This window comes from Lagopus muta, chromosome 14 (genome assembly GCF_023343835.1).
Source record: "Lagopus muta isolate bLagMut1 chromosome 14, bLagMut1 primary, whole genome shotgun sequence".
NCBI classification, from domain to species: Eukaryota; Metazoa; Chordata; class Aves; order Galliformes; family Phasianidae; genus Lagopus; species Lagopus muta.
Window position 1 is genome coordinate 15,530,090 of NC_064446.1, and position 141,394 is coordinate 15,671,483.

General features: G+C 47.3%; 4 protein-coding genes and 3 long non-coding RNA genes across 20 annotated transcripts in view; 3 read left to right on the top strand and 4 right to left on the bottom strand.

Annotated features, from left to right (window-relative positions):
• Positions 1 to 246: 246 nt before the first annotated feature.
• UBE2B (ubiquitin conjugating enzyme E2 B) lies at positions 247 to 8,143 on the bottom strand. 2 transcript variants are annotated; one of them, XM_048960297.1, is made up of 6 exons: positions 8,009 to 8,143; positions 4,893 to 4,973; positions 4,137 to 4,162; positions 2,998 to 3,087; positions 1,535 to 1,623; positions 247 to 817 (listed from the first exon to the last, which is right to left on the bottom strand). In XM_048960297.1, exons 1-6 carry the CDS (start codon positions 8,050 to 8,052, stop codon positions 689 to 691), a joined length of 459 nt encoding a protein of 152 aa, XP_048816254.1. In that variant the 5' UTR covers positions 8,053 to 8,143; the 3' UTR covers positions 247 to 688. The 2 variants fall into 2 exon arrangements, with proteins under 2 accessions (XP_048816254.1, XP_048816255.1); XM_048960298.1 differs by lacking the exon at positions 8,009 to 8,143 and adding an exon at positions 7,744 to 7,955.
• A 1,516-nt stretch (positions 8,144 to 9,659) lies between these two features.
• Positions 9,660 to 28,775, bottom strand: LOC125700070 (uncharacterized). The gene is made up of 5 exons (XR_007379774.1): positions 28,581 to 28,775; positions 26,771 to 26,856; positions 24,159 to 24,305; positions 10,352 to 10,668; positions 9,660 to 10,065 (listed from the first exon to the last, which is right to left on the bottom strand). It is a non-coding gene; the product is annotated as an uncharacterized LOC125700070 (long non-coding RNA).
• A 226-nt stretch (positions 28,776 to 29,001) lies between these two features.
• On the top strand, positions 29,002 to 44,274 carry PPP2CA (protein phosphatase 2 catalytic subunit alpha). The gene is made up of 7 exons (XM_048960288.1): positions 29,002 to 29,221; positions 40,611 to 40,820; positions 41,318 to 41,491; positions 41,657 to 41,746; positions 42,198 to 42,359; positions 42,814 to 42,932; positions 43,535 to 44,274. The coding sequence occupies exons 1-7, from the start codon at positions 29,120 to 29,122 to the stop codon at positions 43,605 to 43,607; spliced, it is 930 nt and encodes a 309-aa protein (XP_048816245.1). The 5' UTR covers positions 29,002 to 29,119; the 3' UTR covers positions 43,608 to 44,274.
• Positions 44,094 to 52,451, bottom strand: LOC125700071 (uncharacterized). The gene is made up of 2 exons (XR_007379775.1): positions 50,090 to 52,451; positions 44,094 to 49,975 (listed from the first exon to the last, which is right to left on the bottom strand). It is a non-coding gene; the product is annotated as an uncharacterized LOC125700071 (long non-coding RNA).
• Positions 52,452 to 52,580: 129 nt separating this feature from the next.
• On the top strand, positions 52,581 to 59,630 carry SKP1 (S-phase kinase associated protein 1). 3 transcript variants are annotated; one of them, XM_048960296.1, is made up of 6 exons: positions 52,581 to 52,604; positions 55,211 to 55,307; positions 57,219 to 57,292; positions 58,023 to 58,166; positions 58,798 to 58,938; positions 59,119 to 59,630. In XM_048960296.1, the coding sequence occupies exons 2-6, from the start codon at positions 55,211 to 55,213 to the stop codon at positions 59,152 to 59,154; spliced, it is 492 nt and encodes a 163-aa protein (XP_048816253.1). In that variant the 5' UTR covers positions 52,581 to 52,604; the 3' UTR covers positions 59,155 to 59,630. The 3 variants fall into 3 exon arrangements, with proteins under 3 accessions (XP_048816253.1, XP_048816251.1, XP_048816252.1); XM_048960294.1 differs by lacking the exon at positions 52,581 to 52,604 and adding an exon at positions 52,718 to 52,845; XM_048960295.1 differs by lacking the exon at positions 52,581 to 52,604 and adding an exon at positions 54,582 to 54,670.
• A 6,482-nt stretch (positions 59,631 to 66,112) lies between these two features.
• TCF7 (transcription factor 7) lies at positions 66,113 to 120,163 on the bottom strand. 10 transcript variants are annotated; one of them, XM_048960284.1, is made up of 11 exons: positions 119,456 to 120,163; positions 119,292 to 119,358; positions 118,958 to 119,067; positions 78,623 to 78,755; positions 77,139 to 77,229; positions 74,968 to 75,054; positions 73,234 to 73,344; positions 72,948 to 73,110; positions 72,477 to 72,584; positions 70,060 to 70,108; positions 66,113 to 66,309 (listed from the first exon to the last, which is right to left on the bottom strand). In XM_048960284.1, exons 1-11 carry the CDS (start codon positions 119,648 to 119,650, stop codon positions 66,230 to 66,232), a joined length of 1,194 nt encoding a protein of 397 aa, XP_048816241.1. In that variant the 5' UTR covers positions 119,651 to 120,163; the 3' UTR covers positions 66,113 to 66,229. The 10 variants fall into 10 exon arrangements, with proteins under 10 accessions (XP_048816241.1, XP_048816244.1, XP_048816243.1 ...); XM_048960285.1 differs by having other exon boundaries at positions 66,271 to 66,332; XM_048960280.1 differs by lacking the exon at positions 66,113 to 66,309 and adding an exon at positions 66,343 to 68,826 and having other exon boundaries at positions 118,958 to 119,064.
• Positions 120,164 to 128,539: 8,376 nt separating this feature from the next.
• The window catches only part of LOC125700072 (uncharacterized), a 15,722-nt gene continuing 2,867 nt past the window's right edge, over positions 128,540 to 141,394 (top strand). For both annotated transcript variants that reach the window (XR_007379776.1, XR_007379777.1), the window contains exons 1-4: positions 128,540 to 128,684; positions 129,285 to 129,386; positions 133,763 to 133,857; positions 134,161 to 134,285. This is a non-coding gene — a long non-coding RNA (uncharacterized LOC125700072). The remainder of the gene's footprint in view (positions 128,685 to 129,284; positions 129,387 to 133,762; positions 133,858 to 134,160; positions 134,286 to 141,394) is intronic.

The window sequence follows — 141,394 nt, forward strand, 5'->3', positions numbered from 1 at the left end:
GAACTTTTAGCCAAATAGTTATGCTTTCCCATTTACAAAGTGGCAGCTACCAACACTTCTCATAACAAGTGAGGAACACAGAATCGAATTAAAGCCTGCTGCAGCTGCACAGATACCCACAGAGAAGGCAGTTACAAAATGGATCGACTTTTCTGTTTTTAAAGTGCGTGCTACAATCAGCACGTAGCAAAGGGGAAAATGGACTCAAAACGAGCCTTTTGAATGAGATACAGAATGAGAGAAGAGTGTCTTGCACTGAGGTTATGTATTTAACAGTTTTACATGAAATATTTATATATAAAAACTTTGTTAAGTGCTTTTCTCCAATTTAAAAATCTAAAGAATTCAAAAATAAGGCATTCAGTATTTGAAAAAGTACAGATTTACAAAATGTGTATATTCTGTCATGAAAACTCCACACCAACATTATACACTTGGAAAAAAAATACAAACAGGATATATTACAAATTTATGTAGCAATAACTTAGTTCATACCATGCAATAAGAAGTATGTTAATCAAGATACACAAGCTTTTAAGTTTCCTAAACTGGAGGGCTTAATTCTGTTTGCAAATGAGTTTTTATGCAAATTCTTAGAGCTGTGGCACTTGAAATTCTTGGTAGCCTTTCTATTGAGAGTTAAATTGTACATAAATGATTACGAGGATGGAGAGCAACAAAGCAGCTGTTACGAATCATTCCAACTTTGTTCGACAATAGCTGAAACTCTTTTCTCATATTCACGTTTGTTCTCCTGATAAAGCTGTGCTGCCTGACTGTTTGCTGGACTGTTTGGATTAGGTTCATCAAGCAGAGACTGTGAAAAAGGGAAAAACAGAGAGTGAGACAAACCAGCAATTTATCCAACAGTAAAAACACCTTTCCTATCAAATGCTTCAGAAAGCAAACATGACAAAGTAGAGCCCACTTAAAAAACAAAACACAACAAAAAAGGTTAAAGCTAATATGAGGCACCCCTAACAGAGCTGCTGAACTTCCAGTTATACATTTTATGAGCATTAGCACTGCATACATTTTAGGCTCCTCATGTCCCTACAAACAGATGCAGTAGAGCCATTTGTGCCAGTTTGCAGTATGACACCAACTGATCATCTGGCTACGACACCACTGATGTCACGCAGGACTAAAGAGAAAAAACTATTTTCAGTCTGCCATATCATTTCTATTTACTCCGATTAAACAAATTTCAGCAGCACTTGAAGTGACAGGCCGAGGCTTTGTGAAATGGTTTCAAATATTACATTATACAGATTTTATACCTGACTGCCCATCTTGACTAAAAACAGATAACAAAGGAAGCCAAATCACTGTTTTCTTGTGAAAATTATCCAACGGCAATTTTGTAGCTCAAAATCAGCAACTGCACAGGTCAGCACTTTGTGTTTATTGGATCTGAGAAGCAATTGCTTAGGCTACAAGTATTTGAAGTTCTCCAGTTTTGTCACTGAGCTCTGTACTCTCCAAAACAGGCTTGTAACAACGTACTTAACTGCTAAAATAGATCTAAAGTTACCTGAATTGAAGTTAAAATAGATGAAACGTCGTACGTCGGGCTCCACCGATTCTGCAGAATATCTAAACATATGCTGCCATCTGCATAAACTGTGAACACAGCACACACATCAGCCATCCCTTCTCAGACTTACCTTACGTTCTGTTCATTAAATACAGTTCAAGCAAGAACTACTGTATCAATTTGGCCCGCGTTCAAAAAATGCTTTGGGATTACAGCAGCTATGGCTGACTATCTTATCTAATTTGATAGCTGGTCTTTTGAAGGAGATACATTACTGCAAGTAACAAAACACCCAAGAGGAAATGAAAGAAGGTTCAAAAAATATGGCAATAGCACAGGCACTGGTAGGCCTGGACTCGGCTTCTTGCTCCTCCTGTGTGCTTGGCCCAGATTCAAGTTGACGTAATGCCTCTCAGCAAGCAGAGACATTTGCTGCAGGCATGGGATGCACTGCGCCAGCCGAGGATCTCAGTCATCATGCACTGCATGGGGAAACTGCACAGTGCTCACAGGCTAGGAAGGACACTAAGGCAGACAATAGGAAACAATGCCTGCCTGAAATACTACTTCTGTCTGAATAGGAGAGCCTGTAGGAAAGTGAGATTTGTCATGCAAGCTTCTACATGCTGCTTTTCTAGCTTGTTCACCCCAGTAACAAAATATAATAAAACAAAGCGGTCAGAAGCATACTGGCTTTTTTGTTATGTGACAGATAAATGGTTAGAGAGTGTTGCCTAATACTGCCACAGAACTGTAGTTAAAACCAGCCTCTGCTCAAGGAGGGCTCAAGCTACAGGAACTGCTGGAACAGGTTTGCGCTTCAACTCTCAAACTGAATCTACAACCCTTTGTAACAGAGGGGATTGGGAGACAGAGAGGCATGGCTTCTGTTTTCTGCATCCAACAACCAGATAAAAGCTATGGAGAGATGGAGTGCGAAGCACAGCTCTCCATGGCTGCCCTCCCACCGAGCTGGGGGCAGCTCCCTTCCCTCTGCTCTCCCCTAGGAGTGCACTTTCTTGCCTGCCTCCCGCTGCCAGCGCTGCTTAGCACAGGGAACCCCATGCAGGTTGGCTTGGCTGAGCTCTCACCTGACAGAAATAAGTAACATTTGGCACCATCGGTTCCCTGCTTGGATTCATGATGTGTCTACACAGACAGAAGAGCTGTTAAATGGAAGGGGGCAGGAATCTGAAGCAAGATTGCCCCTTTAGGCCAACTTAAGTGCAGCTGTAGCTGAAAACACAGATTTTGCTGCCATATTGATTGGAAAGAGACAGATAGCTGCTACTTCACAGCACTGCAACTCTCAGTTCTTTCATCAAGTAGTTACTGCCTGAGACAACTGCTCAGCAGGCAGCAGTGCAGAGAGCAAACCGATAAGCACTCTGGAGCTCTGCAGAATAAACGACCACACCATAACAGTAAGTATTATGGCTAAATAGAAATGATTTACTCACCGTTTGGATGGAACATTTTTGATAAAAACCTAACAGTTGGAGGTTTGTTTGGATATTCTTCTGAAAATTCTATTACTAGTTTAAAAGTACCTGTCCAAACAAACATAAATACAATCAGATGACCACCAACAAAAGGCAAAAACAAGGTAAGTTAATTCATGTGCTCCATAATTGATATTTCTGCCCACTGTTATGCAAACAAACCACATTAAGCCTGCTTTCTTTTCACATATTTCAAGGGATAATGGAACTGTGGAACTAATAATTACTAATTGCAATAAAAACAGCAGCAGCAGCAGCTAGGTCCAAGCATTGAGACTCGCTGTATACACGGGGAAAGCAGCTACATCCAACATCCATCATCCCACTGCCCTCCTCCCTTCTTCTGTGACCAAATTTGCCTGTTCTATGGACTTCAGTGACTTGAAGGTGTTTCATTAAGAAGGCCCTGTGGTGCCAGCAAGCAAAAACTGGAATCTCATCATCAGCAATCGCAGCCTTTGGAGCTCATGACTGGTTCACTGAAAACCTTTATTACGGATCAGTGAATAATTTACTGTACTCCTCCAACCCAACACAGAGGAAAACCCATCTGCTGCTGATTACTGCAATAACGCTATAATTATTAAACTCATTATTCCTCATATGCCTGGGGGAGATTCATTACACATCAACTTTCATGTTTATGTACAGATTTGGTATTCCCCCCTCTCACTCAGTTCTATTTTCAGAACAATTCAAGATTTTTCACCTGCTCTTAGTTACAAGAGCAGAGATGAATCAAGCATGCTACAAAGACAAAACCAGAACAGCATTCTGGTCAGCTGTCTCGCTGAGCTTAGCTGCAGAGATGCGAGAACATCTGGCAGCATTAGACTAACTTCCTCCTCCAAAAGCTCAAACTGTGTCTAAACAAGTCTTGGTACAAGCACTGCTTCATAGCTTTGCAACTAACCATCAACCACTACAGTAAGACACTGCTTGCACAGAAATACAGTATTTTCATAGCTAACTCGACCTTGATCCAGCATTCTTGGCTTGTTCACACTGTTCCAACCTACATAGTATCAGAGCAGAAATAATGTCAATACTGACAATATTCACAAGAATGACAGAGAATACAGAAGTTAGCTGCTTACCATCTTCAAAAGGTGTCCCTTCTGGCCTGAAAGGTGTAAAAAATAAATTCCAGTTAAAAATGACCATCACTTCCAAGCACTCACAATAAACACGTATGTTATTCCTTATTCTCCTCAAGACAGACATAGAGACAGCCATACAAATATTTAGGGAAGCCTCCAGAGGCAACTTCTGGGAGCTCTGTCACATTCAGCAGGCTTTCCAATAGTCAATCTGTCAGTGAAGATACCCTCTTCGTTGTCATCCCAAGCAGTGCATGTGCCACGTTTCAGAGCTCAATTAACGAGGCCATCGTTAGTAAGCTGACTCCAGCCTTATGAAAGGACACTACCAGAGTTCCTCTTCTGGAGGACACGTAATGCAACTTCCTGAATAGAACCTCATTCCACCGGGAATCAATCCAAACACTGCCAGTGCATCTGGATTTGATGGCCAACAACATGTGGTGCTCTTATGTACCTTTAAAGAGCCAGCCTGCTTTTTCATAACCCAGCTCCTATAAAACCCGTTCCATTTATTAAGCCACATGCAAACATCATTAAAAAAAAGACAATGAATATATAACTTTTTCCCCCAGGCATTCTTTATTACCCCTGAAAGCAGATTTTCACTGTGATTGCACAGTTGGTCATTTCTGTAAATTTCCTGACTTTACATTCACAAAGAAAAGAAAAAACAAAAAGGATGTTATAAAAAAAATTCCCCCCCCTCCCTCTCCCAAAAAAAAGGGGCTCACAGTGAGCAAAAACTCTTACCCAAATATAACTGCATTCCACTGCATTATATTATTCTCAGATGGTGCACCACTGACACCCACAGGAGGGTCTTCTTGCAATCTAGAAATCACAAATATAGAACAGCAAGCCTTACGTAAGTGAAATGCTTCCACCTGCGAGTCTGACTCAAGAGCAACATCCACTGCCTTTATAAACCTCTTCTCATTCTCAATCACTGAACAAAGCGTTACATGCAGATTAGCAGTATTCCAAAAGACAAACCAAGATCTGCTCCTGGATGACACCAACACGCTGTGACAGCCCAGCAGGTTGAGGCAGGTGTGCAAAGCACCGTAAGTAACAGCGCTTTAAAGCAGCACACGAAGCTGGGATGGATTTACCACCCAGATGGTTATGGAGGAGCAGAGCAGTAACTGCTGCTGGCTGCCACAGTGAAACAGAGAATAAGTCACGGCCAGAAACAGGAGCTCAGCACAGTGATACAGGACATACTTACTGCAACTGAGGGCAAAGGACTGTCAGCTGAGCTTTTTCTGCATCCCTAAGTCTGTGCACGACGCAGCTGAATTTGGTATAAGGCTGTTTTGGCTGGCGAGCTGACTGCTTCAAAAGGCAAGAGGGAGCAAGGGGAAACCTTTGCACTGTTCCCTGATAGCAGCTCCACAAATGTAAATATTTGTCTCTAAAGCAGTAGTGGAAGCATTTGAAATTCTTTTTAGTTCCTTAATCCTTGGACTAGGGAAAAGCACATTGCTTACTGAAAGCTGCGTAAACTCACACCAGACAAATACACGCTCTAACTAAATGACAGGACCAAGATTCCCTCCTGTCCATTCTGTGTGTTTCTGCTAAAGGATCACGTTAGAGCCTGGAACAACAAAAAGCAGTAACCTCCCACACGACTGGGGACTGCCCAGGCAGATCCTTTTGTGACAGCTCCCATCCACGGCACAGAGTTGAGTCATGCAAGAATAAAGAAAATGAAGTAACTGCCCTCGCTTTGAAGCAGTTGTTCAGTGTTAACGTGAGATTTGACCGCACAGCAGAATAAGGTTAAGAGCAAACCCTCACTACAGACCGAGGGACAAACTCTAACTCAGTTTCAGCCCATTTGTGCAGACTGCCTTAGGGTTGAGTCAGGCACAACGCCAGCAGCGATGCCTGGAAGTCCCCCCGTGCCTGGATGTCCATCCCTGGCACAGTGAGTACAGCTGCTCGTGTACACAGACACCAGCAATGACGCTGCCCGCACAGCCAGGCTGGCAGCTGGGCTCTGCCTGCTTGCAATCCAGCTCCCCTGCGGACCGTGTTTACATCCTTGCTCTGTGAGCACATGCAGTCCAGACAGCTTAATTTGAACAGCATAAACCACCTACTATTTTGGTCAGGGAGAGCAGGAATGTGTTTTCTTCCATGCCAGACTGCACGCTGGTAATAATGCCTGAGCGCTTTGCCTGATAAATGTATCAGGAGCACGGCTTTGGGTTTTAGAGCAATTTTAAAAGCTCATGTACACCCTGCTGTCAAAAGGTCTAACTAAATACAGACAGGTCGTGGCAAGGGCTGCAAGCCAGGCTGGTCTCAGCAGGGCCTGGAAGTCAGTAAGAACCAGGGAAAAGGTAGCATTTGTAAGCCCTTTTCTAACAGTACTTACACACAGACAATCACAGAAATACAAGGTTGGAAAAGACCCACAGGATCATCAGGTCCAACCATCCACCCATCACCAACAGCTCTCACTAAACCATGTCCCTCAATACTGAACTCCTCCAGGGTCGGTGACTCCACCGCCTCCCTGGGCAGCCCATTCCAGTGCCTGACCACTCTTTCAGAGAAGCATTATTTCCTAACATCAAGCCTACATCTCCCCGGCACAGCTTGAAGCCATCCCCTCTACTTCTGTCACCGGTTACACGTATAATATTTATACATAACGATACCTATACATAGTAAAAATAACACTTCTCTGTTGGTTCAATTAGGTGACACAAGACACTGCTCCCCCTCCACTACTCCTGGCAATTCTAAGATGCAAAAGTTTATATTTAACCAAGTGAATCAGAGCTCACAGCACAGCCTGCTGTTTCAGTATGAGGTAAGAGTAGCGCAAGGCTAAACAAAAATATAACCAGGGGGGAAGGAGGAAGGGGAAAAAATAGACATGAGATAGCTACATGCATTCTGGGGTATAAAAGTGGTCAAGTATCTGATAAAGAAATGGGAGCAGTGCTCGCTCTTCAAAGTATTCTCCACCTTCCATTCCAAGATCATGAAGCCAGTCCTTCTGAGATCTCAAAATGACACAGAAAGGTCTGATCGCTATCCAGAAGTGCTGCTCAGCGCTGAGCAGATCACTCAGTTCCTGAGATAACGGATGCCCGCTGCTCGGATGGCGCAGGCTCCCGGCGCTCGGCTCGCTGCCCGCTCAGCTCCCATCGCAGCACCGCTCCGTGTTCGGTGCACACAGCTGCTCCCCGCTGTGTTTTCGGTGCGGGCACCGCAGCCGTGCTAGGAAAAGAGCCCCTACCCGAGCTGACTCATCTCAGGCTGAGGAGGAAACACACCGAACTGTGACGTTTACAAAACACAACAACAAACCCCAACACCGCTTTTCCTCCGCTCCCAGCTATGACCCCATCGGTCGGTAACGCTCAGAAACACGCGGCGATCGGCAGCTCCCGGCGCTCGGTGCGCGTTATACAAGGCTGCTCGGGATGGAAAAGCTCGGACAGAACCGCATGCGCACACAAACATTAAAGGGCACTTGGGTTTTGCTTACATACGGAGAACGAAGCGGCCGCTAATTGCGGCGCTCCATATTTAGAAGCCCCCCGCGAGAGTTCGTTCCGGACGCGGCACCAGCTCTAACCTCAGGCGGCCCCGGGGGGGGTGGGAGGAACCGGCCCCGGGCAGAGCCGGCCCCGGGGAGCTCCGCCGGCCCGCGTTCAAGGCGGAAGGGCTCTGCTCTGCTCTGCCCCGCTTCCAGAAGAGCCTCGGAGCCGCCGGGACCGCGGGAGGCTCGTCCTGAGGCGCCGGGGGAGGGGCGCGCGGAGGCCCCGGCGGATCAGAAGAACGACGAGGCCGCCCCAGGCCGCCCCGGCCCGCCCTCAGCTCGGCCCCGCGCCGCCGCTCACCTCTTGAAGTCGCGCATCAGCCTGCGCCGCGCCGGGGTGGACATGATCGCGGCGGAGCGCCCGGCCGCAGCACCGCCTCCCGCACAAACAACCCGCAATGGCGTCTCCCTCCGCGCCGGGCGGGGCCGGCCGACGTCGCGGGGGCGGGTGGGGAGGGAGCGCTCGGCTCGGCACGCCCCTCTGTTGTGCGGGGCGGCCCGCTGCGCCGCCTGGGACGGAACGGCTGCGGGGCGGAACGCGGAACCGGCGGCTCTGAGTGCGGCACGGGAACCGCCTCGCCCGGCAGCGAGGACTTCGCACTGCGCCGCGAGCTGCTGTTGAGCTGGGCGGTTTGTTTATTCCAGGTGACGGCGCTCACGCTGAGCAGATTTCAGCGGGGGACAAAGAGCAAACGGCGCGGGTCGGGCCGTCCCGCAGGATGGGAGCGGCACGGACTGACGCCGCTCCTCCTCGAGCCCTGAGCCGCTTCTCACGCAGAGCCCTGGCAGCCGGCCGCAGAACGTCGGGGCAGCGGCTCCGTGTGCCTCCGCGCCTTTCTGTTTGTAAGAAGGTCGTAACCAGCACGAGGCTCATCCTGAAGTGAGCGAAATGAACACTGCGATCGCACGTCTGCCTGTTTTGCCTCCAGTTATCCGAGCATTTGAGAGGCATTGATCCCGAGTTACTTTTGGACTGGGCCTGTGAGTGCTGAGCCAAATGAGGACCTCACACGGCTGTTTCAACTCTTTGGCTGGCAAGGATTGGGACGCAGCTGATGGGAGGGGACAAGCCTTCTAAAGAGGCCGAGGAATAAGCACTGCTCCTTCTGCAGTCCTTGCAGTACTGCTCCCACACTCGTGGGAAACGGCTCTTGCCGTCCTCTCTGCACTTCCATCCTCCCACCACGTGCTGTAACTTTACATCCCACTGCCAGACCTCCAGCTTTAATGCTGGAGGAGTTTATGTTTAGCTCTAGCTGCCTCGCAGGGGAGAAAGAGCATTAAGAAAGAAAAAACAAGGGCAAGCCAGGCCCTGTTTTAATAATTAACGTCAGTTTAACAGCATTGGTGATTTTACTATTAACATGCACCTTGCTGCAGGTGCCCAGGCCCAGCAGTGAGAGCACCCTGCTGGAGGGCAGCTCGAGTCATCCCCACACCCTCCTGCAGGTCACCACTGCCTGGAAATCCTCTATCAGTCCATTCTGAAATCCCACGTAGCTTCCACATGGCTCACAAACCATTTCAGCAAAATCCCAGCAAGAACATTTCCCCTCTGATAACACTGGAGAGAGCAAAAGAAACAAAAAGGTCACAGCTTCCTTAAAGCTTTTCTCTTTCACTGCTTTGCTGGACACTAGCCAAGTCCCTACACCAAACCCTCCCTCCTTTTCTTTTCCTGTTTCTTTGGAAGAAGCCTGCTGGGATGCTCGGCCACTGCTGTGCACAGGCATCCAGTGCTCACAGCAGAGGATGCTGATCCTCAGCCCCCTCCCAGGCAGCACAGCAGGCTTAGACACAGTCATACCCAACAGGACAGCCTCGCATGCTTTGGCATTAGCTGACTCAAAGTTTTCTTTTCAGTTTCACCTGGTAGAGAAACAAGTGTGGTTGGTTACTTCATCAGGAAATTGAAAGCTGTAACTCCCCCCCCCCCCCTCCCCCTTGAAGAACCAGCTGATTTCTGTTCTGCTCATTGTGTGGCACATGGTTTCAAGATCCAGTTAACTATAACCCAGTCTAGTTTCAAAAACCTGGCTCAGCTGTAACAAGGAGGCCCTGCCCTTGGTGGATTAATGCATCTTGAAACAAAACCTGTAGTAAATAATCACTTTAGATGTATATCTGAAGTTAATGATTTCTGTATTTCCCCACTTAATGAATTTAAGTGCATTACTGCCGTTATTGTTAAACTGAAAACGTTTAAAATGCCCATAGTGAAATCAATACTATACTTGTAACTCAACAAATGTCAGAGCCAGATGGAAACAACTTCAGAAGTGACTTTCTCATGCAGTGCCTGGAGGGATTTTTCTATGCAGCCATTGGAATTGTCCATTAAAACAGCCCTTCAGAAAACTGGGGGAAAAAAAAATAAAAAATCCTTGCAGCATTCAGTCTAGAACATGAGTAACACTTCCACTCTGCAAACCACTTAAGTAGTACAGAAATAGATGAAAAAAACACTCATCAGAAGCTTCTTTCTAGTTGTTACCAATTCGTCTTTTAACGGGAAAATAATATTTGATAAAGGATTACATTAAATAAGAAGGCAGCACTCGGCAGCACAGTCATTGTATTTTAATCTTTGGTAAACATTACATTTGTGCAGAATTTCTGTAGAACTGAACCATTCCTCAAGTACCTTGTCCTTTCATCAACCGAGAGCTTGAGAAGTAGGAACGAAGGAAGCTGCCTGCTTTGCTGATGATGAGAGCACTCCACGCTCTCAGTAACTTCATTGCATTTCCAGGTCACTCTCCTTCATGCTGTCCCATCTCCCCAGCAGGACCTGCCCAGGTTCCCGTAGGCCAAACCCAAGGTTCCAAGAGAAGGACAGGTAAGGCAGGTCACCCATCACACACTGCTCATGTTCCCTGTGCAGCAGCAGCTGCCGGCAGCCCACAGCCACCTCCTTTCCTTTCACGAGCACAGGGCTGCTCTGAGCACGCTGCTCTGTCCCTGCAAAGAAACAGAGCATGACACTCCTCAACCCGGTCGGCTATTCCGACGGCAAACTGCTGACTTCAGTTACCAACTGAACTCAATTATCCTTTAAATGTATTCCAGCAAACTGCGTGCTTATTTCCTTGAGGGCACACCACCCACAGAGAAGGGAACACAAAACCAACGGCTCCGCACCAGCCTCTCTGCACAGAGCGTAGCACCACTGCTTCATACTTGCTCTTACTGACTCCCCTTCTCCCCGAGCTCAACGCGCCCGCTCCCTTCAGGATTTTCCAAAAATAAGGAGCCCCCCCCCGCCATTTCAACCGCTCGCTGGGACAGCCCGACCGCCAGGGGGCGCCGCTCCGAGGGAACGCGGACGCGCCCGACGCGCCCATGACGTCACAGGAGCGCGCCGCCCGTTGCCATGGCAGCGACGCCGCCGGGGCTGTGCGCAGCTTTCCTCCTTTCGGCACGGCTCGTGTTTAAAGGTGGGGTTTGGAGACGCGCTGCGCTGACTGCTGGTTGTCGTCGGCTGTGCTCAGAGCCGAGCTGACAGCCCCCGGCTGCAGAAACCTTCCGGCAGTGCAGCGAGTGCAGCCCTCAGGCGTTATTCCTCTTGAATCAATACATCTGTCTATGCATAATTACTAATTACATGTTCAAAGAATCGTTTGTGCCTCAAGTTAATTAAAAGTTTTGTCTTCCTACAAAGAAGTAGAAATAGGAGCGGGAAGTGGAACCGGGCGTGGAAGTGGAGTGCAAACACAAGGACAGACAGTGGATATGGGAAATGAGAAAAGACTGTTATCAGCCACAGTTAGAGAAATGACATTTCTACAGCTTTGGTTTTTGTGTGTGTCTTTGATTTTTGTTTTTTCCCTTTTTGTTAAACAAAAGGGGAATGGCTTGGAAATCAGAGCTGCATCACGAGCACAGTATCTGGTGACTCATGGGCTGCTTTGTGCACAAAACAGCCTGAACAGTTTGTTTCTAAAATATTTTGCTGTCAAATGAAAATGGGGATCTAAAGCAAATTTCCAATCTGGGGAGAAAGCTTGGATGTTGACCAAAATAGCCTGTGCTTAAAGCAAATAGCGGAAGGACACGTGGATTTTTGCTGGTTACCAATGGCCCCGACTGCAGGGAGCTGTCGCTGTGCGCAGTGCCGTCCAGCAGCACTTCCCTGCGTCACCCTTCCCTGTGTGCATTCCCTGGCTTTGCCAGGCAGCAGCAGGAAAGCAGGGCTGGCTGAAAGGCCACCTCTTGTTCTCCTTTATTCCAAAGGTCAGCCCTGCTGCCTGGGCTGCCTGCTGCCCTCCCTGCCCCAGGTGGCTTCTTGTCAGCTGCGGGTGACGTCACTTCGCTTTGGCTCTCATCCCAGGATTCTCAGTGCACATTGGCCACAAAAGGGGTGGTGTATTTATTATACCAGTGCTGTGCCATCCCTAAACAGATGAGGGATTATCTACAGATACTTCTTTGCATGGAGATATTTCGGCATTACAAATCACTGAATCACAGCGAATCACAGAACTGTGGGGACTGGAAGGGACCTCTGGAGGTCCACCAGTCCAATCCCTTAGAGCTGCCCAGAGAGGCTGTGATGCCCTGTCCGTCCCTGGAGGTGTTCAAGGCCAGGTTGGATGGGGCCCTGGGCAGCCTGGGCTGCTGTGAAATGTGGAGGTTGGTGGCCCTGCCTGTGGCAGGGGGTTGGAGATCCATGATCTTTGAGGTCCCTTCCAACCCAGACCATTCTGTGATTCTGTGAACATTTGCACTTGACATGTTTCCATGATTTTTCTTCAAGAATTTTGGTCTGGACATGTATCACACTGGAATATCTCCTAGGCAGAGAAACCAGCTCTGATTTAATTGAACTTCTGCAAAGTCTGAGACCTAGAACCATAACCTGCCATCGGGTTGCAGGCTTATCCATTCAGAGTCATAGCTAAAGCATAAATGCTGTCTATTCAGCCTGTGTCCCCACTTTGCAATAACTTGGCACAGCATCTCCCCCTCCAGGAGGAATTACCTGAAGACAGGAGGTGTATCTGCTCTAAAGGATGAATTTCATTCTGTTACACTTAAATGGGCAGGGAGATTTGAGATACAAGAGGTGCATGCATTCAGGAGCACCTGATTGAGATTTCATTGCTTGTATTTTCTGAAACAGCCAAATGTGACCAGAAGAAAATACTTCAATTTTTCAAAACAAGATATTTTCTCTTATTAGTACAGCTGAATATGTGGATGCTGTTTTGTAAAGTATTCTAATTAATCCACTAAATGTCATTTCCTACAAGAAACCCCCTTCTGTTACAGCCCATAGCCTCAGCTCATGTGAGTAATTCAGCCAGCTTGATTGGGAATGTCCACACATATGGCACATCAGAGATTGCTAATTAGAGAAGTTGGGATTTTCAGAAGAGCCAAAGAGGAGCAGAAGTGCCAGTCCACTGTGCCATAAGCATTTCAGTCAGCTGATTGAAACTCACTGATGTTATAATTACCATGTTCACTGAAATGCAGTTAGAGATGCTAATGGTTCTAAAAAAATCGTTCTGCTCAGAGCTGAATCTTGTTTCCCCTGATGTCAGTGGGAACGGAAATGGGTTTTGGTTCTGCCATATCCATTAAGAACAATAAAAAATCCAATAGTCAATCCCCTGTCATAAAAACATTTGAAAGAGAGCAGATGGAGGAAGATTAATGCAATTGTGATGCACTTTCTTTTTTTACTAGCTTGTTCTGTTTCATTTGTAAGAGCATACCTAAAATGTACTCTTCCACATAGAAAGCTTATTCATTAGATCTTAAAATAAATGATAAAGATCTCATCTACAAATCCACAGTGCTAGTGGTGATACCAGGCATCCCTATTAACGCCACTGAAACTTGAACAAGACACAAAGTACTTGTTTAGCACAGACCAGTGAAGCCTCCACTAGCAGGCTTTTCTGATGCACTGTCACTGGCCATAGCAAGGGCTGTTGCTTCAGAGAAATGAAGGACCTCATTCATTCATGGGGAACAGGGGAAATTAAAGACTGGCAGCCAAGATCTCCTTCAGTGACCGAATCACAGCATTTGCAGAAAGGCTGCTGTGCTGCTCAGAGGGGAGGGCACTACAGTCTGATTGTGTCTGGTTCTCTTTTGCCCTTTAAAATCTCTGGTATCCTAGTGAGAAATCTGTCTAAGCCTGTGAGTTCACTTCTCTTGTTGATGATGTGTTGACTGAATCACGGATACATTTTCAGAAAGTGTCAAGTTGGAACAATTACTTTTTTACTTGAAATGTAGCTTTGAATTGAACTATATGAGAGAGAGGAAAACAGCCAATCCATTATGCTATTTGGATTCCTCAGAAGTCTTTTTAACCCTTCAAAATCCTGTCACAAACATTTAGAGAACTTCCTGCAAGATTGATTTTGTCTCAATTGTGTTTATTTGGGTTTCTTTTAGGAGAAATCACACTCAGACAGCATGAAGGGACATTACCAAGTGACTCAGTTCAGAACTGGCTGCCATTATAAAGCTGTGGCAGCTGAAAACAAAAATGGAAATTGATGGATGGAGGAGAGTCTTTCAGAATTATGATGATTTTTTTGGTATACCAGGGCTGTTAACCCATCTATTTCAGCCATCTAATTTATTTGGTTAGGTTAGAAGAGTGTTCTTCATCTGAATGGTGAAGGGAGAGGAGCAGAGACTCTTAGAAAAAGCTTCAGGTAATTCTACTTAAGCAAGAACTGAACACTTAAATCAGATGTTCTCAATCACTAAAGGACAAATGCCTCTGTTGCTACAGGCTTCCTATCCTTCTCACCTGCACATTTTCATTTAATAAGCACAACTATAGGAACCACATACAGTCTTATGCATGTAAAGCTTAAAAAGCAGCACAGAATTCACAAATGCAATCTGGAAGTAAAGATATTGGCTCCAGAAAGAAAGGGGCAGCCAAAAAAATCTTGAGTCAGTGTATCGTTGCCACAGCTACTCTGAGAGTCCATTCATTACCCCGTCTAACAAAGCAGAGAAGTATTTTGGGACAGTCTGCAGCCAGCAGACTGCTCCTAAAGGGAATATTTTCTCCAGCATAATTAGTTAAAGCTCTAGGGCCCTTACCTACCCTAGAACTGGAAGCTAAAATAATAACTCACCTTCCATCAAGACCCTGCACCAATTCAGTAAGACGAGCCAAAAAAGCATGAACTAGGTTACATAGCAATAGAATAAGATCCAGACATCCCAGATGATATTGAAGTAGGTGGAATGGCAGAAAAGAAAGGAAGAGAAAGGAAGAGAAGAGAAGAGAAGAGAAGAGAAGAGAAGAGAAGAGAAGAGAAGAGAAGAGAAGAGAAGAGAAGAGAAGAGAAGAGAAGAGAAGAGAAGAGAAGAGAAGAGAAGAGGAGAATTTAAGCAGAGAACAGAAACTGGACAGCACTAGATGGAAATTATACCGTAGCAATGTGCACTTTTGAAATATGATGAACATAATAACAGATATAAGTTCATAACTATGCACACATTCGTAAACGAGTGACTCCCATAGACTGCAAACCAACGTGGGCTTGTTTCTGCATGCGGTAACACACAGCACTGCTCCCATTCCGGATGCTGTCTGTACACCTTCCTGACATTTCACTGGCTTACTAGGAACTCCCTGCCCTGTGCTCGGCTAGCCAGCCAGCAGGTGTGGCTATAGAGCCTGCTCCTGCCTCTGAAACAACCGGATGTCTTTTGGCTGCCGGTGAACAGATGAGGCTGAAATCACTGCGACCATTTCTAAGGATGTAATAATACTACAGGCTTACTTTCAGCATCAGAAACCCCAGGGCGTGTTCTGAAGCCATAGTGGTGAACACGACTGCTACATATGTGGGAGTCCTTCATGCCTGTAAAAACACTCAGTTAAAAAAACTAGTCTCATAGAAATTTCCTGAACTGGAAGAGCCAAAGTGATTTTTTTTAGTTCAGGCTTTAATGCCTTATCATTTTAAGGGAAACCAGTTGCCAGTGAAAAATATACAGCTTGAACAAACGTAGTTTTCTTCTGTGCAAGACTTCAAACCTATTTTTACAGATAACAGCTCCACAGCTATTTCTGCTTTTTAGGTTTTCCAGCCACAGCATCATTTACACAAGTAAAGCTAATGAACAAAAAAAGTTAGGAGGAATATCTTAGCTAAAAGCTATTTTCAGCATACTTCTACAGTGCTGTGAGAGAATACTAGCTAGTAATCCACCACTGCCCATGAAACCCTTTTTCTCCTGTAAAATGATTGTAGGCTGTACCCTGGTGAGCAGGATGACAAACATGAAAGATTTAAAAATATTTATTTAGTATTATTTAGTATAAAACATCTAGTATTTAAATATTCACTGGGTATTACCTATTTAGAACTCACATCGACTACTTCTGTATATGTTGATTCTGTATGATTAGAAGCCACTTTTAGCTTTGTCTGTAGCCTTTTATCCTAACTAAACACGTTTCATCCACGAGTGATCTGCAACCTTATTTCAAAACTGCTTCAAAACAAACGTAAAACAAATGTTCCTTACAGCTTGATTAATGTCTTGGGTTTGGGGGCTTTGTTTTTGTTTTCTTTGCAGTTCTGATGCATGCAGCTCAAAGTCACATTGTTTGTCTCCAGTCCAGTCCTTCCCTAAGCTGTGCTGGTGAAATAGCGCGTGGGGTTGCGCAGTGAACCCAGTCAAGGACTTGATCTTGACTAAAAGAACCTGACCAAAGATGGGTGTTTTGAACTTGGATCCTTTTCCTGAACAACAGCCTGACAAAGTCGTGGTATGGGTCCAGCAGTAGCCTGCAATGGGAAAAGGGGCACAGGGAAAAGATGGCTGCTGAAGGCAGTACAGGGTGCTCGTAAAACTGCAGCTGTGGCTTTACACACTGAAACACCAAACAATGACTTTGGCTTGTTCAAAATCTAGGGGGAAAAAAACAAGTAATTTCATAGCAATAATACTGCACTCGTGTTCTAATTAAGTTTCTCCAATATTTATGTCTAAATTAATTGAATGCACTGTGAACTAATGACATACCAGAGGAATCAGTATTCGTACATAACAAATGAGAATCCACATAGTAGTGAACGATCAGAAAAAACATACAAGTGGGCACCTGTGGGAGGAAACACCTCCTTACAGAAAACTTACAAAACAAGATACTAACCGAAAATGAATGGGTATCTTATAGTTACCTTGTGTTTTTCTATCACCAGCCTTGAGTGACTACAGGTGTGCAGAGGGACAAACAGGTACTTGTTAACAGGCAGCGTAGCCACAGTGTAGGCCAAGAGGCCAGCCAGTGTCTGCGACTGCTGGTTGTCAGTGGGTGTGAACAGGAGGATGTTCCCTACAGAGGTGGCACAAGGAGTTGAAACTTCTGCAGAAGCACCTGGAAGGCAAGCTGAGCTGCTGTTCCACATGCTTCACTGAAACGGAGTCCGAATTATATGGAAAATGTTACTGGGGCTGTCTGGTTTATACTGTATTTTTTGGGAGGCTCTGCTGAGTCATTACATTATATACACTATCAAATTAAAATTCAATTACAATTATTTCCTCTTTATTGTACATATTTTAGAATTTTTACCAGTTTTCTTCTGTTGCATTTTGCAGGTGGTCTCTGACAGTGCTAGCAAGAAGTACAAACACTCTGAGCTAGACAGCTGCAAGAGATAGAAGGCTAGGAATCACTTGAATGTTAGAAAAATAACTAATAGTAAAAACATCTGCTTTTGTATTTGAGTTTTAAATAAATGTTTCTTTTATTTTATGGCCTTACAGCATAACAGCTACTTAAATTCAGTAATTGCAACACAAAATCTTTAAATATGAGCAAAATTTTATGTAACATTGAAATGGAACAAAAAAATCATGCCATTAAAATTAGGGCACATCTTAATTTCTTCTTATTTAATCTTGCATTCTGTGTTACACTTAAATATAAGAACTGTGTGGCCCTTTTGGTTTTGCTCTCTGGCCTGTGACTTGCTGCCAGCCCGTCTGTGCAGGAGTGATGCCAACTCTGTGGCAGGATTAACGAAGTGTTGACTGACAGAAACAAACAGTAGCAACTCTTTCTGTGGGTTAGACAACTCAACTAAGATTCACTGCATGCAGCTCACACACACGGGTGAGAAAAACCACACAGACCCTGCTTTAATGAGAACTTCCACGTGTAACAAACAGTTTAGAACGCTTCACAAACTTGTATTTATGAAGCACATGCTACACATGGCTGTTCTTCATCAGCACTAAGCTGATACATCGCCATGCTTTAAGCTCAAATACTGGGACAATTATGAGGTTAAATTGAGATTTAGAAGCTGGGCTATTTTTAAAATCTCTTACTCTACTAATGCGTATTCCCATATAATCCTATCTAAAAATTTATTTTGAAGGCTCAGAGTAAGTAGGGAAATGGGGGCTTAATGGAACCAAATCTAGAAAAAGCCTAGATGAGCCACAGGTTTGAGTTGGAGCTGAAAAAAGCAGATTTCATTCACTGCATCTCAGTCAGAAGATGGGAGAGAACTCTTGGAAGATCTCAGAAAGAAAAGCAGTACCTCTGAGGCTCCAAGATAAGATGTGAATGGTAGGCAGAGCTGGCAAATTCTCCAAGAACAAAAAATAAAATAGATTTTGTATGAGGTGGCAAACTGGATCTGACAGTAGCCTAGAAGACTTCTGGCTCATGCTCCATCCTTGCTGTTCTGCTGGCTGAAGTGATTCGGGGTGAATGAAGTAATCTTACTGCTGAACTGTCAGATTCCTCACCAGTATTGACTTCTGAAAGGCCTTCAGAAAGAGCTACTGATGGGAAATGCTAGCTAGGATTGGTATTAAAATGTGATGTTCTCCCCCACAAAAGAATGACATTTGAATTCTTTTAGGACCGCACTGAAAAAGCTTTAAAAGGGTAAACAGAGAAGAGATGATAATCAAATGAGTTCTGCTGTTAAGTGCTGTGATACTGGGAAACTATTTGTCTGCATGCTGTACGCCTCTGCTGCTCTGCCCAGTCAGCAAATGTAGTATCACTGAAATGGGGAATCATCATGCAAGCAGGAACCTCCTTACAAGAAGGAAACTGGAAAGGGAGGGAGGTGCCTTACATCAAACATTATTCTGAAGTGCTACAGGTTTCCTTCCATACTGTTTGGGGAGTAGTGCAATTCTGACAGTGAAAGCTGTACTTTGTAAAGCTCTGCTCAACAGCAGTCTGAATTTAATGGAGAAGATGTAACAGATGTTGAAACAAAACAGTTATGTTCCTAGCATAAGTATTTTGAACTCATTGGTTAATTTTTTTCTGTTCTTGTCACAGAAAGCTCATATAGACTGTGACAAGACAGAATTACGTGTGATATACAAACATCCTCTCAAAATTCAGAGCTCAAATCTTCCCTTGAGATACTTGAACACAGCTGCTAATTATCTCATAGACCACATTTCACTGTGGTTTGAAGAACACTTGATGACAAAGGAGAAAGCATTCAGTAACACCATCTAGTCTTTAACTGTGCGAGTGCCTCTCCAAAACAGAAGCCCTGCCTTTGTAAGGAGGGAAACCTTAAGCTAATAATTTCAGTGCAGAAGTGAGAAACAACCATTGTAAGGGACATTCCTCCATTAAGAGTCTATAGATGAAATATACATGAAGTTCACCTTTCCTGACAAAATGAAACTGGTCGGAAGGAAAGGGAGCAATTCTCCTTGTCTCATGCAGCAGGAGGTGCACCAAGTATCAGGCTCCCTGGCAAAACCCACTGATCTTAAAGCATTGTTCTGCTTTTGTTCTGAGATAGAATTCCTTAAATGCTCAAATGTGACCCACCCTATTCCTCATTTCCATACATTGTACCAAAAGCTTCATCATGCTCCAGATAACATTTCAGTATTTCAATGTCGAAAATGTGAAGAACTGTGATCTCAGTAAAAGATCAAAGTGTGCATTTAACAACTGTATTATTGTTGCAATAAGACTTAGAAGCAAATGCAGCATTACTGAAGATGGAAACAATGTTGTTGATATCACTGAACACAGGGAAACCAGAATGAAACATAAATGTCCGCCTTATCCTCTGTGACCTCTCAATTATTCACACGCAGCACAACAGCAATTTCACAGCTTATAGTGAAGAGAAGTGCAGCTCAAACTTCCTGTGGCACGTGTGCTCGTCCCTTTAACTTTCTTATTCTGTAATCACTGAGATAGATTAATTTGCAGTGCATTTTAGTGGCAGTAGGAGTTGAAGCAGAAATACCTTTGCCCACTGTGAGTCTGTGTGTTCTTTGTTCTGCTATTTTCCATCTTGATTGTTTTATCTCTGCCACAATGCCTAATTACCAGAGGAACAGTCATTGCATGCAGAAGACAATGTATTGGTTGCTAAGCCTGGCGGAGTGGCGAACGATATACTTTGTATCTAAAGCTGGAGCTTGCTAGAACAAAGAACGGCTGGTGCAAAACACTTGCTGTAACTTCCCATGGATTTAAAAACGTCTCAATAATAATAATAGATAAGATCCCAAAAATGGAGCTTAGATAAGTTTCACTCAAATGTTTATAACTGAGTGTAAATACTTTTTCAGATGTAGGAAAGCCTAGCACTGCCCACTGCTGCTCAGAATTCACCTATCTTAACCACAGTAATTAAAAAAAAAGAAATGAAAACCTTTCTTGACTGAACTTTTGAAACTGGTTGCCATCCAGAGAGTAGCATCTTGATTCCTGAAACTGGCAAAACATTCGCTGATTTCTAAGAACATCAATGTTTGATTTGGATTATCTGCCATAATTCTACTTTTCAAATCACACCAAACCCAACTCCATTTGTTGCACAGTTCTTAACACCAGGCCAGCTAGCTTTTGCTTGTTTCTGCTCTTTTTTAAACACATGCAGTCGGGCCACAGTGCCCCTGTGGTGTTACATAAAACCCACAGGTGTGCTGTCAAAAAAAGGTTCGCTGTGGGGTGGCAATGGAAACATGTTGGCATAAAGAAACAGCCTCTTTAGCTGAGTTAGTCATATGATTGGTATTTGGCAGAGACTCACAGCATGACTCAGTGACATCTTTTAACAGTGAAGCTTCTCATATAGTAAACATTCCCAAGCACTGGACTCTATAGTTTTATTTCACTGAAGCAAAATCCTATTATATTAAATTATAATGTGGAAACATTCTCTGTTTTAATTTAATGAATAGAGCTCTAAGTCTTTGCCATCTGTTCCGCCCTTTAATTACAAAAACAAAAAAGAACATTCACAATCTCATCACAGAAAGAAGTGATTTGGATACACAGGTAAGTATCAGACTGAATGCTCACACCTGTTACATGCATACGTGCCTGTTTCACTGGTAGTAAAGCCATGCTTTGCTGGTATCGTCTTGGTTTTAAATGCATGCACTGGTAGTCTCAAATGGACAAGTGGTTATTCATTCCTTTACCTGAAAATCTTATGCCCAGCATTGTGGCTTCCATTTTAGAAATAACTGCTTTTCAGGATATGTGAATTTATTTTTGTGCTTGCAAGCCATTGAACACCTACAGTCTTCTGGGGGCAAAAGGTGGTACAGAAAAACAGTGAACAAAAAGCCATGTTACAGCTATTCTCCTCCAGCAGATGTATGGTTTGCTGTTTTTTTTTTGTAACATCATAGGCTCTCCTCTGTAAAAGGAATATCTACAGGAACTTCCTCCAACAAGCACCTAGAAAGCATTTACATTTAAAACACATGAACAAAAGGCAAGTATTTGCATTCAGTGGTGCTGCCCAAAAGCTTGTCCATTTGTATCATAAGAAAATAATAAGTTGGTTCACCTAGAAGTCACAAATTTCCTCTTAAGGATAACTTACACTTTGAAGAAAGTGCATTTCAGTTTAAGGAAAACAAAAATCAACCAATAAACAAAACTATTCAACCAGCAAAATCTATAATAGTTCCTGTAACACCTCACAGCAGGGGAAGTGAGAACTGATCAAGAGACATCTTCCTTCTCCTGATCCCCAGCTCTCAGAACCTCCTGCTGTACTGGTTCCATAGCACAGAGTAAGAGCAAGAGTTACTTTCTGGAAAACAGAAGCATATTAAATTGTCCCATGAAAGCAGAAGAACTTGTTGTGAAAGAAGTCAGCCCTATCTCAAGGCTACTGCAATGTACACAACTTAATTGTGGAAATTCTTTCACTTGGTTATTACCTACACATGAATAATTCCTGCTCCATTTTGGTAAGTTTGCCTGCTGCCTCCAATTGGACATTGTAAAAAATCAGAACAGTAGTAGCTGAACCAATTAAGCAGCTTAAGCAATTAAGTTGCTTGGAATACTAGAAGTACAAATATGAATGATCTTCCTTTGTAACAGAAACTATTTTTTAAGGGAAGTGTAACCATACTCAGGAAAGAGAGAGCCCTTCTTGAAAAGGTACATTTAGGGGCCATATCTACAAACAGCTGCAACACAGCAGGTAGATTCCACACAGTTATGCAGCTGAGAATAATTTATCTTATCATTTTGATGACCTGGATCTCTGTGTATCTCACAGCAGCAAGTAAGGCTATTACTAGCTTCTGCTTTTGAACTTGAAACTGACAGCTTTTGGATGCACTTACTGCCTACAAAGAAAATTCAGCTAGTTCTTCATCTAACACAGCTCAAGAGCAGCATGAAGTTGGGCAGCCTGGGCCTGTAAGCTTTCAGGATTCGTTGGTCTGGACTTGACTAGGTGTGTGTCTGCAGCACCTGCACAACGGACACACTACAAAACGTTCTGGACACGTGTACTCCAGGGTTAACAAAAGGAAGGTGCTGTTTGTTACGGAATGTACTCAACAGTTACCACCAACAGTAAGTGTATCTATAAAAAGGAAAATCATATTTTCGCTTAGGAAGATTCCAGTTCCAGGTGAAATGAGGAGAGCTTTGTCATTACCATCTACCAGTTTTACCAGGGATTAACGATTCAATTCACAGTCAATTCTTGTTTTTAGGTTAGATGAAAGAATTTTATTAACCAAACTTGTAAGAGTGCATTTTTCACTGCCACCATACACCTCCTTAGAGGAAAAGCTTCTCAAGTTAGAATGGTGTTTCTGAGCCTTACAAGGTGCAGCAGGGATCACTAAATTCCACAGATTAAATAAGTAAAATGCGTTACTCAAAGAGGAGAGATCAGGGTTTGCTGTTACAGTTATCACTGGGAGAACTGGGAAGTCAGGTGCATATGAAGGAGATACCTTTTGTTCTCAGGATTGACCACTGCCCTTTCCAGTCATTTTTTTACCTTTCCCAAGTCATGGGAATTTGACAGAAATTATGAGGAAAGGTTGAGGAAGGTGGCCCAGCTCAAGGCTGCCAGGGTAAATAGTTTTAGCTAGGAAAACTGGAAACAGTGCTTCATGTAAGAACACAGAGTTAGTAATGAAGAAACTCAGGTTTATCAAGTGTAGCTCCATGCACCTGGGGATATTCTCTCTCCAGGTAATTTACCATTGTTATTTCATTTTGCATGTTTATATATTTACCATTATTGCACACGCAAATATTTTGACTGGCAGTGAGATGGCATGACTAGGAGTTTCTGTTTGGGCAATACAGGATTATGAAGAATGCTTATGCTAAGGACTGAGAGGTGCTGACAACACATGATTTTACAGTGCCAGACCTGAGTCAGTCTGTGCACCTTTGTTTTCATGAATATTAAACTGGTTCTCAAACTTTCTTCAAAAAAGAAGATATATTCTATCCAGGCTTTGCATAACCCAGCTACAGTAGTGCAAATAATTCCAGGTTACTGTAGTATGTTCTTCAACCCAACCCTTAAAAGAAGGCTTTTGGTGAGAACGCAGTTACGTAAGGCTGCAACAAGATTCAAAATGATAATTATTATCCAACTTGTCACCTATTTTTAACGTCTAAAATGGAAGGCACTGAAATTCTTAATGATAATATTCGAAGAGTGAAGCACAGCAGTGAATCTACACAATGAAATCTGCTCAGTATTAGGTTAAAAATAAGGTCAGGTTATTATTTGTAACTAGCGATCACTAATAATACACTTGTTAACCCCAGTGAAACAATATCTGGGTCTAAGAATAAATGTTCCTATGCAGTGAATATAACACAGTTCTCCCTTGTCCTTTAGCACATACACAAATAGATTTCAAAAGAAATTTTCCCTCCTCTGCCTCTCTATTCAAAGCAAGTATTTAAAGCAGCAGCCAGGACACTGCACTGCTGAGAACTGGCACTGAGCTGAGTGCCAAGGCAGTAGTTTAGCAAGGCACCTTTAGCAGATTGTGCATTCCTGTTTTGTCATGCAAGACATCTGTAGTATCTTCCAAACAACATTGGTATAGTATTAACATGCTTCTAGAAGCCATGGGTACAGTCCTCCTCAGCTGGTTTCAGGCTTCCTACACTACAACACTCTGGAAGTGCTACGAAGAAAACATATATTTACCTGGCAGAAAAGTGGGGGAGAAATAGCTCACATTTTCTTGCTCCAACCCTTTCTGCAGTTGTTATAGTTTCATTCTCCAGCTGCTTGAGCCAGATGAAGGTCAATAGGATGGTCACTGTAAGGTAGCATTAACTGAAGAGTAAACATCTGAGAGAGGAAAAAAGAAAAAAAGCATTGGCTACAATGCAGAAAATCTCCCTCATTCACTCAAATAAATAGGCTACAGAATGACTACAGTGGGTAGGTGTTGCCTGCTTGAGTGTAACTGGAACTTCAGGACAAGAAAAAGAATGACAGGATAAAGGTAAGAGTCCTTTCTGTTGGCTGACCTGCACTGTGCACTTCTTCCCCATTATCACAGCACTTCACAAGGCCACAGTCAGGCACAGGTAAAATATCACAGAGTTCAAGCTTAACATTCTTAGATCTGCAGGAAGGGTACTCAGTTCTCCTGGATTTATAGGCATTTAATAGAATTGTAGCCTCATTCCAAATAAAACAAACCTCATTACAGAGCTGAAGGCTCCTGACCTACATTAGCTAGGTGCCTTCTTCTGGATTAGTTTCCACATTTTTCCTTAAGTCTGTGCACCAAGATGAGGAGAGAAAACGCATCCTGCATTGGCTCTAGTCCTAATTCAGTCGTCACATTGTGTGAGAGATCTCACAGAAACAAGCAGAGCAATCCTCTGCTGTGATGTTGAAACTTGGGAAAAAAACAACACAAGCACCTCTTACAAGTTCTGCATTTTTTGGATTCTTAAAGCCAATCATTTAGAAGCAGAGACAGTGATTACTCCATAGCATCCTGGCACAAGAAGCAAAGATATAGCAATAAAAAGCTTGATTCGCATCTCCATGACTACTGATTGTGTGCATTAATAATGTGTTGTGTTCCTGAGTGCTTAAACATCGTTTATAGAAATAAAAGACTCAAGACAAGGAGAGCTTTCCCAAACAGAATACTTGTGATGCGAGTTGTGCTGATCAGAGCGCTGACAGGAGCACCAGAAAGCCTCAAGTCCTCTGGCAGAAACTTAGCACGGCACTTCACAGATGTTTACAGTATTGGTTTAAGAGGAAGGAATTTAAGCATGTCCCCAAGTATCTACTGAACTTGACTGCTTTCATCATGTGTGGCAGGTTACTTAACTGCTGTCCCCTCAATGGGGCTGAAATAATGTCTTTGTCTACCTGGCAACAGTGGCAAAGTGTCTGTCCTGGCAGCGGCAGTATTTGCAAAGTGCCCTAAAGATTTTCACACCTTACAAGGATGTGCAGCATCTTCAGAGCTGAGGAAGAGCCCGGCTGCGTGCCCAAGGGCTCTGTGAGGTGCACTCATCAGCGGTGGATGCAGCGTTAGAAGTGGAACACTGCAAAGTGTCCAACTCTCCGGAACTACTTCAGCCCTGCTAACTATTACAGATGTAATATTTGTGAATGAGCAACCTTGCCCTCGGTCTTTTGGCTACAAAGTATCTGTGTTTACTGATTACTGCCCTTCACAGAAACCATTTAATGGAAGTCTTAAATGCAAGGGCAGTATTAGTATGTCAGGGATTTGTCATGCACTATCTGGACTCTGGAGTGAGTCAAACATAAAGAAGTTATATTTGCTCATGCTGACGTAACAAATATCTGACAAATAGCTTTTTGTCTAGTTCTCATCTTTTGCAATCATTCTGCTAAGGATCGCAAAGCTTATCTAACTGAAGGGGACCAAGGAGACAAAGAACACACTGTATTTTGTCTTGGGAAGAGGCTGATGTGTGAACACAAGATGTGTAATTCTGGCCTAATTTGATCAGGGAAGTCCATTTGCCCCCAGAGGCAGATGACTTCTACAGTGAAGCATCAACTTCTACACTCTTTGCTGAAAAAAAACACAAACAAAAGCCAACAAAACCTACACACATGAACCCAGGAAGTTAACTCTAGATTCTAATCCAGAGATACCACCTTTAGATAATGTAGCATAATATTCTAACTCTGCATTTAGCACTGAAACACCATAGCAACAGACATTTCAGATATGCATTGGCAGATAATTAAATCTAGTAAAATATTCACATAGGGATAAATATGAAGAGATCTAATTTACACGTTGCTTACTCTGTAATGGCCAATCAAAATGATGTTCATTTAGCTGTGTGACGCCTTGCAATATAATTCTGCATAGTTTAAACACTGACTGATGTCTTATACTGTGAAGGAAATGCGGGAGTCACTGCAGTAATTGACAGAACAATTGCAATTGCTAATGTACACGTGAGTGAATTTGAGATTCATTTCAGGCTGTTACAGCATTAGCTTGCACTAATATAGATGGTTTTGTTAAAAAACAAAGTTGGACACTCTATCAGTCTGATGTGTGTAAGCACAGGCACAGCCAGCTTCAGTAGTAAGCCTTCCTAAAAAATGCCATATGACAACTCGTCAGTGACTCAGGAGCCAGGACTGCACATGGCAGTGAGGACAATCCTTGAGTCATCACAGCAGCCACACCCAGCAGATCTCCTTAGCTACAAACCACACACACACACAGCAGCCTGGCACAAATGCTAAATACGAGGATTATTCCGACCAGTTTACAGTTTAATCTTGCCGCGTACCTGAAGGACTGCCAAACCCCCAGCTTATGCAATGCAGCAGGCATTCTTTCATTATTCCCCTTTCCTTTGAAGGTTCTGATAACTATCTGGGAGAGAAGAGAGAAGCAACCACAATTCATTGAGCTATTGATTATGATTCTCAAGAAGGCGGAATAGATCTGACTTCTGATCCGAACGCAGCTTATAGGCTATCTGAGACAACGCAAGGATAAAGAATAGAGCTAGTTGTTTTAGATGGAACTCCAATTTTTTCCCTTCTATGTCAGCACCCAGATAACTGGATCCTAAATATTGCTGTGCCAAGTCCTGAATTCTCTTCTAGTCAATGGCACAGCTTCAGCTGCAAGCAGGGAATGATGAATTCCCTACATCCTCAAGCAGTGCTTAGTTGAGCTAAGAGCTATGACTGCCTTTTCAAACAAGAAAGGAACCTTTTCGTAGCAGAGCACTCTAACACTAGGCTCCTGTGAACCTATGGCAGATTTGGGAGCCACCACTTTTGCTTTAGAGACAGAAGCAATCACTGTTGCAATCTGTAAGGAGCACTGCCCAGCACACATTACGTGTGTTTTCTCTGCACATATCAGATAAAACATCACAGGACTTCAGTTGCAGTTTCATAAGCAAGTAAGTTAAGATTTTCCTGCTGCTGAGAAGGCTTTATTTCTCCTCCTTAGCTTTTCTGATCACTCACTTTTGCTGGCAACAGAAGCAGCACACTGCAGAAGCAGAACTGTGACCAGCAACAGCCCCAGGTGGCTGCCCACCAGCTGGGAATTCCTTGCTCTGAATCACCTCTGCAAGGTGCTGAAGCACTTATTTCTCTTGAGACTAAGGCACAGAGTACTAAAATTGTTGGTTTGGATTTTTTTCCTGAATATTGTGGAAAGTAAATTAAAAGAGCAGCAGTAATTAATGTTATTTTGTAGTCAGGGCATAACTAACATTGATATCAGAAGGAATTCAGAATCTGGGTTTCACCAGGAATACCATTATCTCTATGAAAACAAAAGCTAAATATGGTCTTTAAACATCTTGCTATGCCAGAACAATTACTAGAGAAAATAAACTTTAACTTAGCTGGTTAAATAAGAGACAATGTTATTGCCTTATGTTCTTTCCATTTATGCATTCAAGATTATTTGGGAGGTACTGAAGAAGCAGTGCCACAAAACAAATTATTGCAATTTTTCAATGAACAACACTTTTCCTTCTAGTTTTAATGCACAGAACTACAGGCATTTGAGGATGAGCAAACCCATGGAAAGGACACCGAGGAAAAAAACTGAACACCTAAAGAAAGGCATGCAAAAAAAAAAATGCACATCTATAGGGAGAGTGTGACGTGAAGGAACCGAGACTGATGAGTGAGAACAAACATTCTTTCCCCTTTGCTCACTATTTTGTTTCTTTGCTTCAACTGCAGGCAAAGGATTTAACCCTTTCCACTCCCTGTCAGGAGACAACTGATCCCTACTAACCAGAAAGCCTTTGGTGAGTGGGCAACTCCAAAAGAGCAAATGTCCAAATTCTGATCCACTTTACTGATTTTATTTTTTTTAACTGATCACTTCACACGCTTTGGAAGTTACTGCAGGGAAATGCACATGACTAGCACCTCTGTCACCCCTCACCCCCAGAGGTTTGCAATAACCACGCTCTGAGCTACGAGTGCATGGACAGCAGCAGGCCGCGCACGATTACAAGCATTCCTCTCCCTCTACAAGACCTCAGGAAGCCAGGCACCCCGCCCGGGCTACGCTCCCCGAGGAGGGCAGCTCTACACCCCGCTCCCTCACAGCTCTCCCACCTCCTCAGGGCCGCGGGCGGAGCCGAAACGCCGCCCTGCAGAGCTGCCCACAGCCGCACCCTGGACGGGCGGGAAAACCTCCTGACCCTCGGCTCCTCTCGCGCACGCGCGATAACCCCCTCACAGTACGCAAGCCCTGAGCCCCCCAGCTATTATGCGCCGCGCGGAGTTGCGCATGCGCAGCCTCGAGTGCCGTCGGGCCGGTCGGGCCGGTCCTGCCCATAGCGCGCAGGCGCGGTACCTCCCCGCTACTGCGCACGCGTCGTCACCTCCCATGGCGGCTCCCTCCCCTCCCCGTAGTGTAGTTGGGGCCGTGACGTCAGCGGTGGCGGCCATTACACGGGCAGTGCGAGCAAGAGAGCGGCAGAGCTGCCGTGGGTAGGGCGCCGTTTCGCCCGCCGCTCCCGTAACTTCTGCTGTGCTGCGTCTGCCGGCAGCGCGTTGTTGGGGCCTCCGGGAGGAGCAGCGGCAGCTGGTGAGGAGGAGGAGGAGGCGGCGGAGGAGGAGGGGGCGGCGGCGAGAGAGCGGGTGCGTGCGGGATGGAGGAGAAGGTGTTCACCAAGGAGCTCGACCAGTGGGTGGAGCAGCTCAACGAGTGCAAGCAGCTGTCCGAGGGGCAGGTGAAGAGCCTCTGCGAGAAGGTGAGCGGCGGAGCAGGGGGGAGGGCGGCGTGCGGCCGCGGGGACGGCGGGGCGGGGGCGGCTCTTCCTGGCCGGGCGGGCGCGGAGAGGGCTGCGAAGAGAACGGCGGAGCGGTGCCGGAGCCGCGGGGCGGCTTTGCGGGGCTCTGCTCGGCTCCGCTCGGCGCCGCCCGCGCGGCCCGGTGCTGCCTCAGCCGCGGCCCCTCGGCGGGCAGCGCCGCGGCCTGGCCCCGCCTCCCACCTTTTCATCGCCTCCTAAAATGGCGCCGCTGCCGGGATCCGCGGCTCGAGACCCCCGTGCGCCGCCGGGCCCGGCGCTGCCCTGCGGGGATGGCTGAGGGCGGGCCGTGTGACACGGGGGGACGGGGCGGGGGGAGCGCGACGTGAGATCAGAGCGGGGCTCCGAGCTGCCGTGAGACCGGCAGCTTTTTCTTTTTTTCTTCTCCTATTAAATATAAGAGCACGCTTAGTTATGATTGAGATGGAAGGTTAGGTTGACTTTGGGAGTCGTTTGTTCAGAATAAAATGGCGCTCTGTGAAATGAAGCTCGTGTCGCTGTTGATTTCTGTGCTGACTGATGGGGAATGCTGGGATCTGCAGACCGGAGTGCTGTGCTGTGTTTGTTATACAGGAAGATCTTAAAATCAGCCCCAGACAGACCGTGCTCTGAAATGAAAGGGAATAAGAGCTGTAGGGATACCTGGTTTTATTGTCCGGGCACGCTCCAATGAATTGAATGAAATCTTCACCTATTGAGGTTTATTATTTTTTTCCTGGAGGTTTTATTTTCATCCATCCTTCAACTGAAGGAATTGCCTTTTTTGGGGGACCTGGAAATCAATGCGTATGGAAGTTACCGAGATGTGCATGGTTCTAAAGAAGGCTGCATGCCTACTGCAGGAAGAAATGAGGGTATTTTAAGTTTGGCACTATGCCTTCAAATACTACAGCATGTTAGTTTAGAAGCAAACTGTTTCCAGAGGACTTAGAATTAACTTGCAGGGCTTTTGGCCAGATGTGTTCTTGTTGTGTCCAAATTTCAGTTGACTGACATTCCAGCAACTTGAAATCATAACCATTAGGTATGGTTTGTGTATTTAAAACTGCGTTGCAAGCAAGTAGCAGTTTAGGGATTGTTTTCCATGTGTGTCTCCAGTGACAGCAGTCCGGCTTCTTCCTTGTGTCCTGTTTGCCATTATTGATATGCTGATTCAAGATCTGAATCCTGGGTGGGTATTTCTAGTGAGGCTGTATGGTAATCTGTACGAACCCAAGGAATAAATTAAATGCTTTTCCTTTACTGCATGTTCTGGATAGGTGAGGAGTAGGCATACCAATAGAAACTGTACAAAAGGCACTATAGTCATGTTCATAATTTGTGTGAGAATGGAGGTGTTTTCATTTTTTTCTAATGAAGAATTGAAATAGACTTTATTTCTGGGTGAGTGTGTAGTGTTCATCACCAAAATAGATTCTTGACACTAGGAAAGAAAAAATTGTCTTCACCTGAAATTGTCTTCATGCTTCTGACAGGTTTTCAAGGCAAGGAATCACGAGGCAGGTGGGAGTAGCGAACTCTTCTGGTGAGGCTGAAGGAATGATAAGTGATGAGTTGTGGGGATTGTTTGTTTTGATTAAGGCGTTGGAATTAGGTTACAGAAAGCTGTCTGTCCAACTGCTGTATTCTGAGATGAAAGACTGCAAAAAATAGGAGAGAATGATGTGAAAATACCACTGAGCAGCAGCCATGCTTTGCCACAAGTTGGGTGTTGGAGCCAGCTCCAGACCAAAGGTGGCATCTCTTTGGGTAGTGTGACACTGTGCTTGAGATAAAGATCTCTCTCTCTTACTGGGCTGCAGTCAGTACTTTGCGAGGTACATCCAGGCTGTTTGTGTTACAGAAGAATGATAACTATTGGTGGATTTACCAGGGCTCCCTGCTAGTGGTAGGTGAGGTGCTGTGATTGCCAGTGCAAGCAATTGGAAGCTGTCCTCAGAGGCCCAAGCTTTCCATTGTCCTTTCGTCCCCTCCGGTGGGTTGCTGTGTTCCCAGATGCAGGGCATTAGCTGAATTCTGTAGGTCTGCTAAGGGTCCTCATTTATCCTGTTTCCAGGCTTCCAGCACCAGCTCTCAGCAGTACTGAATTATGCATCATGTTTTCATTATTGTCAGTAGTTGCATGAATGCAATCACACCCAAAGGTTATGTTTTTCCATAAAGAACTTACATGTTAAGGATGGTGTCAGCTCTAGTTACTGTTCCGAATGACGGGTGAAGACCCTATCAGACAGAAGCTGTCATTCCTCAGTGCACTGAGCTGTAGCTAGGATAGGGAAAAGTAATCATTCTTGTGAGAGCTTTTCCCTATAACACACAGTTTATTAGGTGATCTTCCTGACTGGTATTTCTGGATCTTTTGAGGCTTTGTGTGTGAAGACTGGTGCCTATTTCGAGTAAGGTGAAGCCTGAGGGCTCTGTTATGTTTCAGTATTGATACCAAAAGAACATAACAGCTATTTGCAAACACCGTGTCAGCACAGTATCTAAATGCCATTCATGCATTGCAGTTACTCTCTTGGTGCATCCTGTGTTGTGCCTCATTCCCTCGGTGGTGGTAACTGGTAGAAATGTCTTCTAGAGCTAGGAATAATTTGTAGCCACAAACAATATCTGCTTTCATAGACTTGAAAAAAAGTCTAAGTGACAATTAAATTATTCTAATGTTAATATTTTCTATTAATTTTGCTACAGCAGTGACAGATTTTTATGTGCTTTAAGTATTCCTTAAGTGTGAGCTTTGAAGGACTGTTACAAATATGTGCCTTACTCAAGTATGGCATTTATGACATTGGCCACATTTGCCCTGCTGAGGCTGAATTGTACACTGGCTGCTGTCTGTGTACAGAGGAGAAAGGAAGTCCTTTGTGGCCAGGTGAGGTTTTTTTCCGCTGCCCACTTACAACAAAGCTGCTGTTCTTTTCCATCCTTTGTGGGAAGTGGTCTCGGTGGGACTGTTCTGATGCACAGCCCAGGAAAGGTGGGATGGCAGTCCAGAATGGAATGCAGGAGTGAGCTGAATTTGTGGATGCCATCCCCGTGGGTTATTTCAGAATCTATCTCTGAGTGGAGGAGATGTCTGGGAGCCTCTCGCTGGGAAGAGCTGGGCTGTGAGTGGCTTTGAACATAGCCCCCAGTTTCTTGAAGCAGGCAAGCTGGTTGTATGCTGTGTAGCATTGTCAGGGCTCTCACTGTGTACTTCAGATGTGTTTTACTGTTAACTGCATGGATGGTGGTGCTATCTAAAAATTTGTTAATTGAATGGAGTTCTGATATCACTAAGCCCTTTTCTAGGAGCCTGGATTGACACCTTGTCTCTGTAGCTTTTGATCTGTAACAAAGTTTGTGATCACACTTGCTATTTGGTCTGTCACCACTGCTAACTTTCCTAGCATGTTTCTGGGCTGTGCTGATTTCTGGTACACTGGCTTGTCAGAAGTGGCTTGTCTTTCCTTCTGTCATCTGCCACCTTTACCACCAGGTCTTCCATTAGATTTTCTGAGTCTAATTGCCAATGAGAACAAGCCAAACATGCGTCCAACTGCAGCTGTACCAACTGCTCAAACTCCTTCAGCTTTCTTTAAGCTGTGGTTCTAGGAGGGCAGTGTGTTACTGATGCAGCTCATTTTTGGGTCAAAAGAAGAACCTGTGGTCAAAGTTCACTTCTTGTGTAGCACAGGACGAGCAAGTTTTGTGAAGCATGCTGTTCCAAGCTGTTACTGCCCTGACATCTCTGCCCCACTTCTTCAGAGGCTCTGTTCCTTTGTCTCCGCTGTATTAGCTTTGTGCAGGACATGTTGTGTGTCCCTGCACTTCTGACAGAAGAAGGGAGAAGACAGTGGAGGGCACAGTGTTTCATGTCTTATTTGCTACCACATTGGCTTATGGAGTCAGTAAAAAAGAAACTGCTGCGGGCAGGAGGGCCCTCTTCAGTTGTTTCAATGAGGACCGGAGGACAGGAGGAGGCTGGAGACTCCTTTGTTACTGCCTATTGAATTTACTTGGGGATTGAGCTGTTAATGCTTCGATCTCTGGAGAATTACAGGGTGAGAAGGTTTTTGTGACATTTTAATGACTGCTTCAGGTTATTGTGGAATGCTTTCACAAAGATGCTTTCACTCCCAGTGTTCTTACGATAGCGTTAATATAAAATGGAAAGTGTTCCCGTGCACAGAAGACATTTGAAGTGTCAGCCTTGCCAGCCTTCTCACCTAGTGCTGATTACAACACTTTGGTTATGTGTATGAGAAATCTGTCTTCTGTGCATCGCTTCTTGTAGTGCTAACAGCTTTCTCTTTGGTACTCTGTGAAATTGAGTTGTGCTGCTGTTAGTACTTCTTTCTTTTAATTAGTTTTTACTCACCACATTCATTGTAATCAGATGGAGTGAAAGATATTCCAGTGTTGTCATTTTGGGCATAGCTTAAAATAACAGAAGTGAGTGTTAGTAAGTCAGAGCAAGTTTGTACTTGAGTTTCTACGGTGTAAGGATAACGACACGGACAAGACTGTAGATTGATGTCCCTTTGCAGATCTACCTCTGGTAAAGCTGTTGCCTCCCAGGATCTGATGACGGTGCTGCTCTGTGATTGCTCCCAGGCCATGCTCAGTTAGTCATCACGGATGCCTTAAGCAGTGTAATGACCTTACCTGTCTGGCTTTGGCATGAGTTATGGAGGGCTTGTGCAGATGGCTCTGCTGAGAGGCTCCAAGGAGCAATGATACAATTTCCCTTCTCACTTAGGGACCCTTAAAGACTACAGCAGCATTCAATAACACCGTTGTTGCTGTAGACTTCTTTCTTTAGGCAATATGTTAAGCTGGAAAAAGCAGGTAGTTTATTCCTGGCTAAAGAATAAATACCCAGTTGAGCAACTCTCCGACGTTTCTGCAGGGTATGTAGGAAGTACCTTCCAATATGGGTGTTGAATCCTTGCTCTCTGGTTCTGAAGTACATATCTTCAGTAGGACACGTGCCTGCCCAGCCGGCCAGCTGATACCTGACTGCATTTAACATCACTGCACCTAGCTGTGGTTGGAGTTATTTGAACAAGAAAATCCTACAGATCTACCACCATCAGTTTAGCTTCACTTATCAGACCCACTGGTTTGGGAATGGCTTCAACCTATTTCTTTTTTTCATAAAAAATGAATTCAGCTTGCTACTATGGGCAGGGCTGAAGGCAGTCTGTATCATTGATCAGCTTCATGCATTATTACTGTTACTCTTTTACTTGGATCTCCAATATAGAGAGGGACCCATCTGGTTTTCCTAATTGATTTGGCTTCTTGATTTTTATTTTTTTTTCCTAGATTATTTAAAATTCAAAGTTAAGGGCACAAAGAAAGCTTGAATATTGTGAAATGATTATGACATTGAATTCTTTTGGGGATGCCCCTTCCTGTCCTCATTTTCTCCTGGTCCACTATTGTTACTTAAATAGCACTTCCTCTTCTCCTAAATCTCTCTCCAAGGGAAGCAGCATTCTTTTCAGTTACTATGAGATATGTACAGCTGCTAATGATTTTTGCAAATTGAGGTTGAAGGGAATATCAAGACTGTAGAAAGTGTCAGTCATTGTTGTGCAGTATGAAGGAATAGAGAATTACTTGGCAAAAGTTTACTGCCTGTACTCATTCTTACAGACCTTCTAGAATTCATAGGAGAAATAAAGCGATTGTCTCACCTAATCTCACATGCAGTGCTGGCATTAGGATTAACATCTTGGTTGGCCAGCATCTTGTGTTTGTTCAGTTACTCTTCTAAGCAAATAGAAATTGCTAAGAGTGAGGCAGCAGTAGTTGCTCTACTGTAGAGTGGCAAAGAAAGGTACTTAGCTTTGTGGTGGAATATTAAGCTGGTTTCTACTAAGCTTTTTGAGTTAGGTGTCTGTATCTTTCCTCTTTCCTCGATGTACACTAAATACAACTTCTGAGTTCATTTGTTAGTTCTGTTTGCCCAGCCCTGAGAAAATTAAGGGCCACAGATTTGCAGTGGGTTGCTTGTGACATGCATTGCCAGGAGCTGCACTGTGATGGAGCAGGCATGCTGCTTCCTTCACCTCGTTCCAAACCTCCAGAATGCCTGCAATGGGTGACATTAGCAGTGGGGTATTGGTGGTGCTCACCAAGTCAGAGTAGACAGGATGCTCTTTGTTTCGGTCATGGAAGAGTATTTTGCTGCTGTCAGTACTTTTGTGTTGGATGGAAATTCTGTTTTTCTTGCTGTGGAATACTAAGTAGTTAAATGTTAATTGAGAACTTTGAATTTTAATTTTATTTTTGCATATGCATTCACATTGAACTCCTTAGTGGATTCTGAAGTTCAGAATTAAGCAGGTTCCCTTTTGTGCTGTGTAGTCTGACTGCTGTCGTAGCATCTTCACAGGTGAATGATATCAGAGGCCTGATGTCTCTACTTTTGTTTAAAAGGTCAGACTGTAAAAGAAAACCCCTTTTGCTCTAAAAGCAGCCCACGTTTGATTTGGGCATCTTTCCTCTGCAGGTAGGGACTGGGAACACTTGGAGGAAACAGAAATGCCTTTATTTTGTAGAAGAGCTGCTGACTTTGCACGGAACTGGGACCTCTTCCAGGCCGTGCTGCTGGCTGGCTAAAACCAGCCTTCATCCCAATTAGCCGATCATTGTGGCTTTAGTCACATCCTGTGCATGTTGATGGCAGGAAGCTGTGGGTGTGGCTGAAGTCTTCGATCTCTACAAAATATCTGTATGGTAACTACAGGTGCGTGACTTTGTCTCGGTTACAGTGGATGCCTTTCCATACCAGCTTTATTAGACAGCGTGGGGCTTACAGGTGTGAGTTTTGGTCTTCCAAGAATGCAGTACAGATTTCCACAGCGACTGCAGAGCTGTTGTCTCATTAAAGTGATGCTTATATTTCCTTTACTGAGTTAGTATTAATCTTTTGATAAGTGCTTTATTGCGCTGATTCAGCATTGCACAGCAGTTTCAAATACTGCTTTTATGGCTCAGTGAAGCCACAGTAATGTTTCCTGCTCTTATTTTGTCTGTATTATGTGCCTCACAGAGTAGGTACTTGGTTTGAGCTATCAGAGCTTCTGCTAGAAGGCAATGATCTGAGCAGGGGTGGGCATGAAAAAGAAATACTGCATGTTCTAGAAACAAAAGGGAAATTGTATACTGGTGAATGGAAGAGATTTGTCAGAAATGGACCAGTTCGGATGTGTTTTATCTCAGGTATGATGTATTCTGCTTATGAAGCAGACTTGCCCTCAGCAGTATGAGAGTGGCTGGGTTGCAGCCCTCGAGCTGTGAGCTGTAATCTGTGTCTTGTTGGGCAGAAATGCAGGCAGAGAACAAGGGAAGTTGGAGATAGCCAGAGTGCAGGCAGCTCCTGCCTATCATTAAATAAAATCCTGCAGATCTGAAAATCCAACCCCAATGACTTCAATAGTCACATCTTTTTTGAATTTTTTGCACCCCAGCCCGTTATAAAATGTGGCGCTTGCTTGAATCTTTGTTTTAAAACAATGGAACTAATGTTTGTATTTTAAGAATGAGTTTTTGCTGTTGTTTGTTTTTGGCATATAAGGAGGTGCTTTGTAAACAAGAAAAATACAGTGCTTTACTGTTCATTCGTCACTTGCAAAGATGTGCAGCAGTCCTGGAAGGTTTGGATCCTGAAGTTGGAGGTTTTATTTTCATCTAGTAATAATCCTGTTACTGTACAGTGAAAATTGTTTCCTTGTGCCTTTAAACCAGCCTTCGTTTCAGTCCTGTCTTCTGCCTCTCTTGAGTTTGCACAAGCTGCCTTTTCCCCAGAAAAACAGTTGAGTAAGCAGATACTGCAGATACTGAGAAGTGAACTCCAGCAGCGTGACTGAACCGGCGTGTGTTTGGTACGTGCTGATGGTTGGGACTTTGAGGTTGCCCTAAGGTAGCACATGACTTTCCACATTGACAGCGGTTGTGTGGGACAGATTTGACTGCATTCTGGTACTTTTTTCCTCGTGTCTTACAGCTGCATGTAGGGACTTGCCATTGCAGTTGCATGCTGCTGATATTGGGCATTTGCTTCAGTGTATTGACCCTTTAGAATGTAGAATACAGCTTAAACCTCCTTTGGAGTCATGAGAACTGAAGTCCCGCAGAAGCTCAGGTCTCTTAATGTTAAGAGTTGTTGAGAAATGAAAAATGTCTAAGAAACAAAAACACTGGTAAGTGCTCGAGGAAAATCTTGAATTTTGGCATTGCCTGTTTATGTAGAGATAGGCAGTGAAACCTGAATGTTTCAAAATGTCACTGTCAAAATACTGTGAAGTGTTGCACTGCCATCCCTGGCAATAGGTCACAGGGTTCTTGAAGTGGGAATCAGGGCTGCCTTCACTGCCCTGCTCCTCCCTCATCAGGCGGCCTGGTGCAGGGCTCTGCTGTGCTGGAGGCTGCTGCCTGCCTCCCTGCTGGCTGTAAGCGTGGTGGCTGCTGGTGGCACTTCCATTCTGCTGAAGAATGTGACTGAGCTAATAGCATCGTCATGGCTCTGAGGGAAGGGATCAGTCAGTGGGGAATGAAACCAAGTAAGATTGCACGGGCTGGTGTGTGTCCTGTACCAAGCTGGAGTCACCCATGCTTCAGTGATATTAGTAACAGCTTGACTTCGTGAACCTTGTTGTGAAATTGTATTACATCTATTCTTGTCTTGCCAGCCTGTGTTTCTGTAATGTCACAGTGTATTCCAACAGTTGTGACTGAAAATGCAGAAACAGGGTACAGCTGATGGTTTTTCAGTGTTATTTTCCACTTCCAACTCTCCTGAAGCTCTTTTTTAAAGACTCGTATACTGCTTAAGCAGTTCAGTGTATGCCATTGCTAATGCTGTGGGACATGAGACTGTAAATGGGCTGAGCAGGTCATAAGTTGGTATTTCACTAAACTTGCTTCAAGAACATGAAAATATGTAGATGACTACACCAGCATCCTTTTGCTGCAGGATTTAAATGGAGATGGCTGTTTTGCAAGTTGACCTGGAACCGTCTTTTTCTATCAGCGTGGCTGTCTGACTTACCTGTGTGCTCGGTCGTCTGCATATCTGAGTGATTTAATATTTCAAAAACTGAGGAAGCGACAGCTCCACAGAGAATGATGCCATTTTCATCTCAGTCAGCATAAAAGTTGCATCCCTTTGATGAAAAATGAATGCAGCATTCCTTGTGTGATGCTTCCAGTGCATTACGAAATGGCATTATGGCAGTAGAAAGTGTTCTAATTAAAGAATGCTTTTTTGTATTGAAGTGCTATAAGTCTCTGTAACTTTCTCTGTCAAAGGAGAACTGGGATGGGTAATGCTTCTGACTGTAGTGGTGTATTAGAGGAGGCTCGGGCTGTTAGAACACCTCCAGAACACCCGGTGAGTGTCACTGCATTAAAATGAACTTAAGTCAGACTATCTTAAAATAAATTGATGTTTTTAGCATCCACCACGAGCTGCCAGCGACCATCTTTGGCACTAGGCACAGTGTGAGTGGAAACTCGTGTGACTTGACTTCTGTTGTCAGTAGGTCTGCAGAGTAATTTAACTTTGTTACTCATTTTCAGTATCTCAAGCAGTGTTGGACAGGGTGCTGAACCATGACTGCATTTTGCATTTCTTCCTAGTGTTGAATGGAATCTTTGCATCTCCGTCATTATCACAGAATCACAGAATTGTAGGGGTTGGAAGGGACCTCCAGAGATCATGGAGTCCAACCCCCCTGCCAAAGCAGGTTCCCTACAGTAAAAAGTGTGTGTTGCTGGCCATTGGTGTTTGAAATGGTTGCTGGGCTGGGCAGCTTGGATAACAACCAGGAGCAGAGGGACCACGGCTGGGGGCGTCCATCACTGCCCAGCTGATAGCTTCACAGCTAAGTGGGAATGTGGACGGAGCAGCATGCTCCTTAACGAGCCTGGTTCTTGTTTTACCAGGTATTTAACCTCTTGTTTAGATTTTAATTTCAGATATTTCATTTCTAACTTTACAAATCTGCTTTTCAAATGGTGGTGACTTTTTTTTTTCTTTCTACAACATCTCAAAATACTTCTCTGCTTAGCAGAAAGTCTGCAAAACAATTATGCAGCTTTAGATATCAGCTTAGGTTTGAGTTGCCGGGTTAGGTTTGAGAAAGCAGTGAGAGAAATGACCCTAAAATGAATGTGGTGTTGCTCTTCCACCCGTCTCTCATGCTGCTGTGTGTTTCAGGGTATCTGGGATTTGGTGTGGCCACATGTAGGTGGTATTTAGTGCTGTTACAGTGAGTTCTGTGGGCATCATGCAGTTCTGTGGAGCAGAATGCAGTTTTCATATTCTCTTCTTGGTAATATAATGAGGTTAAATGTATCCTTTTTGAATGGGAACACTGGTGCTTGAAAGGCGTAAATCTTAATAGATGGCAACTTGTAAACTTGCTGCTATTTATATTTCTAATGCCTCCAATACTCCCTTGATTTAGAAAATAATTGTGTGTATTTATAGATTGTTGTCAGAGCAGTCACCAGCAACTGGCATCATGATGGTAAGATTGAGGAATTCTGGCAGCATTACCTTTTTGATGCTGTAATTAGTTTTGCTGCTTGTAGGAACTTGTCAGCAACTTGTGTGTGCAAAACTTTGGGGGAGAAAATGAAGAGAGCAAAAATCCACTTCTTTCTTCAGCTTATAAAGGGCACATCTGTGTGTGCTTACAACACACAAAGTTACTGTGTGGTTGGTAGGAACTGTGAATGTTGGTCGAGTTCTTGCATTTGCTTCAGGTAGGATCCTCTGCTGTATACGAAGAGATGCACACATAGCAAACTGTCATCCAGCTTCTGAAGCAAGACATCTGAAGTGTGGGACCCTGCTGGGGCTGGTTAACACTGCCATGTTCACATCCTGGATTCAGCTGTGTCTGAGTTCAGGCTTTGGAAGGGCTGGGAATAAGCTACTTGCATGACTGTAGGCTTACTGCAAACTTTACAGTCCCAGAGATGATGGTCACTGATCTGAAGGCAGTTGTGCTACCTTTCTTGGAGCTGCTTTACAATACATATCAGTTTTTTCTAAACTGGAAACTAATTCTGAAATACCCATTGGATGCTGTGTGAGGGGGATAAAGCCCAATTCTTAAAAAACAACAAAAGAAAAACACCCAAAAGTTTTAAAAAGTCTTTGCATGAAGCCAAGTTTTGCAGGTAGATAAGCTGCTATTCCATGTGCTTCAGAGAAGGACGAGAGTTCATAAAAAGGGCAGGTAATGTAATGTTGCAGATAGTGGAGCATACGGTGAGTGAAAACTGCTCACAGGCAATCTTACGACTTCTTTGTTTTTGTTTTTAGGCTAAAGAAATTCTGACAAAAGAATCCAACGTACAAGAAGTGCGATGTCCTGTCACAGTGTGTGGAGATGTGCACGGGCAGTTTCACGACCTCATGGAACTCTTCAGAATTGGAGGCAAATCACCAGACACAAATTATTTGTTTATGGGGGACTATGTTGACAGAGGCTATTACTCAGTTGAAACAGTCACGTTGCTTGTAGCTCTTAAGGTAATTTTTCCTCTGTACCATCCAGTGTAAAATGTAACTGTCCTGACTGCATTTGATATCAGTATGAATTTACTGCAAGGGTTTATAGGTACAAAAAGTGAAATGTTGGCTGTGTTGTCAAAAATATTTTTGACAAACCTGTAAAGATTTAGTATTTCTGAAAGGCCTGGATAACTTTGTCTAAAGGGAGCTGTGCATTTATTTCTATCTTTAAATGTGGAAGCAGCAGTCTTTAAAGATGTGAGATAACAGCTTAGTGCACAAAGGTAGTGAAGTCCACTGCTGACAGTGGATAAAACCTGTACTTCATCTCAAGGCAACTGAAGACTGGCGTCATTTAGCTGGGTGGTTTTGTTTTTTTTTTTCCTTTAAGGTTGTAATTTAATTTGTTCTTATTGCTTAATTGGCACATTATGGGGAGGGGAAGAGAAGCAAATGGTGGTTTTGGGCAGTGCATGTTGTCGTGCCCCTAACATGTCTTCCACTGCTGTGTTCAGGTCCGTTACCGTGAACGTATCACAATTCTTCGAGGGAACCATGAAAGCAGGCAGATCACACAAGTATATGGTTTCTATGACGAATGTTTAAGAAAATATGGGAATGCAAATGTTTGGAAGTACTTTACAGACCTTTTTGATTACCTTCCTCTAACTGCCTTGGTGGATGGCCAGGTAGGTTGAACTTGGACAAAGTTAAAAGTTGCTGGTTGTGAAGGGAGCTATTAACACTGTATTCAGTGAGCTCACAGCTTGAAAATAACCTCTTGGAAATTTTTCTTAATTGTTCACACTAAACAGTTATAATAAACAATTGAGGTTTCATAATGTCTCTTTCAGATTTTCTGTCTACATGGTGGCCTCTCTCCATCAATAGATACGCTGGATCACATCAGAGCACTGGATCGCTTGCAGGAAGTTCCCCATGAGGTATATTGAAGATTAATTATCTTAACTCACAGTGCAATTCATGATTCAGCATATGTTGGGCATTTTAATATATACAAAGGCAGAAAATCAGGTTCAAAACCATGTAGCAATTTGAAAATACCTGTCTTGCCTACTAGTCTTCTGCAGGAAAATTAAGGGACACATTCTTGCCTGATGTTACAAAGCAGATTTTAATATCTCAGAGGTGAGAACTGCTTCTGTGAAATTTTCTTCCATTAAAATTAACTTCCTTGTGAGTATTTTAAGCTTTAACTGCACTAACTATTGTAGCTGATAGGTGGGGTTTTGCTTACATTTTCTTTCCAAGCCTTAAAGAGATGCTGCAGTAAGCTGTGCAGGGTCATGAGAGTGGACGTTGTGGCTTTTGTTCTTGCTTTTTTTTTTCCTTTTTTTGGTTCAGTTCATGAAATACTTTCCAAATCTCTTACAGGGTCCAATGTGTGACTTGCTATGGTCAGATCCAGATGATCGTGGTGGCTGGGGAATTTCTCCTCGAGGTGCAGGTTATACATTTGGACAGGATATTTCAGAAACCTTTAACCATGCTAATGGCCTTACATTGGTTTCAAGAGCTCATCAGTTGGTAATGGAGGTAAGCAGCCAAGGCTGTATTTAAGCTGTTGGTAGTGGAGTTGTGGTGCCTGAGATGCAGACTTGGCCTCTTCACAAGGTAGAGGGATGTGTGTGGTTTCTTCTTAGTCTCTGGTTGTCCCTAGAAGTTAACCTCTATTCATCAAAAGCAGAACCCACACCTAGCTTTAAAAGATGGTCTAATTCAGAGTTGGTATTTCAATTTTTGACAACGTAGTGGAGAATTCCTGCTGTTTTTCAGTGTGCTCATCTACTGCTTACTAGGAAGGCGTTATATGCTATGGTGCAATTCCTTTTTTCCCTTTTCAGTTAAGAGAAATAAACATACAGCCTTAATGTTGTTTAAAACTGCAAAGCCTATGTAGGGTTTTGCACGTTGAAATTCAGTTTCATAGTCAGTTATGGGGTGCAACAAATGAACATGGTTTTCCTAAACAGTTTATTTTCCTCTGCAGGGGTACAACTGGTGCCATGATCGGAATGTAGTAACAATTTTCAGTGCTCCAAACTATTGCTACCGTTGTGGCAACCAGGCTGCAATTATGGAACTTGATGATACTTTAAAATACTCCTTGTAAGTATGCTTAAACATGAGATCCATGTTGCACATGATTTTGAGATTTGATCAGTGGTAATTTTGCTATATTAACTACTTATGGTTTTGAGGTATGGTTTTACCCTGTGCACATTCAGGAGGTGAGGTGAGGGTGGAATTGTTGAGCTGCTGATATCTAAAAGCGTTGCAGTTCCATATTGGGAATGGCTGTTGACATCTAGACATGTCATTAAGCTCATTAGATACAATAAAGTGAGAGTGTAATGAAATACTCCAGAGGTAAGTAATTGGAAAGTCAGAATACTGTCAGGTGTGAGGTAGTTATGCCCACCTGTAAGTCTAGGGGAAGAGACTTTGAATCTGGTTAGGACACTGACTTTACAAAGCTGTTACAGCAGTTTTAGCAATAAATGAGGAATTCACAAAGCGCTGTGTAAGTTTTGATAGTTACAGGAGACTTTTAATGTCCAGATGTGTACTGATATGTGACCAGTTTGAGCCCCAAAGCCAAGATCTGTTTCTTTCAAGTGCATAGAAGTAATCCAAAGATGAGTTTAAAGCAATTGGAAGAAATACCTGCGCGTGACTGGAATGCTGTCATTAATGCAGATGCTTTTCAGTTTGCAGTTCGACCCAGCGCCGCGCAGAGGTGAGCCGCACGTTACTCGTCGCACCCCGGACTACTTCCTGTAAAGAGAGTACAGAGCTGTACAGTATTGCCATGAACCATATGTCGACCTAAAGAAAACGGGAAGAGCAACAGTAACTCCAAAGTGTCAGAAAATATGTAACATTCAAACTTGTTTTCACATGGACCAAAAGACGTGCCATATTCAAATACAAAGCCTCTTGTCGTCAACAACTGTGACCACTTTAGAATGAACCAGTCCATTGCATGCTGAAGCAACATTGTTGGTCGAGAAACCAGTTTCTGGCATAGCGCTATTTGTAGTTACTTTTGCTTTCTCTGAGAGACTGCAAATAATAAGATGTAGACATTAACACCTCGTGAATACATTTAACTTTCCATTTAGCTATAGCTTTATTCAGCATGACTGTAGATAAGGATAGCAGCAAACAATCATTGAAGCTTAAAGAACATTTTTAAAATAAGTACCAAGGCTTCATATTTGTTCTGAAACTGTTTGTTTTATTTTCAGGGAATACTGTTTAATTTAATTGTATTGATTTTTTTTTTTTGTCTGCACTCAGTTCCCTTTTCCACTCTCTGCCCAACCATTTTGTCCCTTGTAATGTCTGAGCATAGTGAGTTACTTTGAACAGAACTGTTTTTTTCTGTAAAACAATGTTACTGCAGGACAGAGCTGCAGTGTTTTTCATAATAAACTTGTGAACTAAGTATGGAAAAATGTCAAATTCTAATTGCATCTCAGGTCAGCTCTGGTTTAATAAACTAATGCACGGCTGGATAGGTTTTATAAACCTGGAGAGAAGTTTCTACCATAAATAATGATAAAAATGAGGTGATTGAAGTGTGCTGGAAAACTGTGACCTGAATTCTGTCGCAGGGAGATGTCTGGTCCTGTGATCTCGTGTAGCTGAGAACAGAGCTCACTTATTACTGAAATGTTGCTCTCTTTTTTTCCCTCTTGGTGCTCTGTGAAATATTCAGAAGTAGAAAAATACAGGATACATTAACTGATCAAGCATGGCTTTTTTTCAAGTGTAAATCCAAGTTTGAGTTATTTCCATTGTAGGTGCTAATACTTCAGAAAGAAATCTGAAAGACTGAGAATAAAACCAGTTTTCTAAATATTAAAGGAATAACTTGAAATTCAGTACTATGTGTATTGCCCAAGCTTCCATTACAAAAATAAGTGTGATCTGTGTTAACTTCTGTTTAAAAACTTTCCTTTCTACTAATCTGAATCTGATGATGATTTTGTTCAAAGCACATTCAGATGTTTTGCATTATGAAGGCTCACACTTGCAGCTTCTTATTGGACATATCTTAAAAGAACTTAGCTGGCTGTTCTGATGGAAGGCCCTTGCTTTCATACTGTTTAAGAGACTCTGGATTTTGGGCTCAGTATAAAGACTGTGTGACCAAATAGAGGGTTTTTTTTTAATACTGCTGGCTTGTGAGAGAAAACACAGAAGTGTTGCAGATGTGCAGGCCTGCTTTCACACACTTTTTTGGACTTGCTTTTCTGAGGTTTTCTCTTGAAGGGCTGCTTAATTATCAAGCTTGCAAGGTGCTTCCTTTCAAATTCATTAATTCACACCTTTTCTGAAAGGCTGGAGGGGTTACTTCTTTCCTTAGCAAAAATCCTGCCTTCAGACTAGCTGGAAAGCTCAGTCCTGAATCGCGACCCCTTACAGGGAGAAGTGCATTCTAAAAATAATGCTCACATGGAGGAGTTCCTTCTGTTATTGTTTTCTTTATAGCATGTTGGGAGCTTTTGCTTTGACCACTAACACAAAAAGGTTCCTTTGCTTTAGAGAGAGTTCATTAAGTCTCCTTTCCTCTTGCTTGCCATTCTCTGTATTTGGGCTTTGGCAGATAGATCTTCTGCCTTCACTGACACCATTCCACACCTTTTGCACTGCTGCAGTGGGAAGCAGTTCATTTGTTCTGTTTCTGCATGCACACACAGGCAGTTGTTAGTAAAGTCAGTATGTTGACAGTCACTCCAGGTTTTGCACTTCTCTCCATAATTATGCTGTGACTGGCCATTTGCAGGCTTTTCTTTTTAAGAATAGCCCATTGTGAACAAGAATTACTGCTCTGGGATTAGTATTGCTGTTTGCCAGCCAGCTAGAAGGTGAGATTCAAGAGAAAACTTCAAGTAGAAATAATGACCGTCCAATTTTTCAGCAGCTGGCTGACTAGAAGTTCACCCAAGCTTCACTTCAAACTGATGCTGCTGGCACGTAATTAGGATTTCAGTTTGTTTCACACACCAGTATGGACCTTTCTTTCTGCTCTGCAGAGACTGGTAGATTCCTTGGAAAGGTGATGCAGGAGTAGCTCAAAGTCCTGTATCTTCAGCATTCAGTCATGCTTTTACTTGAATTTGTATGTCAGATTGAAGTAAATGCCTCTCATTTGTAGAGGCCTGTTCTTAGAACTAAGGAATCATTAAGCCAGAATAGAAGTATTGGTGCATACAGCAGAACACAGGAAAGCCTCTGGTAATTTCCTTTCTGAAAGGAGAAGATGGAAGCGTTTGGAACGAACAGATTTGCAGGTTTTCTTTCCATCGTTCTCGTAGCCTTTCTCTGCCTGCCCCTGCCTGCTGCCTGTCCCTTGGCATCCCCAGGTCTCAGCTGCCCTGCAGTGCATCCCACAGCCCAGCTGCCGTGGCTGATGTGGGCTCCTGTGTGTAGGTGCTGTTTTCTCCAGGGTGAATGGATGCTTGTGCTGCTAGGCTCAGGCTGAAGCCGGATAGTTTCCAGTTGCCCACGTTTTTGCACACAAGCTCAGTATCACTGCTCTGCTGCTTTAGATCTGACAACACCTGTAAGGTTTCTTGATGCACAGTGTGAAGATGGACAGAACTGGGTATCTTTTCTGTCTGCTTGGACGGTACTTCTGCCTTGGAGAAGAGGAGCTGTACGCATTGCTGATGAAAGCTTTGACGTTTCATCTGCCTGCACCACCCTGGTTAGGATCAAAGGTCAGCGTGGAGTTTTTTTTCACACTTGCTGAAGGTCACATTGATAAGGGCTGTATGGTGAGGGCCTGGGGCAAAGTCTTTCCTCTGGCAATTTGAAAATTCAGTCTGAATTTCTAAAGGCCAGCTGTCTGTTTTCTCATGGACAACACAAAAATAAGGTATGGAAGTGCTCAGTTTATCTTCATAGTTTAATAAATACATCCCTGTGCTCCTCCCTTCTTACCCCTTCATTTCCTTACTAGTTACACCACAAGTTCCTGCAGTAGGAGAAGCTGTGACGATGAACAGGACAGGGCTGAAGGCAAAGTGCACCTGTTTGTTCTGGAAAAATAGTCTGGTCTGGAAGAGGCAAGTGTTATCAAGTGACCACTCTGCATTTCAAATGAAGCCATGCTACCTTGGGTTAACTGAAGGTGTGGCCCCACTTACCTCCTTGTACACCAGCCATACGCTTTGTAATTGCTTCTTGCTTTACCTGTATGCTGAGAATTTGTGGTAATGTAGGATTTGTTTCATTTCTTTCTGGTCTGTACAACTTCTGCATTGCCGTTCTCTCTAGGTTGTTGCAGTGTCCTGCCCAGACGTACAGTCTGCTTAGCTGTGGTTGTACAGGGATGCCTGCTCTGTATCGGTTCTCTGCATGTTCCAGGCAGGGTAGTTTGGAAACAGGTTAAGCATTAAGTAAAAATTACATTGGACTTCATACAGGGCATACATCTTCCAGGGCACGTGAGCACACTAAGAAAGCCCTGCAGAGTAAGCAGCTGAGTCAGCTCACTGTGGTTTTCTAAAAGTTTTGGTGCTCTCATTCATTTGGCTGTGCTCCTTCTGGATGAGAATGAAGACAAAGTGTTCTCTTGAGCAAGGGACTCAAGTTCTTGGGCATATATCCAGGAAAAGAAAGGCTGAGACAACACTTCAGGTTTTAAATTAAGCAGTGCAACATGTTTTAGCCTTTTAAAACCTGTGCTGTAGCTTAAAAGCATTAGTCCTTAAGGTGAGTTGAGCCTGATCTCAATTACTGTACAGTAAGCAACTGCTTATAGATGAAAAACTGATAGCTTCTAGTACATAAAGCACAGATTGCTAATAGTATTTAAATGCTTACATATATACTGCTGACATACAGAAAACATAAAAGCATCACTTTTAGAGAAGGAGGGTACTGTGGTACTGGAAAAGATGAACTAGAGGCTCCAGAACATCTCTTCTTGGAAGGTTACAGGACTGGACCAGAAAAACACACGTGAGCTGCTGTTGGTGCTGCTTCAGACTGAGATGCATTCCAACCTTCTTGTGTTCAAAGAGCATCTTGCTTAGCTGCAGCACATGAGACCCACAGTAGTTTATCCCATTACCTCATCGTCAAACTGCTGTGAAGATGTCAGGGCCTTGGTTTTGGTTTGCAACACGAACTAAAGACAGATGTAGGTGTATGCAGTGTCTCAAATTGGCATCAGCTCATTGCTGCTGATGTTCCGATGCCTGCATTGTGCCACCTTCACTGTCTGGGTGGTGGAAGAGGAGGAGAACAACCTGAGCTGAGCATCTCTGGTGGAAGCTGTGGGCTGGGTGCTGTTGATGAGAACCATCAACACTGCAAATAAATGCAGCATTCTGTAAGATGGTATAAATGGAACTAAACATTTGTAACTTGGCCCTCTTACTGACTTCTGTATCTGTATTTCTCATCAGATCACCCCTGAGTGCAACTGTTCTCTTAAAAAAGAAACAAAACAAAACAGGAGCAGTCTAAAATGGGATTATACATTTAAATACGACGTGCTGAATTGTCAAATAGGACTCTACTTTTTAAACCAGTTTCCATCATGTTTGATGGAAAGACTTCAGCCTGTTTTCCTGCTGCCTGTCCTTCTCAGGTGGTTTGAGACCACCACCACCATGCTGGTCAAATGTAAGACTGTCAAAACCCATCTTTATTGTAGCTGTCAGTGTACATTCTGTGGAAATAGGGAGGCCTTGGAGGAGGGCTGCTGGGAAGGAGCCTCTGCTGCTCATTCTGTGCCTGACCCACTTTACAGTCGGCTTTGCTCACGCTCTGCCACCGCCTTTGTCCTCAGGGAAGCAGGATGCTGCCTGGCACTGCCCTGCCCTGGTGAGCTGTGCTGGCTCCGAGTGGCTGCTCCAGCTTCTCCTTTCCAAACAGACAATTCTGTGTTCTTGAGGTTTGTCCAGTGTTAGCTCAGCCACCTCAGCACTTCGCTGCACTGTCACTTTTCCACCACGTTCTCTTTTTAAAATGTTTTCAATTAGCCTGACTTGTGAAATGTACTACATTTATTCCCATGGACTTTGAAACCTTAAAGCCTCTGCTTTGTATCATCCATGGCATCAGCACCAGCCCAGAATCTGCCTTTTGGACTTTGAACAGCTGCAAGGCTGTGTAACAGCACCGTGTAGCCACAGATCTAGGGCTGAGGGCACCTCTGGATACCTCTGGCACCTGCTGCTCCACCAGAGCCTGGCACTGTGTCCTGGTGTGTTTGGAGGTCTCCATGGAGACCCCAGCACCTGTCTGGGTACCCATGTCCATGCTTCATCACCCACACGGTAAAGAAAAACCCTGTCAAGCCAAATCAGTCTACTGAAATATCACTGTCACTGCTCAGAGGTCTTCACAAATTCAAAATAGCTGCTGGAAGCTGTTCTGAAGGCCAGTTACAGTAAGTCACTCCTGTTCTGTTCTTGCTCTGGCAGCCACGCATTCCTTACAAACCAGCAAGTGCAGCATGGCCCCACTTGTGTGCCATGTGGCATTAGGAAGCCTTCTGCTAACCGTGCTGGAAGTGGGGGAGCTGCCACCCAGCAGCATCTCCCTCCCTATGTAGAAACAGGGACTGCAGGATTTGAGTGGTCCAAGTTATTTCTGTGGACACTAGGGCAAAAATGGTACAAACCCCAGTATGTGCATGGAGTCAGACTGCAGATGAGGTTAGGAAAAGCAGCAAATATGCTTGAGGTATGTTTGCCTTTCTTTTGAATAACTTTCCCCTCATCTTTAATCTTTTATGCTGTCTCAAATCCTCACAGTTAGGCATGGAGAGCACATAAATGTCATTTGAGGGAGAAACAGGAGCTGATAAAGAAATTAAAAAATCAGTTGATATTGCCTGAGACAATTTGGTTGAGTTTCATCCGCCTACTGCTGTTACATCATCTCAGCTGCAGGCTCTGCTTCCCTCAGTGCCTACTCACTGCCCTGCTTTCCTGGGGCACAACTTGCACAGAAAGCAACGTCTAAGGATGTTTCTGTTTCACAGGTTTCGATGAAGTGGAGACACAATTTTTCTGGAATTTAGTGGAGACAAGGATTTTCTTTCTTTTCTGCTGCGTTGTTGCAACGTTGCTTTAAATAACACTGGCACAAGCAGAAGGAGCTCAGCAGTATTTTTCCAGCATCTGTATCAGACAAAAAAAAAAGTGCTTGCTTGCTCTCAAAAATGTTCCCTACCTTCTGCATTCCTTGAAGAATAAAACAGACTGCTGTGATTCTGACAGCCTGTGCATACACACCAGCTTCTTGTCCAGGCTCAGCAGTCACACCTTGCTTCCCAGCAGTGACACCAGGCTCTGCCACAGCAGCTGTGGTCTCCTGAAGTTCAGTCCTTGCAGGCTCACCTTCCCTTTGGTCTGTAAATGCAGACTGAGTCCTGTGATTGGTGGAGCAGAGCTGAGGTCTTTCAAGCCTGGTTCTCTCTAGGCTTTGATAATCCCATGTAACACTTGTATTAAGAAAGTACTCATCTTTTTACATCAGGTTATCTCCATAATCTCTAAATCGCAATCACTGCTAACAAAGAGCATTTCTCTGTCTATGAAAATGCAGTGTGAAGTAGTTAGGTTTTTTGGGGGGGGGAAGGGGACATAGATAAGAGAATACGCTTGTTTTTAGCTAAACAGCCAAGAGGAATAGCTGCAAACAGTCCAAGGTTCTGGACTAATCCAGTGCTGTGTCCAGGAGGCTGCTCTGTTGCTAACGCCATGTTCAGTGTCACATCTCCCTTCCCCCTACGGCTGCGCAGCTGCTCAGCTGGCTTCTGCCCACAGCCCAGTGATGCTGCAAGAATGTAGGTCAGATCTCTTCTGGATCTGATAAGTGTTAAATGAAGCTTATGCTGATCTTGGTCGCTCCAATCATTTCACATATTTGCTATAGTGTTAATCTTCCCCCTTCTTCAGAATTCTCAGTAGTAAAAGGTCCTTAATTGTAATTTATCTGTGACTGATACCTAGTACAATTGCCTTTGCAACTCAGGATGGTGATGTTGAGGCTTAGGATTATTTGCATTGGAATGATTACCTCTGCATGTAACAATTGAGATTGGTATTTATTTATTTTTTTAAATCTTGTTCTTTGCTTCGCAGCTTTAGTGAAGGATGAGTCTCCTGTGGTGCTAACACTGACTTGCAGGACTTTGACTATCACCATGACAAAGACAGCAAAAAGCATTCAGACTAGCTTTGAGAGATTCCCTACACGATATGTAGGGCACAGGGAGGTGGCCTTCATGTGATTACAGCCTATCTGTGACAGTTGTCTGCCACTTCTTAGTTGGGTGTTTTTGTTGCTTTAGCTTTATCAGACTTCTAATTCAACAGATAAATTCAAAGTCCACTGCGAACTCAGTTTTCTCTTTGGCACCTTCAGTGACTCCTATCAAGTGTAATGCTTAATCCCTTTGAATTATAAACCAAGCACAGATCATGTTTAGACATGGAATTTTGCTGTCTGCCTGTTTCTAGATTTTATTAATTTGCCTTGTGCGGAGGCACAACCCTTCCACTGACTTTGATTTGCAGGCTGAGAGAATTTGTGCTTACTGACTAGAAACCTCGATCTTGGGCAGCGTCAGGAAAAAGTGCTTAGGACTTGCAGACATTTTCTGTAGGCTGCTTTCTGTGCTTTCTGTCACCATCTGATCCTCTAATCAAGGAGCGTTAAATAATTTAAAAAGCACATTTAAAGAAAATAAAGGTACTGTTGTTTATTTTAATGCAGCAAGTCTTTTTTTTTTTTTTTTTTTTTTTTTTTACAGTGAAGCCATGAGATGAAGGGATTTTAGAGGAAGGAGGTAAATGTGCTGAGGCATATTTGGGGTACGTATGTGTGTGTAAAGCCCCTGTATATATAAATCCGTATTATATATGGAGGATAATTAGGTCCTAACGAATTTCAGACAACAGCTTACCTGGTTTCTACCAGCAGGATGCCTGAGGCCCACGTTAGTGGTGATGTGCTGTGTGTAAGCAGCACCTGCCACCTCCAGCTGAGCACTCACCTGCTGTGAAGGGCTGCGCAGCTGGGTGTCCCACGCACAGACTGGAAGGCTCAACTGACGATAATGTGAGCAGGGTTAAGTGCCCTCTACATCAGTTTCTGAGTCCCTAATGAGCTGCTGAGCGCCCCGACGCCGAGCAATGCGGTTCTTAAGCCAGGCGTCCACCTCCACCGGCGCTCTGGAGTTTTTAGAAAGCCTCATTTCAGGACGTGACCAACACAGATGGCTTCACGCTCACCTGGGCTGTGTGGCTGGCGGCACGCTGCCTGCAGCCAGCAATCCCTCAGCCTTCCCTCTCTCTGCCCATCCTGCTGCCTGCTGAACGCCTCGAGGCCCGCCGCCTCAGCGGCTGTCGCTGGGCGCAGAACTAAGAAATACCTGAGGAGAGGGGAAGCCCCAGCTGTGCTCGGCAGGTCGCTTATCGGCGCGTGGAGCCGCGCTGCTTTGCTAAAACCACGAACAGGATTCCGAGCGAAGCAACCGGCTGCCGGCGGACAAATAACCGCTTACAAGTCACGCACACGGCGTCCTCACCACGCTCTGGTCACCGCAGCCCAACGCGGCCCGGCAGACGCAGGCGCTCAGCGCCGCCCCGCCGCGTGGGGGCGCCGCAGCCGTTGTTCCCGCGCGCCGCTTCCCCGCCCACTGTGAGGCGTGCCGTATGACCCCGTCACTGCCTGACTAAAACCGACGGCTTCCGCGGATCTCCCTGCCGCGCCGCCGCTCCGTTTCCCTCCTTCCCTTTCCCGGTGTGTGCTATACGGGGCTTTTCACACTACGCTCGCTCTCAGCGCGGCTCGGGAGCGAGAAGCGGAGTGCTTCGATCAGGCGCTCTCTGCGGGCAGCCCGGCTGCGAGGCAGCGAGAGGCGGGGTCCTCCGCCCCTCCCCCCGCGCCCCTCCCCCCCACAAAGCCGCCGCCGCAGTCGAGCTCCGAGCGCCGCTGCTATCGGGAGCCGTCAGCAGCTGCTGGGCGTCGCCCGCGCCTCACGGTGAGGCCTCCGCGGACGGGAGGTGTCGAGGCCGAGCGGGAAGCGGCGTCTGATGCGGCCCTGGGAGGGCTGAGCCGTGGGACCGGGCCGCGGGGCTGCGGGGCCGGCTGGGGGCGGGCGGAGGGCGGCGGCGAGACCGCGGGGCGGCTGAAGGGGGAGAGGGCCGGGCCGGGAGTTCGCTGTACTGCGGGGGGAGTGAGAAGGGCGGCGAGGGAAGCGCCGCGCTGTAAACAAGGCGGGGCTCCTCCCGGCGCTCCTTCCCGCTCACCTGGCGGCGCTGCGGGCACGGTGGCTCCGCGCGGCGCTGCTGTGGGCGGGACTGGGCGCCGAGCGGCCCCTCCTCCACCCCGGCCGGTGATCCGGGGGGTTTCGGGTCCGTTCGGTCACAGCGGTGCCGCTCCCTGGGCCTGTCGGCGTGCGGAGCTCTGTTACACCAGAAGGGGCTAAAACGTAACAAACGGCGACGTTTGTGTACGCGATGCGCCGCTTTATCGCTGATAACAGCTGAGCTGCTTTGGCTTCGGCTGATGAAGGCTCGTCCCGAGCAGGGCAGGCCGTGGTGGAAGCAGTGCGGGCGGTGCAGCAGCCCCGAGACAGGCGGTGTTCTGCATCCCGGCTGCGCTGAGCAGCGTTACGTAACGCCAGGCACGGGCAGGGGGCTGGGAGCTGCTGCGTGGAGCTGGGCTTGTGCTGAGTGCTTCCAGCTCGGTACGCAACACGCGTGCCTTGATGTTCCTTCCCCTCCCCCTCTTTCAGAGCGTGTCCAAGCTACGGTGTGGGGTTGTGCTTTAACCCTCACTTGATTTTTGTGGGTGCTCACATATATGTGTGTATCTTGAGAGTGGCCACGGCTGTGTCCTTCCAGAACTCCAATCCTAATTAGGAGCAGCACTGTCATATAGGGTTACACTGCTGTGTGAACATTAACTAGCTGCTCGCTCTGCCAAATGGAAATTAAAGCAGTGAGGACTTGGGGCTGCTGTGAGCTGCTTAATAGTGTACTCTGGCTGGCCTTCATTGGCCTCGGTTTGTTGCAGTGCTGTCAGGCTGGGCCATACTGATGAGCTATAGGAGGCGTTTGTAAAAGGATAATGTATTTCTGCTTCAGGTGGTGCAGGTGATCCAGTTTTGGTATTTCAGGTATGACTGCAGGGAGTCAGCATGCTTAGGTGGTAAACTTGGCTGGGGAAGAATGTCTGGAAAGGGATTGAAGTGAATTTGAAATTAAATGAATTTGAAATTCATCGTCTCTGGGGTTTTCCTCTAAGACAACTTGCAGGCTGCACTTACAGTTATGTGCTGTAGGTATCTTCAAGCTGTTGTATTGAGGAAAAATAGTGTTGCGCTGGTCTGCTGGAAACAAATGTCTGAATGGTAAAGGAGTGCATCCCACGAGTTTAAGCACTGATTAACAGGTTTTTGCAGTCAGGTTTGTTGTGTCTTTCAGGTCCTTTCATTTTAGTATCTCTGCAGAGCTTAAGCACAGCTTCAGACAGAAGCTCTAACCTGGTAGCTGCTGTATCATTTCACGACTCCTGGCTCTGAGTTATGTGTGTGAGAAGGTGTTGTTTTGTAAACATTATTTATCAGTGAAATTTTCCAAGTCTGCCGCTTGCACTGCAGGCCTTATCAGCGTCTGAGAAACTTGGTGAAAATACTGAGTCATCCTACCTTTTCCTAATATAACGATGTGCTGATGTAACTTCCTACTCTGTGAGAGCGGTGGTAAGTGCTGATAGTGTTCCTCTTAGGGCTGGATTGCTTTCTCAGGCTCTTCAGAATGCAGAGCACTTTCTGAAGGAAGCGTTTGATCCTGGATAGTCTGGTTTGTTTGGCTCTGTTTGGGGTTGGGGGAGTCGGACTGGAGCACATCTGGAGGTTTCTTCTGACTTCTGTTTTGTTGTTCTGGTCCAGGTGCCATCATTTAGAAACTGCTTTTGGGATTTGCCCTCAGTGAATGGTTAAAATGAGCAGTGGTTGAGTTTGAAGACAAGCAGCGTTTTGGAATTGTTGAGGGGCTGTTTCAACAGAAAGATTGCTGTAGTGCAGTGCTGTACGTAAAGGCAGATCAATTGATCAGTAAATAGTGCTTCTGTCTATTCTATTTCGCTTTCAACTTAAGGAAAAAAATCCAGGTTCCTTCTATTTTAAATGATTGGTTGGTGTATTTGTATCAATCCTTCTTAAGCATCAGGATTAGTGACCTTAGGACTGTTGATTCAAGCAGCAAATAATTGAAGTGTGCCGCAGGTGACACGGGCTGTTCAGAGGCAGTATAAATAGTGAAGGGAACTATGTATTTGAATCAGCTGAACTTGTGAAATCTGATGAATATTGTGTGAAAATAACTGTCCTTTTCCTGTAGATGCCTTCAATTAAGCTGCAGAGTTCAGATGGAGAGATTTTTGAAGTCGATGTTGAAATCGCAAAACAGTCCGTGACCATAAAGACGATGCTGGAAGGTAAGAATGGGAGCTGAGGTAACAGCGTGTGGGCAGGATCTGCGACCAAGGGGGCGAGCTGGTGCTGAGCAGAGGCCTGGGCCTGACTTGCTGTCTCCTGTTGGAGCAGCTGGAACAATTGCCAGCGTGGCTTGAGCGTTGTTTGGGATAAACATTTTCTCTCAAACCTTGAACTGCAGCCCTCTTCTTAAATGCAGTTCCCAGCAGGCTGGCAAAATATAAATCCCCCACTGCTTTGCCTATGGCTTGCTTCAGCTCTGTAAAAGTTAGGCAAAGTGAAGTTTAATAAACGCTTCTAGTTTATGTTAAGCTGAGCTTTTCTTTTAATCATGCAAGTCGTTGTTGCTCTCTAACTGTCTTAAATGGAGAAGGGAAACATGAATTAATGCCATGAATGAAGAGTTGGAGGGAGATCTGCATTTATGCAGTGAAATTATTTGATAAATAGTTGGTTCTGATCTCTTGCTGACATGAATTTGAAACAAAAGAGCTCGTGGTGGGGGAGGGGAGTTGCCAGATGGCTGAGATACAGAGCAAACTGTGTCTAATCTGTCTGGTGCAAATCCTCATTGTTTACTGTTTTCTTTCCAGTTTTTGAGCATATTCACAAGTTTGGGCATATTAGAAAATACCTTCTTGTAGATCTAGTTAAAATGAAGTCCTTGGCTGTGTATCTTTGGTTGTGACTCGTCAGACGTAAGAACAGTAACAGAAATAAGGTTGAAACACACCAACCATTGGACCACTCCAGTTCTGGTAATGAGATGCTTTCAAACACGATGAGCAACGTGAGCAGGAAACTGGCAATCAGTGGGAATGTAATTCCTCTCCATTTTCTCACACGCAGGCTGTGTCACTGGCAGCATTTGGTGACAAACAGGTATTGATGAGAATGCCTGTGCTGAAGGTATTGTAGGCTGGGCACCACCAGCTGGCCTCTTAGTGAGCTGACCAAGATCCAGTCTGCTAAGCAGCATAGAGAAAAGCCATTCTGCTGTACAGGTGTTTAAGCACCATCAGTCAATACCTGCTGCTTTGTTTGATGTCAGTGAAGGGGAGGAGGTAAAAAGTGAAGTTGCATCAGGTCTCACCAATGTAGCACTGATTTTCTGATGAGAGATGAAACTCCAGTTTAGGAGGGGTGGGGATGAGCTGAGCAGAGCTGGCTGATGATGGGGTACTTCTTGAGTTACTTCCCTGTGCCAGCAACTTAGTATAGACTGTCTGGTGATATTGGTTTTACACCAATATCTGTTAGTATCTTGAAAGGATGCATTTGGGGTTTCCAGTAATTGGTAACATATGCAAAATGACTTTTTTACTGACTTCAATGTCAGTATTTTGGTTTCAGAATCTACGAAATCAGATGTTCTGGACAAAAGGTAGCACTGATTGATATCCCACCAACGACAGCAGTTGACCTGTCTAAATACAACAGCTTCAGCATTTACTGCTCCTGTGCAAGACAAAGCATCTGTACTCGCCACGTTAGGTCTGAGTTCTTATTTGATAAAAGAATGGCAGACCTTGGTTGAAACAATGAGGTTTAACTTGCGGATTGGAAGTGGTGAGCATTCATAAATCTTCTTAAGCATTCTGTTCCCAGAACATGGAACTGTCACCTTCTGCTGGGACAAGTAACTGCCTTAGCGGGTTGTTCGTGCTCAAACATGTCAGCATCTCTTTGGAGGCAGCACTGTTAAGCTGCTCAGCTCCAGTTAGTGGAACCCAGCACGTGTAACGCAGCCGTGCTCTGCAAAACCACCCTCAAGTTTCTGCCTTTGCTTTGACATCATTTGCTGTTTGTCTGTTCAGCTCAGTATTGTTAGAATAGTGGAGAACTGATGAAGCAGCCCAGGCTGGAGAACAAAGCTTTAGGCTGCTGGCTGCAGGTCATCTTTCCATTTGTAGACTTGGGAATGGATGATGAAGGCGATGATGACCCAGTCCCTCTTCCAAACGTCAACGCAGCTATTTTAAAAAAGGTAAGGCACTGGGAAGTGATGGCGTTGTGTATCAGTAATGAGATGGGAAATTAATGCTGCAGTTAAGTATTACTATTGAAAATATTTCCCAAGTGTTGGCTACAAGTGTAGCACCATCATGAGGTGTGTGAGCAGTTTATCTCAGAACTGGGCTGAGGCTCACAGCTCATGGTTAAAGAGCTACACGAATGACCTGGAATGGCAGGTGGAGGCTGGGCAGGGCTCCTAAGGCATAGGGCTGGTGCTGGACATCTGTGCTCACTAGCATCTCGTGGTTTTAAAGCACTGATTGTAACTGGGTTGTGTGAGCTGAGGTGGCTCTTAATGAGTTCAGAATGGAAGGAGAAAGGTTAAAGGGCAGGCAGCAGTGAGAGTCACAGCCAGGGAGTGTTCCAGCTCCTCAAAATGAGGCCTGTGTTACTTCTGTATGGTCCTGTGTGTGTTAGCACAGGATTTATTGTTTACTTTGACTGCTAGGAGCTGCTCCTCAGAATCCAGAGTATTTAATTGACTGGCTGCTGTCTCAGTTGAGCTTCGTGAAGACTGGTGGGTTCCAGGATTGGGGATTAGTTCTTCTAAGAGGAAAATATAAGATGATGAAACATGAACAGGTGATTCTAATATCAGTCCAGAAGGAAAAGTACAGTGCTCCTAGAACAAAGTAATGTTAGAGCTGGGGCCTAATGGGAAAGTCACTTGGGTAAAAGTGTATTATCAAAACTGTAATTAGGTGATTCAGTGGTGCACCCATCACAAAGATGATCCACCTCCTCCCGAGGATGATGAGAACAAGGAGAAAAGAACGGATGACATCCCTGTGTGGGATCAAGAATTTCTGAAAGTAGACCAAGGAACACTTTTTGAGCTCATCCTGGTAAGCTTGTGTTGTGGAAGCATGAAGGCTGTGCCTGCACAGTGACCTCTGTTTGTTTTACCAGTAAGTCTTGATGCTGCTTGAAGAACTTCTTAATGTAGGAAACATGGGGAGGGCAACTGGTTGGCTGAATCTGGTGAATGGCAGATGCTTGTTAATATCATGCTAGGCACTAATTAATGCTTGCTCATCTGTCAGTTCCTGTACTTGTCTGTAGTTGTGGCCCCTTTTCACTTTCGAGTCTTGGCTGATGTCTTATTACTTTAAGTGGTGTTTTAGAGACCTGCATAAATACACATTTTTTAAAAAGCTAATTACTGTCTTACATGAAATCTACCTCGTGGCTCCTGTCTTAGCTAGCTAACAGCACTCAAGTATTCAACATCTCAGAGGTGTGTGCGAGGTTCTGAAAGCCTTGTATGAAAGGAGATGGGGCTTTCATGGTAGAAATGACTCCAGTTTGGCAGGTGAACTTCAGTTGTTAATTCAGGGCTCTAGCTGGAAGCTTCTCAGAGCGATTTGGCTCTTAGTGGTTACAGCATTCTGCAGTGCTGGGAGCAGAACTGTAGTGGTACATCTGCAGAGGCAGAACATTGATCTGGAAGCTTTAAATTTGGAAACTGTTTTACAGGCTGCAAATTACTTGGACATCAAAGGTTTGCTTGATGTCACATGCAAGACAGTTGCCAACATGATCAAGGGGAAAACTCCAGAAGAAATTCGCAAGACATTCAATATTAAGAATGACTTCACTGAAGAGGAAGAAGCACAGGTACTCGATCTGGGTTTAATTATAACGTAGCTGCTTTTCTGCTGCACTAACATGTGATGCTTCATAATTTCATGATGCTGTGCCTTTCTACAGTAAGTGAACTCCAATGCTTGTAGGAGTTTGCTTCCCCTTGAGCTTTGGAAGCTTACTGCATTGTTACCAGTTACGTTGTTCTTCCAGGTACGTAAGGAGAACCAGTGGTGTGAAGAGAAGTGAAGCGCTGTGCCTGACACTCGAACACTGTAAGGATTGTTCCGAATACTAGTTGCACTGCTCTGTTCATAATTGTTAATATTAGACAAATGCAGCAGCAAATGAAGTTGTGTTAGCAAGATATTGTTCCCTTTGCATGTGTAGTGTTGTTTTTTTTTGAGTATAAATTTAAATCTGCGTTTTTACTAGTGTAATGGGGTGTCTTTTTACTTTACTCTGCAACGAATAAAGCTGAACCAAGTGTGGATCCTGTATGGAAAGTAGCACTTAAGGTTGTCATTTTCGTTATGCTTTTTTATCTGTTCCCAGTCCAGTTACAATCTTAAGTGTTGACTCCACCATTGTAAATAAAACCACCTTTGCTTTCTTCCTCAGGAAGAACAAAACACTTATTTACAGGGTATTGATGGCTTCAGAAAGGAAAATTAAATGTCTTGGGGAGCTACATGAAGTTTAAAAAAAAAAAAAAAATTTGTTGGATTTCTTACAGAGACATTTGGAAAAATTGGTGTTGTTACAGCTGTGTGACTCCAAGGAAGGTTCTTGTTCTGCATTTAAAAAAGATCTGTCCACTTCCTTGTCCTGTTGGCCTTGCCTGATAGGCCAGTGAGTAGTGAAAGATGTGAGCCAGGGCTTAGCAAGCTTCTGACAGCAAACTTGGCAGACTTGTACCATGTCCTGCAGCCGTGCCTCTGGCTGCCAGCAGGTGGGACGTGTGTTGCTTTCTGCACAGGACAGGTGTGTTTTTATACTTCTTTTTTGGCAAAAGTGGAACCCAGGTTTGACCAAAAAAACGACTGACATTACCAAAGTTAATACTATTGACCTGTGCATGCCATTAGTGGCTGTTTTTTAGGCAATTTTAAACTACCCTTGTGATGTAGCTCTTTAAAACATGGATTTCATGTATCCACGGGAGATCTTTTTGCCTATGTATGTGAAACTTCTGCTTGTAGAGACTTCTTATTGCATACAAAGCTAATGCAATATTGAGCTTGACTTCTTTGGACAAAGCCACTTGCAACTAGTTAAACAGTAACTGGTTTCCTGATTTTTATTTTAATTTTTTTTTACAGTTCCCTTATAGGGAGTAGGGGGTGGTTTTGTGGTAGATCTGAGGTGTGCTCTTAGCTTGTATTGCATTCCATTCTCTGTATAAATCTTAGAGTAGAATGAACCTTAATAAACATACTTATCTCACTTTAAACATCAGTGTTTCACTTCTGAGTTAATAAAGGGCTTTCAAACTTGTATTTACAAACGGTTCTAATGGCCTGAAACTGGACAGCCTGCCCCCCTTACTGAGTGTGTGAGCCATAGCACCGAGGGATGCTTAACTGGAGTGAAATCTGTATCTGTTGTAAACGATTAGAGTGCAAGCTGCTGCTCAGTCAGTCAGCAGCTCCTCAGGTGAAGTCTGAAGCTAAATCCAGATGGGTTTTTTTTGATGGCTTACCAGCTTTGAGGTAATGTTGCTTTGATGTAACCATTAATGAGAGCATTCATAACTCGTTCTAAAGCAGCACTCAGATCTGTGCTTTAGAGGCAGCTGCTGGTCACAGATGCTTATTCATAAGGCTGCTGGGCTGCCCTTGTGCTGCTGATAGCATTGTCAGCGGGCACAAAATGCTCCAGTGTTACAGACTGGGACGTTCCAAGCCTGCCAAGCATCCTGTATTGTAAACAGTACAACTCTGTTAAAGTGCCCCTAGTGAAAAGCTGCTGATAACAGTTCCTGTAGTTCAGTGTTCAGCTCACCCTGCATTCCTACAAGAAATAAATCCATCTCTGTGCACCAAATAAGCATTCAGGTTAACACTGGTTTCATCTCGAAGTGACCGTTCCAATACAGAAGCTGTAGTTGTGCTCAATGGCAGAAGCCTCCAGCTGCTTCCTTGAGGTGCTGGTCAGCAGCAGCTGCTGCCTCACGTGGTGCCTCCCTGGGCTGTAGGTGAGGAACACACAGAGGCAGTTTAGCTTGTCTTCCTTGTAGCCTTGCTTCTACTGTTTGCATAAAGCACCTGTGGCAAGAATTGCTAATTCTTAAAACAGCTTGCCTAAGAAATAACCCTTTGTGGTCAAATGCTTCAATGGTGAACTAAATGCCTCTGGCTTCTGCTCCGGAATTGTGCCAGTTGGTTGCTGGCGTGAGTAGTTTGCCCAAAGCTGATGCTGCTGTGGCTTTATGGCTCTATGCAAAAGGGCTGGCTGTGTGCTCAGAGCATGATGGCGTTGTGGCAGATTTTGATGTTAGTGGCCTTGTTCATTAGGAATCCATACAGCTTGCCTCCTCTGGCTGAAATTCCCTGTAGTGCTGGCTCAGGCTTTGTCCCAGTACCTGATGTGTGTGGCAGTGCAAGAAAACACCTGTGAGCATCTGCTGGCACAAGCTGTCGAGAGGGACCTTCTGCACAAGGGTGCTGTGGGTACAGAGCAGCTGCTGCGTGGCTTTTCCTCTTCAGCTGAGCCTGCTGTGTCTCCTGTGTCAGCAGGCAGCCGTGTGACACCAACACCTGGGATGCAGGCACTGCGCTGTTTCCATTGCTCAACTTGATGTTAATCATGAACTGGCCTGGTGCTGCATAATCACTTCTTTCCCAGGTCGTGGCCTGATCAGGGAGAGCTGCTCTTGGCTGAAGTGATGAAATGGGGGCACAGTGGGGGAGGAGGAACCAGCAGCAGTGATGGGCTCATGTGGCAGGAAGTGCTCTGTCTGGCTCATGGTTGCAGCCTTACTATCGAAGGCTACTGGAAATTATGCTGAAATGCTTGAACATCAAAGTACGAGAAAACTTCAGTTCTAAGGAATAATTAATTGACACTTTGATAGGATTATAATTTCCAGTGGCCTATTTTGAACAGCCAGACTGGCAATTACTTTATTTATAAAGCTATAAACATATTTTGAACATAAAAGCCAAAAAATACAAACTTGGTGAAGTAAAAAAAATTACAACAAATGATGGATAATCATTGGACAAATGAAAGTACAGCTGCAAAACATTTATCCCTGCTACATACATACAGTGGTTGTACTTGGTTTAATGAAGTGGTGTTTCCATGACTTCTACATTCAAACTGGTTTCAGGAATTCAAATGCGTATTTCAAGAGAAGTTGAAATTGCTGTAAAAACTGAAAAAAAAAATCTTTTTGGGATTAAAAACTTCAGGGCGATGTTTTCCTTCTGTTCAAAAAGCACATTGACACGAAATAACAACACTTCATATGGCATTTTGAAGATTTCTTTTGGCGTTAATAAAAGTAACTGTTTTGGCATTGGTAACCATAGGGCAGCCATCAGTTCAGCTCGCTGCTCTGTCCCAGCAGTGGGCAGCTCCGAGCTCTCCTGTGTGTTTTGGGGAAAGGAAGGTGTTTCCTCAGTTGTGCCATATAAGCATTCAGGTAACAGCAAAGGCAAAACCATGCTGTGTTGGTGTGAGAGCTGGTGAGGAGCTTCGGTCAGAAGCTGTGTGCTGTGTGCTGTGTGCTGTGTGCTGTGTGCTGTGTGCTGTGTGCTGTGAGCTGTGTGCTGTGTGCTGTGCTGTGTGCTGTGCTGTGAGCTGTGTGCTGTGCTGTGTGCTGTGTGCTGTGCTGTGAGCTGTGAGCTGTGTTCTGTGAGCTGTGTGCTGTGCTGTGTGCTGTGTGCTGTGTGCTGTGTGCTGTGTGCTGTGCTGTGTGCTGTGTGCTGTGTGCTGTGTGCTGTGCTGTGTGCTGTGTGCTGTGCTGTGTGCTGTGTGCTGTGCTGTGTGCTGTGCTGTGAGCTGTGTGCTGTGTGCTGTGTGCTGTGTGCTGTGTGCTGTGAGCTGTGTGCTGTGTGCTGTGTGCTGTGTGCTGTGTGCTGTGAGCTGTGTGCTGTGCTGTGTGCTGTGCTGTGTGCTGTGCTGTGAGCTGTGTGCTGTGCTGTGTGCTGTGTGCTGTGCTGTGAGCTGTGAGCTGTGTTCTGTGAGCTGTGTGCTGTGCTGTGTGCTGTGTGCTGTGTGCTGTGTGCTGTGTGCTGTGCTGTGTGCTGTGCTGTGTGCTGTGTGCTGTGTGCTGTGTGCTGTGCTGTGAGCTGTGAGCTGTGTGCTGTGTGCTGTGCTGTGTGCTGTGTGCTGTGCTGTGTGCTGTGTGCTGTGCTGTGTGCTGTGCTGTGTGCTGTGTGCTGTGCTGTGTGCTGTGTGCTGTGCTGTGTGCTGTGCTGTGTGCTGTGTGCTGTGCTGTGTGCTGTGTGCTGTGTGCTGTGCTGTGTGCTGTGCTGTGTGCTGTGTGCTGTGCTGTGTGCTGTGCTGTGTGCTGTGAGCTGTGTGCTGTGCTGTGTGCTGTGCTGTGTGCTGTGAGCTGTGTGCTGTGCTGTGTGCTGAGCTGTGTGCTGTGTGCTGAGCTGTGTGCTGTGTGCTGTGCTGTGTGCTGTGTGCTGTGCTGTGTGCTGTGTGCTGCACGAGGCAAGGCTCTGCAGGAGGGAAGGCAGGTTTCACCAAGACTGCAGGACCGGATGGAACGGCGGTGCTGAGAGGAGGCTGTGACACAGGTGGGCCTTTTCCTGTCAGCGTGCCCTGAGCGAGGCGTGGGCACCACTGGGGGCTGTGAGCAGCCTTGAAATAGAGGAAGGAAGTCCTAACGAGCCTGAAATGAATGAGGGCTGCTTAGTGCTACTCGGTCCTTGGTCACAACACGCAGTTTAATGCTGGTCAGGACTTTCCCTTAGATTTCCTCTGGTGTTACTTAGAGGCGCCTGGTTTTTCTTTATACCCATCTTTGCTGCTAAGCCACATTTCATCCAACCACGAACACCAACCAGGTATTACGTTGTGCCAGCTTTACACCCAGTTCTGCCCACTGCTGGGCGCAGCGCGGCCCTTTTGTCAGCTGAGGCTGTTACAGCAGTTGTCACTTGGCCTTAGAGCAGAGGGTGATCAGATCAGTGAAGGACGGCGAGCTGAGACAAAGCTTTTTTTAAGGTTTATATTTATAATGGCTGGTCAGAAGAGTCTGTGCCAGGTCTGGGAATGGCTGGCTGAGTTGCTGTGCTTGCTGAAATAACTTAAAGACGAGCGGATGGTGTGTGAGCAAGGGCTGCATCGTGAACCCTGAGTGCAGCGTGTGCAGCTGGCGGGCACTGCAGGTGATGCTGCTTCTCTAAGGGTCAGCACAGCTCTGTGCACGTCGCTTCCAGTCAGTGCTTCTCAAGTTACATTTACACAAGAGGAATAAAGCAGTAAGTTTGGGTCTTCTAAACTAAAACGAGTCAAAGGCCTACACTACTATAAGCAAAAGTACCTAAATTAGGAGAATAAACCCAGAGATGCTCTATAGACTAATCAGTGGTCTTTTTTTTTTTTTTTTTTTTAATTTTCAATCTTTGATGCATAAACTTGTTTTAAAAAGTTGAGTCCAATGTAAAAAAATCCGGGTTTTAAGAAAAAAAAATATAAAAATATTTTTTTACATTATAAAGGTCATCTTAAATTTCTTGCAGTTCTACAATAATATTACTACATAATTTGTAGTCAGTACTCTAAAACCTATTCTGTAAAGTAGAAAAAAATAGACCCCTCTCCCCCTCAGCCTGGTGTTCTTTTTCTCTTCAGCAGTCTAAAATACATTTCTTTCAAGCAGGAAAAAATACACACCAGACTGGGCTCTGGTCTGTGTGCCAAGTGTGTAAACATAGAGGAAATCAATGCATTTGGTTCAGTTGGGATTTATGTCAGCTCATGGGGATCAGAATCTGCCCACAAATCACAAGATACCAGAACCTGGTAAACATTCTCAGGCTGGAGGGACTGCCTGCACGTTTGGCCTTGTTGTGAGGGGTGAGGGAGATCTGTTAGAAAAAGCTCAGGTGAGTTCTTTAAAAAGTTAGACACCAAATCAGCAAGAAACGTTTTTGATGTTGCAGAGGTGAGCAGAGCCTGTGAGCAGGGGCAGGGCAGGGCGCCGCTGCTCCGGGCTGCACAGCAGAGCGCGGGGCTCAGCTCCTTCCTGCAGCCCGGCCTCAGCCTGGCTCCTGAGATGGAGCGCCGCGCTCCTGAGTGCCTCAGTCAGGCTGTGTGCTTGCCCTACGTGCTCCTCATGTGTGCTGAGTTAAGGGGAGGCTTTTTGAGGCTCTCCCAGCCCACTGCAGGGCAATTCCTGCTGTCTGAATCTGCAGCACCCAAAGCAAAACAGCAGGGAGAGCCTGCGCCGGGCTGACGTGGGGAGCAATGCTCTGCCCTGCTACACGCTGATGGGATTCAACGTGTCTGCACAGAGACTATTACCTGTAAACAGTGCCTTCCTGTTCTCAAACAAGAAGTTTAAAAAATACATCTCATTAGTTTAAATATTTCTCTATCATCCAGTCGGATCAGAAAGCTAGCATCGCTACATTTCGTTTTCAGACACAAGGGCTTTTACAAAAGGCTCCTATTCCAGCTTTTCCAGCTCTGTGGTATAACAGCTACAGGAGGACTACAGTCTAAAGCAGCTCAGAAGGCAGGACACGGAAGCCAGTGTCAGATTTAGAGCACCTACCACCTACTGCAGCAAGCTGGGGATCTCTCTTTGCTTTCTGCCACACTCACAGATAACGCAGTAAAAAAAGAAAAGCCCCCAACAAACAAGAAAGCAGCACAGGGCAGGGACAAAAGGCTTATTTACTCATCAGACTTCAAATTTTGGCAAGTTTTGTCGTGTGTTTTTCTTTTTTTCCTTAACCTTTTTAAAAATCACTTTGCTATCTTTAACCACCACCCTCCCCCCAAAGGGTCAAATGTTTTCCAGCATCCTCCAATCGTTCTGTTGCCTAACTGCGGGGGAATTGGGCCGGGCCTCTGGTCCTTTTCAGTGGGAGAGCAAAGTGCCCACAGTGTCTCAGCAAACACGGGTGGGGGTGGGACTACGTCCCCGTGGAAGCCACGCTGCAGGCTGAGGGCTCTGCGGGCGCAGGAGAGCACCTGGTGCTGGGTCTGGAGGAGCAGGCAGCAGCTGTGATGGGAGCAGAGACCGGGAGGGGGTCGGTGCGTTCTCTGTGTGTGGAGTCTGCGGGGGCTGCAAGCTTGTCTGAAGGGAAAGCAGAGGATATGCATTGGAGTGCATCCAGGGGGGAGGGAGGGGAGTCTATAGCACTTCCATCGGAAGAAACTGGGCTGGCACAGCGTCCTTCTCCTTGTAAGTACCGAATGCACTTCTTTTTCCTCCTATGAACAGTGAAGAGAGTTATCTGTAAATGAAGGGTGAGTTTACGGTCACACACAAAACGCCGAGCAGAGCGCGGGGGGGCGGGGAGCGGAACGGCGCGGAGCCGCAGCGCGGAGATCGGCCGCCTGTGCGTGTGAACCGGCGGCGCCCGCGAGGGGGCGCCATAACGGCGGCGGCAGCAGCGCTCCGGCCGTGCCGCCATCCCGCCGTTGGCTGCGCCGGCTGCCGCGTTGCGGGACGCGGCCGTGGAGCGGTGCCCGGTCACGCCGTGCCGCCACGCTGCGCTCCGCACCGTCTGTTAGCTGTCTTCCTAAGGAGAAGCACGTCGACCCGAAGGACCCGAACTCTTCTGAGCGTTTCTACCTGCAGCACATTTCCTACCCCGGCCCTAGCCTTGTGTGCAGTACGTTGTCTGCTCGGCTGCTTTTCTTTGCAGCAAAAGCCTCTGACCTCCACCCATCCAGAAGGCCATCCATGGCTTCTGTGGGCTGACGTGCTTGCTGTGATCTGCCCCTTCAGAAGCTGAGACACAAGCACAAAATGCCACCCGCACACGTGGGAGAGGAAGCTCTGGCACAGCCCTGCAGGCAGGGTTCTGCTGCCCGGGGTTTCCTCCAGAAGCGCCCAGTCGGGGGCAGTGACTCCCAGCGCCCCTCACATCAGCTGCTCTGCATCCTCTGCAGCGGCTCAGGGAAGTTCCAAAGCACAGAGCTCTGAGGATGTCACCTAGCAGTGGTGAGGGAGCAATCCCCTGCTCGAGGCACTGGTAACAACAGCACAGCTACAACAGGCAAAAAACCCCTTCCTTCTGCTCAGCTCCCTGCCTCGGCTGCCTCAGCTGAGGAAAACGGATCAAATGGAGAGCTGGCTGATCAGGCACACACCTCTCTTTGATCTCACTAATGAAAAACTACACACTGATGGAATATGCATTAAGTAGCCCAGTATTAAACACGACTTTGCACTGGCTGCGAACAAGAGAAATGGCATTACTGCTGTCAGTGGCATCGTTAGCTGGGGTGACCCAATTAACACGGTATGAAACACGACAGCGCTGCTGAAAGGCACACGGAATGCTTCATGGGCTGCAGCTCCCAGAGCAGCCAAGCCCCAGGATGAGCCGGGCTTCCTACAGGCAATTCAGGAGCAGCTGCAGGACGGAGGCTCTCCATGACCTCCTTGTAGGATGACAGAAACCTATCAGTTGATTCATCGATTCGTTGATTCAATTTGATTTAAAATGATGGAGAAGCAGCAGATTTGATACTACAGCCTGCATGGCTCCTATACAGCTAAAAGGATGTATCCCTGTCCTTTAGGAACTACAGCACCCTGCTGTAGTTGTCCTGGTGAAAGGGTGAAATCTCCAACCTGCAACACCCATTTTTCACCAGTTATTGTTGTCCTGTGGAGTGGGAACCTCAGGTGGGAGCTGCTCTCTACAGGTGTTTGCGACCACTGCAGGGAGGACAGAAGCCCTTGAACTGGCAGCAGCCCGTTAGTACAAGCAATTGCAGAAAAGATGTGACTGAGTAGCATTTGAAAGGCAAAAGTTAAATAAAAAAGCATGCTAAGGTCTACAAACTCAGCAGGCTGTGTTAACTGGAAGCAATGCAGAGGGTTAGCGCCAAAGCTGAATGAGGAGAGTTCAAATGAAGTCACAGAACTGGAACTGTCTGGGTTGGAAGGGACTTTTAAGGCTATCCGGTCCCCTCCCCACAATAAGCAGGGAAACCCACAGCTCTGTCAGTGCTCAGAGAACCTCAGCCTGACCTGGGCTTGTTTGCAGGGACGGGAAACCTAAACCTAAGGATTCCTAAGCTAAACCTCCTTGCTCATACGTGGGGCTCTGTGATCTGCTGGGTCTGGGAGGCACAGTCCTCACTCAGCCCACATCAGCCATGAGGGACCCAATGACCCCACACTGCTGGGGATTTGCTCCAGGATTCCGATTTGGGTGGACTGAATGATTTCCCCCGCTTCAAGCTGCAATAAGCACACTGATTCTGGGGTCATGCCCTAGAAACCCAAGGTGTGGAACGTTTACAAACCAGCTCCTTGCTTGGGGTTTTCCCACTCCATGCTGGGTGCTGCAAACCAACAAGTTGCATCTCAACATACATGGTTACCTCTAGAATAAATAGGAAAAACCTCAGGAGAATTAGCAAAGACCTTCACTACTCACAACTAGCCCTTAAGGGGTGTTTGTAAATGGGTGGAAAGCCCCACACCACGGTCACAGAGGCAGACCTGCAAAGAAGCTTTTGACACCAGAGATGCTCATCGGCATCACACGGACATTGCCCACGGCAGCTCAGGGACAACAGCCACCAGGGTGCTCAGACAGGGCCCTGCAGGAGCATCCCTGGTGTGCGGAGGAGCAGAAAGCAGGGCCAGACCCGCAGCCCAGGAGAACCCCGCGAGGTGGAGATGTGATACACACCTGCACGGGCCGCACCAGTCCGTTTGTTGGTTGAGGCCAAAGCGAGCTCTGCATTTCTTAGGAGAGGCAGGATCTGAACACAGAAGCATGCGTGGCGGAGAATGGGCAAGGCAGAGGCACAAAGAGGAGGAGGAGCAGGAGGAAGAAAAGAGGCAACATCATTTCAGCCGCTTAACACACCACTAACAGACTACAATCCCAAGTTTTGTTTCTGCAACAGAATGGTGGTGGCACCATTTCTCCTGTAAAAAAAGTGATTGTTAGGGAAATAAATACATAAATGAATGAAATCAGTGATCGCAGCAGGGAAAGGGGGTTGAGAAGCAGCACCCGGCTCGGCTGCAGGACGCTACCAGGAAATTCACATCTTTTTGTGACACCTCCACATTCCTAAAGGCTGGGAAAGCTGCCAGGCGACAGAGCTTTTGCCTGCTCCTTACCTGCTCCCAGCAATGCCTATCCGGGTGCCAGTGAATGGGGCTGTGGGCAGCAGAGAGGAGAGGAAACGTTGCAGAAGCGCAGGAAAGCGGAGGTGGCACTGCAGAGATGAGCCCCGGCTGCACAGCTCTGCCCTGCAGCCCTGCCTTCAGGCACACGCTGCTTTTCCAGCCCTATTGCAGCACTGCAGAAGGGCACCTTCCCGCCTGCACCAGCAGCAGTGCGTGCTGTGGGGCATCAGCAGCAGCATTCCCATCCACAGAGGGTGAAATCAGTATTTTTCTATCACACACGGGCCGTATGTTTACATGATAGATACACACTGCATGTACACTGAAATGCTTGCATTCTCAACATCCTAGGCACTGAATGCGATCAACAGCACTAACTAAACTGAAGCCATTACTGGGACACATTTTTGGAACTGCTTTTTATGGGCAGCTCAAAGAGGGCATCACACAGCCACTACTGGAGCTGTGTGAGCTGAGCTGTGTCATCCCAGCAATCCCAGCAGCACAGGCAGGGCTGGTCCCAGCTCACAGCCAGCAAAGGGACAGCCAGGGGCAGGCTGCAGAGGGCACCCACCTGGATGCTCTGCATAATTAGCAGTAATATAGACATGCAGATAAGCACTTGACAATATCTCATATTTTCAGTTTCCATGAACTACTAGTGTTCTAATGCAAGCTGATCTATGAAAAACTCACAGAAATGCTAATTTTCTGTCTCATGAAATGCACAGATCATTGGTTAAGAATAAAAGGAAATATGGCAAAGAGTGGTAAAACAACAACTGTGTGGGATCATCCATTCTGCATCAAAAGTGTCCAGCACCGAGGGCTGCATGGCTCAGCACCGCAGGATTTACCTGAGTTGGAGTCCTGCTGCTTCTCCCGTGTCCGCCTCTTCTTTTTCCCCTAGGAAGGCCAAGGAAAAGCCCATCAGTTTGTGTTCCCAGTGCTGGGGGACCGAGGGGGCCTTGAGCAGAGCTGGTCTGAGCTCTGGGAAATGCACCCAGGGGAGTCCCGAAGCCACCACCAGGGTGAGTGTCCCCACATCCAGCACTGCAGGTAGTAGGGCTCACATGCATACATCTGCAGGAACTCAGAGATGGAGCCACATCACTGCCTTCTCAGCTTTCCTCCCCCAGCTGAGCCCCCCATTTACACTGCAGCCTGCCTACTGAATGCAGTTACACCACAGCTCCTCCTTGCAGGACGTTGGTTTGAACATCACCCAGCTCTCCTGCTCCATTCGAAGCACTGCAGGAGGTCACATCTGCACAACGCAGCAGAACTGTGATCCCTGCTGTCATCAGAGGTCCCCATCAGGAGAGCACCCCGATCTCACGTGGGGAAACTTTATAAATCCCTGGGCACTTTTAAAAAATACCCATCTCCCCACCTCAGCCCTTCTGCAGCTGTGGATTCATTTCTTGTTCTCACATTTTCTTCACTCCCTAACAGCAAAACAGTGCTAGCCCCGGATTTCCTCCCTGAGATTGTCGGGGCACAGAGGGTCTGGAGCAAATCTGGCCAGCGTGGGGAGCGTGGCTCACAGGGCTCCTCTGCCCTGTGTCTTTTTGTATGACTTCTTGTGGTTTGAGTGAAGGTGGAAAGCTCTGAACTGCGGTGAGCTCTTTCTTCAGCGTGGGAGCAACTGCATTTCCTGCCTAATAACCGAGTCACGTGCGGCGGAGGTGACCTACATTCCTCCTCCTCCTCCTCGCCGGGGCTCCAGAGAGAACAGCAGCTCCTACAGAGACCACGACCCGGAGCAGCTGCTCATGAATGCTGGAGGGAGAGCTGCTGTGCTCTGAGCCTGGTGTGTGCTGGCCGGGAGAGGAGACCTCCTGGTGCTTTCCAAGAGGAGAGAAGCAGGAGGGATGGGATTTCCATGGAGGACGTACTTGGCTTGAGGGACAATGATGCCCGGCTCTCAGCTCTGCTGCTGCCCCCCAGGGATACCCACAGAAGAGCATTCTTGGGTGCCGCCCCAGATTCTCCACGGCCAACCCAGGTCTCAGCCAATACTGACCCTGCAAAGCTGCACGTGGAAGCCGAGCTCCCAGCAATTTACTTATTGCTAGTTATTACGCAAGGACATTATTGATTATGATTTCTGGCTATTTGAGGATGTTTTGTGGGATTTTGGGCTTTCTGAACAGTGCTTGAAGGAGAGCTCCAAGCACAGCTCCAAGACAAAGAATGTGGCTGCGAGGGAACCACTGGAACCCTGCATGGAGCAGCAGAGCCCAGCAGCAGGTGGATATTTGACAGCCCTCTGCACCCTGCCTCAGGTCTCCAACGAGCTTGTTAGGCAGGGCTTGTTGCATGTGAGATCAAAACAGTTAGAAAGCCACTAGAAAAGGCTGCATCCCATGCTTCTGCAGCACTGGAAGCTCGCTTATTGCCTTGCTATTCTACCATTAACATAGCAAAGAGGAAATGAATTCTCTTGAAGCAGGCTTCTCAGCACTGCATTGGGGAGCCCAGCCCTGCATCTCCAGGTGGGACATGGCACAGAGAAAGGGCAGAGCATGCACCTCGATCTGCTGTCCCTCTCTGCCTATGCAGGAGCTTTCCTTTTTCTCCCCTTTTGAACGTGGATTTCTCATTTCCTTAACAGCACTCTTACTTGGGAATCAGCCTCTCTGAGGAGCTGGGGCCAGCTCGCAAACCGGCGGAGCAAGCAGTGCTGCTGTCTGCATTTGCTGCAGCTGCATTTGAATACTTTGAACGTGGTGTGCTTGGTTTGCTCAGTCGTGGTGGCCCCATGGGTCCAATGTCCCAGCAGGGCAGGCGGTGGCTCGGTGACCGTCACCCTGCAGGACAGCACAGGGACCCCAGTGCCAGGGATGCAGCCCTATGAGAGGTCCCAGAGTTGGACCGAGTCCCCGCCAGGCTGAGCTCAGCACTCGTCTCATGCAAAGCAGCTTCTTTTCTCCTATTTAGCATTTTTAAATCTTATTTTCCACGATTATTATGCTCCTGTCAACAGACGGAGTTTTCCAAACATCACTCACATCACCTAGAAGTTCTCTTTTTTTTCTGCTTCTGTTTCCTTGGGCACTAAGCAACAGTGGCAGCTGCAGTGCCACAGATGAGCCACGAGGAGCAGCCAAAGGGATGTTCAAACCAATGCCAAAACACGTATTTCTATACAAACCATCCCTTCCAAAACAGCATTACCAGGGACAACCAGCACCCACTTCTTCCCCCCGTGGGTCATTTCTGGGCTATTTTTGGGTCACATCTATGGGACTCGAGGCGCAGCATCACTCACGTAGTTGTCCCGCGCGGACCAGCCGGGGTAGAGCTGCATGTGAAGCTGCCGTTCCTTGCGTGCCAGCTCGTAGTACTTGGCCTGCTCCTCCCGGGACAGCGCGTGCCACTGTGGGGACAAGCACAGCACTGAGCCTGCCCTGCCACGGGGACACTGCCCTGCAGGCTGTGAGGGGAGAGCATCCCAGGGCAGGTGTGGGGATGGGGATGCTGTACTGGAGCTGCTACAGGTCTTGTAGGGCACCTTGCAGCCACTGTGTTGCTGTTGTGCTACAAGATTTCCCTTTTCTCCCACTTTTGGGGCTCCCTACCAGCTGCTCACAGCCCGAGGACGTGCAATGCCTCCAACACCCCCAAAATCCCGGTCTCCATCAGGGTGATGAGAGAAACTCTTCCCAGCTCCCCTCACGTCCGAAGATGTCTGCATGTCCCCCCAATCCCCAAAACCCCTGGGGACTCCACCTGCCCTTACCCTCCTTCCCAGGATCTGGTTGATGGCCGCGCTCTCCTTCAGCGTGCATTCAGCGATGACCTTCGCCCGCATCTCTTTCATATACAACATGAAAGCATTCAGGGGCTTCTTGATAGTGGGCTTCTTGGCTTCCTTCTCTCTCTTTGGTTCTGGCTGAGGTTTCCTTGGCAGGGACAAAAGGAGCAGTCAGTGTCAGAACCACTCGGTGTCACTGAGTGATTCATGGGCATCACCCAGTGAGACTCCGCAGTGATAGCACAGATCAGGAGCCCTGAGCAGAACTCACATGTTGCGGTCGTAGTGCTCCATCTCCTGCTTGCCAGAGTGGGGCACGATGGCGGGGTGTGGGATGCCAGTGGTGTGCATGCTGGAGCCCAGCATCAGCGGGTGAGTGAACCTGCAATGGAGAGGGGGTGAGCTGCGCTCACGGGGCAGCGGGGCGCTGGGGGGGCCGTCCCTTGGTGGCTCTCTGGAGCGGCGGAAGCAGACGGCAAGCAGAGGGCACAGAAAGCAGAACAAGGGCAGAACGGACCCAGGGGGGCTGCGCAGGATGGGAGTGGGGCTTTGGCATCAGTTTGCTGTTCCCAGCAATGCTGCCGTGCCGCTCCCCGGTGCCCCGCCAGCAGGGCCCAGATCAAGGGTGCTTTCAACCTGTGTTTCAGACACTCAGATCTCTGTTGCTGCAATATCTTATTAGTGCTGTAGGAAGAAACAACAAACTCAACCCAACGTTTGGATTTGAGAGATTAGGACCACCCCACAGAAAAAGCATAAGTCTGAACATGAACTAACTGCAACTCTAGGAGGTGCACCTTGCCCGAGCAATGCTCTCCACCAACACAGGATGAGATCATCAGAGGTCTCGTTGCCTTTCAGGCCTCATTAGCTCCCTCGAGCTGCTGATGGTAAAGCCAGAGCCGCCGGCTCTGCCAGGCCTGCCACGCTCTGACTGCAGCTCAAGAGGGCAGAATCGCCCATGGGAGGTGAACTGCTCGTTAGATATGCTGGCACAGAAAGAAAAGCTGTTTAATTTAATCCACTAGCACAGTCTGATCCTTATCTGGCCAGGTGTACTGCCTGTCTGCAGCAGCGCTGCAAAACCCAGCCCCGTGTGAGTGGGAACCCCTGTGCCACACCTGGGGGCTGCAGGGCCCCAAAGGGAACCGTCAGCACATCCCTACCCTGAGCCTTTGGGGCTGCAAAAACCAGTGCCCCAAGAGCGAGGTGGGCTGGCAGCACCCTCCTGCCCCTGCTGCACAGATAGAGGTTTGCGTGGATAGAGGGCCTGCATAGTTTTTCTGTGGGAATCCTTTGCTGACTTCAGGACAACATGAAGCAGAAGCAAAGCTGGTGCGGGAGCAGCCGGAGCAGGGGCACGCCATTGCCCTGCCCATCAGCAAACCCCAAGGTACCAGGCTCTGAGATCCCCAGTTATGAGATGCATTTTGCTCCCTGGGACATCAGTGGGGCTGGGGTACATGTAACCACAAAGCAGACAAACTATGGAGAACAGAGCAGCAGAGATGCAGACGGTGCAGGATTGCGCTCGCTCCTCGGAGCTGGCGATGCTGCAGGAGCACAAAGCAGCCCCAACCCTGTGTGGGACTGGAGTGGGAACAGGGCAGCACGGGGCAGGCATGAGCTGCGTATCAGCTGCAGACTTCAGACTTGTTTAGATGCGATGCCAGCAGCTGCCTGCTGCCTGTCCTGCTTCTGAGGCTGAAATCAAGGAAAATGCACTGCTCTCTGCAAAGCGAAACTCGGCGGTGCGCACAACACCATGGTCAGAGACGAGGAGCGATGGGTTTCACCCCTTTTTCCAGTGCTGCACTGAAGGCAGGGCTCTCTGGCTTTGCTTTTTTGACCTGTGCTGATGACAACCCAGTTGCTGAGCATCCTCCCTGGCCGCTCGCTGCTCCCGGGGGCATCCGGGCACTGCCCTGACTCGCTGGGCTGCAAGCTGCTCCCGCACACACTGCAAGCTGCGGGCGTCGAGCCGCTCCCGGCCCCACATACTCACCTGGAGAAAGAAGCCCCAGCAGAAAGCGCTGACGAATACGGCTGTCTAAATCCACATGACGGGAGCGGATAGACAGACTGGCTCTGCCTGGGATCGGGAAGAAAGAGTCTATCAAGTATCCACAGCTGCGTGGCTGTTTCCTAAAGATCCCCTTTGCTAGTGGGGTCGGAGCAGTGGGGTCCCGGTGGGGGCTCGGTGCCCTCGCTCTGCGCTGCTCCGGGCACTGCGGGGTTTGGGGTTTGCTTAGGGAGCTCCCTGTCGAGGTTGGATCCACACCTGACTCCCCTCCACCCCCCTCTTTCAGAAACTATCTTGTATCCTGTTGCAGTGCTGAACACGGAGGTGGGCAGAAGAAATACTGCTATCGCACAGAATAAACTGCTTAAAAAATAAGAAAGCACCGTTCGGCCAAAAAGCCAAAGGCTGCTCAGCACCTCTCTGCCTTGGCCCCAAGGGGATGCAGCTCCTCCACCCCGCACTGCCCCCAGAAGTTTGCCTCTGTTTGCAAACAAGCCCAAAGCCGGGTCCTGTGCTTCTTTTTAAAGTTGTTTCGTAGTGGGAATCAGGCACACACCAGACCTGGAGCTGGGAATTGTTTTGAAGATAGTCAAATAAACCTGAAGGAAGTTCCTGGTTGCTCTCAGCAGGGGAAAGCCCCCATGTTTTCATATGGAGATAGCTCCAACACACCTCGGTGTGCTCTGTCGGGCTGCCAGGAGATGCTCCCAGCCCAAAACCACACGTGGAAACCCAGACATCTGGGGAGGGCGAGACGGGATGGCTGAACCCCAAAGCGCTGAACCCCGAAGTGCAGCCACACCGGTGTTGCTCTGCTGTGGCATGCAGCACTGCCCTACAAATGGCACCAGCTCCTTCCAGCCCAAAGAACCCAGAGCTTCCTGGTGTCATGGGGTGTGTTGTAATCATTGGCCATGATGCACTGTAGAGGAGCTTCGCAGGGTTTCTGCCCTGCAGAGCTGCAGCCACAGCACAGGATGCCCTGGTGGTGGGAGCAGTGCTTGGCAAATGGAGTGGGATGTATGGGATGTAGTAGCTTGCCCGCATCCCACTGTCCTCAGGAGACTGTCACCAGGCTCTTGTCCCCACTGGGGGCAAAGGGTAGGACAGAAGCCACTGGCTGTGTGTGCTTCCCTCCTGTCCACATCTCAGCCCTGGCTCTGAGTGCTCTGGGCTCCTTCCATGAATTTTGGGCAGGCAAGAGTAAGGGGAAAAGCTCTTCTAGACAGCACACTTTGGGATGCACTGCTGCTTCACCAGGCTGGCTGCCTTTTGCTGCTCCCTGTCCCTATCAGCTGCCACCAGCACACCTGCTGCAGGCGCCAGGCACAGTGTGTGCTGCCAGCAAGCAGCTCCTGCTGCAGCTGCCATGTCCTCAGCACCCAGCTCTGCACAGAGACTTTGCTCCTGCCTCACTCCAGCCACATGCATGCTTTGTACAGCACACTCACAGCAGTGCCTGTTCCTCCTGAGGATGAATCACATCGTACGAGGCGTTAAGTCATCACCCAAGAGGAGCACATTTAGCACAGAAAGCAAAATGCCATCTCTTTGAAGCCGAACTCTGTATCAGAAGCCTCAGCCTCTGTTTCCTTGTGGTTAAATAACTGGAATATGAAATTCATAAACTAACCAAAAAGAAAAAAAAAAAAGATTTCACTTTGTGTTTTCACGTTTGGCAACATGCTTTCACACCTTAAAACGTGGTTCTGGATGTCTCCAGAACCATAGGATCATTCAGGTTGGAAAAGATCTCTCAGATCCCCAAGTCCAACCCCACCCCACCATACCACTGACCACCACTGGCTGTCCCCAAGTGCCACAGTTCTGGAACACCTCCACTCCCCGGGCAGCCTGTGCCAGTGTCTGACCACTCTTTTGAAGAAGAAACTGTTCCTAACATCCAACCTGACGTCTCCATGGCACCCTCCATCACCAGCTGCACGGAGGCTGCCCGCTCTCTGCCCACCTCCTCATGCAGGCAGAGGCAGCACCATCCCAGTTGCACACAGAGCCACAGCACAACCTCACAGCCGTCCTGCAGCACCGCAGCCCCCCATCCCACATGGAGTGAAGCCCCCTCCCCATTGCTCAGCACGTGAAGGGGGTACAGGGGGGCTCTCAGAGCTGACCCCGTGCATCCCTGCACTCACCATCCCATGGAGGGCGTGATCTGGCCGACCCCAGCCGGAGGGAGCGGGTAGAAGCCGGGGATGTCGGAGGTCTGGGAAGGCCGATGCACTGCTGGGAGAAGGGAGAAGGAGGTGAGATGGAGACAGCATTGAAATGAGCCCTCCCAGCCCCATCTGCTCCTCTGCGGGCACTGCTGGGCAGTGGGGAATGCACATGGAAATGCAGTGCTGTTCCTACAGCCCCCAGCCAATCAGTCAGCCCCAGGAGCCCAAAAGCAACCAGCAGGGATGCTCCATTGAGGCCCTTCCACTGGGGGATGCTCCAGCAGCATCAGTGCTAGCTCTGATATCTAGCAGGGATACTTCACAGTTTAATTTTTCTGCAGTCTTGCTGCTCTCTGCCCTGCTCTGGGGCCAACCCCATGTCTCATCTTTCCAGCCTGGAGCACCTGAAACCAACCCCATGCTGGGGCTGCCCAGCAGCTGCTTGGGCACCACCCTGTATTCACTGCATGGGTGAAGAGCTGCAGCAAAGCACAGACCCAGAGATCTGGGATATTCACAGAGTTAATGATAAATAAGTATTTAGGAATTACATCACTGGGTTCCAAATATCTCAGTAGGTGCTAACTGAACTTGATATATAACTGAGCCAAAGGAAAAATGTGACTTAGTGCGAGAATTTACCCATAGCTGCACTTGGTTAGGACACAGGCCAGAGAGGAACAAAGCCCAAACCTCCAGTCCTCTCCCACCTGTGGGATCTCTGCCTCTGCTAACCTGGAAATCTGCAGGCTTCCTTTCCAGGTGCTGAAATCTGCCATTTGCTGAGCAAATTTCCAATAGATCTGTTAATTCCTTGTGCTTTCCTGCCGTGTTTATGACACTCAGGTGTTGGACCCACCAGCACTGTGAGCTCTGATGAGTCCCCCATCCCTCCTAGAATACACAGACCCAGCACTGTGAATGCACTCACTGCCACCTGAACCCCAGACCAGCTCTCTGCAAACATCTGAGTGATTCAAACAGACTTGCAGGGATTCTGTTCTGGCAGGAGGCTGAGGAAGGTTTGATTTCACACTCAGCCTGCAGCCCAGAAGAAGAGGTGGTGAGGGGCGAGCTCCCCAGTGCACAGCTCAGGTCTGCCCTATCCGTGCTGTACTTTCCTCTGCAGCCCCGCTGGGGGTTGGCGCGTGCCGGACACGCACACTCAGGTCCACCCAGCGCTCAGACACCGATCATATTTAGTCAAAATATTTCCTGTTTCAAGCATTTATTTTCTCAAAATGACAACCTGACAGCAGTTTGGGTATGAGTCAAAGGAAAGACAACTTTCCATTTTCTGGTTGACTCTCACACATCGCCCTGTGGGCTCCGCTCCGGCTTTCGGCTCGTGCGGCCGCTGTGGCCGTTCTGCTGCAGTGTCAGCCCCAGATGGAGCTCCATGAGCCCTACCCTGAGCAGTGCCTGGTGCTCTGAACCCACTGATGAGCAATTTGGGTTACCTTGCTTCTGGCTGATGTCAGCGGGCAGATGGGGTGAGTGGGAACCGTGGCTGAAGTGGTCGTTGCTGTAGGGGATGAGCGGCGTGAGCGGGTGCACTCCATGGGATGGCTGCACGACAGGAACTTTGTTGGACTGCAAAGAGAAGGAGGGGGTGAGGCTCAGGGCTGTGCTGCTGGAAAGAGGGCTGCAGCAACCCCAGGGCAGCCACTGCCCTTCTTTACTCAAACAGACACATCCTGCAAGAGAAGCCCCGAATTAAGTGGCAGCAACAGCTGATGGTGACTGCAGATCAGCCCAAATAACACGAAGCCATCAAGATCAAGAATTGTCACTTCTTTCTAATCCTTCTCCAGTATCATTTATCCCTGGATGAATGCTAACAGCGTGTCACCTAATGCACTGCTCCAGTTTTCTGCCCTCTCCCCCCCCCCCCACAGTCCCATGTGTTGCTTTGGTCTGAAGCTGGACTTTCACATCCTGCACATTCACTCTGAAAACTGTGCTCAGGCCTTTGCAGCTGCTCCTGCTAGCAGGACAGGGCCTGGGGGGCCAGCAGCCCCTGCATGCTGCACGATGTGGTACCACTGTGTGACACAGCAGTGACCTGGCCCGAAGGGCTGCATAGCTGTGAGCACTGTGCACACACATGCACACACACCTGTGCACACACATGCACTTATCAGTGCACACATCCACGCACGTACCCACGCACAAATCCATGCCCACACCTATGCACACAACTGTATGCAAATCCTGCACAAATCCTGTGCACACACTCACACACTAACCTATCTATGCACACACCCATGGGCACACCTATCCACACACACATCCAGGCACAAATCCATGCACACACCCATGCACACCCCTATCCATGCACACATGTGCACACAGCTGTCTCACCTGCAGCACCCCACACTGCTCCCTGCATGCCCCATTTTGCCCAGGAGTGCCTTTAAACCCAGACTGTCTTCACCCTGATAGCACAACAAATACAATTTGTCCCAGATAACTCCAGAAGGAGAACCAGGAATGGCAGCACTGCACTGAGGGGAGATGAGAGGAGGCTGGCAGCCGTTCAGCTCAGCTCTTGTCCCATTGGGGCACCTCCAGAGCACCACTCCTGCTTTCTGACAGCTCATCTCAGACCTCTGGGTTGATTCACCGCTGCCTTTCACTTGGGTCATGATTTTGCTCACATAGAGCAGTGTGCAGCCCTGCTGGCACCAGGAGGAACCCTGCAATGGGAAGGACGGGGCGGGTTGGGGATGCCATCCTCCACCTGGCTTTGCTCGTGCAAATAAAAATCAAGAGCTGCAGGTTTGGATGTATTTAAGAGTGCGTGAGAACCCCAACTCCTGATGTGAACCATGTGCATGTTGCCTGCATGTGCTGGGATACAGCAGTGACTGTGCCCCTCCCAGCACAAACCACCTGGTCCTGCAGTGCCACCAGGTCACTGTGGTACCACCAGGTACCCAAGGTACCAGCAAGTCCCTGAGGTGCCCAGGTTCCTCACATTACCCAGCACTGTGCAGGCATGGAGCTGCTGCCCATCGCCCTGGTGGGACTCACTGAATGCAAAGAGGAAGGGCCATGAGGAGGCAGCTCCCACTTTGCAGCAGAAAAGTGGCTTCAGTATCTGATGAGCAAGCAGACAACGCAGCCGTGCTAATTGTTAAGAGGGACTAATTGCTGGCAAGGCAAAATGAGGAGACCTCACTGCTTACATGCAGATATCTGATTGTGATGGAGACTCGAGGTGAGTGGAAGAACTCGCTTCTGGCTGAGCAGAACTATTCAGAATTCATCTTTTTTTTTAATAAAATGAAGCTTTTTCATTAGACAAACGGTGATTTGTTGTAACCAGAAGTTTTCTGGAAAGCACCTCATGGCAGCAGGTGTTTTGACTCATTGTTTAAGATGGAGATGTTTCACCACAGCACACAGGAATGAACACTTTGCTGCCTTGCAAGTATTTAAAGTTTGGAGCTAATGCCAGAAAAATGCAGCAGAGATCAAATAGGAAATGGTTTCAGACTAGGAAAGGGAAGATTTGTATAGGATATAAGGAATATGTTTGTTACATAAGGGCAGTGAGGCACAGGCTGCCCAGAGAGGCGGTGGTCCCCATCCCTGCTGACAGCCCAGGTCAGACTGGGGGGCTCATTGCTGTGGGTGCTCATTGCTCATAGTGGGCAGAGAGACCAGGTGGCTTTTGCAGGGCTCTTCCAACCCAAACCAAGCCATGATTCTATGGTTCTATGATTAAAACCCAGAATTAGTGGGAAATGGCCAATACTGAGAATTTTCATGGGCTATAATACAAAGAATATTGGTTTTAGCTGTGAAAATATTAGAAAAAATACACAGATGGTTTTCTGCTTGGGTTAGTTTAGGAGAAGAAAAGAAGAAGTGAATTTTTGGTGAAGCTGGGTAAAGCACACCTAGCTACAGCTGTAAGCATCCCAGCATCTGCTGCCTCAGGGCTGGCACTGGGCAAGATTTTGGGTTGATTTTTGGGTAGAAGACAAATCAGAACTAAACCAAAGCAGCACAACCTGGCGATCTCCCACCATGTGGTGCCAAAGGAATGAAGAGCTCTGGATGGACTTTGGTGGTCGCCCACTGAGCAGCCAGGTCTCAGTCTGGCACTGCACTGCACAGAGGTGTCCCCACTGCTCCCTTCCCATCGTTTGTTAAAATAGAAAGAGAGAAAAGAGCAGACAGCGCTCGGAGTGAGCGTGTTAAAGAGGAGCAGATCACACAGACCAAACACAGGAGCTCATCTCACAAGGCCGATCTTGATCGGCGCTGCTGCACAAAGGCACAAAGCATCCTTCCTAGGAACGACCCCTCCCATTGGGAATATAGGGAACCTCACAGGCATGGGGGACCCTTACACAAAGGGGACCTGGAACACAAGGGAGACACCGTGGACTCCATGTGCAGTGGGGAAGATGTGCTCTTAATAGACCCAGTGCATGGAGAGGACGCTGGGAACACTGGGGGACAACACTGATGCAGGGGCCGCAAAAGCACAAGGTGCTCTATGCACACAGGTACACAGTGGACCCTATTCATACTGGGGACCACATACACTTTGGGAGCTGCAGGAGGGGGCTGACCCCCCACAATGCCCCTGCTCACCCAGCTGGCAGCACCCAGGGGTGCACAGGACCCGACCCTGCAGTGCAGCACCCGGAGCGCTGTGGTTTGCAGCACCGGTGGGGAGCGGAGCCACAGCGGGGCCAGATCACTCACAGCACTTTCAAACAGTCCCACACTGCTGGCCCCAAAAAGAGTGAAATGACAAAGCTGTGCAGTGTGGGGCCTGGCCAGGGCCTGGTGCTTGGGGTGCACCGGGGTCTGGGCATCCCCAGCTATGTGCATCAGCACCAAGAAACCGCTCCCAGCAAAGCGACGGGGGGAGCAGTGCTGCGGGCTGCAGCCGGGAGCAGCCCTGTGTGTTGGCTTCAACGTCACTTCTCAGAGAGAGAGATGAGTCTACGCCTTGGCTATGCAAAACAAAACCTACGGAGTTCGCTGCTGCTGATTCAATGAGGAATTAATTCCTTTTCTCTGCAGAATTAGTCACTGTGCCGCAGAGCCAGAGGCAGCAGGTCAGGCTGCAGCGAGCCAGCACTGCTCTGCCTTCTGCCCCGTATCCAAACATCTGCTCAAATCAGCAAACGGGGCTGGGAGCATCCTGCAGGGTGGGATCATTGATGTGGGGCTCAGGGCTGTGTTTCGGGGCTTTCAGGTATGGGACCTGGAGAGCTCTGCACAGCTTCAGGGCACCTCTGCATCCTGAGCAAACCTCCCAGTTTGGGGCAATGTGAATAAACCTAACACAGCCTCCATCGGGGGGCAGACTTTGCAACGAGACCCTGTTCTGCAAGCGCTGGGGCCAGCAGCATCTGCTCATTTCTCCTCACAGCGCTGTTTTTTTTTCTCTTTTCTCACTTTTGCTGCAGTCACCACTGCCACGACAGAAAGGAAGAAGGGAAAGTTAAAGACACCCACGTCAGCACTGCCCTCACCCCGGCAGCTTTGGTGTCAGCAGGGCCATGTCGCCCCATGGGGGTTGGCGCCCGTGGGGACTGCCCCAATCCTGTCCCCATCTCATGGCACACACAGCATCACAGAGTCACAGAACCACAGGGGCAGGAAGGGACATCTGCACATCCCCCCAGTCCAACCCTCACCTCAGAGTCTCTGGACTCTCTCCAGCAGTTCCCCTGCCTGCAGGTGGGGAGCCCAGTGCTCCAGATGTGCCAACCTGTGCAGACCCCCCTCCTCCCTTGCTGGCCATGCTCTATGCCATGCATCCCAGGGCACCATTGGCCTTCTTGGCCACAAGGGCACACTGTTCACTCATGGTCAATCGTTGGTCAACCATTGGTGAACTGCTGGTCAATCATTGGCTACCAGGACACCCAGATCCTTCTCCAGCAGCCCCCAGCCTACATTGATGCAGTTATTCCTCATCCTGCATTGCCTATGGAGGGGAGTATCCATACTCCCAGAGAAAGCTGCATGCAAATAGCAACAAGGGAGGACAAATACAGGGAAATAACTTCAATAATTTTAGAAGCCTCGACGAACTGATGGTTGCAGATCTGGGATGTGCTCTGTTGGTATGAGAGCCTCATGATCCCTAGAAGAGCTGCAGATGCTCAGCACCGGGTCCCACTGCTGCTGCTGCTGGCTTTCAGCAGCAAGGCTTATTGTTTTTAAGTTCAGCTCTGTGGGGAAATGGCTGAGCTTTGCACCGTTTACGGGCACAGGAAGAGCCGTTTCGCTTCTCAAGTATTTATCTTCTAAGAGAAAAATGTAGGTGGTTCTTCATGAAAAAAATGAAGGCATGGAAAAATAAAAGTGCTCTTGGGGTGACAGAGGACAAGCGTGGAGGCAATAATGCCCCAACGCAGAGAAATCCCCCAAAAAATGAACGTGTGGCATCACTGCCTGAGGATGCCATCCCACGTCAGAGAGATACCTCTGCCCAGAGCTGGTCCCCACCCCTGCGGGCTGTCCTGCTCCTGGGCACTGCTGCAGTGATGCCTGAGAGCCCCCAGCATTCGGCTGCACGGGACACCAGCCGGCACCAAACACGGGGGCTGTCCCTGCCATTGACTCCCCCCCCCAGCCCTGGGACACATCCACACAGGGCCCCATTCTGCTGCTCTCCGCAACGCAGTTCTGCGAATGGGGCCGGGTGCAGCAGGGCCGGTGTTACCAGTAACCCACCATGGCTACAGAAGTGAAGGCATGGCCCTGAGCCCTATGCTGATACCATCTGACCTCCTTTAGCTTCTCGAAGGCAAGCAGCAGCGCCGATACCCAGAATTAATCAGGAAAATGTCCAAGGGGGGGTGAGGGAGGGGAGTGCAGCACAAGTGTTTGTGACAAAGCAAACCCGGACCCAAATGCATCTGTGTGCTGCAGCAGTGCCCAAGGTGGGCCAGACCGGGGAAGCATGGCCCCAGTGGGGGAATGCACGGCCCCAAAGTGCCAGCCATGCAGCAGCTGCCCGCTGCCATCCCCTGGGCTCTCCCACAGGACTGCAGCTGCACGGCTTTTTGCTTCCTTTCCACTTGAAGGTGAAAACAAAAAACATTTACTTGAAAGAGGGGAATTAAGAAGAGAAAACAAAACACACACAGAGAAAAAAAAACTCGGATGTGACTGAAGGCGTTTCAATTCCCCCAAGATCAGAGGGTTGAAACCTGCCCCTCCGCACTGAGTGGCCGTGCTGCTGTCACCACGTCACCCTGCGCCCACACCGCCTGTCTGGGTCCTTGTGCTGGGTGCTGTGCTGTTGGGTGGTGGTGTGCTGCTACACTGCTCTGCACTGATAGGACAAGGGGGAATGGTTTCAAACTGAGACAGGGGAGGTTTAGGTTGGATGTTAGGAGGAAGTTTTTCACACAGAGGGTGGTGAGGCACTGGCACAGGCTGCCCAAGGAGGCTGTGGATGCCCCATCCCTGCAGGCATTCAAGGCTAGGCTGGATGTGGCTCTGGGCAGCCTGGTCTGCTGGTTGGTGACCCTGCACATAGGTTGAAACTGGATGACCATTGTGGTTCTTTTCAACCCAGGCCATTCTGTGATTCTACAATTCATATGCTGTGTGATGCAGTATGTAATGCATGACATCACACTATGCTGAGCTGTACCACACCACGCTATGCTGTGCTGAACTACATTTGCTTTCAGTCCCCCTCCATTCTCAAAGCCTGGCGGTGGGGTGGTCACTGATCACAAAGAGACAACAACTCAGAAGTCCCTCACGCTGTCTGAGAGTGAGTCCCCAACTCAGCAACTGCACTGCAGAGAACGACAGCCATCACAGCACTGCGGCACTGCATACACACACTGACTGCTCCCACTGCATGCAGCTGCCACAGCGCTCGTGGGGCAGATGCTGTGGGACTGACATGGCTGTGCCCACGTGTGTACAATGGCTAAATAGCAGATAACACGGTGTAAGCAGGTATGATCATTTGTAAAAGTTACCATCTCTCTTTGCTACACATATCACCGCTACGGTGAAATCCTTCAATATTTACAGGGATGGCAAATGCATCTCCAAGATGGACAGGCCCAGGGCTGGCTGCCGTCCTCGTTCTCACATTGCTGCTGCTGAAGCCAAATGGTTTTTTTGGAGGGGGACAAAAAATCCTTGGATGAGATGAAGGACCCCACGCTGGGCAGCTGCCCCGTGCCAGGTCTGCAGATCTGGACTAACATTTATTTCCCTTCTTCTCTACGAAGCATCTTCTTGGGAGGATGCAGAGGGAAATAATCCTCCCCAGAGCCAAAAGGAGCTCCCAAGGACACCCGCAGCCATACAGTGATAGTGGTGCTGCTCACTGCTCGCTCTCGAGGGTGACGTGTTGACAAAGAATGCCAGAGCCACTAATCCAGGATGATGCTGCGTGTCTGGCTGGGAAAAATCCCACTGTTCTCAATAGGAGGAATTAGTTCCATAATGCTTAATGCCCCTTCTCCCTCTGACAGCCAGCAAGTGTCATAGCGCAGGGTGAAATAAACATTTTAATTCTAATGTGGCATTTATCTTCCAGCAGGGTTCTGGAGAGCCCCTGACCCACACCACAGCCTGCTGCCCCATTTGGGTCTTTCTCTGATCTCTTCTTGTGCATGGCTGCGTTAAAACCTGGGCTTGGTGGATTTGCATATGATTAGGCAACAGGGAAAATTAATAGGGAATTGAATGGGTTTCTCCTCCTCTGCCCATCTCATGTTTATATGAGATTAAAAAGAAGTGATTTTTTTTTTTTTAATTACTGCAAAGATACATTAAATATTATTTAACCTTTTTTTGTTGGGGGGAGGGAAGCAGACAGAGAGAAGAAACAAACTGATCCATACGGTAATGAATGCCTCCTATCGTGGGAAGAAAATATCACTGTAATTAGGATTAGACAGGAATCCTAATTAATCTCATCTTGCCACTTGACTTCTGGAAGTTCCTTAACTGTTACCTCCAACAAAACGGAGCCTGGGGAGCAGCTCTCTCCCCCAGGTTGCCTGGCCAAGGGTGGTGGGACGAAGGGACACGTGGCCCAAGGGCTTTTCAGCACAGCACTGCAATACAGGGCAGGGACACACGAGGACACCTCAGCCCCACGCCTCAACGCTGTGCTGTGCTGTGCGATGGCACAGATTGCCATGGGTGGAACGGAGCCGTGCACAGCCCAGCTTGGCTCTCAGCTCTTGTCACAGCCTGTTTTTCAGGCTTTTTTGAGATGCGCAGCCCATTGCATCAGATTTTACTACGTGACTGGATGCTCACGTGATTATTTTCATCTTTGGGTCTCCAGTGTGGAAACCAGACTTTGGACTTCAGACCCTGGCTGGAGGTCTCGTGCTCTATTTCTGGTGCTGTGGCTACATACAGCACGAGGTGATGCCATCAAAGGCCACTCAAACCAGCAATGAAATGCAGCAAACTGCAGCTCCTCCTCATGCTGTGCTACGTAATAAAACACAAAGGAATGCTGCTGCAGCTAGGCGAGCATCTCAGCCTGCTTCTTCCAACACCTCCAAGGAAGCATTTGGCCACAGCTTGATGTGAATGGCAGTTTGGGATAACACAGTCGAGACAGATACCAAAAACGTCCACTTGGAAACCAGAGAGCAGGCAGAGCGTGCCCAGCGCTGGGTCGAGCTTCAAGCCAGTGATCAAATGCTCACGAGGCAGCAGTGATCAAAGGCTTTGTGCTGAAAGAATGAGAAACTCACAATTTCATATGGTTTTGATGAGAAAAATAATGGATGAAACTTCGCTCTTTCAACTCGGTTTTGCTTTGAGTTTGGGCTTTGTCTGCTTCCGAAAAGAGAAGATCTGTGAGACACGAGGACACAGATGTAATGCTGGATCTCACCACGGGATTTGCCAGGAAATTTATGCAAAATTATTCATTTTCATCAAAAAATGCAACTTGTGGAGACCACAGCTCTTGGTGGGATGCAGTTTTGCCCAAGCGCGATGGTTTGGGTCCTGCTCCATGCCTGCAGCTGCCAAAAGGGACGAGCTCCTGGCAGAGACCCTTCCCAACCAGCCCCTGACCCACGCAGCTGCCCAACCGCAGCCGTTCTGCAGCACAGCCCCTATGTTTCACTCCCTCGCAACGTCCTCTGCCTCATTATGATAATTGACAGCAGCATTTGCTGAATGATGAAACCCAGGTTACGCAGAGCATCAATTACACTACAAAACACAGCCGCCACACCTCTGTGCACGCAGCCTCCGCACGCCTGCACTGCAATATCGTAGTGCAGGAACGACCCAGGTCCTGCAGGATGTCTCGTGTCCCACATCTGCTTTCTGGCAGCTGGGAATGAAAAACTGCTGCTGCTACCGGGACAGGAACCTGCACAGAAGTGTTCTGTCAAAGGACCCCGCACTGTCCAACCCAACCTGCAATAGAACCTCCCTTCGCAACCAATGCTGTGTCCAATTAAAGCACTGTTCCAATTGCTTCAGGATTTATATTCTTCCCTGTAAAGTCTGCAATTCAGAAATAAACCCGTCTATCGCACACCCGTCATCTAAGCTGCTGAGAACACACCAAGTTAAAACCATACAGATTACACAGGATTACACGTTTTCACACCTTTTTTTTTGGTTCTCACTGTGCTGCTACGCAGAGAAAGCAGTTTGTAAAGCACACCATTCCCATAACACTGTCCCTGTGAGTGTCCCCAGCACACAGCAGACCTCAGCTGCAGTGCTGGGTGACACGAAGCCCAAGGCAAGCCAGCAGCTGGGGACACTGAATGCAGGGCTTCAGCAGAACAGCAACAAGATATCGAAGCATACAGGACACTTCTCTACAGCAATTCTCATCAGGGTCAATGAGACATTTTCCACTGCTCTGTCTCTCTGAGGGACACGCACTTCTGAGTGCAGAGGGGGGATTTGGATCGGATATCAGGAAGACACGGTGAGGGGCTGGTACTGCAGGCAGAGCTGTGCTGCCCCAGCCCTGGATGTGCCCGCAGCCATGGGTGGGCTCTGGGCACATGCAGAGTGGGGCTGGGGGCTGTCAGGTCCCTTCCAGCCCATCCACAGTGTGAGTTTCCAATTCTGTGATCTTTAAAGACCCTTCCAAACCAAGTCACTCTGCTATGATTTTCTCCAGCACATGTTCATTCAGGTTTCTAGGAAAAATAGGGAGAACACCCTATACTGGCAGCCTGGCAGTCTGTAGGTCTGCAGCATCCCGTGCATAAATGCACATAAACTCACAGCACTTTTGGTGCTCCGGGTGCACAGCGAGGTGCGGGGCAGAAGCACAGCCTCTAGATGGAGCAGAGCACAGCTCCTGAGCCAGCAGATAACACCAGCATGACAACCACATCTGCCACGTGCTGCAGTGTTTCAGGCTCTCACTTACTCATGTCAGGAGCCCACTTGCTGCCGGGCCCATGCAGATGTTGGCACAGCTGTTGGGGTGCAGGACACGTCCCACTGCCGTGCATCACCTGGGGTGTCCATGAAAGCAGTGCTTGGTGCTCTCTTATCTCTGCATCCATCTCACTGCCTCCCTGCATTCGCACCAGGCTGTGTTCAGCCCTAGCATTTAACAGTGACAGTGTTTAACTGAAAGGTGCCTGCAAGGGTGGAGCCCTGTTATCTCCTGCATCTGAGCAGGCTCGCTGCTGCTGTGATGCTCACAATGCACACTGTAAACAGAGCTTAAAGCAGGGCATTTTGTATAAAATAAAGACCTATTTTACACGTTTCATATTAAAAAAAACACCACAGCTATTCCTAAATATATAGCCACCATATACACAAATTGTATATATTTATGGAAAACGTATACCAAATTATGCATAAAACATTTATGTACAATTTCATAGAACCATAGAATCATTCAGGTTGGAAAAGACCTCTATGATCACCAAACCCATCCCCAGCCCGTCCCACTGTGCCCACTGCCCCATTCCAGGAGTGGCCCCAAGAAAGACCTCCATGTCCTATGGTCCCATTTGTGCCTGTGCAGTTTTGGGGAAGAAGGGCCGTGCTGTGTGGCAGGTCTGGGGATGCAGGTGGAGGGGAGTTGTGCCATGAGATCCAATGAGCACGGAGCTATCACTGCCATTGCCAGGCTGGGGATGTGGAACAAAACCAAGGAGGGCAGCCTGGCCATGGGGGTCAGACCTATCGGACACAATCCACCTGCCTCCTCCTTTTTTTTATATATATATAAAAAGAAGTATTAATATTTTAAATTACTATAATTTGTGCTTGGGACTAATGAATCATAATTATTCAGCCAAAAACAAATTGTAGTCTGGGATTTAATCCTTCCTATCTACTCTATCTACTGTAACCAGCTCCTGGTGATGGCAGAGCCTCCCAGCCATCAGACCCACAGGACTGATGTGTTGCTCTCCTTTCCCATGGGTGCCCTCTGGATCCCTGCAGTGCTCTCACAGTGTCCCAGGACTGACTGCAATGACTTTGTCAGTGGCTGCAAACCTTCTCTGGTGCCTGCTCCCTGCTGTAAGCACCATGAGCTGTGGTTCAGGTTTGCTTTCAGCCCGGTGCTGAGCTATGGAGCACAGCTGATGTGAAGAGGAGCCATGTGCTCAGGAGGAGCTGAGCAGTGCTGGTGCCTGCAGACAGCCTGTGTGCCGCAGTTCCAAAAGGAAGGGGCGGGTTTCGCCGCAATGGAAGAGGCTGTGTAATTATGGGATGGCAGCAGATTCAGGGTAGGGAAAGGCAGTTCCAGCAGCAGGGAATAGCAACCTCCGCTCTGTGCATGGGTGGCAAAGAGTGATGGCCAACAGCTGCATGCATACAGTGACCAGCCGGGGTTGTGCTGGACCCCATCCCATGGAGCAGAACACATTCTGCCTTCTTCTCATCGTGGGCATCCCATGGCACAGGGAGCCCTGCAGCCACGCCGCTGTCCCCGCATTGGGCTTCACCTCCCAAAACACACCAAGCCCACAGGAGGCTCCCAAAACATCTTCACAGCATTTCCTTGTAGGGCTCAGGTCTCACTGGCAGCTAATTAGCTGTATGCTTATGGCCAAGCCTGAGCTCAGCACAGAATTCCTGCTCCCAAACCCAATGTGTGCAGGGCACACAGAGCTGGAGCTGTGCAAGCAAAGCCCATTCCTTTCAGATTCCGGATGCACGCTGCAGATGCACGATGTAGTCGTAAAGGAATTTGTCACAAACAATCCTTCAGCCCAGCCGTGCAGGGTGGTGCTTGCTCATGCTGTTTGCTGAGGCTGAATTCCACGTGATCCTGCAGCACGACCGGGTTATGGCACCCAGCACGAGGCAGGCAGCACCCAGGGGTGCGCGCACCCTGCTGCGTGGGAGCTGCGCCAGGAGGGATGGCACAAGAAGGAAAATAATGCAGTAACGATTTATAAATTCAACACGGAGGCAGCCTGAGTCCCAAGGTGACCAAGAGCAGCCAGTGGACTTCCAGCCCATAGCAAGGAGTGGGATGGTGGGTGGGATCAGGTGGGGTGCTCGGGGTCACCAGCAGGGTTCCATATTTCGCAGGGCACTAAAGGAAACCTCCTGCAAGCTTGGGAGATCTGAAGGGGCCCATTTGTAAAATGGAAAGAAATAGAAATAAAATAATTAAACAACACAAATGGCAGCCAACAGACTGCTCACCTAGCATTTTCCCACCTCAGGCAGGAGCTCTGATTAATGCTAATTAGCTTATCTTCACATTAGATCCTGATGATTCATCACTTACTACCCTAGGAATTATGACGCACTGGGGAGAGATATATTTGTAGATTCCATGGGTGTATGCCATGTCTGGAACACTTAAATGATTTTGGCATGAAAAGGGACCAACCACAAGCCCAGCTAATCAAACCAGCGTTTCTCAACCTACACCTTCCAGTAGTTATAAAAAAGATGCAGAACGAAGACAAGACGATGGCACTGAAGACGAATTTATCTGCTCATCAGTGGTGTACAATCTCTCCAGAACAAAGGGCCCTATGGGCACCCTGCCAGCAGCCTGTGGCTGCTCCTCGTTTGCATATAAATTTAAAAAGAATTTTAATCAGTGTTAAATGCACATGATTATTTTTTATTTATAGCTGAAAGTAGGTGTACACAGCGCTTCGTAAAACACAGCGAAAAGAAAGAGCACCTTTGGGAGCCTGAATGGGGATGGATGGGAGAAGCTGTGAGTGCTGCTCTGCGTTGGAGCAATGGGACAGGGCTCTGCAGCCCAGCAGCTGTGGGCACAGCAGGGGCAGGAGGATGCTCTGTGATGTCGGGTTGGGAGGATGCTCTGCCAGCTGTGCCTCCATCCAGATGTGCAGGGATGGCTGCTCCCCTGCATGCATGACTCTGGAAAGGCAGAGCAGCATTTCCTCGTGGAGTTTTGCTCGAGAGCTGTAGCATGGGGACATTCTGGTCTGGGTGGGCCATGCCTTGCGTGGCTTTGTGTTCAGCTGCATGCAAACAGCCTGGAGCTGCTCCTGTTCTACTGATAGGTTTTGAACTGCTGATTACATAAATCCCAAAGCTCCTTTTTATATGTAAAACAGGAGTAGCTGTCATACCCAGATTTCTCCAGTGTTTGTCACCAAGCTGCAAATAAGGAGAGGTCACCTCCTGTGCTCCCAGCACCTGCTGGCTGCCTGCACTGAATGCAGGGCAAGGAAAAAGCCGCTTTCTGCTCCGAAAGACTCAGCTATCTTTCAAAAGCAACGCGGAGTCATGATACAGAAGAGATCAAAGAGTTATCTGCCAGCTTTAGAGCTATTATTGGATACTGTACCTCCTCACTCAAGACATTTTTACCTCTGCTGGAATCCAGAAGAATTTCCTCAGAAATAGATCTCTGCTCCACTGCTGAGCTGCAACCCATCAAAGCACCTCATTTAGAGAAGGTTAATTAAGGAAACTGTTCTAGCTCAGTCTCCTCACGGTGACGACATCAGATACGCTTCCCTGAAGCCTGTTTTTTCCAAGGAAGACTTTTGTCAGACCACGCAGCTACAGTACCATCATTGCTTTATCCCCGTGACGGCAGCCCAGGCAATGTGGGCAGCACCCACTGCTTGGGAAAGCTTCTCCCCGTGACCACAGCACTTTGCCTTCTGTCCTGCCTCATGGTGAAACACCAGCTTGAATTAAACCCTGAATCTGGAGAACCCCACACCCAACCAATATTTTTCCATGATCAAATATAACAGTACATTTCCTTCAGGCCCTGCATGCACTCCTTGCTCTCGGCCACCTCCATTTGCCATCTCACAACTTGCTCCAGCCCTTACTCTGGCTGTAAACCCCTCCAGGAACCTTGGCCACAGCTCACCCTAAACCCAGCCCCCCGGGGACTCCAGGTCTTGTTGGAGGCAGCTGGAACACAGCTCCTGTCTTCATGGCTTGGGTGAGAGTTTTGGTTAAGGTTAGTATCCGACAAGGAGAGAACGATGGTTTTGGGAGAGGAGTAGGTGTTGGGGTTGTAATCCAGGTGAACTCAGGATGAAATCGTGTCACGGGAAGGCTCAGCAGAGGCTCATGAGCAAAAAAAGGGGAGAGGACACGGAGCTCTCCGAGCTCATTTTTTTCCGAGATGTGATGGTAAAGGGTGCTGTCCCGGAGGGGAGACTGCACCAAAACTGAAAGCCTGCGTTGAGTGAATCTGTGACTCCTTTGAAAATTGGGGTCACTGGGCGTCCCAGGAGCAGTGAAAGGGCTGAGGCTGGGGTTTGATTTCAGCAGGTTGTATGGCAGAACATGCTGCTGCATTGGGAGCCATCATTCATTTCAGATTAATGATTATCTGGGAACAGGGAGACGTTCCTGGAGCTGGGCTGGCACTGCCTGTAGAAGCAGTGCTTTGAGCCCATGGGACTGCACTACAGGGGAGCTCACTGAAGCGACCTGCCAGCTGCTGCATGCCCCTGGATGATGTTTCCACCCATGGCCAACAAGGCAACCAAGGCTCAAGGCAGCACATGAAGCTCAGAGGGAAAGAGCCAACTAAACAACATATCTCAGGAATGCAGGAGCAGCAGAGAGCAGCTGTTCTTTTCCCAGTCAAAACTTCATCCTAAAATACTTCCCTCCTATCCAGAGTCTCTGAGCAGCTCCAGCCCCAGCACTCTGCCCTGGTCCCCAGCTCACCCTCAGACATAGCTGTGCTCATTCTGTCTGTAGGTCTCTACCAGACAAACCTTAAGCCAAACATGCACCTTATCTTAACTCAAAAACCAATTTCCCACTTTTACTACATTGTACATTCAAGGAAAATCCTCCCAAAATTGTTGCCTGGTGAAAACAATCATGTTCTGGTTCTCCAAGAGCAGCTGATGCTCTTCATTTGGATCACTGTGGATGTTTGCACCAATGAAGAACGCAGAGTAAATGAGAGTGAAAAACTACATGTGAAATCCATTTCCTCCAAGGCAGACTGACTGACCTATGAAACCCACACATGTTGTGTAACAGACTGTAAACCCCAACACTGAGGGAGAAATCAAAAGCAAAAGCAGTTCTGTATGTTTAGGGCAATTCTTGCACCACCCCATTAATGCATAGTAGTAAGTGCATCCAAGCACCCTTTGCATAGGGTACATACTGGGATATCTTTTTGTTCCAGTACCAGAGTGGTAAGTTTCCATTTCAAATGATTTCTGTTCATTATACCAAACTGTACCCTTTCCCTGCCTTTATGAGAATCAGTGATTTCACAAATAATGACACCACTGAGATTCGCATCCTGCCTTTCTTCTCAGACAGAAGTCACTGGGAAGCAGGCAGCAGCTGTGCCACGCAACTGAGGGATGTGATGTGAAAGGACTCCTCCACGTGCCTGCAGTCTGGGGCTTGCTCCCTGGATGCTGACCCTCCGCCCATTTAGAGCAGAGGAGCAGCAGACCAGGTGAGACGTCACCAGGAGGGAACAAGCTTCCTCCTGGCTCTCGTAGCTCCCACAAAGAACCACCTCTGCCTCTTGCTGGGAATACACTGCCATCCACATGCTGAAAAGCAAGAAGACCTTTATGCTCGACTTCTGGGAAAACAAATTCAAGATGTATAAAGACTCAAACTTGCCTACAAAGCTTCATGGAGGCTAACTATCCATTTATGTCTGCGAAGAGCATGGCCAAGGCATCCTCCCCAAGGCACTGCTCCCCTCCCATCGACTCTTGCCCTACAAACCCACTCCTCAGCTGGGGCTCAGTGCCACGTGCCCTTGGGGCACAGCCCAGGCACCACTTGGGGGGCCACAGCCTTCTCCCCACCAACATATCCTCTCCACAGACAGAAATGGCACGAGGAAATCACCCTGACGGAGCTCTTGGCTGTGCGTTTATCTGCATCTGTCCATGCGCGTACGGGGGAAGTTAATTTTAGTTTCACATTCTCCCCTGCGCGGGCTGTGCGGTCCCCTGTGCCTGCAGTGTGTGTGTAGCATAGTTCGGGTGAAAAACACCAACTCTGTATTTTCCATGGTAAACCACAAGGGGTTTAAATTCACATCACTGTATTTGCAAACAAGCAACTTCTGCATACACAGAATCCTGTTTCATTTGAAACCCTCACCCCCGAAGTGTCTTACGTTAGAGCGCGTTCAGAAAAAGGAAAAGTTAAATTCTTGACCACAAGCACAAAACCTCACGCTGGCCCCACTGCATCCTGTGCACCATTAGCCAAACAGGAGCCGTGTTTTGATTTCCATGCCACGTTGTCTTTCTGGTCTGTCTGGGGCTGCTCTGGGCTGCACTTGGAGCAACAGTGGTGGCCCATCCTTCCCTGCCTCCCTGTGCATCCCCATGATGTGGCACCAACCCATGTACAGAACTGGGAATGGCTGCCCTCTGGGCCCACACATTCATTTGTTCTGCTCTGTCCCTACGTGCAGACTCTCCGCTTCATTTATCCCTCTTATTTTCCAACAAGCCTGCAGCACAAGGCCTCTCAGGTGGGTATTTCAGGGCCCGGATCCTCATTCCATACCACTGCTGTGTCCCCGTGCCACGGGAGCCTTTCCTTTGCTCTACACAAGAACTAAAGAACAGAAAGCAAAAGCAGAGCTCTAAAAACGCCTCCTACCATCCAGACACCTCATTATCTCACTCCCTTCTTAGCAGGTGCTTTAAAGAGAAACATTTGACTGAGAGAAAAGAAAATTAATCCATTTGTGAATGCCCAGATCCTCCTATTAGTGCTGGCTGCCCATTTTTTCTTCAGCAAGTTGCACCACTGAAGCTGGCTTGCCTACATTCTTTGTAGGTAATGTAATTCTCATGTAAAAGAGAGTCTGTGGCTATCATACGTTGCTTGTTACCTTCCTTCCACAAAGAGCAGCGAAGGCAGAATTTGGAGAACTTGACTTTATGGCTGATTTGCTCTATGCGATACAGCAGAGTTTTGGTTTATCATGACAAACAGCATGAAAAACAGGGCCAAATAATCAGATTTCCATCTCCCGGCATCGGCAGCACCTGGTGCTCAGGGATGGGATGCAAGCACCTCCCCGTGAGTAATGAGCACCATCCCCGCGAGTCAGGCGTTACTCACACACAGGGCCAGGAGTGCAGGCTTGGAACAGGAACATGGCAAGAAGTGTCACATGTATCTGTGCATGTTGGTGTTGAGACAGTTTACTAGGCTGCAAAGCAAAGTGCTCTGCGCTCTGGCCATGGGTTGGGTGACCCAACAGCTGCTGGGAGCTCCAGAACTGCAGCTGACCCCACCAGAGCTTGCCCTGCTGTGCTTCCAGCTGCTTGCACCCATCCGCTTTGCCAGGGAAAACCCAGAGCTGTGGGCACTGCTTGCTGAAGGGAGCAGGAGAGCAAGGACTGATCTCTAGCAGCTCAGTATGCACTGCAATCACAGTTTGACAAAACACATCACAGTAGCAACAATTTGCTCCTGTTCTCCTCCCTCCTGATCCAGTGCTCGTGGAACGTGTCATGCCTTAACCAAACACAGCACGGAGCAGAGCACGGTGCCAGGTGAGTCACCCCAAACAGCTCATTGTGTCATACAACCACACCAGCAAACCCTACAACTGCATGTGGAAGTCGTGAAGCTCCACAAGGAGACAGAGAGACTGAAACAGCTGACATAAAACCATCCTGCCCATAAAGCTGATGGAGGGCACCTGTGCAGTTGTAGAAAACAGTGGGACCAAAGTGCAGAGCTGCCCTTCAGCACTGACCTCACGTGCTGACCTTGGTCTGGGGCTGCTGCTGACACCACCTTCATTCCCTGTTTTGAAAGCACCCCCACGTGCAGCATCCTGCTGCCTTGGCAGCAGGAATGGGAAAGTGGAGGAGCTGGGGAGGATGGAGCTCAGCCCCAGATAGTGTGGGAGAAGGATGGTATGGGGGAACAGCTCTCTGCTCCAGGAAGAGACAGAAGCAGAGACCCAAACTGCCCCCTCACCTGTATCTACCACTGAGGGCTGGGGAAATGCTGCATCATCCCCCTCCAGGGGAAGGCTGGAGGACAAGAAAGGCACTTGCCTCCATTCCAGTCTCTAAAACCTTAGAGGTCTCCCTGCCTGCAGAATATCAATGGGATAATAAGGAGTGGTTTGTGGGATTGGGATAATTTTCTGTAGAGGTATTTCGAATGAGCAGGATCACCACCACCTGGCAACAACGTGAACTGAAGGTGTAGCTGAAGCCCTCTTTGGCTTCAGGAGAGGTCAGAAGAGATGCATTTACTTCTGCTTTCCAAAATAAAGTAATTAACTTCTTTTTCTTCATCCAGGCAGATGAGCATAAGTAAATGGCACACAAAAAAATGGCACACACAAACCCATGCTGGATTCCATGGTTCTCAGCTCACGATTTCATGATGCAATTCTCAGATTGAAATTAAATGACTGCTTTTTTTATTGGTTAGTCATGCAACCTTCCTCTCAGATCTGAATGTCACGCTGGGTCAAGCTCTCTCCTTCCTCCACACACTCACAATTCTAAGGAATATATAGGTCAAATTCTACACAGTCACTCCTGTGAAGCTATTATTTCAAATTATATGTCAATTACGTACGTTGAATTTGGCAACTCTTTCTTTTAAATGCAAACCTGCTTGAGGACTTTAAAACTCTTGGTATCTGCAGTAAAATATGTTGCCTCCCAATTGTGATCCTGGAGCAGACAGGACCTGCCACGAACAGAAGTTGTGTTTATCGAGGAGCTGTGCAGTGGCCCCTGAAATCAATTGCCATGGGTCACAAAAACCACCAACAGAAAACCTCAGCAATGTACCAAGAGGGAGACAGAGAACTGAATGGGTGGGAAAAGTAACCATTCTGCAACCTGACAAAAGCTGTTCGTCTACAGCTTCCCATAGCTTCTGTAATAACCTCTGCATTTACCAGTGCAGAAGATCTGTACAGAGAGGAAAATTATGTCCACACGTAGCTCAGGTGGAGCTGGGGAGGCTGGATTAGAGTTGGGATCTAAAGAAAACATTAAAGAACCACACTCTTTGTTTTGCATAGGACAGTACACCTAAACAAGCACCTAAAGCACAGAAATAAGCATAATTCATTTTCTTTCACCTAATTTGGTCATATGCAAAGAGATGGATGGCATTACCCACACGGAAACCCAAAATCTAAGAACTCGAGCACAGCTGATGATTTGAACAATTAAATGAAGAAATCCAGGCAGAAATAGATGAAGATGAAAGAGAATTTCTGAACAACGCCTTCTGGAGCCTTTGTTCAGCCCTGAAGAGCGCCATGTACTGGTTGGTCAGCTCTGATGGCAGGACATGAGATGTTTCCAGTTCTGGGCTTTGCCTTCGTTGACAAAAGATTTTGGATTAATTATCGGAGGTAACTCTCCTTTTCACTGAAGCAAAAAGACAGAAACCAGCAACTGGTCAAACAAGAGCAAACCCAACTATTGGAAATGTGAGCAGAGTCACACTGGGAGGCCAAGGCCCCCGACTTTCTGGAGCAGCTTTCCCTCAGCTCGGTGGCATAACTGGTCTGCATTTAGAGCCCGAGCAGATTGCAGGCTCCTGGGGAAGCTGGAGAGCACGACTCGAGCGCTGCCAGCTCCCAGACCACATGAATCAGGCGCTCAGATTTTCAAATTCAAAACATCCAAGAAAAATTACCCCCTTGGATACCACGGAGGTCCTAAAATGGCTTCAGGATGTGGATATGGCTTTGCTTCCCTGCCTGCTGGTGAAATGCCCCCCGTGGGCCATGCCTGGTGCCAGCTCAGACGCGCCGTGGCACTTCTCCCTCATGGTTCAGGTGTTGCTGCATCCATCTGAGGAAGAGGCGCTGGCCGTGTGAGCGGGAGCAGCCTTCGTGAGCAAATTTAGCAAAGAAAAGGAAGTTTGGCTGGCTTTGAGGTAAAGTCAGTTAAATTCATGGTATAGTAATGAGCTAAAATAACCGAAGATACGCACCCCACGTTATCCTAATCTCTCTTGAATCAATTGCACTGAAAGAGGCTGATAAAGAAGTGTACACTTCATTCTGTAAAAAACACATGCTCTGAGTCCAAACACCATGTTAAACGTCGCAGCCCACAGCGAGCTGACCTGTGGGAATGTCCTTCAGTTTGTCCTACGTTTTTTCACAGTATGGACACTTAGGTGTGCTCAGGACAGGCACGTGAATGGTTGCCATTGAAACTGAACAGGGCTTAGGCAGCAGAGACCTCAGGATCCAACCAACAAAGCTTTTATGTATCAAGACAAAAAAACATTTACTAAGTCCTTGATCCTGTATGCATAAGCCCAACACTCACAAATGCATCCAAATAATGTTATGCACAAATTGTCAGGCTGATTTCAACAAAGCCATCCACACGTGGGAAATCATTTCCCTACGTGAGCGCTCTCAGGTCTGAGCCTTACACACAGCAAAGGCTTTGGGAACGATGCCCACGGAAAAGGCTGTAATATCAATTGGGGAACAAAAGACATCTGAGTACTCAATCTCCACCAGAAATCTTTATTTCCATACAAATATGACAAGATCTGAGTTTTTAGTACCTCATCTGGGGTTGTTCTATGTGGAACACCAGCCTCTTGCCATGGGACTTTGGCCACTGTCAGTGCAAACCTCTCCTGTAGGCAGACTGTGTGGTGAAAGCCACAGCTTGTATCAAAAGCTTACACCAGGCAGCCCGTGCTCATTATTTGAGAGAATTACAGAACTGAATAAGGATTAAGCCAATAAAATACGCAGACATGAAACAGCCATCCTTAGAATTGTATCTAAAATCCCGCAGTGTTTTTACAGAATGAGACCCTTTGTGCTGAGCATGCTAGCAGTGGAATGGAGAAGAGTAAAGAGTTGTATATATGAACTGTGTTATAGAATTACCCTTCCCAGCACAAAACTGTAGGCCGGAGAACAGCCAGAGATGAGCTTCCCAGGAGTTTGCACACGAGCACATCCTACCTGGAAACAAGGCTCATGGGAATTTGAGGACATGGCTCTTTTTGTGAATAATTTCTCAAGCAACAGGAATAACCAAGATGTAGAGTGGAAGAGCAAAACTGGATAAGAAAAACTAGGGAAAAGAAGGAGTCTCAAGAGAATGAAAGCCTCATGGCTTCCCCTGCTGCTGTCAGCCTGCAGACCATGCCCAGTGTTCACATCCCACCCTACCTATGAATGCACAAGGATGCCATATTCCTGTTTCAAAACTAAAGAAAACAGATTACCCAGCAGAAAAGAGACCGTTTTTGCCACTAACATGTTTTGAGGGTGTAGGATACAGCACTCCCAGCCTCTGCCTTTACTTGTAATTTCGTGTGCATAGCAGCAGACCAAATTCTTTCCTGATAAGATAAAGCACTTCTGTGCAGTGCTTGTATTAAAGACAAACTGTAAGTGCGGGGTTATAATTTATTTATGTACATTAGAAACTAGCTAATTTGCACTAGTGACTAGATACCCTATTGGAGGTTTTCATATTTTATGAATCAGCGAGCAAGCTAATGAACAAACAATTAAGGAGCAAAGAAAGAAATGTACTTTGTTTGTTACTTTTAGCGAGCTCTAATAGTACATTAGTGAATACACTTTGTTAAAGCGAGGCAGTCTAGACAGTAACCCACATGGTGTGGTCAGGTAGCTTAGAAAGCAGCACGCAGCAATGAGAAGGCAGCACAGCATGGGGCTGCCCAGTTTTGCTGGGCCAAGCTGCAGGGGGTGAGGGCTGGGGACAGCCTGGTCTGAGTAGGAGAGCAAATGGCTGGGATGAAGATGTGCTGCTTGGAGAGGTCTGGGCTTGGGTCCTCCAACGCAGCAGTGTGCCAGGAGAGCTGCAGCGTGCATGGACAGGCCAACGCACTTGGGGGATGCGTGGGGATGGGGCAGTGGGAGAAGGATGGGAACTCAACAGTTTGCCCGCCCCTCATGCACCTTCAGCACAGTGCAGTGAGCACATCACAGTGGGCTCTGCATGACACAGGGCAGCTGGCCATGGGGCAGCCCCCCGCCCCGACCCTGCTCCGCTGCCGGCTCCCGAAACGCTCCCCTATGCTGGCTCCCAGTTGTCCCTTCCGGCCCCGCAGCCCCACTCACTACCATGGCCACAGCTCACGCTCCCTTTTAGGGCGGCTATAAAGCTGGTAAACACTTGGACTCGTCTGACAAAACATTCAAGCAGGAGGAAATGGGGTGTGTGCAGAAATACTCCATTACATATTGTAATGGCAGACATTAATTCAACGTTAATAATACTTTGCACTTTTCAATCACATATTCTAAACCCCTTCAGATAGGTGGGGAAGCATTTGGATGATGATTACTGGGCAGAGCCCAAAGGTGTATTCTTCCCTTAGGCACAAGGAGATGAAGTGACTTGTCAGAGTGGCAGTGCCGGGAAGAAATCTACATCTCCACATTTCCAGACCTACATTCCCATCTAGTTGCCAGAAAGAGGAGTTAATTTAAATATTACCGTTTGCTGACCTACTTACAACTACCATCAAAACTTGGAAGTAGCGATCAAGTATTCTCCCCTCCATGCTCGGGCTTTTTTAGGATAACACTATCTTTGAAGTACGCCTTTCAGCCGCATTAAACAGACAGATCATTATTATTTGCTCCACTTTCTTAACGAGTCCCTGTTTGCTGCTATTCAGTGCTGCAGTTTGGATAGACTCGAGCTCAGTTGCACAGCTCTGCAAAGCATCTCCCCGGCACTGCAGCTGCTTGTGTTGGCATTGGTGTGTGGCTGCAGTCACACCGTGCCCAGCGAGTGGGGAGAACCTCTGCAGAGAGACCAAAAAGTCTGGGACCATGCATCTGCTCCATTTGTCCTCTTCCCCTTGCTTTTCTAAACAGCCCTCTCCTTCCTCAGCCAGCCCATCTTCAGCACTTATTGGGCCACTCTGTCACCTTTTACAGTCAGCCTTCCTCTGCATCACAAAAACCCCAAACCCTTTCCTGCTTGCACACAGAACTACAGGCACAGCTGAATGTCAACAACCACAGCATGCAGCTGAAAACACTCTCCGTGCCCTTCCCAGCACAGAGCATCCCCTGTGCACAGCCCTCCTCTTCAGGTTCACAGTGTCACGGTTACTCCGCTCTGGGATGGGGAACAGAGGCTTCAACCCCGCGCACTAGGCTTAAAAGTTGACAGAGAACATGTGAAGAGGGCAGAGGAAATGGTCAGTGCAGTGCCTGGCTCTGCGGGCTGAGCAGTGCTCCCCAAGTAGGTCACATCCTTCAGAGGGGAAATCACGGCCGCTGGACCCAGCGTGTGGCTGAGCAGCCCCAAAATGCCCCAGTCACACTGACCACACTGCGTGCAACCCTGATCCCCGCATCCCCACATCCCACAGCTGGCTCCTGGCCCCAGCCCCGCTGGCAGCTCCACCCCAGCGAGATGCCACCCCAAATCCCCCCAAACCCTCACCCCCCTGCCGAGCCCACCCAGCTCACAGCAGCCGTTAGACATCCCCAGCCTCGCAGTAACCTCCCTCCATGCAAACTGTTTACAGACATTTATCGAGGTGGGCCAGGTGTGGATGCGGTTACCAGCCTGGTGACTGTTTACCTCACCCTCCGTTCGGCATCACACTGTCACAGACTGTATGCAGGCATCAGATAACGGCGCACAGCCCTGCACACCCGGCTCACACATGCACACGGGGACGCGGTTCACGCGCAACCCTCGCAGCAAACCGCACACCGACTATCAGCCTCATCTCTTTTTTTTTTTTTGCTGAAGTAAATTACACTGAATTTTTTTTTTTTTTTTTTACCCCTTTTCAAAGCCAATACACAAATGACAGGATGTTGTTGAAGGAAAATATGAGCTTTCATAAGCTATTATTATTAGCACATGCGCACCTCGCCGCCGCTTTGATCTTACTGTAGGTTCGTGTTTGTTCCCCCTGAACTCAACCCCGATGTCTGTTCTGATAGAGATCACCAACAATTAAAGTGGGATTTGTCAGCCCGAGCTGCGGGGCAACTGCAGGGGGACGTTCTGCAGAATGCACGATGCTCAGCTCTCCCGAAGCCTCTCGGCTGTGACGAGGTGTTTGCTGTAAAGCGGAAGGGTGGTAATGTGTACTGAATAAGCACCCTTTGATATTCTGCATGTGAGTTAAGAGCATGTTCAGGTTTTGTTTGCAGCGGAACTGTACTTCTTCCATTGTTTTCTGAGCAGAAAAAAAAAATAAAAAGAAATAGAAGAAACAACGTTCAAAAAAAAGCTGCTCTAAAAACGGTGTCGGTTTGATTTCAGGCAGCCAGTGACCAAAGTGAGTTTCTATATGCTATTATCTATGGCTTTTAAAGCCCCTGCTGACAGCTGGAGCCCGCCCCGAGCAGCAGTGCCAGCCCTGAGCTGCCCCTCCACTGCCTTCACAGGAGCTGTTTGCTGAGTTCCAACCCATTACACGTCTGCAAAGGCACTGAAGGCAGTGGGATTTACAGCCAGCACTCAGGGCGCTGTGTGGGCACGGAGAACAGAGAGAAAGGGCAGCAATTAGGTGCACGGAAGTGGCTGTCCAGTGAGCAAATATGATTGCATTATAAATGATGGGTATTCTCACAGATGAGAGCCGCCAGCACCTGGCTGTGTTCATGCAGGCTTAGTGCTGTGCAGACACAGCACTGCACACCTTCATCTCTGGGAAGGATACAGAGAGAGCTGAGCACATCACATTTTCCAAGGCAAATGGAGGGAATGGGTGAAAGGGAAAAATCTAACAGGGACAGGTGATAGTCTTTTCAAAGCTGAGCTATGCTCTAATACAGCAATGGGCCACAAAGGCAACACATGGGGATGGGAGCTCCAATGGATGGAGAACCCTCTGGGAGGGGATCTCGCCCATCCATTCTTCCCTGCAATCACTGCTGAGCCCCAGTGAGTGCCCCAGGTCTGGAGGTGACACACAGCACATCCCCAAACCTGGGGCTGTTTGCACTCGGGGTGATGGCAGCAGCAGGCTGGAAAGGGACATGTGAAGAGCTGTCCGTCAGGAGCAAAAGAGTTGGGAGCAAGAGGTGCTTGTTCAACGACAAACCGAGCACGAAACGGCATCAAGGGAGCAAGTTTTGGAGAAAGCCAAAGGAAAAGTTTGAAGAATTCCACAAACACCCGATCAGCCCCAACAGGAACAGGAACAGCTGCAATCGCAGGAGGCAGCGGCAGCCAGCGCTGCTGAGCGACGTTTCCATCAGTGTCCTGCCAGCAGTGCCATTACTGGATTATCAGGGCGGATTAAGCCTTTAGCCAATTACCCTGACTGGTAAATTGTAGATTGTCTAGACTTCTTCGTGTTCAACAACACACATAATGTTTTCCCTTTATCGTTACGCCATCGGCCCGCTCCTGTGGGACGCATCCTGCGTGGTGCAGGTGAGCCCTGCCTGCAGCTCGGCGCGGCCCTGCGCGCAGACAGATTTATTTCAGACAGGATTCTCATAAATTCAGAACGACTTCCAACTTTCTTGACTAGGAGATCAAAGAGGAGAGCATTTGCTTCGTGCCATCTGCAGAGCTGCTCGACAGGGCCACGCAGTCTGGGTGGGGGGGAGGAGAAGGGAAAAAAGAAAGTCTCGGAGATTGTGCCCTCAAAAACAAGCTCGAATGCCACCCTCACATTAAAAAGCTCTGGTTGGCAGTAACAATTAATTTCTTAACTGAAACCCGCCCAACTGTGTCCAAGTGTTTTAATTTGCCTATTGCTACAATATGCAAGGGAGCTGGCAGTAATGGATTTGCAATTAAAACTAAAACTGGCAAAGAAATCGCAAAGCTGGCAAAAGAGCTAATCTGCAAGCCATGATCACAAGATTACAAAGTGTTTATGCACATGCTAATTACCCGCGCACATAGCTGAGAATGACTTATAGGAGAGAAGCCTGGCTTTGTGTGATCTCAGCCCCTGGATCCGGACGGCCCGGCCGACATCGCGCCTGCTTCCCACAGCTCCCACTGCCATCAGAGCTGTCCTGGTGCACGCTCATGGAAGCAGCAAGAAGGACAAGGGATGGGGAGGCCTGGAGCCCTCGCTGCCATCTGGCTCCTGGTACTGCCAAGAGCCTTCGCCTGGTCCACAACTGGAGTATGGAGCCTCTAAGTGCGAAGTGAGCACCACGTGTAATACATTCACACCTGGTTATTCAGCACCCTTGATGCCAACCTGCTGTCTCTCGGCTCTACAAATAGCTATCCCCATCAGTCCTTGGGCAGCAACAGGTCTCGGTGCCCCCAGCCCAGCAGTGCATACTGTAACACTAAGTGCAAATGTGTGTGTGATGCTGCAAGAGCAGAACCCGCACCAACCAGCTGCAAAAGGACAGGCTGGGAAGGGGAGGAAAAGGACGCAAAAATGATCAAACATCCATGCAATTAGCTAAGAACAGAATGTGACAGTGGTCAGGGGCACCATGACGAGCAATTTGGAACCACAGGAGAGAATTTCAAGGAGAAAAGTGTGGCAGCGTAGTCCCGGAATAAAAGGCTGCTGGGAAAACTGAGATTCTTTAATATATAGGATTAAGGATTGCCAGTATCCTCAGGGAGGAAATGCAAATGGGATTCAGACCATTTTTTCCATAAAAATTAGGAAGGAGAAAGAATAGACTTTGAAGTTCAACATGTTAGTAAATGAAAGCAACAGCAAAGGAGACACAAAGAGAAAGCAAGCCCTGGACGCCTAGAATTATGTCTTAAACACTTGATACTGAAAGACAGAACCCGAGGTGATGAGGAGACTTCCCTTCATGCTATGCACAGAGCCCAGAAAATCTGTAGATTAGAAACTGCCTGAGAAAAAAGCATTGCACAACAAAGGTAGGATGGAGTGCAGCATTCAAATGGGATTCTTCGAGCCTTATTCAGCCAGACCAGGATGACGAGATGCAAGGAGCACAAGGATGGATGCTTTCGCATGCACAAAGAAAGGATGGTTGGAATAGCTGATCTCAGTGGGCTTTTCCAACCTTAATGACTTTGTGATTGACTCCATGATTTCTGGAGGTGCTCTCTGCTCTACGAAATGGTGGCTGGAGCCAGTGGCACCGAACGATCTGAGGGGATATCAGGAACTCAGTGAAGAGATTTGCAGGCTTGCTGCACTGAAGGGGCCAGCTGCTCCTGACTGATATGCTCATGGAAGTCCAGACTGCGGAACAGAAATACATCGCAAGGATGCACAGTAATATTCATAGCTGGCAGAGGATGGACCATCTTCGTGGTGACATCCTGGAGGTATCAATGGCTCGGTGCTGGGAGCCAGTGGAAAAGGGCAATTTGTGTTTGGCTGATGATGGCTGCAGCCTGTGTGCTTGTGTAAAGCAATTACAGAGTGAGCTTAGCCCATCATTACTGGTGGCCACGGAATGCCATGTGTCAGGAAACGGCATCTGATCATCACCAATGCAGATAAGCGTTCCGGACATAATTGGTGCTACAGAAAGGGTGATTCAAGGGAGAAGCGCTCCAAAACTGGGCTTGGAGAGGGATTTATCCATCCCTACCTGCAATGCACTGCCAAGCAGCTGATGGTAAATGCAGCCAGCTGATGGTAAATGCCATTGGGGTGGCCAGGTGAACTCCAGTAGTCTGTGACACAGAGATGATAAACGATGATAAAAGAGAAGATGATATAACATTGGTTCCTTCAGACCATAATCTCGGTGGCTCTACAGCTTTTCCTTGTTCCAAGTGAGATATGTGAACTATAAGAACTTAAAAAATGCAACAGAACCACAAACTTCTGTTGTTGATGATGTTTCTAAATGCATCTGAGAGGATTTCTTTCCTGGTGTGCAAAGGTTGGCTGGCTGCTCTGCACCTGCAAACCAGGATCTAGATTCCAGGAGCTGCTGCTGGGGTCTGCTGCTCCGCTTTGCTCAAGGAGAGACCCATGTAGAACTGCTGCCTATTTAAAGTCTTCTACAAACCAGTTTAATAAAAGCTGACTGCATCTGCTTCCATGTTATTAGTTCTGCCCCAAAACTCTGTTCCTGGCAACACAATGTTCCACGCTAATGAGCCAAATCTTCCCCTCCCATGGCAGCACTCCTAAACCTCCACACCATTCAGTTCACAAAGTTACCACCCTGTTTTTCCCTCGGGGGAGGGAAGGATTGCAGCTGCAGAGGGGGTTCTTCAAATAATATGAAGGCCAGAGATCTGTGGGAAAATCTGCTCTCAGACAAATAGCACTTGGGGGCATCTGCAGAGAGAACCAGCCCCTCTTTGCTTCTGTCTGGGTCCCACGTCCTTCTGGCAGCAACGTTTTTTATGAACCACGCAGCCATTAATCCCCTGCCAGTTCATACACCCTACCATCCTCTGTGGGCAGACAGCACAGAGTGGGAGATAATGCTGCAGGGAAGTGGTATTTATTTCAGCTGGATTTTGCGGCTTCATGGGAGAGTTTCTACTCGGGGCAGTTATTTCTCGCTCACTCCTCCTGCAAGAAGGAGGGATCTGGTGCGGGCTAAGGAGACCGTTCTCAACTCCTTTTCCTGTGAATTTTCACCCATTTTTGCCACTTCCCTCCATGCAGCACCGAGCTCGAGATAAACAGCAATCTGAGGTTATCATTCCGTCTGCAACACCCCGTGATGCTTCTCGGATTAAAGAGAAATCAGATAACCCTCATTACCTGACTGAAACTTGCTGCTAGACTTTTATTTAGAAGCGATAACGTTGGAGAGCCGGGCTGGAGCTCGGCTGCCCACCCCCCATCACCCCACAGCTCAGCACCCATGGCCCCAGGAAGGAGCAGCCCAGTGCAGGGGCTGCAGGCTCTCCTGCTCACTGGGCACCCAGCCATCAGCTGCACCCGCTCGTGCCCATGTTCCCCGTGTTCCTAACAGCTGCGCTGAAGTCATCAAGTCATCTTTTGGTTACAAACCTCTCTGTGCCACATGTGACATCTGCCTGCAAAAGATTTCATTCGCTTCTGACTTCGCCTCCAGCCATTCACTGACAAACTGGCAGCTAACGACTGCTAACAAATGATTTCCTAGAGATTACGGTTGAAGCCAAAAGAGTTCCAAGATAAATAGACTCATTCCTCATGACAAGGAACGTGAATTATGCATCCAGGGGTTTGGTACATGTGTCCAAAAAGTATGCAGTGCAATCCCAGAGGTTGTACTCATCAGCACATTACAAGTGGGTAAATAGGAATGATATTTTGTCCTGGGTTTCACAGCAGGGATCTGTGCACTCTGGGTGTTTGGGGCAACACACTGGACCGCCCAACCAATGCTTCCACCTAACAAATGTCATCCATGAAATTACCATTTAGGCTGGAAAAGGTTTTAAAGCATGAGAACATGCCAATCGCCTTGAAGGAGCTGTGGTTTCAGGGTCACCTGCGACTTAATAATAGATTATGAAATCACAATTTGTTTAATATCTGAAAGCTAATGGTCTCACAAGCAGCACAGCTCACTTTCTTTTAGTCAGTCTTACTCTGATCTCTTTTGAAACACCTCCCATTGCAGCAGCCTGCTTCGATTTGGGGACAATTATTCTGTATGGATGTGGCTTTGCCTGCAGTGCTCTTCAAAGCTCACTTGCACATAAAATGATAACACTTCAAAACACTCCAGGGGGAAACTGAGCCCCAGACAGAAGAGCTGCTGGGGGACCCGGAGCAGAAGCTGGGATAAAACCGTGCTTCCTCCATTGCATCCCTGCACGCAAGTACAAGACTATCCGGTTCCTCTGCTGTAAAACTTGGTAGCATGCCTCACTTCTTACCTGATTTTGAGAACATCCTGTGTTAACACACAAACAACTGGCATTACTAACGTCTGTGTAGCTGGCTGTTTACGTGGCACCTGGTGCTCTCTGGTAACAGGATCGCTGGGCTCCGAATCAAACAAAGTGCAGGGCACAGGCAGAGGAGCAGCTCCCAGCCATGGCACCAGCAGTGCACCCGCCAGGAGAGACACAGATTTACAAAGAAATAACAGCAGGCCAACAGTGATGCTTTTCGAAGTGGATGCTCATCTTTCACAGGCTCACTTCCAGCACTGCAGCCTGCCTCATCCCTCCGCATGCATTTCCATACAGATCCATATACTGCATGGGTAGGAGTAGCAGATTGCTGTTTGAGAAAACGTTATTTATGCAAAGCCTAAATATCTGTATGTAGTTATTTACCATTTTCAGTCAATGCCAATAACCAAATGTCCAGCACTGATGATAGCAGGTAACTTGCTGCCCACTGGAGTGAAGAAACGGAATCTTTACAATGCTTTTGTTCAAGTGCTGCTAAGAATCGCAGAGCTCCATCCTAGCAGTGCACATCTATTGTTTGAACTGCATTCTGCTCCCAGCAGGAAAAGCCCAGACTCCATCAGAATAGCAGGAAACCTGTCAGATGTAACCCTGGTTTCAGCCATCCAATCAGTTACAGAAAACAGACTTAGGACCCAGGCATGACGTCAACTTTAAGGTAGAAGTGTTCAAAACTTCTGGGGGCTCTTTCCAAATGTACCTGTTGCATTATACAGAGCGTGTATGCCAACGTGCGAGTCAACATTTCTTAGCATTTAGCTGGAAAGACGCTGGTTGTATTTAGAATTGAATGCATTTATTCTGCGATGTCTGGAAGAACTAAAATCATTGTCTTGTGGAGGTGTTCCCACATCCATCTGTTTCAGGGAGCTAAGCAACAGGAAACACATCTTGTACAGCATTTAAACCTTCAGGGCTACTAGCAGCCTGCAAGAACTCAACAGATGGATTAAAGTCCTCAAGAGAAGGCTGCCATTGGAAAAGGACTCCAGGGCTGAAAAAAGAACAAGAGCTGCCCTCTATGTTAAACCAAACTGTAGTATGACTGCAGCCCTCACAATGAACCACTTTGAGCTGCATTTCTTGAAGAGTTTTTGTTCTGCCCCATTAGCATCACGGCTATATCTGACTTACACGAGACTTCAGCCTCAATGATTTTCACGCCAGCTATTTTTGGAGCAGTGTAATTTTCTTTAACACCTTGTTATTTCATTCAAGATCACCAAAGAGTCGACTCCAATTACAAGAGCAAACTGATTTTGAAGCAAACTGTTTCCAGTCAGCCTTAGAGGAGCTATGCACTTAAAACCTTGGACAAACCCAAACCCCAACCTTCAAACACTTGGATGTCTGCAGGCGCGTGGCTCCGGCATCCCCATCCCTGCTTACAAAAGACAAACGCAAACAGAGATCAGCACTGAAGACTCCACCAGTTTTCGGAAAGCTATCCCTATAGTGATGATTTCAAACAAACAACAGGCCAAAAACAAAACACAGCAGCAATAAAATAAAATCTGGCCAGCTCTTCAAAAAGATCCTGAGTGATATCAGCTGGCACGGCCCTGTTGTCTATCCCAGAGCTACAGCGGTGTGCACCAGCCAGGGCTTTGCTGCACACACACCAAAGGCAGCAGGCTATACCTTTCCATTCTTCAAAACCAAAGCCAAATTCTGATGGCTGGGATGAGGAAGAAATTTTTGTTGTGGATATATTACTGCATAATTACTGCAGATCTCATTTACTTTCTTCTGAATACTACAGCAGATACAAAGGCCGGGCAGATGCGCTGCTCCTCGTGTAATCACTGATGCTCTAGGTTCGACAGCCTACCGAACATCAGTGTGTCTATTGGAGGAAAAAGAAAATATTCTATGGGTAAGACTGGGAAAATCCAGCTGATACCATCAACCACTGCCACACTGACGACTAGGAACACTGTCACACCAAAGAAAAAGCCATCGACCAATTTTCTCAATATAATAAGGTTTATAAATCAATGGATACGATCAAAAAGGAACACCGCTGGGTAAGCAACTATTCTTACTTATGGGACCAGAACGTGGAAAATTCCACAAAGCACAAATGTTGCTAAGAATATTCAAAAGTCAAAGCTTTCTGTGGGTGTGCATGCATTGAGATGTCAACACAACTATTTCACGATCACCAAAATTGCTACTAGCCTGCATCCTCTCCAAATGGCTATTTTTAGGAGCCAGCCTTTCATGTGGTATAACGATGTGGATTTTACAAGAGCATTTATAATGTGTTTCATATGGTGCACAGCCCTAGAGAAACTGCTTTGTATCAGAGAAAGTTAAACAGAAAGGTTTGGGGTCGTTTTTCTCTTTTCACTTCTCACTTTGTATGACTGCTTCTGTCTTGGATTTAAGGCGAATATGCATATTTCCATTTCTCCTCCACGACTACATGGGCTGTCCAACGCCACATGGAAACACGAGCACGGCACAATGCGCTCCCACGAGAGTCACCTGGATGCCCACAGCCCCCATCACCCCCCCACGGTCAGATTTCAAAGCTCACACTGCCACGCTGCATGAGATACAGCAGGAAGTCGGAGCTCAAAGGGCAGCCCTCAGCCTGGGTTATGCTGGTGTCAGGGGCTGCGTGCCGTCTCCCACGCTGGAATGGGCCTTTCTTCTTGAAGGGCAAAGTCACACAAAGCATAATTTGTAGATGAAGGATACTCCTCCTCGCTGTCTGTCCCAGCTCCCACTGCCATGACAGCAGACCACCAGCCTGGCCATGCTGGGACCTGCACCTCTCACATGGAAGATTTACAAGGGTCTATTAGCAAAGAGGGTCAACGTTTCCCCATGGAGTCATCTCTTCAGACATTCCGCATTCCCAATCCCTTTAAGCTCTTTACTGGGAAGACTGTCACCTCAACAATTATTCTATAAGCGTGTTTATAATTTCCCCCTTGTGCTGAGACAGGCTCACCTCACAACCCCAGACCCACCTGATGACCTCAAGCCTTTGTGTCTTCCCTTCGCTTAGTTCCAGCAGAGAACCCCAGTTTACACTCCTCAGAGCAAACCACAGCAGAAAACAAACCCAACATACAGCACAGAAGTGGAATTACTTTTAAAATAAAGGTCTTTCTTGGTCAGTCCAGATTACTACATAGCTCTACAAGACAGATGTGTACTTTGTATGTTACAGCTCAATGGAACAAAGGAGATACTATTGAGATTTTTTTTTTTTTTGCCTATCATTTAATCAAGTGTAAAGCTCTTATAACCACAGGGAAAAAGTGCCCTAGATTCTAGCATCCAGCTTTACTTTGGTTTTGAAAACTTCCCACAGCATTGTGGTGCTTATTGTTTCATTTAACAAAATACTAACTCTGGGACCCCACGAAACACAATGAAGCAGATTCCTCTAGCTGCAGCTGAGCTGTGGTGAGCAGCACAGAGGACAGGATGGCAGCAGGAAGCCATGGCAGCACATTTTGCCCAGCCGTGGGATGCTCAACCAGGTACTGCTCTGTTGGATGGGTTTTCCTCACCTTTCTTATCTCAGCCCTGACCTCACTTGGCAAAGGCAGAACAGGCCTTCATAACCTTGGGGAGGGTCTTGGTTTATCAACATTCAAGGGCAGATATTAGCAAAAATGTCATCATGCAGGTAGGCGCTCATGAAGGAGAGAGCTGTTTTCCAAGATCATTTGGAGGTGACCAAGAAAAAGATCCTGCTGTAATCAAGACGTAGAGGCACATGGTGTTGCAATCACTTCCTCTGAGAAGCCAAGCAGGTGGGTTTGAGCCAGCAGCATGTGCTGAAGTGGCAACCCCAGGGCAAGGACGAGGCCCACGGCTTACGTGAGCAGATGGGTCGGTGTGGCCGGGCTGGGCCAAGGCTGAATCCTCATCCACACTGCGAGGTGCCCAGGAGCCGGCCGGAGCCTTGCCCAGGCTGCTGGACCGCCAGGGATGGGCGTGAGGCTGTCCCTGAATCAGCGGGATTAAAACTGGGAAACGAGCAGCTCTGTCTCCTGTTACCAACCCTCTGAGTCACCTAGTCCTACCAAACCTTCGCTCCTGCCTCCAGACATAGAGATTAACGAGCGAGTATCATGTTGTGTGTATTTTTAAAGAGATCTTTGGAAGAACAGCACATGAAAGAGCCTGTGTGGGGGTACAGACACCTCCCGGCTTGGCAGCACGATGGGATTTTGTCAGGCTGAGGAGCTCTCCTTGCTGCAGCAGCTCTGCAGAGAGTCCAGGAAGCGGTGTGAACCTGCTCTCCTATTTCTGTGCCCTCCACCCACTGTGGGTGAATGAGGTAAGAGCACAGATGCATCAGGCTGGGAGAGATGCTGATGCCAGCTATCTCCCAGCACAGGCAGCAGTGAGCTGGAGTGGGAAAGGCATGGGAAAACGAGGAAAAGCAGCAGCAACTGGAAGGAGATGCATGATGTGCGTTACAGGATTGTGCAAAGCATTGGAGGGCTGGGATGGGAGAGGTCTGTGCTGGGAAGCGAGGTGGTTCCTCCTCAGACAGGCAGGAGATGATCCTTGAGGGTTTGCATCAGGAATTCCCAACACACACACGGAGCAGGGCTTTTAGCAGCTGCACAGCAGCACGTGCTGGGCTGCTGTTCCTCCAGGCCTGCCCTGTGCAGCACAGCCTCCCCACAACAGAGGCTGCACCGAGCCAGGTCCTCCCTTTACCTTCCTTGTGGTGAATTAGCGAGGGGGGGTCAAAGGCCAAACCATCCAAAATGAACACTAAATTCGTTCTCTCTGTATCACTCAGAGCCAAAGGGCAGACAAGGCGGCGCGGGTGTGAAATTAATGTCAAAGCATAGATGTTCCCTCAAAACTGTTGATGTTTCTCACTGTTCGACTGCGATCTGCCACTGACTGCCATGGCACACAGACACCGTCCGGAGCAGACTGCAATCTCAGGTCTGCAGCTCACACCACCTCTACCCCGAAACCTGCTGATCCTGCAGATCACACTGCGGATAGAGAGGGATACAATCCGAGATTGGGATCTGACCCTTCACAGATGATCTGCAAGAGCAGCCCGAGTCATCCCTACAGCCCTCGCCACGTCTCGCCCAGCCACGGAAGTGCCCATGTGGTTACTCAGACGGGAACCCTGGAACAGCAAATGCAAACAAACCCAAATTTGTCAGATTTTTCACCCAAACGTGGGAATGGAGCGGGGCCTACAGACTTATCGCAGAAAGCTGGCCGTGAGATGCTGTGACATGCTCTGCTTCCCAGAGCTGCCGCTTCCCTCCCCGTTCACTCCATTACGGCTCAGGATAGCAGGCTGAGCGGCTCTGCTTTCATCTCGGACACGCCGTGTGCCACTAACCCCCAAACCACTTTGTTCTTCCCAGTTAAAGTTTCAAAAATATTAATCATTAACATGGATGAGCTTTGGGAGCTTGAGTTTATGCTGTGTTTTGCTTTTCTCTCCTAGTTCTCAACCAGTTGAGCTAAGAACATCTCGTGAACTGCAACAGCTGGGAGCTCGCAGGAGCAGTGCCCTCACATTGCACAGCGCCGGAGCAGCTCCTCATCAGCAGCCAGCTCAGCTCCTGTGAAGGAATGCCAGGAGGAGAGCAGATACTGTTGGGCCATCTAAATCACGTGCAGAGTTATTCACAGGCAAGGATTTACATAAAACTCGCTTTTGTTTCCCTGTGACATTTTTCTCTCTCTTTTTTTCGTTCCAAACAACTTTAAAAATAAGGTTATATTAGACCACACACACGCAGCGCTGTATCATGTCGCTGCTTCTTAAGCAGAGCTCTCTAATTTATTTCAAAGGGAAGTTCTGCTTCAAAATTGAGGGTGTGATATGAACTCAGAAATTAACGCAAGAATTTTCCTTGGGGGGAACCAAGACTGAATCAGACATGCAATAAACGACCTCGGAAGCCCTGCACCTCAGTACATCCACCTATCCAACAGCACGCTTTAACATAAAATATTATTTTCACCATTATCCCGTTTCAAGCTAGGTAGAAGAGCTGGAAAAAGTGGATTTGCTGTTTTATTTATTCATGTGTCTGTCTGCTAAAAGACTTATCCATCATCAGTCGCTGCACTCCTAACGTCCTCTGCCAGGAACATAACCACTCGTGGGGACAGGGCACTGTCATGGGCAGGTCCCATAGCACAGATCCTGCTACCAGGAAGCCTGCCTGGTGCTGGTATTGCTCTTGTACTGCTGGATCCGCACAGGGCTGCAGCTGCCAGCCTCTGTCAAATGGGGCACCACACCTGGAGAGGGATGCATCAGCCCCTCACAGAGACAAACCCCAGCTGAGTGGACATGGGGGACTTTTGCCACTCATTTCAACAGAATCAGAACATCACACAGGAAAAAAGAACGTTAAAACCATTGCTCCGACAGTGCAAGCCAGCATAGAAAGACCTGTATAAAGAAGCAGCTGAGCTGCAGATTTCTTTCATGAAATGCTGAGAGGACAACAGCCTCCCTCCAAAGGATGGAGCAGATCTGGGGAAGGGGCTGTAGCAGCAGCAGCAGCCAGTCCCAGTTCATGCTCCTTCAGCGCCTGTCCAGCATAGGGCAGCATTAAAGCTTTGCCCCTGGGACCAATCCTCTCCTTCTAACCACTGAAGGAGACTTCCAGCTCTGTGCTTTTTGACCTCATGATACACATTTGGGACCTGTGGCAAAGTGCAGTGGTTGCACTTTGATCTTGCCCTGCCCAAGGGGACATTTCAAGCCCACTGAATGGAAAGCAAACTTGAGGAGCTGGGCAGATCTCGGGAACATCTGCATTATTTCCTAGGCCAGCTGTCTCACGTGGGGGCTGTCAGTGTGCAGAGATTTAGAAGGTACCGCCACCCTTTTGCTCCTACATGAGCTCCAGTTAGAGAGCTTAACAGCGAAGAAAATGATTTTCCAAAGAAATGGAGGCCCTGGGTTTCCCCCAGAAGAACAGGACATAGCCCAGTGCCTCAGCTTCCTACACAGAGCATTGACGTCCCGCCAGCCCACACCCCACTGGTGCCTGCACACAAGAGGGGTGCAGTGAAGGTGGGAGGACAGAACCCCCCACAACCCAGGCAGTGCACGGAGCAGAGCCCAACTGCTGGGCATGGGACGGGGCCGTGCAGCCCCTGCTTCACAAACCTATGCACAGAAGGAACTTATAAATGCTCCTTCTAAGATTTAACTACCACATGGTACAAGATGTAACAATGCTCAGAAAACCCCCTCGGGTCTCAACTCAATTATACAACTGTAGCAAGAAAAATATTTTAATCTGATCAAAGTGTTAACATGTTTGACCATGTCTGACCTCTAATGTTTGTAACCACCTAAAAGGCTGATGTTCTTACTAAGGATGTACCTTAATTTGATTTAAAGTCATTTGTACTATTTAAAAAAGGATATAGTTTTATGATTTTGTATTTCATTTAGAAAAACAGTTCCTCAGTGCATTAATGTTCTTTGGAAGTTTCTTGCAGATTTCTAACCCGAAAATCCCATATATTCTGCCCTGGGAAACGCTGAACTTTTTCCAAGCATCAGGAGAGCAAAAGCAGACTCGTGCCACACGCATGTGACAGCTGAGAGCCGAGTGAGAAACGGTTCTCCTGGTGCCTTGAAAAACATCAAGATTTCAGGTATGTTTGCAGTCTATGCTGAGATGCTCCTGACCCGTTGTGCCCAGAGCAGCCAATGGCTATTTGTGCTCCTAGAACACTGGAAACCTGAGCTCCAGCTGTTCTATCCCCAATTCCAGCGTTCCCAGCCGCCCTGCTGCCCTCCCTTCTCTGTTTGCCATCTCTGCAGCCACTGATGGATACCTGTGCATGCTCAGAATGGTGCCCATCTGGCCGAGCTGCCCTAAAAAGCAGCCTGTGTTGGCAGCCTGCTGCCAGCCGAGCTGGATGCTGCTGCAGGCTGGCTCTGGCCACATCCTGCACTAGGTGAGGGCCCAGTACATCAGCTGGCTCCGCGCTGCTGATGTCAGGTACCCAGACATGCTCAGCGCATCACACAGGAGCAACAGCAGCATGTGTAAATAACACCAGTGGGTTTGTTTTGACAGAAAATGCAGTTTGGGTTACGGAGATGGAGGGAGCCCAGCAGGATGCCGGGTGAGCATCACCAGGGCAGGGCCAACCTGAGCAAAACAAAACCAAACCGATGCTACCAAACAACTAAAACTGCAGAACAGGCAGCAGCACTACAGCGATGGCAGCAGCGCTCTGGGACGGCTCCAGCACCCTCACAGCACCCCGAGCACTGCAGCAATAATGGGGCTTGCTGGTGCAGGGCTGGGCAGGGGCTCAGCCTGCAGCCTCAGGGCTGAGTGCCCTCTGCCCTTCTGCATGGTGTTTGTCAAGTAGCTAAGTGCAAAACCTCAGTATCGTGCAAAAGCACACACCTGGGTTCACGTTTTTCATTTTTTGTTTTTCAGGACTCTGAAATTAATCCTAACAGCAAACAACTGTTTCCAGGAAGCCCCATTAACCAAAAATACCAACCATCAAACGCACGCATGACTGCAATCCATAATCCCATCCACTCACACAACCTTCCCTCCAACTCACGCTGGAACATTAATTAAATGCACTTCTGTGGAGGGTTAATATCTGGGATCTCTGGTCACAGATCTGACCTCCTCAATTACTGAAGCGGTCGCCAGATCACAGCTCGCAATGCACACAGCAGCAATACAGACGAGGGCAGTACACTGTACAGTGATGGTAAGATGTACACCGTCAACATAAACACAAGAAAAAACGGCTCGGAAATATAGACTGGAAGAATTATTGTACCAACATCAAAAACCAAAGGAATGGCCAGCCTTGAGAAAGGGGAAGATTTCTCCCTCAGTCTCCAGTAACACATTTTTAGCACAAAACACTGAATTGGCTTTTTAAGCAACATTGCTAAGAAACACCGCAGGATCCCAGCAGACCCAACCAACGCTCACTAAGGCCGTAGGTGATTTCGGTGGCTCTCAGGGAATCATTCCCTCTCTGCTGCTCAGTTTTCTCCTCCATAAGTTCCATGCAGCCTATTCACATCTATCTGTTGCTCCAACAGTAACCTCCTGGATTTTTTCTTACACTCTCAAGGGGAAAGGCAATTCACAAACCACAATCTACTTTTCAGCTTAATTGCTAATAAATAGGCTATTGGACTTTGTTGCCCATCTAGTAAGGGTTTAAGATTAAAAGAAATATCCTGCTACAATGAATAGATTAATGCAACTTCGAACTTGAACAGATTCTACACCAGAGAGCAAATTAAATGTGTTTCAATGAGACAAATTTAGTATCATCAATTACAATTCATCAGTGGAGCAGCTTTGTATTTCCGAGGGGTGGAGGGAACACCTGGATCCCCGAAGAAGGGACACAAGATGGGAAACAACTGAAGAGCTGCTTGTTCTGAGAGCAGCGAGGCTGTGTCTTGCCAACACCTTTTCATGCTGGAAGATGAAGGCAACTCCAGGATGTAGAGATCCCCCCAAACTGCCCCTGATCTCAGCAGGAGCTGCACCTCCTGTGTCAGCGGGGCAATGCAGGGGTACAGCTACCAGAGGACCAGTCTTCTCCTGCCTGACCGGTGAGCAGGCTGGGGTGGGAGGACACGGCACTGATTGCCACGAGCAGCATTTTATCACACTTCATTCCCCATGCCACGATCCATCTATTTCTCGTAACACCAATTTGAAATCCCTACCCCTCTTAGCAAACCAAGTGCTTACATTGAGGAGGGCATTCTAGATTCTTCACAGCTTAAAAACTAAAATACACTGAACAATGTTCTGATCTCGTCAGCCTACTGTAAATACGGAGTAACACCTGAAATGAATGCGGCAATGCTGGCTCCCCTGAAATGACACGAGCACAGCCTCTGTGTGCTGCAGCATCGGGAAATTCTAAAGTCCTGGTGGAAAATGGCAATGGGCAAAGACAGCTCTCGTACAGAAGCGTTTAATTCAATTATTCATATAGCAAAACTTTTTGTAAGCATTAAATGACAGAGAGATGCTAAAGGTGATTTGACACGAGAAGGAAAAACTTTATGGGAAGACTGGAACAGCCGTCCAGCTGCACGAGACTGAAAAACCTCCATTGCCATTTCAGAGTTTAAGATTTAAGTTGAAGATCCTCCTTCCGGGTCATCACCCACAGCAGAGCCCCAACTGGCAGCAGGCCCCAGGCTGGCCATCTCACGAGCAGATATGTCAAACTGAAGCTGAGCCACGGGACACAGCTCTGGACACCAACACCAGCAGCTGCTCACCTCCAGACCCAGATAAAGGAAGCATTTCCACATTAGAGCTTGGGATCTGACTGTTGGCAGCACAAAGGCAAGCCTAGAAAACAGGGTCTGTGAAGAAGCTCCCCCAGTAATTCGGGGAGAAGCAGCGCTCGCATCACTCCCCTTTCCATGGAACAGCACTGGGCATTTTAGACACAATTTGTCAGAAAAAAGCACATGTAGGTGCCCGCATGGTACCTGCAGCACAGCTGGGCAGTGAGAGGCCACCAAAGGTCTCCGTAAGGAGAGGATGCACTCACCAGAGGTGACATAGATCCGTTTGGCAGATAGGGGTCTGAGAGCATGAGGAAGGGGTAGCCAGAGTACGCAGATCCTTTATACATCCCTGGGTCCTGGTGCTTCATACCTGCTAAAATCAGAGTTCCCCATCACGATCTGCCTTACGACAGGTGGCTGCTCTGCCTGTCGGGGGGGGACGGAAGAGGTGATGGTGTATTTGGGAGCCTTTTGGCTCCGTCATCCCAAAGGAGCGCACTGTAAGGGTGTGAGGGCCCCGGGGGAGCCGGGCTGGGAGCGGGGCTGGAGGGGGCCGGGAAGGAGAGAGGAAGAGCCACGAGGATCGCCGCCACTAACCATCCTCCATGTGGTCCGGGAGCTTCTCCTGATAAACCCTCTGCGGATCCTGCACGCGGCGGATGGCCTGGATGGGAGGAGAGAGAGAGAGAAGGGCAGAGCGGGGTTGGCGGGAGGAGAGGGGGGAGCGCGTGCCGGGGGGCCGTGCGGGGCGGCCGGCTCACCTCAGGGTCCGCGGCGGCGGCGGGACTGCCGCTACCCTCGGACTCGTTCACCAGCGAGGACTTGAGATCGGCCAGATCGCGCTCGGTGAAGGCGTTCTCGGGGATCTTCTCCTCCTGCTCGCCCTCGTCCTTGAAGGCCAGCATCTCGTCGGTGGCCCCCAGGTCGTCCCCTCCGCCGCTGCCCAGTTGCGGCATGTCGCTCCCGCCGCGCAAAACTTCCCCGCAGTTTTGTTCTCACCGCGATTCCTCCTCGCGTCCGTCTGCGCGTAGGTCGGTTGTTTTTTTTTTTTCCTCCTCCTCTCCCTCGATTATTTTGCTTTCGGAAAAAAGACTTCGCTCCCTCTATATTTTTCTTCCTAAACTTTTTTTTTTTTCCCTCTCTAAATTCTAACAAACTTTTTTTTTTTCCCTTATAAATGTTACCCCCTTCTCCTAAACTCCCTTTCGAATCTCCCTAAAAAATAATAATACAAAAATTTCCTTTCTTAAATCTTTTTCTCCCCCCCCCTCCCTCCTTCCCTCCCGGCAACTGGCGGGGGGCTCTGCAGCCTGCAGCCGGGCAGGCGTCGCGGGATGCCGCGCTCGACGCTGCCCCCCCCCCCGGTGCCGCCCCGCGGCCCGAGCCCCGCAAAGTTTCTCCGGGAGCAGCGGGCGCCGGCGGCAGCCAGAGGCACGGAGCGCCCGGTGCCTGTGTGCGAACGCGGCGGCGCGGCGGCCAAGGGCTGCCGACATCAAAGCGGCCGCCGGGTGATTGGCAGCGCCGGGGAGGGGCCGGGGGCGGGCGCGCACACGCACACACCCGCGCGCACACGAACCCGCGCGCGCACAGCCGAGCGTGCAGCCCGCGCGCGCGGTCGGAGAGGGGTGTCTGCCTTAAAGGGGCAGCGGGGGGAGGGAGGGGTGTGCGGTGCTGCTGGGCTGCGGGGCTGTGATGTGGCGCTGCATAGCATGGCATGGCACGGCATGGCGTGGCAGTGCATGGTGCAGCACGGTGTGGCATTGCATGGTGCAGCACGGTGTGGCATTGCATGGTGCAGCACGGTGTGGTACTGCATGGTACAGCATGGTGTTACATTGCATGGTACGGCACAGCGTGGCATTGCATGGTATGGCATGGTGTTGCATTGCATGGCATGGTGCAGCACAGCATGGCATTGCATGGCACAGCATGGCATGGCATTGTATGGCATGGTACAGCATAGCATGGTATTGCATGGCACGTCACGGTATTGCATTGCGTGTCATGGTACAGCACGGCATGGCAGTACATGGCAAAGCATGGCAAAGCATTGCATGATACAGCATGGCATTGCATTGCATAGCATGGCATGGTACAGAACAGCGTTGCATTGCATGACATAGTACAGCACAGCATGGCATTGCATGGTACAGCACAACACAGATTGCATTGCATAGTATAGCACGACACAGCATGGCATGGTGTGGCATTGTACAGCACAGCATTGTGTGGGGTAGTGTGGCCATGACACGGCACAGCACAGCATTGCATGGCACTACTTGGCACAGCTAGGGGCACAGTGAAGCCATGTAAGTTTGTTTGCATGCACACCCGTGTGCACATCTGTGCACTTATGTTTAGCTCTGCTTACACATCAGTGCACACATGTACACACACATGCATCTGCACACACATTTTCATACCCAGCTCTGGCACGGCACGGCACGGCATGATAAGGCACAGTGTGGTATGGCACGGCACGGCGTGGTACAGTACTGCAAACTGTATGTGTATGTAAGTGCTAGTGTGCACACACTGCTGCACACACATCTGCATGCACAGTTCTGCACATGCAGCTGCAAATACACCTGTGTGCACACATAGCTCTGTGTGCACTCTTCTTTGTGCACACGGCCTGTACTGCTGGTGCACACTGCTGCTGTGCTGCTCACACTATCGGTGTGTGTATGCCCACACGCACCAACATGCACACAAGGGCTCATGGAATTTCCTGAGTTGGAAGAGACCCACAGTGATCATTGCATCCAACTCCTGGCTCACCATCAGCACTCACTGCACACTCCTGACACACACCAGCACTTGCACACCCGCACTGCACACAGCAGCACCAACCAAGACACAGCTGCCCGCAGCAGCATGCACAGCCCCACACGAGCACACGCAGCTGCACGAGCGCTGCACACTCACAGCTGCTCACAAATGTTCCAGCACGGATCAGAGGGCAGAAGTCTTTGCACACATCTGAAGGCACACACGTGTGCTCTCACAGCAATGGCCATTCCACGCAGGCGCTGCACATGTGGGTGCACACACGCACACCCTGCCACTCACTGCTGTGCAGCCCCCAGCCCTGGCTGCGATGTTGCAGAAAATGCTCAGCCCTGAGTGGCCCCGAAGGTCAGGAAACCCAAAATGAACATCTTTGCAGCCAATGTGAAGGCAGCAGACACTTCTGTGTCGGCGTCAGATTTTTTGTGAGGCAGTTCCCATGGAAAAGGAAACTCCCCATCTCCTCTGATCGCGTACGACAGGTCCTGTGCATGTCTCCGGTAGCTTGAAAAAACACACCGATATTTATTTTCCTTAATTAAGATTGCATAAGATAGCCCTGGGTCCTGGAGACTTTTCTACAGACTGTAATGACGCCATGTAAATTGTTTTTTATGACCCAATATACTACATATTGTCGCATTCAGCCCTTGAATAGGAAGCTAAAAATCTCGGTCCCTATTTTTCTTGTTAATTAGGGTATTATTACTATGGATATAATCTCATTACTTTTGGGGGAGGAGAAGAACTAGTCAGAGCCACTTTGAGAAGTGCTGAATGTATTTAAATGAAGCAAAATCCGTCTTTCTGCTAATTGCTGCTCTTGCACAGTGCTCTTATTTCGGGGGCTGAAGGAGATGGGATGGGGGGGGGGGGGGGAGGCACAGCGTGCATCTCTGCTTCCCCACCCCATAGCAAACTCCATCTGTGGATTTCCATCCTTTTAAACATCACTAAAATAAAATAAAATAAAATACACTGCAGCCTCTCGGAGCGAGAATGATTTGAATGAAATATTTGCTCCTTTCAGATTTTTTAATTTTTTTTTTTTTTCCTTTTCAGATGATCCTCTTGTTTTGCATGTGAAAAAAATCGTCTGAGATTTACAGCCCTCCCAAACGGAGATAAAGCCTTGGCAATGAGTTGGAAACCTGTTGTAATCTGTGATCCAGGAAACAAAGAGCCTCATTAATGCAGAGACTTTGGTGAGCCTTTGATGTTAGCTAGCATAGCATTCACTCTCGGTTCCATTTGCATTTAAACATTCATAAAAACATCATCTCTGCTTCCTTTGCCTTAAGCAATTTAGGAGTAAAGTATAGCTTCTATTTAAAGAAACCCACTGTGGTGAGGCTCAGAATACAAATATCACATAATCTTCAAGCAGAGCAAATATTTTATCCTACATTTCTGGTGGGCACGTTTAATAATGTTATATTTAAGACCCAAAATAAAAGATCTGTCTTATTTTCATTAACCTTACACCACAATTCGAGGGAAAAGAGAAAAGGGGCCCGGTTCATCCTAAATGTGCTGCATGCCAGTTTGGGGAAGGAAGGGAACGCGGAGGATTTGACATTATTCACAGGAGCTGCATTCTGACAAGCGGGACGCCTGCAGCAAGGTGCCCAAATCCCTGTTCAGACACACGGCCATGGAAATTTTAGAATAACTTTTTATGGGTTTTATTTATTTTTTTCTGAACCATGGAATCGTCATCCTGGGGTTATAACTAACGTGAAAATAAAAAGCAGCACATGCCCAATGCATGGGGCTTTTTTCCATGAGAAGTCACAGGCATCAGAGAGCGGGGAGAGCGGGGAACTGGGGGCATCGCTCTGGAAACAAGGCCTGCCCACCACAGTGCTTTCAACAGCGTTGTTCAGCAGTGGAGTCGGGCGAAATACACCTGAGTCAGGCTGATGTGGCATTGGGAATCCCCAGCTTTGGTGTCCACACCACTGTCCCATTATCACAGCAGTGTGAGCTACGGGTGGTCCCACATCACACCGGGAGCTCCTTCTGTGCTGCAAGCAAACATGAGGGAACCTCCAGGTTGGGTGAGTCAGTTCAGCCAGAAGGTGTTTCAAGCGTTCTAAGCGAGTTTCCTATACAGTGAATATCCAAAATTGAAATGGAAAACACTTAAAAACAACTTTACCTTGGATAAAATATTTCTGGAGCTGGATCAAAGGAAAACAGAAAGCCTGGCTCGCTTGTCAGATCCTATCTGCAGTGAACTTCAAGGTTTGAGTTGTATTATTTACATGGAAAAGGTCCCAAGAAACCAATTTGGCACTAAGTATCTTCATTACGTTTTTTCGCTTGTATGGGTGATTAAATCAATCTAGGGTTCCTATTTTAATTTTTTTTTTCTGAGAGGTGCAGCCATCTGTGAACTGAGGAACTTTTCTGATGTCATCTCTGTGCCTCAGACACACACTCCTTGCTTTTTTAATAAGGAGACATTTAAAACAAGGGAGTACATTTGTTCTCACTAGTAGAGCTTCTGTCTTTCCTGTAAGTGTGCAGAACTAAAGGTGTGTAACAACCTTTTAGAAATATAGTAATTGTGACACCTATGGATAACTGTGGTCTGCGCTCACCTATAGCCCAGTCTGTCTGTCAGTTTGTCTGTTCCCTGTCCTGCACTTATCAGCACACAGAAGGACATTGTGTGGCTTCACCGTGTGCGTTCCATTGAATGAAGCCTCCTCCAAAGCCAATGTAGATGGTGCTGCTGGCTCCTCTTGGAGTGGGGTTTCACCCTCTGCTCCTCAAAAGGGACTTCAGATGCAAGCACTCAGATTTATTTAATTTAGTTTATCTGCTTTCTCAGTGTTTCGTTCATTTAATAGGAGCAGTTTGGATTACTCTCTCTGGACACACTTCATCCTCTCCTATATGCCTATTTAATGCAAGGACCACATCTACCACTGGCAGGCTGATCATCCCCATCTGCCTTCCTATCTCATTGCATCCGGAGCCGATACATTTCCCGATACACGTCTACACGCTTCAAACAATGCTTTGATTCAAGAACAGCTTTCTCAGCGTGTTTTCCATAGCCAATTAATCAGTTCTTCACTAACAGAGGAACCTCCTAAATATTTACCATTCTCTCTGAGAAACACATGCACGGGTGCCCCGTAAGGACGGCCTGATTGATAGATTGGCAGCATGGATTTTTCTGATGAGACAGAAAAGCTCCCACTTGTGTTCCGGCAGGGAGCTCCTGGAGGACGGGCTGCTACCAGCTGAACTAATCCTGGCAAGTGACCAGCGTAAATCAGGCCACTAAAAGCTCTGTTTTGCCCAAAGGGGTTTACACTGGTATAATTACTTTGGCGTAGTCATAGCAGGAATATTTCCTTAGTCTAGACAAGCTCTAATGGGTAAAATAGATTTATCGTTTGCAACTGAAACAATTCGACCCAGCGAAGACAGCACAAAGCCGCGCTGCCTTCCTTCCACTTTGCCACCCCTTGGTGCTGGGTGCAGCAGGGCTCCGATGTGGAGCCCCTCCACTTGTAGGTCTATGATAGAAAAAAGGGGAAAGGCAATCACTCATACATTTTCCTGCTTGTTTCACTCTGCCCATCTTAATCCTGCAAGATCCTAAGTAATTGTTTGACTTCATGCTTTGATCTGAGCACCCCTCACTGGCAGCTGCCGAAAGATTGTTTAAAAAATACCAACAAAACATTGACTCCTTGAAGTCATGATATTTAGGTGTTTTTCCAATGTGTACTTGCTTTTCTGGAAGCATTTCCGGCTGTTGGGACTGCAGATCCCCTTTTCACCCTTGGGAGGCAAACAATGGATGCCCTGCAGCATCCTGCATCTCCAGGAAATCCGAGTGAGAGCGGGTAAGCTTTCTAAAGAGGCTTTATTGGATGTAAAATGCCAACCTCTGAAATCCAGCTTGGAGGCTGTGATCTTCGGATACCTCCCTGCATGCGCTGTACAATGTGGCACAGGGCACTGTCAAATCTCACTAGCATAGTTTTTGGTTTTCCGCGTTAGAAAATCCCCTGTTTCAATATTGTCAGGATGTGAAACGGTGTCTTTGGGCAGTTTTCACTTAAAAAGTCTTTTCTTTGCTCCTGATGCAAGCGACAGTTCAGATTCTTAAAGGACTTTGAAGGCTCACCTGTTTTTCGCTCTGTTCTCTTCCTCTGGTGCTTTTAGACCTGGATCAACCAGCTGGCCTCGTGCTTAATATTCCTTATTACTTTCACTGCTCGGTTCTCAGGCACTTGCCCAATGCTGAAAGATTTGAGTTTCACACAGGAAGGAGCGTGTTTATTTGTTTACAAAAACACTTTTCCAGGGCTGCATCCTGTGGTCATGCAACCATCCAAGCAGCCCCAGCTCCACTGAGTCATCTCTCTAAATTAAAAGGATCTATGAAGAAGGATTTGCAGAATCATGCTCACTGCTTCCATAACCGCTTTTCTGTAAACCATAGGGAAAAGCATGTTGATTTTTGGGACTATAAAGCTTTATTTTCACCAGTAGAAAGTGCCACTTTCCTTTTCTTCCCTTCAACAATGTCTTTTATATTCCAAACCCATGGAAGTCGCCCTTGCTGTACATTGCTGGCTTGTGACAATCCACACGAGGTACACTTTGTCCCGGGATTCCTGTTTGTACATGGAACAAAGTACAGGAGAAATCCAAATATTGTCCTTTGGGCTTCGGCCCTGGGTGGGGATGCCATCCCAGCTGCAGCTGATCTTCGTTAGGAGGCTCTCATCCACAGGCAGCCTCCAATCACCTACTTCTTCCCTTCTTGTACATCTTCCACTGAAGACAAGGTAGAGTAATTTCATGCATAGACATTCCTCAGCCCACTTCTATCTCAGTGGGCCCATTTATAGAAGATAGCCCTGTCGTTCTGAGGGCACTAACCAGAATCATTTCCAAAGAATGGACTAGATGGAGCTAACCATGGATCATCACTGACAACAGGCTGGGCTGCAGCAATGAACTGCTGAACTGAGTGGCAGAGAGTGACCTGCTAGTTTGGCTTGAGTTGTTCTCTATCTGAATAGAGAAGCGCTGTCTCTGGATGCTCAAGAGAGCAGTGAGAGGAGCAAGACCCAAAGTCTGGTCTGCTTCACTGAGAAAGAGGCACCAGCAGGGACTGATGCTGCTGGGAAAAGGGGAAAGGGTTTGGGATGATTACGACAACCTTGGCTGCAGCTCTTTCTGTGATCCCCACATTAGCACATCAAACTCCTGCAGAACAGAGCTGGAGGCCTTGGCAGTCTCCTGCCTCACGCAAACGTCCATTTGGGTCACATGGCAGGAAACCTGCCCAGGTTCTGTGCAGATTGATCACCTCCTTTCCAAAGCCTGAGTTATGCAGAAAGGGTGAAAGAAATGGAAACAGCTGGTAGGATGTGAGACTAAAAGGAAATTGTCAGGATGAGGGTGATGAGATAGGCTGGCCAGATCAAAAGCCAACGGAAAATGATTCCAGTGGTCTAAGAGCCACCCATATCGTTTGAGACACACAGATGCACACTTATGATGCAGTTCTCCAGCACCATTCCAGGCCCACGGCAAAAATGAAGCAGGGAAAAGAACGTGGAACTAAATAGGATATTCTGAATTTATGAATGTTCCCACCTAAATCACTGAGAGGAGGAAAGAACTGAGCACATTTACAGCTCTGAATTGTGCTACTAATGAAAGCTGATCATTTCATTTACAAGTTGGAGGACATTTATTTTATGAATGTCATTTATTTCAAATCATCACTAATGACTTTTTAGACACATTGTCAGCAAGCCAGGGCAAGTCTGCCAACTCCGTACTTCTCTGTACTTCAGACTGAAAAGTGAAAGAAGAGTGAAGGTAGATGCTGAGGGCAGACTCGTATTCCCACACCATGTAAGCCATCCCCTTATCTTTGCCATTTCTCTCTTGCCAATTGCTCCATCGCTCCTCCTTGTTCAAATGTACATGTGGGTTTTGTGGAAGTACAGCATGGCTGCTGCTGCCTCCATCTCTGCACTTCTGAAGGGGCTGTAAAGCAACCAGATTAAAGCAGCATTAAAAGCCATGCTACAAATCCTACCATATTAAGCAAGACAATCCTCAGAGTTGTTTTGGGCTCGCAGAACAGAAGGGGTGCCTTTGAGTTGAACTACATGTTTCAACAGTATGTTGTTCTGAAAAGTGTTGTATATGTGCCGACATCCGCTGCTGGCATGTGTACAGACTGAAGCTTGCCAGCTCCTCCTGATCTGGAAAGAGGAGACATGCAGTGTTAAGTACATGTGTCATCACTAGTCATTCCCCCCAACCCCCCGTTTTATCATTTGGTTGTGCAATGTATTTGAACCAAGTCAGCCCATTTAGTTCAGATGAACTCAGGCCAAATAACTGTACTGAGGCTGACTTCAGGGAGTTGAGAGGAGTTGCTGGAGTGGCTCTTCCATAAGTAAATGCAAACACTTTTGTGCTCCTTGCTCTGCTTTCAGACAAAGGCCTTTTGGTAGGGCTGCAATTGGAGGGAGAGCCCCTAAGAAAACAAACTCCCCATGCAGCTGATTACATCATGCCACTTCTGACTCTCATGGTGGTAAATCTGACAGGCAAAACAGGGCCAGGCTTCAGCAGGGCTTACAAAGGGGATTCCAAGGAAACCCATGATGCAAGGGTGACTCAGGAGGTGACATGGGATCTACTTAGTCAGGACTGAGCTGGGGTTCTGGTGCAGCGTTAGCATACCCGAGCTCTACAGGCTTTTAGACTGACAGTAGAGGTCCTGGGAAAATTCTGTGCTCATGCAGATCCCCACATCTTGGTCAAAATGCAGTTGTACTGATTGTGTCTTCCCACTGTAACTTTTTTGGATGGAGTAAACGTAAGGCTACGGCTGTGGTCCACCCCACAGTCTGAAGCAGGTTGTGACTCTTCTCTAATATGGATGCTAACACCTGTGCAATGATGGCATCAGCTGCAGAGTATTTAGGCAGGAGGCTCAGTGCTTACTGTTCCTGCCTGTGGTGACTGCGTCGCTTGTGGCATGTGAGCTGCCTCAGCTAGAACAAGTTGAGTGGGGCTGCAACGCATCCTGGGTTTCTGGGATGACTTGTGAACTTGTTCATTGTCTGCCTGTGCTGTGTGTGGACCCTGGGACAACGCAGGGGCAGCAGATGATTCGTTTGTGAAGACTTTGCAGCGGTAGGAGGAGTGCAGCTGCATGAGGTCCTGTGGTGCCAAACAGAAGTGGGTGGAAGTTTTGGGGACTGGAGAAGAAGCAGAGATTTTAGAAGGACAAGGAAAAAAAAAGCACATAAAAATATGATTATCCGTTTTATAGTCTAAATGGGAGTTATGTTATGAGATACTTTCATCTCAGTATAGGTTAGCGTTCCTCAGCTTATTATATTTGTATATAAATATTTTTCTTGAAGTGAAGTCAGCCTCGTTGGAAGTAGGAACTATTCTATGTCACTTTTTTAATACTGTAATATATTTCCCCTAGTTAATCATTCCTTTTTCTAAATATAGATTTCCTTTCCTTTTCTTTCAAGTCCCTTAAAATGAGAGGGCCTGTTTTCCTCTTTGACCTTCTCTAACAAGCAGACCCTTGAAATGCAGTGTTTCCAGAAAGCAAGCTGTAGAAACAACAGATGGATTTAGTAAATCACAGCTTGCAGATGAGTTGTATGAAAAGTAAGTTTGGGGTGAAGACTTAAAATGCATAGAGATCTTTGTGCTGCAGCTTGTTCTTTTCTGTCAAGTGCTGCCTGACTAAATGCATGACTTGTGTGATGTTAGTTTTCTTCATGGATTGACTGGGACAAGCAGTTCTACCCCAAATAAGCAGCTCCCTGGGTCTCAGCCTGCAATCTCACTCAGACAGAAGACTGTGTCCTCTAGGTATGTTTCAGTATTTTGCATTTCTTTTATTTGCTGAAACCATTCTGTCAGACTACTTACACTGATCAGCAGATCCTAAAACCTGTTTGTGGTTTCCCAGGGATTTTGTAGACAAATTAGTGCATGTGTATTTGCAGGACAGGTGACTTCTAAATGTTAAGACTGCAGTTTATAATCAAAGTGCCTTTCTTGTAACAATAATCTTAAGATAAGCATTTGCCTATATTCTAACGTGATAATCCTTTCTGGGATTAACAACTCATTTCTCAAAAGCATGGTTCTTGGTCCTGCAGACCTTGCTGACTAGTAAATCTTGCTGAGTTCATGAGGCATAGGGACTGCAGGAATGGATATTCATCTCAGTAGGTTTCCTCAATGTGATTTAAGCGTTGCTCTGAGGTCTGAAACTCCATAATGTGCTTGATATGGAGTAGCAGCAGTAAGTTGTCATTGTGATCAAACACAAGTTTTTCTGTAGGGAAGCATAAATCATTTGCATGGGTGTGATGAATGCTTGAAGGGAATTTGATAAATTGCATGTTGAACACTGGGAAAATCTTGAAAAGGATCTGTGGTGTTCTTTGCAGTTTCAGAAGCTTAGTATTAAAAAGAGCTTGACTCTGGTTCTGGTTACTGTGTAGTATTTTTAAGCCTTCTGAAATGTATGCGTTCAGGATATCATAGCAAACAATATGAGATCTGGTGGGCTCATGACTTTTTGTTTTTAAACATAAATAAGGACTTCTCATCTCATATTCAGATGAAGGTGAATGGACTTTACAGTGTCTTCCTATGCTGTCTGAGTTTGCAGTTCTTGAGGCCACTGGAACGTCACCAACCTTGTGACAGACTTCAGTGAATCTCTGCATCAGGATTTTGCATGGAACCAATGTTGTCCAGTCTGGGACTTGCAGGATTCATTTCTGCATTAGCTAAAATATGATTTCCTCTTGCAAGGAAAAGAAGTTGGTGAAGGTGACGATGGTAGTAACAATGGTCTTGTCAATAGTTAGGGAATGTGTGTAATGCTCTCAGTGCTGCTTTCTGCTTGACCTGTGGATGCAGGTGGCAGTACTGCAGCTGTGGGTCATTGCTGCCCACAGTGCTGTGCCACATCTTGGCATGCTGTTTGGCTACTCTCCCCATGCGTGCCCTGGCTTCCATACAAAGGAAACCAGAGCACATGGGGGAGGGGTTTGCATGCAGATCTCATCTAACAGAGGCAATGTGGGGCAAGGGTGTATACCTAAGGATGAAGATTGCTGGGTGTACTGCAGGGAGCATCTGCCCAGCAGTGCAGATACTGCCTCCAGGGAACCCTTCTGTAGCAGAGTGTCTGGTGCTGTGAGTGCTCTTCTTGCAGAGCAGGTCTCAGTGTGACAGCACTCAATGTGCAGGTAGCATCCAATGGCCAGGCTATGAATATAATGTTTATGCTTGGTAATGGTGTTAAAAATTGCAAAATTTTCCCATAACACATAAAGGCAGGACTGCTTCTATGAGGAATGGTCAGAGAATGCAAACTTAACATTTAACCACACTAAAACACCAACTCCAGCCCGTGTCAGTGAGCTTCTTCCAAGGCTGTCAGTGTGAGTGAAAATACCACCTTTTTTTCTTTTTAATTTTCCCCCTTTTGAAGAGGATCATCCCGTAACAGTTATCTGCATAGTAAGTTTCTCTGCATTCCTAGGGTTACTTGCATATAAAAGGGCTGCAGCAATGTACAAGGACTGAAATAGTTTTTCCATGATGTGATTTGTTGCTGCCCTAAAGTTTGCAGCTCTATAGTATAGGTACTTGATGTAGACTATCAGAGTTGTTGCTGTAACTACACAAAATACTTAGGTCACTCACAGCAAGGCTGCCTAACGGTTTCAGATCTGAAATGTCCAGCTGAAACTCTACAGAGAACTGCTGAGGGAGGCAGAATGCAATCGTTCCTGTTGGAGCCTGGCCAGGTTTCCAAGGTTAACACCTTTCATCTTGACATCAAATCTTTAATGACCACATGTGGCAAAGACATTTGTTTAACATCTCGTTAGGGAACATAGCAGATCCAGCATTACCATGCCCCTTTCGTAGTACTGGAGGATGGGTCTGAAAGAAAATGGCTTTCAAAGATTCCAGTAATATTTCATGGACAACCACATGCTTCCTCTGGAGATTACAATTGAGTGTTACTAGGACATAGTGGTCTGATTTCTCTGCCTTCCAAATGATCTGGTCCTCTGTCCTTCACAAGTTAATGGCAAGCACTGCAATTGCCTTTATTTCTAGGTTGCCAAATAAAATAATTAGAGAACTAAGTGTTGTGATTTTGGAGAGATAAGCTGAAAAATGAAGGGGAGTGATGACAGTATGTTCTCACAGTGCCAATTAAAACACTGCTGAGGAGATTCAGCATAACTTCCTGGGGAACCAAGTAGACTGGAGGTTCAGAGGGATTCTTGCAAACTGAAGCAACTTAGAAAGGCTCCTTTCTGCTACTGAGCATATTGCATGTGCAAGGACTCTGCAGTTTATACTCCTGGCTGTGACTTCCTTGAGCACTGCATCTTATTTAGAAAGAGGATGAAATAACCTGAACCATCCTTAAAGAAAATACTGGTGGTATCTGAGATGGTCCAATCGAAGCAAAGAGTCACTGGTTGCATTTAGCTGCTAACTAATCTTGTTTAGGACCTAACAAAGACTTCTCTGTACGACCACTGAACATCTTGAACTTGCCACTCTTTTAAAAAACAAATAAACAACAATCTCTTAAATGAACAAACAAAGGAAAAAAGCCCCAACCACCAAGATGTGAAAGTCTAGCCCAGTGCTTTACACCTGCTGCTCTTCAGATACTTTGCTGTGAAAGTACGTGAGAACCTCCACTTCATGGGCTGGGGAAGCAAAGCTTAGACAGAGTTTACTTGCAAAGCGTTGCTCACAGCCTGGTGCAATTCTGTTTCTAAGCTTTTCTTATACTATTGATACTGTTTTAAAAAAAAAAAAAAAAAAAAAAAAAGCATAGCAAAACTGGATTTTTTTTAATAATAATCTTCTGTGCTCTGTAAATGTATAGGGGTTCTGTGCAATAGATCTGTTCGCATGGGATAACTTCTGAAGTGCAATGAAATTCTGACTTGTGAACTGAAGCAAGGCTAAATTTAGGCTCAATTCTCCTCCTCGGCTGGCTGTTTTGTTTTCAGATTATTGGCATTAATCTGTTTTTAATCAGTCTCATTTGTAATCTGCTAGACTACTCAGTCAGTCCAGGGAAATGTGACCACAGTGGCTTTCAGTCTAAACATAGAGATGAAAGGAAAACATCGGAGAATCCAGGGCAATGTAGGTGATGATTACACAGATCTGACCATCTTGAAACGGCGTTAGGATCATCTTGTTTATTAAAATGGGGATATCCATTGTGAAACACTTTTCCTCCTGTCATGCCGCTCGGGGCTGAACTGTACATGGTCTAGAGTGGTCACAGGCATGGGCTGATGGTTAAACAAGGGGGTCTTATCAGTCTTTCCAGTGTGAATGATTCTATGGCCACAGTCCTCTCCCATCTCCCAGAGCTGTGTGGCCACTGCCTTGCAGTGCTGCCTGTGGGGCTGACGGCAGCAAAATGGCCGCCCTTCCCCTCCAGCACGGTGCCCATGGTGCTGGACCCAGAGACAAGATGGCTGACAGCCAGTTGGGCAGGCGGGAGGAAACTAAGACAAAACCAGCCCTGTGCTGATGGCGGCCCAGTTTTCTCCAGGCTTCCCTAAATGCAGACAGATGAGGTGTTCCTGGTGGTGTGTGATGCTGTGTGCTGCGGACCGGCTGCTGCCTGGCCAGGCGTGGGGCTGCCGCCTGCACCATGCTGCCTGCTGGGCGCCATCTGTGCCTGTGGGGCGGCCATGGCCTCCGTCCTGCTGGAGGAGCAGGGGATGTCTTCACTTGTTTGTTTCAGAGCTTTTTATTTTTAATTAAGTTTTGTGATTTTTTTTTTTTTTTCTTTTCTAATCAAATACCTTGATTTTATTGTCTGCCTGCGGTCCAGTGACTTCTGTAAACTCGCACTGACAGAGCTAACAACAGGTTAAATGAAGTGACTAATTGTTTTCATTCATCAGCTATTCATTGCAAGAGCAATTACAGTTTCAGTGTTCTGCCCCCCAAATGAAGGCCAGATCCTGTAGTCATGTATGATTTATGTTACCTGCCTCCCTGTTGGCATTCTTTAGCACAGAGGTGGCTATGCCCAGAGTCCAGTCCCTTGGAAAAACTGAGACTTCAAATCCAGATCAGAATTTGGGCCATCTGGGGTACCCACATCTTGTCTTGGTTCCAAGTTTGAGATGAATATGATCTAATTTTGTCATTTTGTTTGTTCGTAGGGTGCTAGGAGGCAGCTAAAATATGAAGAAACCCTCACTTGGCTTTTTCTGCTGAGATGAAATTTAGCACCAAAGCGCAATCCCCGAGGCAGCAGGTTCGTTTTGTGAAGGAGGTGAAGTATTTCTACCTCATTAGTCACTTCAAAAATTATTATTTTCCCACATGTAAGATTTAAGAAAAAGGCCTCCTCATAGCAAACCTCAGGTTTCCCTTGCCAAGTACACCCAGCCCTTGAAAGAACCAGTGCTAACATCTTCACCTGCCTGTTTTAGTGGTAGGACGGGTAAGCTGTCCTGGGAATGGAGAGGAGTGGGATGAATCCACAGACAAGTAATTCTCAGGGACTTTGTCACTGTTGTGTGGTTGGAAGTTACATCTAGACTGAACTGCTCGGCAGGGATTCTGATGTCTGCTGGTGGCTGTGCATGCTGTCTGCTTGGAGCAAAGGGGGTGTTCAGCTCAGCGGAGCAGCAGGAGAAACGTGTAGGAAACAAAGATGCACCACCATAGGTACCTCCATTGGTGAGTCCTTTTTCCTTTCTCCCCTCTCTCGTGCCACCTTGGTGCACCATAGAAGCGCAGAAAATGCCCACTTCAGTTACAACTGAGAGCTGAAATTTAGATAAAAAAACAAGAGTTTCACTGTGTACTGTTCAATTCTGGACTTGTACCAAAACTTTGTAGTGTTCCTTCCACTTTCCAGTGGGCAGAAAAAAAAAGTAAGGCTTTGAAAATCATTGCAGTCTCTAATAGGAAGTTTCTTGTTTAATCCAAACTTCATAGCTTGATCCTATTTCTGCACTGCAAGCTACGTTTGTGTGTCTGATATCCTGAAATGTATGGCATTCATGCCTAAACCCCTTATCTGCACCTAGTCCACAAAGCAGCTGTAGATGATAGCAAGTGGTTCATAGAGAAAAAAATCAAAGTGAAAATGGTAATCTTAGTGTTACTTTGTACTTGGCAGATCTCAAAACACTTCACAAAGTGAAGGTGCCTCATTTCAAACCCTTCAGCAGCCCAGTGTGCTAGTTAAGAGGAGGGAGGAGAAGCATTTGTTTATAACTGAGCTATTAAGTGTAGGATTTGTCTTACAAAGTGGCAGTGTTGCTTTTCAAAGCAGACTAGGAATGGGGAATATATTCAGGTCCTACAACATTTAAAATGAATGCAAAAATTGCTCCACTTCAATGGGAGAAGGAGAGAGAAAAATGTTCCTGTTCCAATATCTTCCCTGGTGAGTGACTTGGTTAGCATCTTCTCAAATGGCAGATATTGTACCTAGGTTTTGGATATTCTGGAAGTAATATTTGATGCTAATGGGTTGCAAAGTGGTACAAGAAATATGATTCTCCCAACAATTTAATTGCATCTAAAAGCAATGCAATTCTATTACGTCATCAAAACTACTTTGCATATATATATATTTCTCTTTGCAGTGTGATTTATGAGCAGCAATTAACTCAGCCCTTTAACACCACGTGACAGAGGTGTTGCTGGGCCCATTTATGAACCAGGCAAGCTGAGGCACAGAGGTGTCAAATGTAGCTTGTCAGTGATGATACCAAAAAAAGAAGACAAGAACCCAGGAATCAAATCATAACCCTTGCTTTGCTGTTGCTAGGAGAGAAAGGAGCACTAAAATCCATTGGACTTACTACAGAGTCTGGCAAACTTCATAAAATTATAAATGCTTTTAAATGCAGAGAGTTTCTTTAATAAATGACGAATGCAGGATCCTTTTAAAATAATGCTGAAGAAATGCATCTAAACTATCATGAAGCAGGAATCAAGTCAGTAAAAAGAGACATTGAGCTGGGACGGATAATTCTGTGCACCTCTGTCAGGCTGCAAGCTTCCTAAATTACTGAAGTCTGACCCTGGCTGAGGTAGCAGAGTCATTATGTTTTATGGTCCTTCCCCTGCTCTGTCTCTCTTGGCCCTGCCTGCACTTTGGAAAACTTACAGGACAGTCTGATGCTTCTGATTGAGGAAAGGTGCTCAGTCAAGGCAAGGTTTATCTTTGCTTAGCTGAGACTGCAGCAGTACACAGATCCTAACGCTGTCCCTCAAATATAATTCTCACCCTCAAATGCATTGCACTTGGTGTGTCTGCAATGCTTCTGAGACCAACAGTAACAGATATGAGCAGTGGCTTGTATGAGCAGACCCTCGTGGGACTATCATCACAAGCCATTCTAGATCGACAAGAGGTGTGCCATATATCAGCTGCCTCTGGGATCAGGATATAGCCAGGTAGGAAGCAAGCTTAGAAGCTAAGGGAGAAGGAGATTGCATGGAGGTGGAAGAAGAGAACAATTTAGAAAAATGTCTGAACTTCTATTTTACAACACCATGTACGAAAGAAGAAAGGTGTAACACCTCATACATTCTTACCTGCAAGTACGTTCGCATCAGAAGTGTGGTAAGAATTCCTGAAGATCCGCCTTGCTAACCAGTGGGGTAGAGATGTGTGACAACTTAATAAATACGGCATGGGGACTTGCCATGTGTTTAAATCTTGGGAAGGGAAATGCCTTATTCAGATATGAAACTAACAGTTCTGTAGTAGTGGAAATAGTATTTCTCAGTTGTATGGAGATCTCTGATGTTTGGCAGATGAGTTAAGCAGGGGATTTTTATTTTAATAAAAAAGGAAAAGTAGAATGCAGATGCGGGTAGTTAAATATAGGAGATCCTATTTCTGTTTTTAGTGTAAATACATTTATTATTTTAAAATCTGACTCATTTGTAAAGATACTGATCTATATATACATCTATGTAAGAGTCATGCAGTGAGGATTATTCAAGTTCTTGTATGAGTGCAAGCAGTCCTTTATAAACTGGTATCAAGATGTTCCACGGTAATGAATTGGGCTACCAGTACAGTTATTGCTGTAGACGTGCTGTCTATGCTTATTTTCACATGCAGCTATACTCAAATCTGGGAAATGTTTTACCCTGTGCAGGAAGGTACTAAGCAGGCAATTTGTGCTGAAAAATTGAAAGGATGTTTTAAAACCCATCCTCAAAACTGGTCAAAGGCAGAAGGGATAGCACTTCAGACCAAACCCAACAAAGCTTGACGACCCATGGGACTGAATGATCTGAGATCCTGGCATTGCCCTGGGCACTTGGTTCAACCCCAAATCCTGCAGACTTGTAGGACAATCCTTATTGTATGTTTGGTGTGCTGGTTTTTGGTTGGATTTTTTTTTTTTTTAACCTCTGGCTGAAGGTGCAAAGTAAAATAAGTCTGTGGTCCTGCTCCCATTTGAGCCTGTGAGAGTTTGCTTACACTGAAGTCACTGAAAAACCCTCAGCAGCTTTAATGGGGGCAGGAACAGGCTCACTGTGATTTAGTCTCAAGTGTTCAGCTCAAGGCAGAAAGACAGGGGCTCTTTGAAAATGACAACCTGTGGGTTTTGGAGAGGTCATTAACATATTTGTCATGGGGGAAAGAGGGTAAATAAGGAACTTGAAAAGAAAGGCAGATATTAATTACGCTTCAGACAACATAGCTGTGTGCTGATGACATGCTGTAGCTCTCCAGACGACTATAATTTGCAAGTGAGCCCAACGAGTATGAGACTACAACAAGCCAAGCAATTAGTTCCTCCTGAGTTGCAAGAGTGACATCATGTGTGCAAAACATGCCTTCGCCTTCAGCGAACAACACATACTCATTTATTTTTCCTGTAGGGTCACTGCTGTGAGGCCACTAAAGCTACCTCTGAAGGAAGCTGATCTTTAGAGTCTGAGGGTCCACAGAGTTCAGAAAAACGTGTATTTCAGGCACCATCTTTCAGCCAAACAGCTCCTGTATCTGATTTGGTGCCACGTTGCCGCTCTGCAAAATTCTTGTATAATTTAAGGACCTTAAATTGTATTTCCAGAGTCTTGAAAATGTATCCCAACTGAAAGCATCTGACCCTGATCAGTGTGTTTTCTAACATAGAATTAGTCAGGAAAAAGGTGAGGGGTTGCTTTTAGGAGCTCTGCTATGTACAGACTTCTGGAACAAGCAAAGAGAAACAAGAAGTGCAGCAGGAACAAAATAATTGATTCACAATGTTTATATACGCCTCTGAGGGATTCTGTGGAGTGTGTGACTTTATAGCTTGGATCACAATGCTTCGCATTGCATGAATTTATCAAAGAGGCTATAAGGATCCATCTGATACTCAGGGAGGAATAAATTATGGCATTGATCTATGGAGACAATTGCATTTATTCTTTTAATCATCTATGCGGTCCCGCTGGAGCAGCATACTACTCATGTGCAGTAAATTAAGCTGCTGGAGTGCTCTGTAGAATCAAGAGCTAAAAAATCTTGATGTTTGTGCTCCTTTGTCTGTTAGAAGTGTGATGCAAATGCTGCGTGGCTTTTGATATTTTTTTTCTGGTATAATGAGAGAGAAAAATACGATGTGAATGGACTGGGTGTTAGGAATGTGTCTCAGTGTGCAAAAAGCTGCTTTATCTTTTGTAGAAAACAGACTAGAAAAGCAACTAGAGCTGTGCCTTGTGTCAAACGGGAGTGAGCTTCCCCATCGGCTGAGCTCCCCACATGGCTGTATGCTTACCCCCGTTGCCTTTCCCATATCTTGACAGGGTTTGATGCCCCATGTTGGGCATTCCCACAAGTTTGCTGTCTTCTCGTCAAGTTGCTTGGAAAGCTTCTCCTCTTAGTAGCAGCCCAGCCAGGCCCAGGGGGCTCTTGTGCTGTACTTTGTTCTGCAGTCTGCAGGACTCACTTCGTGGGGTGGGTGATGAGACACAAATACCCTGCTTTAAACAGTCTGAGTTGGTTTAATGTTTGTTTCTAGCTCAAGAGTTTACAAAGACCCCAGAAGCTTCTAAATTCAGATCCTGAGGAAAATAGGAACCTGTTCTCCAAAGCCAACAGACAGTCTTAATAGGAGTGGCTATTGCTATTATTAAGAATACTAATAATCGTATGTTAACCGAAGGCAGGAATGAATCTGTTGTTGGACTGCACATGGGATTTGTGACATGTCTTTGTCCTTACAAAGCTGTGGCAAAACACATCCAAGTAAAGGAGTGAAGCTGGAGAAGCGCTGTATCAGGTAGCAGTGCCTTCGTGTCCCTGCTGGCACTTGGCTGGTTGGGTGTTTCTGCTCCTTGTGACAACTCATGCCTGCCCAGGGACAAAGCAGCGTGCGCAGCATTCAATTCAGTGCTCTGCAGTGAAGTTCCTGTTTTGCTCACAGCACCAGAGGAGGGTGGGCACAGGAGAATGGCAGCAAAAGTGCCGTGCAGAGCCCAAGGGGAGGAGAAAAATTCTATGAAAGGGTCTGAACCCTTCAGCTGCAGGGACTTTCCTCCTAACTGAACACTGGGGATCCCTCCATATGAGGCTATTTGGTTCATCTCTTTATCTCTAGCTGCCAGCATGGCCACAGATGTGATAGGGGAAGCCATTGGTTTTGGTGGTGCAGACAAAAGAGGAGTGAGGCGTGTTTGCATGAGCTGTCTGCTTGGCTAACAAGCTCTGCACAGCCTGGAGAGGCAAACCTCCCACTGAGCCCAAATCTGCTTGCTTCGTGGTCCATTCTGGTTGAATTATTCCTCTGGCAATGCACCCCTTGAGCTAAACTTTAATAATGCAAAGCCGATGACAGCCTGGTTTAGGTTTTAAGTGCATGGTTTTGATTAATTTCCTACAATTCAAGAGAAAAATGTGTAAACTTGGTCTTTACTGAGTACGGCAGCGCTTTGCATGTGTAGTTGATCTACTGAAGTGGTAGAGCTCTCTTGTCTGCTGGACACACGGCTCCGCATACAGGAGGGACAGAGCTGGAACTATCTGAAGTTCCAGCTAAAATTGCACAGGGAAACTGAAGTTGCATTAAGATCTAGGTTGGAAATTTTCAACCTCAACAAATACGTGAGCAGAAAGTGCAACTCTTTTCAAAAACACAACAAAACCGCACCTGCTTGCCTTCTGTTCACCTTGCTTTGCTGGCACACTGTACAGAAGTCATCTCTCCTTTCTTCTGTGTGTGCACCCATGCACACAGCCACCAACCTCCCGCAGAGCAACGAGAGAGAATCTCCTCGGTGGTTTGAATGAAAATGCAGTTTCGTAGCTCTAATGATCAACAGCTGGGAAAACGCATGCTTTTCTCCATCATCTCTAGACTTGTTTGAAAGATCTTTGTTTTGTGGCTTTGCTGGGTGGCTTTCCTGATGAACTGATTTAAAAGATCATTTAATTTCTTCGAAGACCATAGTGGTTACCATAGAAATACGTTAGCTGCGAAACAAGGAACAATTAGTTTACGTTGATTCCTTTGTGTCTCCTAATTTCTTCCATTCAGGATTTTTAAGCATATAATTAAAGGGATTATTCAGCTTTGTGATTTATTCCCTCCCTCCCCCCCCCCCCATCCATAAATTCATTTAAAGACAAAACTCTGATGTCTGTAGAGCATAAATAATAATGATTATATGTGGTAATGAGTCCAACCTGTTTGTCCACATAGCAGAAAACAATGTGTTTTCTGTCGGAAGCCTGCAATGCTGAGTAGTGGTCACTCTCAGCTTCAGCTGTGGCATTCCCAGTTATCTGCCTCATCCTTTGTGGGCGCTCAGCTCATTACCCTTAACAAAGCCCTGCTGGGAAGTGGCCTTCTCGAAAGCACTGCTGGACACCTCCTGTGCCATTAATGCGATGGGAAGGGCATCACACAGCTCCAGGAGTCCCTAGGGTCAGGTGACAGTTGCTCAAGAATGCAGACTGTTGCAACACTGGGACTTGAGGTGGTTATTTCACACAGCTGCCCTGGCAGGGCATGCTGAGTAGGCAAAGCTCTGCCTGGATGCACGGAAGGGTTGAGACCGGCAGGGCCCTGCAGTGATGTGGTGATGGATTGAGCTTTTGGCAGAATGGCACCTTTCTCCCAGCAAAGCAAAGGGCATCAGATCCTGGTTCAGCATGGTTTGCCCCGGTCCTCTTTTATAGCAGAACTCAGAGGTGAGGGGAACACAGCCAGCACTTGATCTGGCAAGTGTGCTCCAACAATTCTGCTGAGCCAAGCCCAGGCAAAACAATAACTACTGGTGCCACGTGGCTCCATACAGAGCTGGATTCTGCTATGCTCTGGTCCAAACCAGAGCCCCAAAGAGGGGCTTTGGTATGCACTGAATGCAGTCACTTGCAAATGGGTGGCAACGCAGAGCTTTATTAGTTTGGGTGTTGGGCTTAAAGTCTACATCAGCCCATCTTTTTGTGGTATGTTCCTTCTTTGATCACAGTTTCTTAGCTTCTCAAATACATATTTTAAAAATCCTGGGCACGAGAGCTGTGAAGTTCGTCTGAAGCAGTGTCCTGCACCACTCTTCCTGCTCTCCTCTCTTGCAACCTGCGTTTCCTTTCCAAAATTCAATTGCTGGCTCACGGATCCAAATACGATTCCGGCGGGGCTGCGCTGCAGCGCCCTCTGGCGGCCGGAGGTGGAGGCGGCTTCTCCCCGCGCCGCAGCGCTTCGGGCGCAACCCCCGCTCATCCCAGCCGCTTCGCTCTGCCCACGGCTTCAGCGCCTTCCGGCCCTGTACGAATCGCATTCGTCCCTTGATATTCCTTCCTGATATTCAGTACCCGATTT

Coding starts and splice junctions, on each gene's coding strand:
- UBE2B (XM_048960297.1), bottom strand. CDS start 8,052: ATGTCCACCCCGGCGCGGCGCAGGCTGATGCGCGACTTCAAGAG. Junction 4,974..8,008: donor CTGATGCGCGACTTCAAGAG/GTGAGCGGCGGC, acceptor TGTGATTTCTAG/ATTGCAAGAAGACCCTCCTG. Junction 1,624..2,997: donor AAAAATGTTCCATCCAAACG/GTGAGTAAATCA, acceptor CTGTGTTCACAG/TTTATGCAGATGGCAGCATA.
- PPP2CA (XM_048960288.1), top strand. CDS start 29,120: ATGGAGGAGAAGGTGTTCACCAAGGAGCTCGACCAGTGGGTGGAGCAG. Junction 40,821..41,317: donor CGTTGCTTGTAGCTCTTAAG/GTAATTTTTCCT, acceptor TGCTGTGTTCAG/GTCCGTTACCGTGAACGTAT. Junction 42,360..42,813: donor CTCATCAGTTGGTAATGGAG/GTAAGCAGCCAA, acceptor TTTCCTCTGCAG/GGGTACAACTGGTGCCATGA.
- SKP1 (XM_048960296.1), top strand. CDS start 55,211: ATGCCTTCAATTAAGCTGCAGAGTTCAGATGGAGAGATTTTTGAAGTC. Junction 55,308..57,218: donor CATAAAGACGATGCTGGAAG/GTAAGAATGGGA, acceptor TTCCATTTGTAG/ACTTGGGAATGGATGATGAA. Junction 58,167..58,797: donor CACTTTTTGAGCTCATCCTG/GTAAGCTTGTGT, acceptor ACTGTTTTACAG/GCTGCAAATTACTTGGACAT.
- TCF7 (XM_048960278.1), bottom strand. CDS start 119,650: ATGCCGCAACTGGGCAGCGGCGGAGGGGACGACCTGGGGGCCACCGAC. Junction 119,068..119,291: donor CCCGGACCACATGGAGGATG/GTTAGTGGCGGC, acceptor CTCTGATTTTAG/CAGGTATGAAGCACCAGGAC. Junction 70,109..72,476: donor GGTCCGCGCGGGACAACTAC/GTGAGTGATGCT, acceptor TGGCCTTCCTAG/GGGAAAAAGAAGAGGCGGAC.